Source organism: Telmatherina bonti, assembly GCF_933228915.1.
Source record: "Telmatherina bonti genome assembly, chromosome: 14".
NCBI classification, from domain to species: domain Eukaryota; kingdom Metazoa; phylum Chordata; class Actinopteri; order Atheriniformes; family Telmatherinidae; genus Telmatherina; species Telmatherina bonti.
The window spans coordinates 13,496,321-13,640,499 of record NC_136612.1 but is presented as its reverse complement, the minus strand read 5'-3'; the positions used below and the strand labels follow the sequence as shown (position 1 = coordinate 13,640,499).

The window sequence follows — 144,179 nt, the reverse complement described above, 5'->3', positions numbered from 1 at the left end:
CGCTAAGAGTGAGGCGTTTTTTGGGGCTCTGCAGAATGGCCATGGTTATCAGAGCAATATAGGAGTATGGAGGCTTCACAGATGCAGGGCTTTTGGTTTTAGCAGGAGGTGGAACCTCCTGGTCCCGGTCTTTACTTTGGCTGCTGGAAGTCTCCGCGCTGCGCTCCTGCTCCGTCCGAGACCCATCTGGAGGTAAAAGCTGCTCCTCTCCGCTTTCTTTCACTCCTTCCCCCACGACATCAATAACAATATCCTCCATGGCAATGTCTTCCAAACCCAATGTCATAGTAAACGTCCGAGGGTTAAACTAAAACCACCTGGCAACAGGTGGGTGACTGACAGCTCAACTCTGAAAGTGAGACGAACAAAACTTTTACACACGGCCCATTTCCGCTCTCAAAAAGAGTAAATCCATGCGCGCTCCAGCTTCTGCTTCTGAAAGGAAAACACAATCTGCTGACCACAACGCCTCAGCGCCGATGCGCTTTATTTACTTTTTTTTTTTTTGGTACCTTTGAGCGCAAAGAGCGCGTAAAAAAGTGTGCTCGTCCTCAGAGATGTCCAGCATCATCTGTGATCTCCGCTGCTTTCCTGCAGGTCGGCTAGTTGTGATGTCACAACGGAGAGCATCCTGACCAATGAAAGTGACGCAAAGAGGAGCCTTCTGAGAGGGCCACTGGTGCCAGCCGGTGCACCATCATCACCAGCGTCGGTGCCAAGCGGGACGCGGACACCAGAGATCAGGAAACCAACTGGTAACTTTTAAGAGGTGTGATTATTATGTAAGATTTATGCTCAATAAAACTGGAATGAAAATGTAACAGAGCGTGGTTGGTGGAGATAAAACTAGGTTTTATCTTTTTGAAAAAAAAATCTATGTTCTTGAACTCCAAATACTCACAGTTTATGTCCTTTCCACGAAGAAGAAAACACACGAAGTTATTATACTAACATTAACTATTTAAAATGTCTCGAAACTGTGAGAAATATTTTTAAAATAAGTGATTTATATCCGTTTTGTATTGCAACAAAAATCAGAAGTATCGTTTTACTTTGAAACAGAGAAGAATCTGCACATCACTGCAGCGGGGATGGAAAATAAGAATTAAAAAGATCTAAAAATATCCACATTTCATGGTGTCCTCTGACTTTAAGGACCTCAGATCAACGCACTGAAATCAAAGAGCCAAGGGGGGAAAATCCCCAAACACTTCTCTAACGTGAGGCCGGGATTTAAGCCTTAATCCCCCCCTCCAAGGCTCCTGCAGCCGCGCTTTATGCTCACACTTGACTCACAATTACAAGTTTTCAGACGTACAACAGAGGATAAAACTGGAATGACTGATTTTGTGCTGCTGTGAAAATAATAATTTGTTGCCCACGGAAGCTGAACAAACTGATAAAAACAGACTACATGGACTTTTTCCCCCTGTAAAGTCACACTGGGTCTTTTTTCTTTTCCTCCAAAGAATCAACCATCTTATATGAAAGTGAGCGAGTAATAACATTTGATCTGCAGTCTGCATAACCTGGAACTTTACACCCTCTGTTCTCCTTTTCAGCACAAACCTATCATATTCCATCATAACCCCGTCAGATTATCTTCTCAAATAAGTGGGCAACTGAAAGCAGGATGCTGATATTGAGATGAAAGTAAAAGATTTTCACTTGCTCAGACATAAAAGAGGAGAGGAGAGGAGGGCGTTTTTGGTATTGTTAGAAGGCCTCTGGTTGTTTGTGTTTAATGATGGAGCCCTTTGTTGGGGATTCCCACATTTCCTGCCTCTAATCGTATTGATAGCCCCGGGCAGAGGGGGTCTGGGTCCGGACTGGGTGGGCTATACGGTACCAGCAAAGCTGCAGATGATTTCCCAAATTCATCACGCATGTCTTCAGATTGGAAACAGGCAGCCGTGCGCGTTGTGTGGTTTCAACAAGGCGAGAGAAAGGAGCGTCAAATCACTGCTAAAAAGAAAAGAAAAGAAAAAAGCTTAAGGTATGGCGCTGAGTTTCTGCGTTCAGTTCTTGGGGACCAATGGTGGACAGGACTTTTTCAGATGCGCCAAACCGTCCCACACACGCAGCTGATGTTGAGTGTTTCCCGATGTTCCCTTAACCAAACAGGAATAAAAGCGACTTCCATGTATTTCTGGTAATTCCTTAGAACCATGTACTCATAAAAAGCTATGGGACATTAAATATGGAACGAGGTCTGTGTTGCTTTTCTTCCTTTCTGTTTTTTTAAAAAAAAATTTTTATGGATTAGGCAAAATATGGAAACACTCAAATGAACAAGGCCTTCCTTTCATCCTGAAGACACTTCGCACATATTTTAACAATAACAACTGTTCGGTCTTACAAAAAAGATCAATGTAGAGATTTTTTATAGGTTCTGTATCGCAGATGGGAGAGATAGCAGCACCAAAGAATCTGTGTAATAACATCATTTCTCAGGAACTGAACGGCCCTGGGGGATCAGTTTGGATAAATGAAAGCCGCATTTACGCACAGGTCAGAAACACACTCAGACCAGGCTGTTATGGGCTGCTTCAGTTAAATGTTTTCTTTATCTCAGTGAAAACCCAAAAATCTTCACATGGTTTGAGGAGCAACAATAATAAAAAATGAATACAAGAAAGCAAGATTGTTTTTCACTGGGAAAAAAGTTCAACTTGCTACAGAGAGGATCTGTTTTCTCAAACCTCTCTTTTTATTCCCTCTGAATCCTGGCAAAACAGTGAACATTAATATAACGTGTAATTTAAAGTACAATGAATCATAACTGTATGAAACAAAGTCAGACGAATGGCTGAGCCAAACCCACGCTGAAAACACGCTGAATTTAAAGGATAGGCCTACATGAGTAAATTTCACGAGCTGAAGTGCTCATTAACACAACATTTATGGGCTGACAAACGGCTCCAGAGCATAGAAAGTGATGCAACCTGTTCTTTGAGTCGCATCGTCTCTTTGTAGTCCTGTTTCAAACAGCTGTGCTCAGTCATTATGGTGGTTGTGTGGATCCATTTATGGCAATCGCACATCTGACGCGCCATCAATCACCGGAGTGCAACAGTCTGACTATGTGGCGACATCTGGTGGTGGAAAGGGGTAACGACAAGAGTAACAGCAGGCTGAAAAGTGAACCAAGTTAACAATATAAAGTTAATATTGTCACAACTATTTGGAACTTATATTCTTTTACTTTAATTAATGTATTGTTGACAAATAAACTCACTGGTCATCTGATTAGATCTAGAACCAGGTTGGACCCCCTTTTTTCTTCAGAGCTGCCTTAATCCTTTGGGTCGATTCAACAAGGTGTTGGAAACATTCCTCAGAGATTTTGCTCCATACTTACATGAATCATCACACAGTTGCTAAACATCCATGATGAGAATCTTTCGTTCCATCACATCCCAAAGCTGCTCTGTTGGAATGAGCTCTGGTGACTGGAGGACAGTGAACTCATCGTCATGTTAAAGACGTGAATCACTGTTAGATGGCAGGATGGAACCATGTTGTCATGTTGTTTCCACATCTTTCTGACTCTGCCATCTGAATGTTGCAGCTGAAACTGAGACGCATTAGATCAGGCAATGTTTTTTCAATCATCCATCTATCTATCTATCTATCTATCTATCTATCTATCTATCTATCTATCTATCTATCTATCTATCTATCTATCTATCTATCTATCTATCTATCTATCTATCTATCTATCTATCTATCTATCTGAGTTCTCTGTGAATCCTAGAGATGGTCACAGTAGAAAAGCAGTTTCCGAAATGCTCAGTCAAACCCATCTGGTACCAAAAACCACATCAGAGTCTATTAAATCTGCTTTCTTCCTCATTGTGATGCTCATTTGGAACCCCAGTGAGTCATCTTGTCAAGCCCATGGCTTGACCTAAAAGTACTGACTTACTGCTGTGTGATTGGCTGATTAGGTTTAACACATTAACTATAACATTAGCGTACAGAATATATTAATTATAGAAACATCCAAACCTTCCTTCAGTTTGTTTATCGATGTCATGGTAACATGTTTTTTTTTAACAAACTCTAATGACGACTGTCTGTTCTTGGACAGACTTTAGTCTATAATTCATCTACGTCCCTGGAGCCACATAATGATTGCCAGTCTGGCTAATTCAGCTTATTATTTTAATTTTTACGTCATAATCTTTCAAATCCAGTTAACCTGCTAAATTTGACATTTTCTAAACTTCAATTGGACATTAAATAAAATGTTTAAACTCAGCTTAGTTAAATAACATATTCTGAAGGCCTTTTTAGACACTTTAAGCAGCAGCTGCCGGTGTTTTGCTAGCTTATAGCAGTGTTACATCAGCCATCATTTTAATGTACAAAATGAATAACTTTTTCTTCTCATATTATGTGAAATATAACCACAAAAAGAGGGAAAAAACTGTTTTCCTTTTCTGCTTCATTAAAACTCCATGGTGAAATAAAAACGCCCCCTTGTTAACAGCTGGTTGTTTAACAGCTAACAGGTTAGCTGTCAGTGTTTGGACTAAAACAGACAGCAGTGTAATTATATGCCAAACATTAATACTAAACTTCTTTCTACTGCCAAAAGGCTCAAATGTGTGTGTGTGTGTGTGTGTGTGTGTCTGTAGGCAACAGTCTTTAGCAAAATAATTCAGTCAGCAAGCTTAAATAAGTGAGTGTCAATAGTCTGTTTTCGAGTGATGAAACTGTAACCATGTGAAATAAATAATGTTTCAGTGGACGCAGCACTTGGAAATTCATTTTCATTTTCTTCTTTGAATTTTTAAAATGTATGTTACTCATTTATTTTACATCTGTCAACCTGAAAATAACTTCTATGTAACTGTGGTATTGTTGTTGATGAATTTTATTTTATTGGGGGATTAGATCAAAGTCATGACTCGATGCAATCACTTGGTTTCTATTGTAGGATATGTATGAATGACGGCTTGAAATGACGTGTATGTTGATTCATGTATATAAAGTGCCCTGTGACAACATTGTGAAGTGGCGCTACACAAATAAAGTTGAATTTTATTTTATTTTTCATTCATTCATTCATTCATTCATTTTCCGAACCGCTTATTCCAATTCAGGGTCGTGGGGAAGCTGGAGCCTATCCCAGCTGGCTTTGGGTGACAGGCAGGGTACACCCTGGACAGCTCGCCAGTCCACTGCAGGGCCACACACAGAGAGACGAACAACCACACTCACGCTCACACTCACTCCCAGGGGCAATTTAGAGTGACCAATTAATCTATCATGCATGTCTTTGGATGGTGGGGAGACGGGGAGAACATGCAAACTCCACACAGAAAGGCCAAGGATTGAACCAGTGACCTTCTTGCTGTGAGGCCACAGTGCTAGCCACCGTGCAGCCCTTTATTTTATTTTATTATTATGATTATGACGTGTTTGTTGTTTTTACTTTTTTTGTTGTTTTAATGTAAAAAAAAAACAAAAAAAAAACTTGGGTCTTTCATTCATTATTTATTTTGAACAGTGTTTTCTGTACTGCATTTAACAACACCAAGTGAGAAAGCGGAAATAAACAGACAAAGCATGAGAGAAAGAATTACATTTAAGTGATGATGGTTTTTTTTAATGTGACCATGTAATTTACAGTAAGTTAGAGTAAATATTTTGAGCTACATATATAAACCATGAATGAATGAAACATTACTTAGGACTCTGACAGCTAAATAATATTATTGGAATTATTTAGTTCTTATAAAAATCTTAACTGGATTAGTCACATGTATGTTTGTCCTAAAAGCAATAACAGTTTAGGTTTGGATTATTAACACACACACACAAACTTGCCAATACGGCATTGAGCATAATGAAAAACGAAATATGCACTGTAGTGAAAGGACATGTTATAAAACCTATGAAAAGGGAAAGTAGGCTTTATTACAAACAGCAAATCCTTTAAATTGGTCTATTTCAATCACAGACCATTAGATCAAACATAGCATTAGCGGCACTTAAGTTTTCCATTTATAGAAGCTGGTTTTAGGGTCAAGTGTTGTTCATTTAGCTCAGTGTCATGGCTCATTAGGACATTTTAATCACACAGAGTCATAATGAACATGACTGAGTTCACCTGGACTTTTCCTGCTGTGTTACGTCAAAACGCTTGCTGGTCACAATATATTTTCCACGAAGTTGCAGATTTTCATATGGAAACTGTTTCCAGTGTTTATTGCTGTTATTCGATCTTTGCATTCAGTGTCTGTAATGTGAAAAAAATTGTCTGTAAAGCAAGAAGTAGATAGTAATGCAACACTACATGTCAGGATAATACAGGCCAAGATCAAACTGTACTTCGGCCCAATCAAATTGATTGGTTAAAAAATTATGTTTTTAATAACTTTAACAAAGAACAATACCTTTTTTTTTTTTTTTTTTTTTAATAGACCAAACAATTAATTGGACAGAAATGTGATTGATGCCAAATGCTGGTTGCAGTAATTTAAAGTTTAAAACACTTCCTTGACTTTTCCAGTAGAGGGAGCTCCTACACCAGTAAAAATGCTCTGGTCCATCGAAAAACAATGAACTTTACCATCAATTCCCAAGCCTTTGACACTGTGTTTGTCAGACAGCTGTTACACACACACACACACACACACTACTTTCAGGGTTCAGTTTACAATGACAACCTTATCATGTGGGGTTTCTTCCAGACATCTTCTGTTCTGTGAATATAAAACACGATAATACACACTGGTCAGTATCAGAAGCCGGCTGAAGCATTTCTCAGCCTTGTGTCTAAAAGCTGTTGCACCAGACCACCAAATGACTCTAGAACAACAGATCTGAAACCTCTGATATTATTTTTATTGGCTCTGACAGCAGCGGTTTGCCTGCAGTGTACTGTTCATCCCAGCTTAGTGTTCATCCAATGAGAGTGTGCCTGAGGATGGAAGGAATGCAGATGTTGTGTTTTAGAGCACAACTTGCACCCTGTTGACGGATTGCCAGGGGTCAGAGCGCTAACTAGAGTGACTCGCAAACTATTAGGCTGTAACAAGAAGTCACAGGGGTGTTTTTGCTCGATTTCTCTTACATGGCTGGCCGACATGGTTTCTAGAAGAGGACTTAAAGTAATAAACTGTCGTTTCGCTTCCTGTTTTCACTGCCCTGTATCCTCACATGGCATGCTAATCTGCTACTGACATCTTCTTAGGTGGTTTGCAGCTTGTCTGAACAACATTTGCAGCCATAAGAGAGTTTGTTGAGGTATACATCTCCAGAGTAGAGGGATAAAGATGATCAGCAAGGCTCTGAGATGTCAGTAGGTATATGATAGTGTGTCTAAGCAAAGACACACCAGAATCCAGTGAATAAACCCAGCCAACTGAGCTGCAGCCACACTCTAGCTTTCATGAGGCTTTCCAAAAGTTTGGATGTGAGAAATCTCAGAGGTCGGTGGGAAGAGACCACCTGGTTTTGGTGACCCTTTGAAAACACAAGCATGAGATGGTTTGCTTGAACTAAAACTTGGAGCGCCAAAACTTCTCCATTTACCTGCTGTGCAAGATTTCCTAAACAGCTCCTAAGAAAGAGAAAGAAAACAAGAGGAGGCATGCAAATATTTTTTAAATGAGCACATTAACTTCTCACATGTTTTATTCTTATCAAGAGATCTTTTCATTCATTCCTTCATTTTCCTAACCGCTTAATCCAATTCAAGGTAATAGGGAAGCTGGAGCCTATCCCAGCAGTCTTTGGACGACAGGCAGGGTACACCCTGGACAGCTCGCCAGTCCATCGCAGGGCATTTTTTATTTCTAAATTAAAAGGATCAGCATCAGAATCAGCTTTATTGTTATGGAGCCAGCATCCCGGCACAACGAAATGATTCCAGTACAACCCGTCCAAGATGAGACAAAACACCACAGGACATAAACAAGATCAGGCAGACTGAGGCAGCAGCCACGAAGCGTTGCGCCTTTATATGCAGAATGAGGAAAAGATTTCATTAGGAAGGATGGGTGGGTATTAAAAAGAATAAGTAACTCTACACTTCACATAAAAGGGAAGAAGGAAAAAGATGCAACAAAAAACCACCTCTAAACAAAAAAAAGCAAATATTCGTTGCCTCTATAAATTAGGAAGGTTAACTTTTGTCAGAGCGGCTGGTGCAACATTTAAGGACCCCAATAAATTATTCGCCAACATCTGAAGCAAGTGGTTCAGCCATATGTGCTGACCCTGCTGCTCTTGTAAGTAGAGAAGGCCTGCACAGCAACTGGTCCCTGGATGCCTCGGGGTCAGACCCCTGGGGGGTTTCGGGTGTGTATTTAGAGAACAGTTTGCTACAATGACGGCCTGATGTTCTCCTCAGATGGGGCCCACCATAATCCTTCTAGACCCCTTTGACGGAGAGGTGTGAACATTTTAAAATGCATCTTTCTTTCCTTACTTTCCCTTTTTTCTTTCATGCAGCAGGTTTAAGCCGCAGCATGAAGGATGCAGGCGCTTCTGCTCTGACACAAACACATTCCAGGGTTGATTCCCACTAGACAAGTTCAACGCTGACAGACACATTCCTCTGCTGGCATCCCTTCAGAAAACCCATCTGGTGTCTTTTTTAGCTTCCACATGTTTGGTTGGAACGTGACCTCTCTGACATTCTTGGACAGCAGCAGCTTTGACCTCACACAGGTGTGAGGCGGACAGATTGAGGCACAGGAAACAATTGCATTTGTTTTTATCGGCAGTAAGAATTGTGCCCACTCCATTGGCTTGTCACAGTTGACGCATCGAGAGTGTATTTTTGTTGGAATTGATACTGTTTGCTCTGGAAAAGTCATAGGAGGCCCAGGATGACGACTTGCAGCTGGTTCTAGTTTTTCATCCGGATTTCTGGTGAATTTATACAAATCGAGACAGACAATGCCGCATGTTACGTGCATCACTTGCACTTGTGAAAAACTGGTCGTCCCTGTTATCTCCCCAGGTGTTTCCAAGTAGCTAAAGTGGAGATCTGCCTTCTCTGGGTTTTATTGGCTGGTTCAAATTCAGATGCTCCAATCAGCACTAGAGCTCACCCTGTAAAAGAGCAGCACCTGAAGGCCGTCGCTCTCTTCTGTCTGTCCTTTGTTTGTTCATGGCATGGTGGTATGTGGGGAGGCATGAAGACCAGGTAAGTTGGGGCGCCTTTGCATTTCCACATGTAGAGAAAAAACTGTAGACACACGAGGGCTAGAGGTTGTTGCCACCTGTTGTTTATGTTTTGGTCAAAGTCTGGTTATTAGATTAGTTAGGTAGTTTATTTGGTTTTGTTTTGGTTTACAGGTAGAGTCTGAGTTAGGCCTCATTTTGTTTTATTGTTTGATTTTGGCACAGCCTAACGTCCCATCCGCTCTCACAGGTTCCATAATCCTGTCACATCCAAGTCTTGTAAATAAATGTTACAATCCTCTATACTTGTCTCCATGTGGTTGTCAGGTTGCACCCCTTCCAGGGGACGTAACACCGCACCAAAGCTTATGCCATCAGAGGATGTGCACATGGCATGCACAATGTAACCTCCAGCTTGTGTGGGAGGGCAAACCTTGCCAGGAATAGTATATGAACCTTAACCCTAGGTGTCCCAAACAACATTTGCAAACAACTGGCTAGATTTGTGCTTGCAGTGTCCCAGTACTGATGAACAGTATGCTGACGGGCCCGCAGCAGTTTTCCTTCCTGCTTCCTGAAGATGAATGTCCAGTGATGGGAAATCCAGGTCACCTGCACACTCAGCCTCCTACGCAAAACCTCACACACAGTAGGCACCCACTTGGACACGTAAAAGCACTTCAACACATACGCATCAGCATAAAATCTTGTCAGAATAGCAGGAGCAATAAATTTATACAGAAAAGCCAAAAAAATGAGTTCAGTGTTACTAAATAAGCAGATTTGACTGTAAGGAGCAGGTGTATCCACTCGTCATTCTGGCACGGTAAGCTTGCTAAGTAACTGTGACAAAAGGGAAACAGGCTCAAACAAGCCCTGCAACATGGGCATTATGACTCAGCACTGTTTACAGGAGAAAACGATTTATGACTAATCATGACAGCTTATTGACTGTAGGCTTCGCTGACAGAATATATTTTTATGGGTGTGGGAAAAAATGTAGAAGAAGGGTGTAATGAAAGCCAAAGATATGCCAGTTATGAAGAGTGCATTTCCAAAAGGCTCCAATGTCCGAGCTTTTTGTTGCCTGTCCAACAGACAGACAAGCCAAAGAAAACAGGGATGAAAGAGGAGAATGTTTATCTTTTGTGCTTTTGGATTCCTGCCCTCCAACACATGAAGAAGTCAGAAAAATGTATGTTTAAGAATATATTAGCTATTGGGATTGGCTGAGTATACAGCTGTAATCCTAAACACTGAATCCCAAAAACAATGAAAACGCTGCAAATGTTGGTTGAAGAAACCATCAGTGTCTGATGCAGATGGGTTCTGTACAGTGCCAAAACAATACTACATCGACTGAAACACTTTTACAATATTCTCTACTCATTTAAGTCCACTGTAAGACTTTTTACATTGTCATTATGACATATCATAACCATGTTTACATGTACAAAACAACACAATGCTGAAACACTTTTACCAAAACAAACGACAAAACCGACATGTGCAACTTCAAAACACTTTTACAAAGTTCTGATTACATTTCCAAAACACTTTCACCAACCACAAAGCAGCTTTACATCAACATGAAACACTTTTACAATCTTTAGGACACTTTTATGTCATTCAAAACACTTTTTACAAGTTACTGAAACACTTTTTTTTACAAGTTCTGGAAACACAATAAGACAGCTTGGAAGCGATATTATGAGGAAACCACTCAGTAGCAGAATCCATCCAGACAGCAGCTTAACCAGCAGAGATATTTTGCTTGTTTTGTGGACCTTACATCCAAGATTTAGGGCCATTTTTGGCAAATTCACATCAGCGTTTTTGATTTGAATCCTTGTTTGCTCGGAAAGTCCGCCTCATTTTGGGGAAATGTGAACTCACCAAACAAATTCGGATTTGGATTAAAGAAACAGACTTGATCCGGCTACAAACGCAAGTCTGGTCCGTTTCCAGCGGACCACATACAGGAAGCGGACTCCAAAGTCACAAAAAGGTCACTTCCTGCATTTGGCGTAGTGTTGCATTGTGGGTAAAGGCAGGGCATCATAAACAAATGCTGCCACAAGAAACGTACGTGAATCTCTAGAAATGGCATGGATACACCCCCCTACAACTGAGCCGAGTCCCCAATCGGACCGAGTCTGGCGGACTATCTCAATGTGAATGCATCCTTTATCGTATCACCTCCAGGTTGTGGAAAAGTTTTTTTTTTTTTTTTCAGTCTGTAGAGTCTAATTTCTTTTCTTGGATGGACAATTCAACACTGTGGATTCAAGTATAATGTAAACCAGGGGTGCCCAAGTCCAGTCCTCGAGAGCTACCATCCTGCTGTTTTTATGTGCAACCCTTCTCCAACACACCTGAATCAAATAAACAGCTCTTCAGGCCTCTGCAGAGCTGAATGACGTGCAGAATAGGAATTAAGCTACCGTATTTGACTCGGCTGTGCTGGACAGGGGTTGCATCTAAAGGTTGCAGGAGGGTAGATCTCGAGGACTGGACTTGGGCACCTCTGATGTAAACCAACCTGGAACATAGTGTGGTTTCATTTGTCAGCCTATTTGGGGGCAGTGGTTGAATAGCGACGTTTCGCCGCCACTCCCTGCAGCAGCGCTTACTGGCGTGTTGGACATTATGCACGGCCCCTCCTCCATAGCCACAACCAGCAGCTAGCTTTCTCTGCCTCCTCTGCTAGCTCCAGCCTACTGCTTCTGTCCTATCCTTTTCCCATGGACTGGTGATGTTCCCAGCTTTGCCTCTTCCAGTCTGGATTAGGCTGCTAGGTGCTGGCAATGGCGAGCAAGTCATTTCATGACTGTTTACAAAGGAGAACAAAGGTTTGATGTTCCTTAATGAAACATGGAGGGAAAATTTTTATTTTTAATGAACTGTCTCTTTCTCATGGTGCTTTTATTCGATCCCCACATCTGTCACAACATGGAAGAGGTCTTGCTGTGGACGTTTGGAATAATTTCTCCTTTATGTCAATAAAATCTGTCAGTTTTTCCTCTTTAGAATTTAATTTGATCAAGATTAATTTACTAGGAGTCTTTGATATGAACTTCCCAGCCTCCTTTTACTGATTTCTTAGTTTTTATTATCAAATAGGAGAAAGTTTTAAGGATGCTTGATTTCAAGTTGAATAATGACAACACTGCATGCAATGAGGTTGCAGTTTTTAACCATCACTGAATCTACGTTTCTGGTTCCCACTCACAGGAAGGAGCCCACATTAGACCTGTTTTTTCTCTTTAGATCTCTCTTAGGGTGTTCGTCTTAGCAGTCGCAGCTACATTTTCTGTTTAATGTTGACACTCTTGCTTTTATGTTGGTATCTAAAAGGGTCATCTTGAACCAGAGCGCTGTGACGAGGGTATTTTATTATTCTCTTGTTAAGTCCCTGATAACCCATGCTTGTTTGCATTAAAGTAACTCCTGGTAAACAAACCCTTGTCTCTTAAAACAAACATTGTCCGTGGTTGACTGAAAAAACATGCATATAGAACTGAGATAGAAGTTCATAAACTAGGGTTAGGATTAAAAAAAAAATCATAAACTGCATCTTAAGAGCTTGTTACTTCTTTAAATGATGTTAAAAAGAGATCTAAGATCTTCGTATTTGCTCATCTCCTGTCTTCAAATAAAAAGGTTCAAATGATCTGTTTAATACCATGAACTCAATTGTCTCTCCCAGCACTCCTATTTGAGGTGCGTAATACTGGCCTCTGCAGTTTTCTCGGTTTTCAATTAACATCAGAGATATCAGGGCTCCTACTCTCATTCTGTGAATTGCTTTGTGATCTTTCTTCACCACACATCTTATCACCAAGATCATTGATTTCTTTGCAAGATATTGACACTCTTAAAGTCAGTATGAAACCTTCTTCAAAACCTCTTGATATTCTCTTGTAAATAGAAACTGTAAATCTCTCTTTACTTTTAGACTGTATTGGAAAAGTAAGAGACCTTGTCAGAGGTCAGTGGGCAAAAGCTAAAAACATGAAGATGAAAGCTGAGTTGAGGAGCACCTTCCTTGTTGCACCACAAGGTGAACTTAATGTGTTCTTTGTCCGTGTTTGCTAATGATGAGCTCCTGTCAACACTGGGACAAAACTAACAGGAAACACAAAGCAAAGAGAAGACCTACATTTGAAATTGTTCCTATATTTTCAAAACCGCCCCCGAACAGCAGAGGAATGCAATAAAATGTAGACGTGCACAGGCCAGGGTATATAGGAATCTAAGTCAGAGGTCTTGGTGTGTGTCATTCCAGCGGTTTGATTTACAAGCTGAAACAAAATGCAACTAAATCTTATTTTTTAGCTTCCCAAACTTCAAGTCTTTATTGCACCCCTGCTGTTTACAAAGCACAACATGTAATCCCCAGTTTCAGTACTGCTGCATCATATGCTACTTTATGATGATGGAAATGTCATCACAATGCAAATAATAAAGATGTATTTGGTCCCAGGAGACACATTTATGCTCATGGGAGGTTTTGTTCTGTGATATAACTGATTGCAGAACCGTTTTGGTTTGTTTTTCAATAAAGGACCCAAAGCCACCATTCAATAAACGCAGAAATCTCTGAGGCCCTTTGTGCAAAGGTATTTCAATGTGATTGACAGTTTTTGGTCTAGCATGTGCACGTTTCTGGTTGGCCCCTTTAATAGGGGGATTAAGTATCGCTCCATATACTTCTTTCACTCAGTACCGCAACACGTGTTCACAGCACAATGAAGACATTGAGAAAAGCAATCATCCCCCTTGTACCCCAGATACCCATAAATGGTTCAGCGGAGAATTCCTGCTGACAGTCTGGACCCTTGCACCGCTCTGATCTGAACATACTGGGCTTAAATGCAGCCATCCTCATGTACACACACAGCTGCACAAAAACCCCAGTTATCGTACCTCTGACCTCATGATGTTTAAAAGTTTGAACATGTGAACCGCGGGAGCAAATGGGAACAAAAAAGATGCCACACAAGACCAGAGCTGCAATAACTCACCTTTAAAGGGATGACGATGCACGCTGTGTGCAGTCATTTAGTCATGCGTCTCAATAAATTTCACAATGAAGCTTTTGGTCGTTATTGGGGAAAGTCATGCATCAGTTTAAGCCAAGCTGCTCAAACAAAAAAAAAAAAACAACTTGACCTTATGTATTCCCCACTACTCCTTTTTATTTTATACCCAGCTTAAGAAAAGCTGAGCCTTTGTGCTTGGCAGCAAAGACTCAATCACACGATACCAAAATCCCTCACACTTTGCAGCAGCTACATGGGATCTACATCTTTTCCACTGAATTCTTTCTTTTGTGCAACTCCAGCTCAGTTGCTTATTCACCTTTGTTAGCGCCAGACTTTATTAAGAGTCATGTGAAATAGAAGTAAGACAGACCAGAGGTTTGAATTAAATAAATCCATTTGATGTCGGGGTGGCTATAAATCACTTTTTGTCAATGTAAAATATTTTCTTTGACCGCAATCTAGTGGCTTGTAAGAGGTGTCCCAATCTTAGAGGTCTATTTAAGGGTCAGTGGTCTGTCTTACTTCACTTTCAAGGATGTGTTGTTGAAATACTACAAATTTAGCTCGTGAGGCTTTGAAGAATGTGTGTGTGTGGTCAACATCAATGTCAGCACAGGAAGCAATGCAGCATTGAGGGAGCATTTCTTTGTAAAAAAAAAAAAAAAAAAAAAGACTTAGTAGCACAGCTAATCAGAATACTGCTGGAACAGGTTGGCTCATCATTGACTCTTTCTACTTTATAAAAAAAAGTTATTTGAAATATTAAAACATTCAAGACCTCTGTGGTGTAAAAATTCTGGGCCAAAGTTGAAAAATTTTGAATATTAGCTGAAGCTTTGGTGTTAAAAAATTGTTTTCAAGAATGTGTGCATCTGCATGTCCAATGTCTAAATTAAAGCAGGAAGAATTTAGGAAGTATTTTTATTGCAAAATCTTCTGACTTTGGGAGCTACTAGCATAACTAATCATACAGCTGTAATGGGTGAAGCTAAAGTTAACATGTTAGCTTCTAGCTAAAATTAACATGTTAGCTTCTCATTGCCTCATACTTTTCTTTTTTTTTTTCAAATTTGAGTTTACTAACTTGGCTTTGTGTCAGCTTCCTGTAGTCTTGTCTTCTGAAACATTAGCATTGCCAAAACTTCAGTGGTGCAAATTTCTTCAGCGAAGCTAAATAGCGTTTCACGGAAGCTTAGGTGTGCTAGCACCTGTTTTTAAGCAAGTCTGCGTGTCTAAAGGCCCGCTTATGATTTAAGTTAAGATGGCTATGGAACAGTTCACACGTCTTTTGTATAACTTGGTCTGTTTTTTACTGTGATGCTGCAAACAGAGTAGTACCATATGAACCCATGGGGGCATTGTTTAATAGCCATTGTTTTGCAACCTGTATAAGGAACAAAGAGGAGGTTGTGGTGTATTGAATGTGTGCACAGATCTACTGTCTCTTTTTTGTGTCTTTTTGAGTGTGCACTGTCATGGTCTCCTCTGATGACGCCATGCTTGTTAAATATCTGAAACAGACTTCGGGACTTGGAGGTAAACCCTGCTCTGCCACCTGATGAATGAACTAGATAACAACTATGACGACTTAGGGGATGCAAGAAAGTATGAAGGTAGTGACATTTGAAATGGACATGTCTGTTTACATGTTGACAGGGAACATAAATAGGCCTTAACATCAAAGTCAGCACAGAATGCAGTACAGCTAAATAACAGCTAGTAAATATTTGGTTGTGAAAGCTTGTCAGTTTAAGAGCTACTGATTGAACTAATATGTGAACTGCAGCAATTAGTGAGCTAAAGGCCAACACGTTAGCATACCACTGCTTCTTTCTTCTTTTTTTTAAATACTTCATTAACTTGATGCAGTTATTATGTTAGCACAGCCAAGGTGCTAATTAGCAAAAAAAATCACAAACTTTAGTTGAACCATTGGTGTTTAACACCTTTTTGTGTGTGTGTTTGTGTGAAACAAAAGATGTTCCTGAATGCTTACCACATTAAAACAAGTTTTAAGTGTGTGTGTGTGTGTGTGTGTGTGCTTCATTTTATGAATCTATGCAATCTTTACTCTTTTTTTTCCACATGTGAATGAGGCAACTGTGATTAGAGGTTGACATTATAGAATTCCCTTCGGGCTAGTTCACCCTGTTATTTTTCCCCCCGTCAGCCTGTGCTCTCCACAGGGAGGGTGGGTCCGTGACCTCCCTCCCACGCACAACCACGGCTAAGGGAGGCACCCATTTCAGACAACCTCCTCTTAAGTCCCTATAGAGCAGTGATTGAGTGTGCAACCCCCCACCCCCCTCTGGAGCCTCTGCATCCCCTGGCAAAACTCCACATTTGTCATAAAGTACAGAGTTTAAAACCATTCAGACTCATCCTCCTGTTTTTGTCCCTGGCTTTTAACTGGACTCATGGAAGTCATCAGATGTGATGAATTCACAGCACTGAGGCAGTCAGTGTAAACTTTTGCGGATTTGGGCTGATTTCACTTTGAATTTCCAAACAGAAGAAGAGGAAAATGACAGACAAAGAGGCCAAGTGGTGACTTCAGCAAAATGTCTTGCAAACTTTTTCTGGCATCCCTTCTTATTCTTATTCCCAGTTTTTAAACACTTTCCCCCCCTCTTCCTCTGGTTCTTTTCCTGCTGTCTCCCCCTCCCTGTTTCCCACCCACTGTATTCAGAAGTCCTGAAAGCAAGGCTCTTCAGTAAAACAAACAGCCCAAGGCCTTGTTTGGTCGGAGCGCCCCATGAAGGCATGGAACCATTAGAAAGAGGCTAGAAAGAAACACTGGGATGCACGCACTGGATGTTTGCATTCATCGAACTTTAAGAGAACAAAACAATTCTTGACAGTAAAGCAAAATAACTGGGAAACATGTCAGTCCTGCGGTCTGTACTTGGCATTTCGATGTTTCCAAATAGACACACGATTCTGATCAAATGTTCAGAGTTGTACTGAGTTCATGACAACCTTCAGAGTCAGGAAACCACAGAGTTGGGTCTGACAGTTTAACAAATGACTGAAACAAAGTAATGCAGATGGTACATCTTAAACGTTTACTTTTGAGGACATCAGGTTTACTTATTGAAGCTCTGTTTCTAACCATGGGAGCCAAAACACTTAACTTCAAATGTCACACCAGGGCCGTAGGCTTTCCATTTAGCACAGAATGACTGATTTACCAACTGCAGCCAGAGTACATTACCATAGTAAATGCAGGGGGTTTTACTTTCAGGCATGGTGGCATCACCACAGGACATTGACTAACCTCTTACCTCCTTTGTTTCATTTATCTAGTTTTGCAAATCTGAAATTCTTATTTGGCATTGAGGGCACATTCACATCAGCGTTTTTGTTTCAAATTCGAGACCGTTTGCTCGGAAAGTTCGCTTAATTTGGGGAAACGTAAATGGGCCAAACAAATTCTGATTCAGACCAAAAACGTGGACTCGGTCCGCTTACAAACGCAGGTATCGGCCCGTTTCAAGCGGACCAAATACAGGAAGCAGACTTAAAAATAAAAAACTCCTTTCCTGCATTTGACTTAGCGTTGCATTGTGGGTAAATACACAGCGATTGCGTTAAGAGTCCTCTGTCTTGTCTGTTGTTTATACTGCATCCATTGTTGCAGTGTGTTTCTGCAGTATACTTGCATAAGACAATATAAAAACTCAAAACAGCAACAGTTTTGTGTCCACGCTGAACTTGCAACAAATTTTTCTTCTTCACACGGGTCTTGTTCTCTGTTTTGCTAAATACTAGTTGGGCGCCACCTTTGGTGGGAATGGGGATATAGTATTGTAAAGGTTTGGCACATTTGACCAAAGTGCATCATGGATGCAATCTTGATCTGAATCTACAACAGAGCCGAGTCCCCAATCGAACAGAGTCTAGCGAACTATCCTGATGTGAATGCACCCTGAGTCAACCTTCAGGTCCAGTAACAGCTTAGAGGTTGCAGTGAAGAAGTTCCAATTAAGCAACTGGATAGTCACCTCAGCCGATTGGCCAAAAGCCCGATATTTATTGGTTAGAAAAAACACATAATGTTTACTCACAAGTGAACCAATATAAGAAGTCTTGAGACCAGAACTCTGATCCTCAAGGCTGCTGTCTCGCAAGTTTTAAATCATAGATGTCCAAAGTCGATCCTCGAGGGACGCTGTCTTGAAGGTTTTCAATGTATCCCTGTTAAAACACACCTGGCTTCCATTAAATGGACCCAACAGCAAAAGAAGTTTTGGAACGGCACAGGAGATGGGACCCAAAGGACACAGAAGACCTCAGGACTGGTTACAGATTTTATTGACAATAACGGGGGACAAGGAAGCAGGAGGCTACGGCAAGGACGGCTTGAAGTCCTCCTTGAGGACCCCAACTGTGTCCTGCTGGTGATGACAGGAGAGTTAGTGAAGGGTGGCACACAGGGAGAATCCAATTCCAGGGAAAAATGCCCAAGAAGGAAGAAAGGGAGTTCCTCTCACCCGAGGTTATTGGGAGTTTGTCCAGAATCCAAAATCCAAGTCCAAAGTCCAGTCCAAGGTCCATACACCGAGTAGTAATGCGAGGGGAAGAGGCAAGGGGAAAAACTCTGGGCAAGCAGGTTCTCGGGAGAAGGGGAAACAGGGCAGGAATACAGGGTAATCTTGAGTTCACAGAAGGCTGGAAGCGAACAGAGAGAATCTGACGATCTGGCAATCAACAACCCTGGGCCCGCTGCTTAATTAGGAGGCACAGGTGGTAATCATCAGCACAGGGGGGTGCCTTCAGGGACGACTGGGAAAAATCATGACAAGTTCTGCACAATGAAGTTCTACACAATGACAGATTCGTCTGAGCCATTTGTGTTGGAGCAGGAATACATTGAAAACACACAGAATTGTGTCCCTCGAGGACTGGAGCTGGTTTAGAGGGGCAACAATGATATCTCAGCCTGCTTCAGGCATTCCCACTGTTGCTTTACAACAATAGAGTCTATGTAGGTTACACCTAGTTAGCTTTGCTCACGAGTTGTTTTTGATATATAAACAAACAAGTTATGGTTTTGTTGAAATCACCAGCATAGAAGAAAAAATATTTATTTGAATACATGGAGAACAATGCTGTTGAGACAAAACCAAAAAGAAAGAAAGAAGGAGCTCAGATCTATGGATTGACTAATACAGTATTGGATTTTCCTTTCCTGTTTGAACAACACAATAAAACATGCCATATACCTAAATGGATCGAAACCACATCTACTTGTGATGATGTTTGACGTAATCACATTATGATTCTCCCTTTTCACAGAAACACATACAGGGAGGGAGAGGTGTTGGAGGTGACATTATGACAGACTGATGCCATTAGGAATTTTATGCAAGACATAACTAACTACAGATTTATCTTGCCAGCTTTTGTCTTTTCTTTTCAATTTATCCATTATCTCTTTTGTCTACGCCAACATGAGAAATCACCAGTTTGAAACATGTCACACACCGCAATTTTCATCCTTTTACGATTCTATTTGTCTTTCGATTCACCGTTCATTACTTTCATTACTTCCTTGTCACCCACCAGTAGTTACTTTTATGAACTCAGAGAAGTTTGTTTGGGTTACAATTTATGTGCTTAGTTGGGGGGAAAATTTATATGGTTAGAAAAGTACACTTTTTAGTACCAAGGTTCCCCACCTTGGAGGTAAGCTATGCAAACTATGGCTTCTTATAGTCATTGGTAATGGTTCCCATCACATGAAGCAAGGCAAATCAAAACAACAGCCTGATGACATGCTGCCATCTCACAGAATTTAATACTACTAACACAACAGCAACAATCCTGAGCACTGAATAAGGCAAAAGTGCAGTTACAGCTAAGTCATTTCAGTCATGAATTGATTTTTCTATTAAAAACGGAAGGAGGGACTGAGGTGGAGGAACCCTGGTGCTTGAGGCCTGTTGTCCTGTAAGTTTAAAAAATTTATCCAACAGATGATCAAGTTCTGTAGCATGACTTATTAATTTCAATTAGGTGTCTTGAAAAGGGGAAGCATTTAAACCAGAAGTGTCCAGCTCCGGTCCTCAAGGGCCACTATCCTGTAGGTTTTCCATGTATTTCTGCTTATCAGCAGCTGATAATATCGAACATCTACTTGGTATTTATAGAAAGCAGATTTAGAATGTCATTACTTTCTAAAACGTTTGCAAATGGTGTTCTGACTAAATAATATCTGTTCATCCATATCAGTGAGGTCTGGCTTTCTATTGCATTTACAATAATGTGATACAGTGACCAAAAGAAATTAACAGAGTGGCAAAACAGTAGTAGAATACCTTCACTGTGCAGAAATGAAATTAGAGTACACGGAAAAATATTAGCTTTAAATTGGACTGCATGCATAATAAACAACATTAACAACGTATAGCTCAGTCCAGACATTCCTGCTTCGGTTCCCAAGACTCTAAATGTCTGCAGATCTGTAAAATGTAAAAAAGTCATTAAAACACCCCGAGAAGCACCAATGAAAGTCTTTTAAAACACTCCCCTTGACCTGCCTGGGAAAGCTGCAAAACAAGCTTATGAGGGAAATGAGGATAGTTTTGTCTCATTAGTGAAGCATCCACTGTGTTTTAGTATTTCTTAACTATAAAGGTGTCCTGGCAAGGCTGGATTATCCAATGGGCATTATGGATATGGGCCCAGGGGCCTACATTCACTTGGGGCCCATATAGGGCAAACACCAGCAGTTTGGACATCAAACAAAATGTACATAAAAGCCAGATATTTACACCACAGTGTCTAATGTATTGCTACTGGTACCACTGGCTGAGAGATGTTAGAAATGTTGTTTCACAGTGTATCATTCAGAAGTTTCACAATGTTGCAGTGGTGAAAGGGGCCCCTGGGACACTCTGGGCCCAGAGGCCTCTGCACCTTTTAATCTGGCCCTGCGTCCTGGGCCAAATATGTTTTATTTTTTTCCAAATGGGGTCTGTTTTTAATTTGCTTACTCTCTCTTACACAGACTCACACGCAGAATTCACACACAAATTTCCGAAGAGCACAAAGCAAAAGAAGAGAATGCGCGCGCGAGATAAGTGTCTATGATGTCTATGATTGTGCAGTCTTGCCACCCTCACATTAAAACCACAGCGCAAAGGTGACACGCTGTCTGCCTTCTGCCAGTGAAGTGTGTGGCTGAGAGCTGACGTCTGAGAAATAAATCTGGGTCAAACCCAACCGTGTGGTGCTTGTGCCCCCACAGTTTCTGCAAACCAAATCAGAAAACAACTCTTTTGTTTTTAGTCTCGTTCAATGAAGCAGATTGATGGTTTGGTATTTTCTCACATTTCCACGGCTCTGCCGCCCACGTCTCTGTTATTCGATGTGACCAAACTCTTGCAAACAGTTTTTCTTCCCTGCTGACTTGGGGGGGGGGGGGGGGGGGGGGTTGAGAAAGTCTTTATGGAGGAAACATGGCGCCTGTTTATGTCACAGCAGTGATTTTGAGAATTTAAACAGAGAACGAAGCAAAGTTTTATATCATGTTGGAAAATAAACACACAGAGCCTTGTTCTCTGCGTTCTGATATCTCATTGTTTCCCTTCGGACAGAGGCCTCGGTGATCACTTTGGACTGGACCGAGAAATCCTGAAACACAGGTTATGTAGGAACATAATCCCCATATTTAGCAAACTGAGACAGCGGCTATGCTACAGGACCCATGGCTAACTATGATGGAAGACAAAAGAGGTGAGAGTAGGGGGGGCAGTGGCCCTGTTCTCAGAGAAACATGACTTGTTTGCAGTTGACTGGCTTATCTTATCAGAGATGTTAAGCTCTGTGTCGTATCTGCAGGTAGGAATGCAGAAAACCAGTGTACAGTAGATAGAAGACTCACTTAAGTGCTCACTGATGTTAGCTTCAATCATGTATGAGATGTCAGTGTGGTGCACAGTTGACTTATGCTTTTTTTATTTGTATGAAATAGATGCAAGCAACTTTTGGGGTTTTTTTTGTATGTAATCTTAGTAAAATTGTGAAAATAGAATTGGTATATTTACAGATTTATATAAGCTAAATCCTGGTTGAATGAATATTTTAGAGCTTTAGAAATACATGTGTCTGTTTGTTCAAGCTTGGAGGGAAATGACCCAACATGTCTTCTACACCGTTGTTTTGGCAGTTTCTATCACTCAGCAACAAAAACGTAGACTTTTAGAGCTCTCCTGACATTATTTCTGCATTTGGCTTACGGTACGCATCAGGATGATGTCTTATTTAAAATACAAACCATAAATGTTGCACCCACATAAAAACAAATATGTAAAAATGGTCTTAAAAAGACACAAAGACACAAAACGGAACATTGTCTCTTCCTTCTTGTCATTTTACCTTTGAAAGAACAATTCTGCTCGTCATAATGAAACTGCACATGTGGCACAGAGATGTATCGGTAATAAAAACGCATCAGGGAACACTGCGTTAAAAATAAAATGGTAAACATCTTGGCGTGTCGTGATGTTTAGTTCCTGTTTTGATTCTTGTCTTATTTTCTTTAGTCTGACGGTTAGAGGACAAAATGAAAGATTTGTATTTAGTAAATTATTTCTCAATTTAAATGATAACTACTGGTGTTGTACCATACATCATAGAAAAGCCGGATTAGTATTCTGCCTCTTTAGAATGAGCAACACAGTTAAACACGAACAGATTGCTGCAGGGGGGTTGAGGGTTCGGTTTTTTGGGGGAGGCACAACCTCCACATTATGTTGTGTTGCTAAATGCCACAGAAGCATGACTTTTACAAGTAAAGCCTTGTTGTAAAGATGATTAATCAGACTTTCCAACCATGACAACACCAATGTATAAACTGCCTGTCACACCTGGTTTTCAGGTACTGGTTGTCTCATTTGTCCCTTATTTGAAATGAGCTCCTTCCCTAAAATAATCCATTGTTGATTTTGTTTGTTGTTTTGTTTTGATGTTCCATTTCTGTACTTTTCAGGGTATTTACTTCAGAACTGTGCCTTTGGATGCAGAAATGATGTCCTCATCTCTTTGTGTGAGCAGCCTAGAAAGATTTTTCACCTTGGGTTGCAAAGCTTTTCCTCATCTCTGCCATGACAAGCCTGTCCGGCACTCATGGTCACATATGTCTCCACAGGATGATGCTGCCACTACCGAGCTGACTACAAAGATGCTCAGTGCCTGTTTTCTCCAGATATGCTACTGGAAATTACTCTTAATCGTTTATATATCAGATCTGGATTCTTTTTTGTTTGTTTGTTTGTTTGTTTTTCTTGTAAATTCCCAGCAGGCTGTCTTATGTTTGTCTTCAGTCTGGTCATTCTGCGATTTAAAACCTGCTTGATTGCTTCACTTATGTTTCACCCTCCCCAGAGAAAAACTCTCTGTCCAGTTAAAAATGACATCAAATCCTTGGTAGTCTGGGATCCACCAACCTTACAGCTTGTTCTTTCTATTCTATTCTACAGTCACTTGGCTGATGCTTTTATCCAAAGCGACTTACATGTCAGAAGTGATCTATGAACCTGGCACGCATGTCTTGTGTGCAGGAGGAAGTCGGACTACCTGGAAAGAACCCACTCATACATGAGGAAAGCATGCAAATGCCACACAGGAAGGCCACTGTTCAAACCTCTTCCCCTGCTGACGTTAAAACCAGCAACCTTCTTGCTGTGAGGCTGCAGCGCTAACCACAACGCCACCGAGCAGCCCATGCGTTTCTCAAATGTATTCATTTAAAAATGTGTTTATGAGAAGTTATCTTCATTTAATTAAACAGAAAAAGAAATAATAGTTGTTAATACTTAAAAAAAAAAATCCTCATAAATATTCTAAAAGTAAAAACATGCTCAATACGTAAGGAAGGCTTGTTAGTGGCTGAGATGACATCACACACATGCACGGTGTTTAGAGGAAGATGCACCAGCTGTTACCATGAAATGACCTGATTATGAGCTCAAAGTAAAAGATGGCTGCGTTACGCTGCTTGCAGCAGGCCCGATACCAACATCTTACCACAGAACTAAGCAGAGTTTGCAGGGCCTGATTTGTCAATCTGTGCTCTGGCATCCTGAAGAACAAACATGAAAAAAGAGAAACGAGGAAACAGAAAAAAAATAGCAGCTGTTATGATTGATTTTCTATAGCGCAGTATTTTCATATAGAAATGTGGAGGTATATTTAAAATTACTACAACATTCAGTCATTTTCTGTCCTACTTTGGGGAGGAAGCTGGATCGTTTCCCAGCAGTTAGCAGGCAAGTGGAAGGATAAACCCTGGACAGGTCACCAGTCCATCACAGGGCCAACACAAAGAGACAAACAGCCATTCACTCCTAGCGATCAGTCAACCTAACTTGCATGTCTTTGGATGGTGGGAGGAAGATGGAGGACCTGGAGAGAACATGTGCACACATGGGGAGAACATGCAGACTCCACAGAGAAAAGGTCACCTCCCTTGTTGCTGAGAAGCTGCAATGCTAACCCACCACACCGCCGTGCAGCTCTCAGATCTCTGGCATGATTTCATGTTTACTCTGCAGCACTGGGGCCCCTCAAGGGACGGTGCTTTCACTGTTCCTCTGCATCATTTACACCTTGGACTTCACCTACAACACCAGCAGCTGTCATCTCCAGAAGTTCTCAGCCATTGTCACCTCCCCACTCACTGGTGAAAATCCAGGGGAAGGATATTGACCTGGTGGGCAGTTTTAAGTACCTGGGTGTTCACTTCACCAGTAAACCGGACTGGTCACACACACACACAGATGCTGTGTACAAGAAGGGCATGTATATATATATATATATATATATATATATATATATATATATATATATTTCAGCTTTTGGGTGAAATTTCACACAAGCCTAAAATGCATTCAAACCTGTACAGGTGAACTTAATGTGATCTTCTCTAAGCTTTTAAATGCACATGTCCAACTGTTAAATGTTTCAATAAATTTTGCACAAGTTGCTGTTCTCTAACAAGGAGCTTAACGGCAAAAATCACGGCAGGTGTGTGATCCTTGAATTGACCAATAAATGTCCTGGTTCAATTAGAGCTGGTGTTTAAACAGTTGTCCTCATCATGCTGTTCACATTTTGACATCATGAGACCAAGACGACACCTAACAATGGAACAACAGTCCCTTGCCATTGCGATGCTTCAAACAGGACGTTCTCAGACAGAAGTGGCCACTGAGCTTGGAGTGTCACAGAGTGTCATCAGCAGGTTGCAACAGAGATATGGAGAGACTGGAAGAGTCACAGAAAGGCCTAGAAGTGGACGTCCTTTGGCCACATCCCGTGCTGATGACCGCTACATTGTGAACACTGCCCTGAGAAACCGGATGATGAATGCCACTCAACTCCAGGCACGTTTAAGAGAGGTGAGAGGCACCCAAGTGTCACGTCAGACCATTGGAAACCGTTTCCATCAGCGTGGTCTGCGTGCTAGACGACCTGCACGGGTACCTGACCACACCACCAGGCACAGGCATCATCGTCTTGCATGGGCCAGGGAGCATTTACGCTGGACGAGGAACCAGTGGGCCTCAGTGCTGTTCTCTGATGAAAGTCGATTCACACTGAGCAGAAGTGATGGCCGGCAACGATGTTGGAGACGTCAGGGAGAGCGCTATGCATCAGCCACTGTTGTCACCAGGCGGGCTTTTGGTGGTGGCGGTGTTACAGTGTGGGCAGGGGTGTCCACTTGGTACAGAACTGCCCTACACTTTGTGAATGGTACAGTGACAAGCCCATACTACCTGAATAACATCATTAATCCAGTGATTGTGCCCCTACATGAACAGCACAGGCCTAATTTCATCTTCATGGACGACAATGCTCCTGCTCATCGAGGCCGCATCATCAGGGAACGGCTGTTGGAGACTGGTGTACCTCAAATGGAATGGCCTGCACTCTCTCCAGACCTGAATCCCATTGAAAACCTGTGGGATCAGCTGAGCCGTCGTGTAGAGGCTCGAGACCCTGCACCCCAGAACCTCAATGACCTGAGGGCTGCCCTTCAAGAAGAGTGGGATGCCATGCCTCAGCAGGCAATAAGTTGCCTTGTGAACAGCATGAGACGTCGTTGTCAAGCTGTAATTGATGCTCAAGGGCACATGACAAGATACTGAGACGTTCAAATTTTTTGTTGTGGTGTAACTACCATTGTTGTTACCTTTTGTGTTGAATGAATTTTTTGAGATGAGGAAATCAGTAGTGCATCCTTCGACCTAAATGTCTTACTTTTATGATATTATATCACTGTAGCATGAACATATTGCATTTTCCATAAATTTCACCTGAAAGCCAAATATCCCTAACTTTTTGTGAGTTGTGTGTGTATATATATATATATATATATATATATATATATATATATATATATATATATATATATATATATATGTAAAATTTTATTCATTTATTTATTTTTATTTTATTTTATTTTATTTTATTTTTTTTTTATTTGTTGTGATGCATGTAAAAAGAAATTTGTTGCTTCCCATTCCAAATATTCCACACTCAAAGCTGCTGTAACAAGTGAATCTGTCCACTGTGAGATTAGAATAAAGTCTGAGTCATAATTTTCAGAGAAAAAACAAAAGACATTAAACCAGAGAGAGTGAGAAAGAAGATAGAAGTTATGTGTTAGCTTCATCCCCATGGAGCTGAAAACAACCCCCCCCCCCCGGTCTATGCTTGCCTCTGACCCTACACCCACAACATTGACACACACACACACACACACACACACACACGTTTATGCCCTGCCACCTCCTGGCCCTGCTGCATCAGATGGAGGAGCAGAACACGAGGGCTGGATTGAGTTTATATCTGCAGTTGGGAGGTCAGCTTTCCTCTGGGACAATGCGAGGATATGAGTGTTTGATGACAAGTAATGATAAGGAACTAAGTGCGTGCATGTGCGTGTGAGAGGGGAGCGGGTACAAGGGCGACCAATCTTTGTTTTCATTCCCGTTTCTCCAAGGAGTGTTGCCAAAAGTCTTGTGTGAACGAGTGGAGGAGACTCCTTTCTTCTGCATATGTATTTAATAATCAGATGATGGAGTGATGACATGAACGAGTGCCTCCATCAAGAGATGCTGTAACTGTTTTACATTTCAGCTACAGTCACTTATAAAAATGTCCTTTATGTTGTTTTGACAGCGTGCCCTTTCTTCCTCTGTTGTCAAGTTGTTGTTGTTTTTCTGACTGGTAAAAACATCCACTCCCTCATTGTTTCATGTATTGACAGAAAAATGGGAAATGTGTGCAGTGAATTACTGAAATATGTGCAGATGGAAATGAAAATGCAGTATAAAAGGCAAAAGCTGAGCTTGTTAAATTCTAACAAGCTTAAAAGTGGAGTATGGAAGATTTTCAATATTTTCAAAATAAATTAACTAAAAAAATAACTACAATCATAATAAGTTTTTTTTTAAACATGTAGGTTCCAGTCTGTCCATATTTGATGTGTTATTAAATTACAAGCTTAATTAATGACAAAGACCCTTCTTAAATGTTTGCCTACCAGTAAAAAGTGCTTTTTGTCATTTGTCATTAATCAAACTTGCAATTTAAGAACTCATAAAATATGGACAGACTTGAACCTACATACAAAAAACTATCTAATTTGTTTGTTATTTTATTAGTTCATTTATTTTGAAAATATTGAAAATCTTACATACTCCACCTTTAAAGGTTTTTGGAAAATGAAGTATTTTAGTAAAACCACCTTTGTGCAGCAGTCTGAATCTTCTCAACTTGTCTTTAAGTTGTCTTCATGGACAGTTCTCCAGGCTTCTTGAAGGATTTTTTCAAAGATCTTCTTTGGATGTTTCTGCCTTTTGTTCTGTTCTCATGATCCAACACAGCTTCCGTGATGTTCAGGTCTGGTCTCTGGAGGACTCATCACTCCATCAGACATGTTATCGATGAGTTTCACTCCGGTTTTTGTGCCATTTCTCATCCTTTCCGTCTCTTAATCTTAACTCTCTGGCTGCCGGCCATCACCAAAGCAGATGTCTTGGGTAGCCATGGAGTTATGAATGGTTTCTTGACAGGAACGCTGATGGGGCTTCAGTGGACAGTAGACGATCAGCTGAAGGAACAGATGCATCTGTCTTCACTTCCTTTATACATTAGACCGACCTCCACTATATCTGCTTTTAAATCTGTACTGAAGACCCATTTGTTTAAGCCGGCTTTTCCCACACAATAAGTTGACTTTTTAGATCTGATTTTATTTTGATTGTTTTAATTTGATTGCTTTTATTTATTTATTTTGTTTTTTTTAGATTTTTGAAATTTTTTTTTAAGTTGTCCTAATTTATGTTATTTATTCTGGGTTTTTTTTTTAATAACCCCCCCACAATGTGGCACTTTGGTCAACATTGTTGTTTTTAAAGTGCCTTATAAATAAAGTTGTATTGTATTTGCTGTTTTTCCCCTGTTTCTTCAGAACATGGGAGCCTTTTCTGTCTCTGTTACGTAGCCACTCTTCTTGAAGGGTGATGACTAGTATTAAAAAGACACGGAGATCGGCCCAACTTCAGTACATGTAGTACTGTTTATGAACTCAACATATGACACAGAGTCACCCGGAAGTGTTCGTCCCAACAGGAAGTAAAGTCAAACCTTTCACAATAAATTTGACTACTCAGAAATACCAATAGATGACGGTCTCACATAGTATCTACATAATCTTATATCTGTTTATGCTTTTTTCTGTTATGTTGCTGTTTTTTATCTAGTGATGTGTTTTAAAAAATCTAAATCAAGTTGATTAAACTATATTGAAGAAGGAGATCACTTTCAGATTCTGTTCTTGTGCTGAAGGTTTTTAGGCCTGACATTTCAACTTTTAGGCTTCGTCTTGTCCAGTTTTCGCAGATTCTCTTAATCTTTAAAGGCTCGGCTCATGAAAAAATGGTGAGAAAAGTACATTTTTTTAAATATAAGATCTTAATTGGTCCCTTTAGCAAAATGTAAAAGTAAATTAAAAAAAAATAATAAAACAACAACGACAAAAAAGTATAGTTTTCTTTCTTGTATCTATCAGGGGCAGATGAGAAGTATAATATTTTGTGTTCAACAGAATTTTAGGAAGATTTTTACAATAACGTGATGCAAAATGTCTCAGAAATGTCATTCTGGTCTTTATGGGGTTCGGGACACACTGCAAACCATCCTGAGATCTGCCAAGTTTTCACCTAATAGCACTTTTAGAGTCAAAAATTCTGTTTGACGTCTGTCATACTGTTTTAGCAATCATATTTTTCATTGATACAACTAAAAACATGGGAATGAAAACTGTGTCTTCACAACAGAATGTCCAAAAACTGCATTTCAAAATGTTTTTTTTTTCTCTTTTTGTTTGCTTTTGCTAAGTTGTCTGTTGCATGTAGACTCTCGGATGATTCCTGGGTCAGTATTAAGTGGTTTAACAAACAAACATTCCTCCAAAAACAATCATGTACAAGTACTCAACTGGAAATGAGTAAAACAAAAAAAAAAAAAGCAGGAAATGTCCAGTGTCTCAGAGATTCTGGAGAACTATTGCTAAAAAAAAAAAAACTTTATATAAGTTCACAAGAAAAGTCTGACTCTGGAAACAAAAATAGATTTATTTATTCGGGGCAGAGGACGAATACTTTTGTGCTGTGTTGTACCCGCTCTTTGTGATGATGAGCCTAAGTCTCATCCAGTTTCAAAGTTGATTTGTAATATCTGATCTGCGTCAGATGAATGAGTCATCAAATTAATTTTCCCAGTCTGGCTCTCATTAGTTGTTTGACCTGAAAATAAACTGGTTTACTTGGCTGTTTACAGGCTTTCTGCTGACTCTCTTTGCTTCTCACTGACCTGCAAACTGTTTACACTGCGAGGTTTCTTGGTGTACACCAAAACGCTGCGAGACAAAGCGCTGCCTAGATCCGATAGATGTTGGATGTGTGGAGTTTACAGTATGTACCTGCCCAGTTTCCCGTGCAATCAGAGGAAACAAAGAAGCTCATTGATGGTCAGAGAATCCATGTGTTTCCTGAACTGCCTTCAGTAATGAGCAAACACACATCCTTCTGTAGGCATTTTATCTGCTCCCGGAGTCCAGATCAAGGCCTCGGATTGGCCCGCAAACAATGGCCTCAGGAATCCTTCTCTCCTCTGTAAGAAATCAGGCAGTAATTTAGATAGCTCTATCTCTCTGTCTAGACACACAAGGCATGTCAGCGGTATCACTTGCTGAAACAATGCTGTGTTAATAGCTTTTCAAGAGACACAGGGCGAAACAACACAAGGGGAATTTTAACATTGTTTAAAGAGATTTGGCAGGTGTTCGCGCTCCGTTACGTCTTTTTCCAGGGTAAAACATTCATAGTACTTGACTGAACATAACGCACAGCTCTGAGACAGAGAAAACTGATCTAAACCAGCTTCCATCATGAGGGGATTTTCAGGATCAAATGTATCAGCAGAGAAATCTTGTGGGTCATGAGGCACCCACGCCATTCAGGCCTCTCACAGGAAGAATGAAGCCAGTAAATAATGACTTCCTGTGAAAATGCATAGCCAAACATGTGTCACTTCCTTTCATTTCCACTCTCATCTTTCATCTGAATTGGTAAAACATCCCATTAGGCAATGTTTAAAATCCCAAAGCAAGTAGCATTTCTGGAAATAATGAGTTGGACTGGCTCCAGACAGCTTCGGAGGAGAGGAGGAGGGGTTATGACTGAGTAATCTCCTGCAAAGTAAGAACCTAAATGTGGTTGACCACCCATTACTGTCTGCTGCAGTTCCTACTGAAACCAACCGGTGAAGCAAACCGGAACTATTCACATCTTTGGTTCTTCGGGAGGAAGGCAGGCAGCGGTGGTGGAATTCTCCCAAACAATGAAAACAGACTTGAAGGTTCCTGCTGTGAGAATGACAGAGCACGTGACAAGAGGAAAATACCAAAAGTATTTTAAGTAATGAAACTATGATGCTACATTGAACAAAAAAACTTCACATGAACTCCCATAATTTCTAAAATGTAATTAGTGGTAGTTGGGGCTGTGGGGGAGTTAAGAGATTATGACCTTAATGAGTCAGCAAAAACAAAAAGAAAAGAAAAGAAGAAAAAAAAACTACATAACAGAAAAAAAAGAAAAACATGTGTTTGACATGTCTAAAGACAGCCTGGATTGAACAGTGTGTGGGAGCCTTTAAATAGTTTTTTTTGACAGCCTGTAAAAACACACAGTGCAGGGCACCGTCCTGTCAAGCTGTGCCTGTCTGTAAAGACTGAACTCTGGATGGAGTTTAACCAGCTTGTGATAACAACACAAGAAATCACAGTAGTCATAAACTTTCAACGAACTGCCCTTTCTCAGTTTATAAAATCCACAAAACCAGGGTGTTTGTGCTCTAAAAACATCAAATCAGACGTATTAAACTTGGGTTGCAACCAAGCAGCAACCTCCGGCAGTTAAAAGTGAAGCCTATGCGGAAGTGCATAAAGCTGCAGTTCCCCCTTCATCCACTAGGGGCTCCAAAACAGAGCAAATCCCCATAGACTCCCATGTTAAAAAGACAAACTTCACGGCAGTAATAAACATGTTTACAGCCTGGTTCAAAAATCCATTTTCGGTTTAATAGGTCAGGTTTACCTTCATGACAACTGTGGGGGGAGTGAATCTTTTTCTAACTCGCCTGTTTTAAATTTAATCTCGAAGTTCGGCAAATTTAGGGGCGTGTCCTTTTGATTGACAGGTACCGATCTCTGGCTTCAAGTAAGAAGAACGTAGAACGGCGGTTTTAAGCTGGTTAACAACGTGACTTAGCTTTAGCCCGCTTACCTCCGTTAGCTGGTTAGCTCCCGTTATCTCGGGGTTAGCTCGGTTAGCTTTTAGCTACAGAAGGTTCGGAGTTTGCTCGATGTCAATCATCCACCATGACGCTCACAGCTGCCCTCTCAGTGCCACCTCTTTGTCCATATTTATTTTCTCATATTTTTCTTTGCTCATATGTATTTTCCGGGCGAGACAATGTGCATGACGCTGCCAAGATGGCAACGGTAGGAACCGCCCACAGAGCTTCAATTCAGCTCTTCAGAAACCTATGGGTGACGTCACGGAGACTCCGTCCATCTCTTTATATACAGTCTATGACGTCAATTCAGCTCTTCAGAAACCTACGGGTGACGTCACAGAGGCTCCATCCATCTCTTTATATACAGTCTATGGTTGCAACCTTTAGTGCTCTTTTTAAAAGGCAAAACGTCATTAAAAAACCCGAAATCAAACTGACACAAAACAACACTTTCTTGGGCTTAGGAAGAATCATCTTGAAAAACACTGGGAAAGGATTAATAAAAACAACCTTTACACTTTGTGGACACCTAAAATATAATTCATTCATTCATTAATTTTCCTAACTGCTTAATCCAATTCAGGGTTGTGGGGAAGCTGGAGCCTATCTGGACGAAAGGCAAGGTACAGCCTGGACAGCTTGCCAGTCCATCGCAGGGCACCTAAATTTAGATGCCTTTAGATATAAGTTTATGACAACCATTTAGATGGTTATCATAAACTTATATTTAAGCAATTACAATCACAAGAATTTTTTGCAAGTCTACAAACATTCTACGTAATTCTACATTGACCCATATCTGTAAACAGACTCAAGTGGCCTTTAAGTCAACTGCAATTTGTTGCACTTATTAGTGTCCGTTTAATTATCAGCAAAAGAGATTGCTTCTTTCATTAAGTTAATTTGCTTCAAATTAAGTAATTCAATGTAGGACTTCTGGTCTGTCAAATAATTCATCCTGTAAAAAAGGAGTAAGTTATGTACTTGAACTGTTTTAGATTCCCGCAGCCACAAGGGGGCAGTGTTCAAAATGAAGAATAGCTCGTAATGGAAGTGCCTTTGGTTTTCACTTTTCCCATTGTTGGTCTTTTGTTCTGATTGACTTAATTTTCCTTTGTGAAGAAAGAAAACATTGTGTAGTTAAGGAGATTAAAAGTAGGGATGGCTGGAGTTTGGTTAAGTGTGGCAAAGCTTTTATGTCAGCAAACTGTAATAATGTTACAGGGAGCGACATTTTTGGCAATTTGTCCTAATGGTTGGCAAAACAATTCATGGTTGGAGTAAGGTCCCAATAAGCCTTTGATAAACAGGTATTAAGAGCTACAAGTTACAGTCTGCCTATCTGCTTTGAAATGTAATGAGTAGTCTGCTCTGAAAACTGACCTGACAGCTAGTCGATCAACCGTGTTATGTTGCTGTTTTTAATCTGATTCAATTGATAACTTACTTGTGATGTAATACTTGCCTCATGTTTGGTCTTCTTTTTACTATGAAAAGAGTTTGTGCAAAACAACATCACGGATGGAGTCAACAGACAAAACAGCTCCATTTAGAACCTACAGGAAATGTGTTTTCATGGTAAGAAGACCAAACATGATGGGCATAAAGGAAATACATCAAAAGGAAGAAAACAACGGGAAACTTTGCCTTGATAACCCCACTTGTGTGTTGACCCTGGATATGAAGATTCACAGGTCAGCAAAGATTTGAGACTTTACGTTCCGGTCAAGCTGATAATGGTTGAAGGCATATTTTGACCAACAGCATCTAGAAGTTAAATAATCTGCAACCTTTTGTGAGGTGCAAAAACATTATTTCAACCTTGCATTTCCACTGAGGTCAAGCAGTGCACAGATGAGATATTCAGGGAAGTGTGGGGGAGTTTGTGCTGCAAGTCAAATTCTCACTCACATTCACCTAACAAGTCATTGTCTTTTGTGCTTTTATCAAACTTATGCAATGCTTTCAATTTAACACTTGAGGAACACAATGACTGCAAGGTGGCAACATACAACGTGCAAACCCTGTTTTGGTTTAGGAAACAACATTAGAGGCATTGTGGTTGGTTTGAAATACACTCTTTTTGCAATGCAACCATCAGCTTTATGGATGCTATGTTGCTGGTTACCATGATTACATAACATCACCACAAAGTATTTTATTTCCTGCTTGGCTTTAAAATCACCTGGTTGTATTCCACTCTACAGCCTGTAGCAGACACTTTTCTCCAACACAAGCTAGAAATTGGGCAGTGTTTAAGGTTGAATTATGCACATTCTATGAAGGAGACATAAACAGAGGCCGTGCAGTAACTGGGAATGATGTTTTTGCCCATTAAATGAATTGAAGCCTCTTCTTTGTTCCTTTCGCTGGCTGTGTGCGAGCTATACTGCGCAACACTGCCCCCCACAATTTCTGGTGGTACTGCTCCATTTGTTGGATTTGTTGTATCCACAACATTCTGAAATACACACATAATGAACACAGAGGACGAACAAAAGGCTAAGTCTGTCTGCATATTTAACATTGAGCATGAATGAGCCCTTACACAAGCAGAAATAGCGCAGGATTTGTTACAAAGGGTCTTAATCCCAAATGCTTTCACTCATCCATACATAAAGAAGTAACAGATTGCTAAGCTTCGCTTTAGTCTGCATGACCAAGTAGCAGCATGTATGAAGCGGCAGATTTCTGATTAACTCAAAGGTCTTTTTTCAGCTCAAGGCTTAAATCTTTCACATAGCTCAACTTTTTTAGTAATTTTGTCTCACTGATGTCTGCTGTCCTTGCACATCAGCCATTTTGTTTGGTTTGAACCACCACTATTTCACCAGAAGTACATGAACATGCAAAAGTTGTGTGAATGAAATTTTTAAAAAAAACTGAAAGCAAACTGGTTTAATTTATATTTATATTAATTTTCGGTTCACTCATAAAAAGTTTTAATCCCAACAGACATAAGTGTACACTTCTTCCCACTCCTTCTTCGAACTCCTTTTTTCCCCAGAATTTATTTAATTATTAAATTGAAGAGGAAGTATTATCATTATTGTTGTTATTTATTTTTAATATTATGAATATTATTATTTTCTTCCTTAGTATGTATATGTATGTATATATGTGTGTATGTAAAGGTATGTGCATAAATTTTCTTTCCTATTTTCTTTCATTCTTTTGAAATAAAAATAAACAACAAAAAAAAAATCTCTTCAATTTAATCTGCTTAATCTAATTTTAACAGGAAAAGTCCTGCACCAGCACCAGACTTTTGAATGGCAGCCAAATTACTCCACCAGCATGCCGTGCCATAAAATCAGATTGGCTGGGAATATTTAACTGGGCAATAAAAGGAGAAAGAAAGAAACAGTTGAAAAGTTTCAGACTGTGAAAATATGACTAAACATAGTATTAACTGGGATTATAAGTATTAAATCTTCATCAATACGCAGCATACTCTCACAATTAATCTATCACAGAGGGACGTAGCTCAAAATTTGAACTGTGTGAACTAAAACTGGTCTGGTCTCTCCTCGTCGTGTATTTCTCTGCAGGCAAAAGGTTTTCACACTTTTTTTATGATCACAAGTGAGTTCATGTATGTGGCCAAAATTTATATGTTGCACAAAACCAAACACCTGCCCCACCCAGAAACCCTCAGAAGCCCTCTGTCAACTTACATCAACTGTGCTGCCGGCGAGCACAGCAGAACTTGTTAAATATACAACAATGATACTATCTTTCCACACACATGTTAATACTGAATACAGAAGTTCATTCAGACCATTTCAATTAATTTTTTTCCTGCTGTAGTTGAGATATAATGCTGGAAATAAAGCTTCTGCAATGCACAAACAAAAAGCTAGAAGTTCATGTAAAAATGATTTTTTTAAAATCTATAAACCTGTAATAAATGAAACAATAAGTTGCAATGTACAGTGTCTATAGTCTCTGCAAACCTGTGCTAGAGATTATACTTTAAAACGTTGTGGTTGGAGGTGAAACCAGAACATGAAGGTTTGTCTGTTCTGCAGCACGGCCAGCCACAGCTGCTATACCCTGTAAATATTTCACGCCTCATGCACATACTCTCTCTGCTTACTAGCACAATGATGAGCTGAAAGTTAATCAAATAAAAGAAAAGACAGCAAATCCTCCTTTGTTTTGTGTCAGTGACCTGGTTCGAATTGCTCTTTTACTTTGGAAGCCACAGGTGTGCCTGCCACGTTACATTTCTGTTCATCAGTTACTCCCCCATTGTCTGTGTTCACTCTGCTGCTTTTTGTGACTCAGTAGCAATTAGTGGAGTATGTCTGGTGCTGAACAGCACAAATGCAAGAGCACACTTTTTATTATCTGTGTGCAAACCTTTGTTTGTGCATGTGTGTTTTTGTGTGTATTTGGCCATTTGTGTTTCAGAGGAGGTGCCGTTAAAGTTCCAGTTATTGACTCAGATGCTTCTTTTCTCTTCTGTTTGAGACAGTCTGTGTCATTTAAGGAGCAGACAGTGATGGAACAGAGGAGCAAGGCAAAAACAGTTCAATTAATTGATTAGTTTTCTAAACGTACTAACTAAAAGTATTGACGTATGCATAGCATTATGATAATACTTTCCATTTTTCATTCAGAAGTATAGGAGAACTTTAAAGAATTGAAAAGAAGTGAACGTCTCTTTTAAAACAAACAGGAATATAAAAAGATTTATTTTCTTATGAAACCAGTGACATGGGCTTATCTTTCTGAACTTCCTTCCATTTAAATAACCACACACAAAACAAGTGTTCATTGTGTAAAACCACTAATAATAAAACAGGAGCCCTCAGACTTTTTTTCTGATGGTTTTTACAGGAAATACTCCAACCACCGCTTGCAAACCTAAGTCTTTGCAAGTTTGGGTTAACTTGCCTCTTCCGAGCATCTAGCACGAGCAGCGCTTAGCTTTCAGTAACCAAAGAGGAAGAGAAATGTATAATGAGGTATGGTGGCGTTGATGCTGCCACTGTTTAGCCCAGTGGTTTCCAAACTTTTCCTGCAGGGCCCCCTTTTCATCAACGACAATAATGTGGAGCCCCCCCCCCTCCCCCCTCACATCACATGGACCACAGAAACATACTAAGAAATGTATCTTTAGTTTTAGTGTCTGTATTGCAGGTAACTATAATTAAAACCGTGTCAGTGTTATGATCCATTCTTCTACTTCAGTATGAAACATTTTAAACCAGGAATCTCTGCAAACTACTTCAGGTGAGTTTTCTATGAGTCAATGCTGCTTTGGTAAAAACAACTTTGCTATATATGATAACCTGCAGGCTTTTTCTTTGTGTTCAGGATGAAAAGTTTCCAAATGGTGTTGTAACTTGTTTGGCTTCATACTTCATCATATTAGATGATAATATTTTGGTACATGTTAAAGACTGTGTTCTCATTATAACCCACCATTGGTTATTACTGGTCAAGCAGGGACACATATGTTCCAACAGAGTTTGTTCTTCTTTTTTATTACTTAAAGTCTCTCTTGTTGATTTATCATCATTTCCTATGAGTACTTTTACAAATTTATCCAGTGTAAAAACTCCCAAGTTTTATTTAGCCTTGCCGCGCCCCCCCTGTGAGATCTCTGGGCTCCCCCTGGGGGTCCCGCCCCCCAGTTTGGGAACCACTTTAGCCAATCACTCACCAATTGTGCACCAACATTTAACTTATAATGAATCTAAGGCCTTTTCTTCAATTGTGACAAGTGACTATGGTGTTTGTTGGTCCTGTGCAACTTTTTTGACATGTTGAATCAACATCAGGAATGTTAGCTATAACCTTTGCAGTGCATCTGAATGCCCTGTTATGATGAAAAGTCCTTCACTTGTCTTTGTTATGATTTTTTCCAAGCTATGCTAACCTGCCAGATCTCTATTTATTTCTTTAAACCTTAACTTTTCTGTCTTCTGCTAAGATATGTGCGCCTAAGTATTTCAGATAAGGTCACTTAAGCTAAATGCTAACATCAATATGCTAACATATTCTTGCGTTAACCAAATAAAAGTTATTGGATGTTCAGTTCATTGAATATCATTCACTATGTTTCCCCCCACATGTTCAAGTGCTAACAGTTTCGTATTAGCCATAAAGACAACTGAAGCTGATAGCTGCAGGTATTTTCTCATAAGCTAATAATGAAATCATCATAAACTTAATCATGTTACCATCTCAAGAAAAGTTAAAAAGAAATCCAAAGAAGAAAGATCTCCAGTTTTAAGTCATATGCAGTTCATAAAATCTTATGTCTATGTGCTTATCTGTAGACCTTTACGTGCTTTTTTGGAAAAGAGTCAACATCATGTCAGCCTGCAGCTGGTTTACCCAAGCTGTAGAGTTATGATGCATAGATTTATAGGGAACTCCTATATTAATACCTGTAAATTGATACAACTTCCTTAAGTCTCTGCTGGTATGGAACCCCTAATAACCAACTCAAAGTAGCCTGTCACATCACCTTTTATAACCTTATCTTATGATCTATTTCTTGTCTGTATCAAACAAACAAGATCAAATTTATCTTTTATTGAGTTTTAAAGATATTTGTAGGAGAATATGCCTCCTTTTGACAAAAACAAATCAGCTGTTTTTCTTATGTTTTTAGCTTTTTTCTTTCTTTATTTTTTAAAGTTGAGTTAAACAACCGGATTCTTTTCATTGACACGGTGCCATAAAGTCTTGGAATACGTTGAACCATTTCTTTGATGTATGAGTCATTAAACAATAACTGCACTCACAAAACTAACCTGTCATCAGCCGAGGATTTAGGTTTTACATACACTAAGACTAGTCTAACATGAAAAGGACCTGTATTAAAACACTTAACACCCACTCACCTACAGTATTCTCTGTCATTCAGCTACATTGATTCATGGCTTTAACAACACCCTCGACAGACCACAGAGTGCAATATTAATTGCAAAACCACTCATTTCCTACTGCCAATACCACGTGTGAGTCTTTGGAGAAAGTTACATGAGTGGATAAAATTTTAATAGCTGGGCAGGGTGCATAACATGCGTGGGATGGAGCCTCTGGAGAATCATGAGAAATGACCTGCACACTCTGATTTCCTGTTACATCTCAGTATGTTCTGCCTTGTCCTCTACAGTAAAAACTACATGTGCTCTCCAGACGTTTCTGCTTATTATGATATCAACCAGAAAACACAAATCCTAACATAACACACACATGCACTCAGCAGCAGGGCCTCTGATTGACCCAACAGGATTATTGTGTTAAAAGCTCTGGTATCTAAACAGAGTTAAAACCTGGTTCCACAGCCGTGCTACGCTCAATCAAGTTTCCAATAAAAACTTGTGCTTAAGCATAAACCATCCTATCTGATCTTTAAACATCTTCCAAGTTCAGCACTGTGATGATCCGTGTAAAGTGCTAAAGGCACAGCATCTGCCCTAAACTGGTGAGAAAATCATGCATAAACACGTGACTCACAGGAAGGATAGTGGAAAAGGGATTGGGAGATAATTGATGATAAGAGGCTGATGATAATACTAACAGATACCATGTGTTTAATTAAATGACCTTCTTGTGACCAGCTTCTCCATCTCATTGGACCGGCTCATCACAATAAACAGACCAATCAAACCATTGTCAGCTTTCCGAGACAAATAAAACATAATATTGCTGCTGGAAACTGTGGCTCCTCTCTGCCAAAACATCCAGATGAAGTCAGCTGTGGACAATTTCACCCCTTCTGGAAGCAGTGGCCGAGGTGCATAAAGCTGCAAAACGCTCTCATGCGAGGTTACTAAGCCTCCAGGGTCGCACGTTCAGACCGGAGAGAATGTGCTCAGTGTGTTCGGTTTGGTTTTACAGTGAAATACCTCACATGCCTTCACAGCCACTACATAAACCAGCTGGGGTGTCAAAGGGTCTCCTGGTTGCCATGTGCTGGACCCTGTCACCATTACCCTGCCCAGAATCACACAACATGTATGACTGAGAGCAACTGGAGTCTTGCAACTGTTTCCTGTTTCTGCTGCACAACGTTCTGCTCGAAGCCATAAATCACCAGAGCGACGGGCCAGAAATCAGACAATGTGGATAACATGATCCAGTATCTTAATTAAGGAGAAGTAAGATATAGTATCTGACTTCCTCTGAGGGAAAAAGAAAAGTTTTTTTTTTACCTTTTTCACTTGTAATCTGCTTCCATATCCACTTCCTGACCAATAAAAGGAAAGAAAAGAGTCAGCCATACAGGTTTATTATATGTTGGTTGGTAAATTAACCATCCAAAGCATGAATTACTAAAAAAAATGGGGAAAAACAACATTTCACTTCTACATACTTCTTTATCCTCAGTGTTATTTGACTATTTATTTATTTTGATCTATTTTATTAAAATTGTATAAAATGATGTGATCATGAGCTGCGACAGATAACACCACTCTACTAAACATTGACTGAAATGGTTGCTAATGGAGTTAATAGTAAGATATAAACTATTTTTATTAAAGTTTTTGTTTGTTTGTTTCTTACACTTTTGGTACAAATACACACCGTGTACATGTCAACAAGAAGAAATAGCTCATATTGAACAAGGCAAGTTGCTGATACTTAGTGGGACACATGAGGTTGATCTTAGGACATTACCAGTCTCTCCATGTTGTAGCCCATGTAGTGGGCCAAAAGCAAAGTGCTGGCCGGCCAATTTTGGCCCACGGGCCCCACTTTGGGCACTCCTGAGTTAAAGGAATTCTTAACATTGCAAAGATGCACTGTGTAACATTCCGACCTCCTGAAACGCTGCGTTCCAGACTCATTTAATGACACAGTGTCATCTAAAATGTGCATTTCTGGAGTCGCTGCTGCTCAGCAGCGTCTTGACGCTGAGAAACCGCACCATGGCTGAGACAGCAAAGAGATGCAAGAAGGAAGGAAGAGATAAAGACAGAGCAAGAGATGAAAGACAAGAGTCCAGACAAGACGTTTACTGTCTGCAGAAAGCTCACAGTGCAGGTAGGATGCAAGGTAAATGCTGAATTAGTCCCTGATGAAGGACGCGTCGCCTAAAACTTCCCGTCACCCAGTTGGGGGACGTCAAGAACAACTGATACCCAACAGTCTGCACTAAAACCTCTCTCGTTATTTAGTTATTTGTAGGTTTAACTCTACCACAGCTGGCTTTTGCAGACCTAATGACCTCTTATTGTACTATGATTTGATAAGTTTGGAGTTAAAACTGCATCAGTCCAAATGGATTTTCATAGCCATGCTGAGAATGTGAGGGACGTCTTTAGGCAGGCCTGAAACCATTTGTACTACGTATCATCTTCTTTTATTCTTCATATTCTAATGTTCACACAAGTTAATGAAACTCACAAGTGTTCCCTTTATTAGCACTCAAAATGTATCCCAGTCAATCTTCTGGTTGCAGAGATGCACTTGCTTATTATGGATATGCAGTTTTTGAGCAGATAGGCACAAGGCCAAACTGGTTTCTCTCTACATTATGGGGACAGATGGGATCAGACGACCAGTAATCTGCAGAGGTGGCAATTCCTGGTCCAGAGAGTGAATGTCCTGTTTTGTTTTTGGATCTAGCTGTACATCTAGAACAGGTGTTTTCACTATAAGGCTAGTTTACCTGGGAAATAAACTCATCAAATTCAGCTCGTTTGGCGACTGAACAGCTGCCGGACAGGACTTTTACTTTCTGGACCAGGAATTGCCACCTCTGGTAATCGGTCACAGTCTTTTCATGTGTTGTTTGGTTCAGTAGGGTGTAAATGATTGACTCAGTCTTATAGCAAAATATAAAAAAAAAACCTGTAAAAAGAGGTTTATCTTTTGATTTGTGGCCACAGAGAACATCTCTGCTGTTTTTTTTTTTGTTGTTTTTTTTCAAGTGAACATAAAGATAACTTTAGACAGTCACAAAAAGACTGTTGCTTGATATTTACTTGACAGACAAACACCAATGTTTGAAGTAGAAAATATCACTTTTCACCATTTCTTTTGCATTTTCACTCCTTCTTTTGTAGATGTTTCACATATTACCAACCGCTTCATTGAGGCTGGGTATTTAAAGTGAGTTGAGGTTAGGAAAACATCATTGCTTGCAGTAAAAAACAGACGCTGTAACAACTTATCAGGTCAAAATATCCTTTTCCTGGATTAATGGCTGCCAACAACCACTCCCACCACTAAACACACAAAACATGTTAGACACATGAAACAGACGTCCCATTGAACTGCTTGACTTTGAAAGGTCTGCTCTATGCCAGGAAAAAATAAAGTTTTGTCTCCATTTAATAACAGCTTTCTGTGTAGCAGCTATTTTACATTCTGCTGTGAGTCTCGGATTAGAAAATAAAAAGATAGTTTGTATGTTGTATACATCAGATAAGGTCCCACACACCCCATCTGGGTTCAACATGTTAAATCCTGCAAATGTGTGTAACATTGATTTTGTGCAGAACAGACTCTCCAAACAGAACAAGGTCAAACAAGGCAGCTATCGGATGCACACAAACACTTATGTAAAAGCATGTGCACGCTGCTTAACGACTTGTTGAAAGATAATAGTGATAAACAGGACTGTCCCAACTTTCTCACACATGTTGATGTCATTTAACTCAAGATGCAATAATATTTGTCATTATATGATAAAAATGTCTCACTTTTAGGATTATTACAAATATTTTATTGTGTGTATCTATTACATACTTATTACATACTGGTTACATACTGGTTTCCTGAGATTTCTAAATCATTACATACAGTTTCTATTTGCATTTAATATGTTGTTTCAAGTGTTTTAGGATGAAGGTTAGAGTCACTAGTCATCGGGGGAACTTGATTGAGATTAATCAAACACCTCAGAGACATTTTGGTGTAACATGTTAAACATCAAATGAGGACTCGTCCTCAACCTTTCCCCTCCTCCTTTCAGAAATGACTCGCCGACACAACCTCTGTCATACAAATGAAAAAACTAAGGTCCATGAGGACTAATTCTGGTGAGAATTTCTGTTACATGGGTCCTGCTTCTTGCCTTGTATGGACAAGAGCAAGGTGAGAGCTTCACCTGGCCCCTCGCTCCACCACTTGGTTGAGGCACTGTGTGCAAATTTTGTATATGTGTAACTTTATCAATCCATTCCCTTAGTGTGCATTCACATCAGGATAGTCTGCCAGATTCGGTCCAATTGGGAACTCGGCTCAGTTGCAGGGGGGTGTATCCATGTGGACCGAGATCGTGTTCACGCTGCACTTTGGTCAAATGAGTCAAACCTTTACAATAATATATCCCCATTCCCACCAAAGGTGGCGCTGCACTAGAATTTAGCAAAAGAGAGGACAAGACCTACGTGAAGAAGAAAATTTATTCCACTTTAGTGGATGAGGACGAAACTATTGCTGTTTTGGGTTTTTTCATTTTGTCTTATGCAACGATACTGCAGAAATACACTGCGCAGTATGAACAACAGACAAGGCAGAGGAGTCTTAACGCAAACGCAAAGTCAAATGCAGGAAGTGACTTTTATTTGTGGTCTGCTTCCTGTATTTGGTCCACTTGATATAAGCCTCTTTCCCACTGTAGGAACCATTTGAAGTTCCTCTAACCTTTTCAGTTCTTTCGCACATTCGGACAGATCGGAACTTAGACCGATACCTGCGTTTGTAGGTGGACCGAGTCCGCTTCTTTGATCCGAATTAGAATTCATTTGGTGCGTTCACGTTTCCCCAAACGAAGCGCTCCAGGCAAACGGACTGTAATCAAAAAGGCTGATGTGAATGTGCCCTTTATTTATGTACCCTTATTTTTAACCTGATTGATTTTTTGTTTGTTTGATTTACTCTATTTAAAACAACCTTTTGAGGACCTCCAGCTGCGGGCTCTGAGAGCAGATGGGGCCAAACTGTGACAAAATTGCCATTTCGAAGACCTCGCCTGACTATCTAGAACTATTTTGTTCTGCTTCATTTTATGCTATTTATCTTTGTCAGAGATAATTATTTAACATTACTATACCATCATTTGATAAAGGTTTAGAGCAGGGGTGTCAAACTCCAGTCCTCGAGGGCCGGTATCCGGCAGGTTTTTGTTGTTTCCCTGCACCAACACACCTGATTCAAATCAAATGGAACCAACAGCTTCTTGTCAATCTATTTATCAATTTCGCTCAAGTGTGTTGGAGCATGGAGACAACAAAAACCTGCAGGATACTGGCCCTTGAGGACTAGAGTTTTACAGCCCTGGTTTAGAACCACAGCTGCATCATTACTCATCTCACAATACCACAAGTGTTCTCTTTATGACTCCAAAAGTATTCAGATCAACCTTTTAATAGCAGAGATGTATTAGTTTCATTATGGCTGGTGAGAAAACCAAAAAAGGGGCTAAATAAATGCCAAGAGAAATGTAAGCTTTAGTTTATTCTCTGTGAAACACCAGGATAAACTGCACTGACTCATTCAGCAACCAAGCTCAGTAAATATATCTTTGTGTAAGAGACTGAAAGTGTGGGGGAGTGTGAATTAAATCGAGGCCGCTGCAGATGAAAGTGGAGTAAAGTACAGAAGTTGTTACAACAGAATCCCAGTCAAGTACTTATCACGTGTGAGGCCGGCACACACCCTCAACAATTCAGCGCTCCCACTGTGGCTTGTGTCATGTTACGCTGCATGTACAGTGATCGTGTGAGCTCACACACTTTATCATTATGTGTGCATGGGTGTGTGTGAACCAGGCTAAGCTGGTTTTAATCACTTCCAGAGGTTGGAGAAGTGTCAGCCAATAAAAACACAAGCGCTTACGAAATGTTGAGCAATTCATTTCCTGTATTAATGAGGTTATCAGCGCTGCAGGTGTCGGACCTGTTGTACTGGTGGTGTGGAAATCGTTATTGCATTGAGAATGAAACTTTTACGCACATTTCTGGCATGAACCACAGTCGGGAAGCATCTGTGAAGGTAAACAGGGATTCCTAGAAACAAACTTTGATCCAAAGCCTGAGTGCAACAAACAACCATTAGACTTATGAAAAGCAGCTTATTTGCTTCAAAGTAACAAAAATGAAGAAAAAGGGCCCAGCGTTCCCTTTCTTCCTTTTTATTTTTATGTCATGAAACCAGAGAGGGAATAACAATACTTTTGGTTTCAGTAAAGTACAGGATCAGTGGAACATACCCACCCTGGCCTCTGTGATGGTCTGGCTGAGCCAAGCAGCCTGCTGGTTCCCCCTTCGTGGGCCCACACCACAAAGCTCGTAATGAAGGGGTTCTGCTTGGCTTTTTTTGGAACCACAATGTACAGATTATAATTTCAAAGAAAATTTGAAGAAAAAAGCAAAAGCACAGAGACTCAGACGAGGAGAAGAAGTTAGATTCAACAGAACTGCTGTGTCGCAGTAAAAATGGTTTATTTATCTGGACTCTTATGGGGATTAACCAATGAATAGATTAATAAATAATAATTTGATTAGTCTGTGATGGCCTGGCGAGCTGTCCAGAGTGTACCCAACCTTTTGCCCAAAGACTTCTGGGATAGGCTCCAGCTTCACTGCAACCCTTCATCGGATTAGACGGTTAGGATAATGAATGAAAAAATTAATTTGATCTTATATTTTATAGTAACATCAGTGAACAGGCGCCACTAGCAGCTTGTTACAGTATCTCTGTTCAGATATTGTGTATTTGTTTAAGTGATGTGGATCTCTGAGGAATCCTTAAGTAGACTATATTTAGATAAACTATACAATTCCTTACACAAAATGTAGAGAGAATTGTGTTTGGTTGATTATTTCTCGCCTTTAATTAAAACAAATAGTGTTGCATTATACATGACTAAAAAGCCTTTTAAGTCACCATTTAAACTAAGGTAAAACTGGTAAGGATTGTGCTTTTGTATGAGAAACGCAGCTAAACATGTGTGTAGTAACCCCAAAAATGTGTCAAAATCTTTTGCAATATTCTCTCAGTAGCACTTAAAGATCTAAAGAAGAGTAAACACTAAAATCACTCGTACATCTGTGATGTACATCACAGATGTACGAGTGGTATTTTAGTGTTATTTTATTTTCTTAAGCTGTTTTGGTTCACTTGCTGTTTCTGTACAGCACTTTGATCAGCTGTATGTTGTTTTTAAAGTGCTTCATAAATAAATATGGTATGGTATGGTATCTGACTGGTACCTCGTTGCCCCAGTCATAATGAGATTCTGGAGACGGTGGTGATGACCCCGGATCTCCAGAATCCATCCTCCAGGATGGTAACGCTCGCCTCCACAGAGTTAGGATCATCACACGCTGCTACCAGAGTTTTAGACTAGAGATGATGAAATCACTTGCTGTCCAGGCCTCTTTCATTGGAATATTTGTGGGATTAGCTTGTGTGTAACCAACACAACCACGCTGGTTGACTTTCAGTGCCTTCTGGTTGAGGAATGGGCTGCCATCCCACAGCACAATGTGACCAGGGTGGTGACCAGCAAGAGGAGAAGGAACCAAGATGTTGTGGCAGACTGTGGATCTTCCACAACCTACTGAAGTCTCTGTTTTAGGCAGGTTTTTATGTTTTTTATCCTTTATTTTACCAGGCAAAACGTTAAAGTCATATCTTTATGTACTATGTTGGCCTGGGAAGTGCCAGAAAATGCTTGTGGGGTAGAAGAGGATGAAGAGACCAAAGGAAAAAAACAAAGAAAAAAGAATAATTGTACACTATTTTTAGTACATAATTAGAAATAAGCGTATTCTTTTTTTTCTTTTTTTTTCTTTCTCTTTTTGAGGCAATCTACAAAATACAAAGCACACAATAGAAAAGGCATGTTTCTCATTTCATGGAAGACTGATCCTTCCAAGTCATTCCTCCTCGTAATGGAGACTAGTCAGGCTTTATGTATAAAATTAAATGACACCAGGAATTTAACCCTATATAGCCCAACATGACATTAGATACAGTTTCTGAGACATTTTGCATCATTTTATGGTAGAAAAAAAACTTTGCTCAATATCATATTGAACACAATCTAATGCTTGTCTTCTGCCCCTTTATAGATACCAGGAAGCAGAAGCTTACACTATAAATATTTTGGCATATAACATGCTAGTAAAACTTTTATTTTTAATTTTAATTGTTCATTTATTTATTTATACATTCTGTTAAAAGACCAAAATAAAAATAAAAAAAAAAAGGGGGGGGGGGGTTTCTTACCATTTTTAATAGGTTTATTTACCATCATATGAGACAAACAGGGTTAAACTTAATACTCATTCAAAAAAACAAATAAATAGGAAAGTAGATCAAAAATGCCAAATCTATTTTAGTTACTGCTGTTAAACGTCTGCATTCTTTCTCAGCACATATGTGAACAGCTGGACTAAACTGTATGTGTGATTAAAATTTCAGATGCGTTTTGCTGCCTGACAGAAGAAAGACCGGATGACAGAAACGTTGTTGGGAATTGAGATTTATTAATATATAAACACCTGCAAAATCCTTTCAGCCCATTCAAGTCTCATGAACATTTATGCAGGGGAGTCATTTGACCTCCAGCAGTGTTATCTGGATGTTTTACTTCAGTTTTGAGAGCTTTAATTTTATGTGACTTACTTGGACTAATATAAGTATCAGCATGTCAAAGGTCCTGCTTTAGTCAGAGAAATTAATTACTTTTTCTTTCTTTTTTTCCCTAAATTTTATTTTTAGTCACCAGAGGGTTATAAATAAATGATACACCAAATGTCATACATCTTTCCTCCTCCAGTTAAACAAATGACATAAATAAAAGAAACAAAAACATCACATTACACACACGTCTTAGTATTAACACCATGCCTTAGATTGGCTTTAGAAAATTCTTAAAATCAAATTCTATATGAGAACCAAATTTTAAAAAGTTCTGAGGATCTGCCTTTATTCTTATAATAAATCGTGTCAAGTGGAAGATAGTTTGAGAGTTCATTCCTTTTCTTTTTTTTTTTTTTTGTCTTGTCCAGCATTTAGGCAAGCAGAATGATGGTCTGGATGCTGTGTTCTGCTGAGCAAATTTTCTCTGCCAAAGGAAGCTTTATAGATATAATGATCCCCTTGACTTTCTGAATTTTTATTTTGTTTCTATATTTATTTTGTATTGTTGTTTGAATTGTAGAGTTTGTACTGCTGGACCAGAGAGGACAGACGAAAGACAGAAAAAACACCTCATAAGAAAAATGAAAGAGATAAAGGGAGAGAAAAAAAAAACCTAAAAAATAACCCAAAAATAAAAAGAAAGAAAACAACCTACAGATGTATACATATACACACATACATACATACACATACATATACACACACATACACACGCATACATACACATACATATACACACACATGTATACACACATAATATATATATATATATATATATACACATATATGTACATATGTACACATATACATATACACATACATACATATACACGCACACCTCTATGCACACACATACACACATATACATACGTACAAACATATACGCACTTGCCAGTATTAACACATATACATACACATACAAGTCAACTTTAGATCATAGTAACTAAACTATGAATCTAAAAAGTTAAATATAAATGAGAAACAAACAGAAATGAGAAAACTAGTTGCTATTAGTGAATAAAACTGCGTGACGACTCGGTGACTGTGTCACATGCAGAACATGCATGAGAACATGAGAGTTCATTCTTCTTCTAATATCACATAAACATGCTGATGTTCCGTTAAAGGGGGGCTTTCTTCTTTAAAGGCAGCTTGTGAATCTTGCAAGGCGAATATTTTAAAGCACAAAAACTCAAGAGTGATTGACTCGGAAAGAAATGAGGGTATGAATAAGTGCAACTCAGCCAATGTGGCCATGCCTTTGACCTTATCAGCCTCTTTGCATTCTGTTGCATTTATCACAGAAAAGGCTTCCACATAGGAAGCCAGTTTCTTGTGAAATTTACAGCTTTATTTTCATTGGAGGTGAAAAACTGATACAATGGCTGGGTGAATAGGTGTGTGGCAAACGGCCAGTATATGCTAAACAGCAGGAGGTATTGAATTAAGACAATGGAGAGCTGTAACGTGGTATTTTTAAACATCATGCTAAGTTCCTTCACATCACTTTTACAGCATGTGCTAATTCCACCGGTCTCCTTGTGCCACTCTGTCTGGCTGATACTGATATCTGTGACACCTCCAGGAAACCAGCTCGACTGTGGCATCACTAAAATATCCCAAACTTCTTTTTTTTTGTCTGTCTGGCCTCATTTATACCCACCAAAGCAGGCTTTCATTCAACGACACTCTGGTGGAAGTAATTAAATGCTTTGTTCTTGGAAAACCGGTGAATAAAACCCAGCAGATGTGGTTTTGGTGTTCCAATAAACACCACAAACCAGCGCATGCTTGATCTTTTTACTTCTGCAAGGAGGAACCTGAAAGCCACACAAAGGCAAAGATCTGCGCCAGAGAGGAAAGTTGAATTTTTCCAAACATCACAACACAAAAGGAGCTCCTTATGACTCCCCCTCCTGCTTCTGTGGAAATGAGGGGATCACTTACAAGAATTTGACCCTCGACGTTCAACCCTGGTTGGTTGTTGACTCTCTGCTAATGAGGAAGTTTGAATTAATCTCTCAGAAACCGGTTACTTATTCTCATGACTCATCCCACCGTACAGTCGCTCATACATCCCCCTCCCACCCACACATACCCGTTTCTTCCTTTTCCCCAATGTGGGAACACTCTTCTGCTTTTTATTCCACACTGTCCTCCAAGATGAACTCATCCCAAACTACTGCTGCACGAACAAAACAAGCTTTCACGAAACTGCCCTCTTCTCACATCTCACCCCCTCTGCAGCTAATGTGGAAAGAAATACATAAGTAATAAAGCACGATGAAGCCCGACACAGACCGCCATATTATTGAGAAGGGGTTATAAATGACAGTCTGAATGGAGGATTGTGTCATTCTGGAAAACTTAAATATGTCAAAGTTTTTTGGAATAAGCAGTGTTCAGGCTGACCACTCAAGATTTCAGTCGTATGTTTGGATCATGTTCTATCTTCAAATGTCTGAACAATAGAAAGTGTTACTCTTGAAGAGAAACCCTTCACCAGGAAGAATGGCTCTTTATCAAGAGGTGACCCATGACTTAGAGGTTTATCGGAGAATGCAGGACAGCCAATGGGTAAAAGGCTAAAGGTTAAATGTTGAAATGTGGGAATGTGGAGACACAGAGAAATGTCTGCAGAACGGAATATGAAACAAAGCAGCTTTAGTGTGTCAAAGAAAAGGAGACCACACAATTATGAACACTGATGTCATGTTTAGCTTGTTTATTTGAGGGTTTTTATGGAAAAACCGGGAAAGGTATGCAAACCAACTATAAGTCAGCAGTGTAACAGTATGGATCTCTAACAGGAGAAAACTAATGTTCACATATAATCATTATCACAACTGTGGAGCATAATTATGTATAAAAATCAAAAGAGATTTTTTTATTAGTTGTGATTTAGTTGACGCTTTCCCATGACCATAGTTCCCATTAATACCTACACGTATTAAATGTCTAACTTGAGTCATGATTATTTGCTGGTCATCACTTTTATTCCCTCATTATGGCCACGTTGTCAGGAAGTGATGCATGATTTGGAAAAAATAAGATTGTATAAAGTTAGCCTTTAGCTTCCTTCATCCCCACCTCCTTGTTTCTTTCTTCAACCAATTGTCATGATGTGGTTTCATTTAGTGCCTTAGTTTCTGGTTTCCTGTTTTATTTTGTAGTTTTTCCTGTTTAGTTCCCTTGGTTCTTGTTTAGCTTCATAGATTTCCTATTGATTTAGTTCACCTGGGTTCATTTAGTTAATTTGTTTCACCTGTGTCTGGTTTTGTCCAGCGTATTTATACCCCTTTGTTTCAGTTTGTGGTTGTTGGTTCGTTTTGTTAGTTTTGCCTTCACTTTGTCCTGGATTAAAGTTACATCTGAGTTCTGCATACTGGCTTCCCGACTCCTGCATTTGGGTCCACATCCCTACCGCCCCGTGACACCAATCAGACCATGCACAAGCGCTTACCTAAATACAAAACAGGAACCAGGGTTTAAAAATGGTGACACACTAATAGCTACACAATATAGATATTTATTGACTTTTTAAACATGCCTGATGGCCAGCTGCAGCTTGTTTCAGAAGACACCTCTCAGTTACAGCCTTACACATTAAGCACAACATTAAACCAAAACTTGTTGAGCCAACCCCTTCTCTCTCTTTTTTTTATTGTATGTTTCAGACAAAGAAGACGTAGTTTCCATTCTTCAATGATGCTTTATTACGTTTTGACAGATTTTTACAGTAATTCCTACAGATTCAAATGTAATGACTTTGAATTCTGTATGTGTGTATTAATGATTCCTGCTTCCTGGTGCCGCCTGAGTCGATTTAAAGTGTTGATTCTGCGTGTTTTTATAAAGGAACTGAAGTGAACACATGAAGCCTTATGGAAGTCACCAGAAGAGGCACAAATCCAGGGACAGGTCTGATATCCTTCCTTAAATATCATCTGTGATGCTGCAGCTGTTTTTATATTCTCATGCTGTGATCTTAACATAAAGCAAATAATCTACTTTATAATCCTCATTTTTCTTGTTTACATCCTGTAGGTGTCAACGTTCTGTCTTATTCAAATTTACTAATATGCACCATGTTGGTTATCTGGTTATCCTCCAGTAACATGTAAGGAAATACTTACACAGACTACAGAGATCATTTCTTATTTAAGTTCACAGTTAAAATCAGAACTTGATCAACAGCTTGTGTAGTGTTGTGTTCAACATGTGTTGATCAATTTTTCTTAAATCCCGTAGAAGCAAGGCACACAGCAAGACCATGATGAGGCCATTGTCGCTGTTTATGTATGTTTACATGGGAATTTTAATTCATGTTTAATACCTGATAAAAGTTAATTCTGCTTTAAAATGATTAAAAATTACCATTTAAACACTTAATTCCTAACGCAAATTTCTATTTGGAATTAAACTTAATTTTACGTGCACCCTCTGTCCAATCAGAACACTTAAGTAAGGATGCGTTTCATGTAAAAGTTCATTTGGAATTATTATTTTCATGTAAACTCGTAAGAGAATACGTTAATTCCGAATAATTTAATTCCGAATGATTAATTCCGAATTAAAAAACATCATGTAACCGTACCCCATATGACAGAGGTGGCAGGGCTGAAGCTTGTAAGAAACAAGGTTGTATAAGGTAAACAAGGGCCGGTTTAAACTAGTACAAACCAGGCAGACAGCAGGTGGAGGTGGAGGTCAGGCTGCAGTAGAAGGTCCAGACAGAAAGCCACTCTCAAAGACCACGGCTGCAATAAATAGTCTGTGGTTTGCTGAGTAAACCACAGAACTATGGTGGAATATTCATTGAGAACATAAAACAATGCTTAAAAAATTTATTAAAAGATATTAGAGACAAACACTGAACAGAGAAAGAGACATACTGTCATCTGGGTTTCTGAGACATGACTGATTAGAAATAGACTGGAAATGTAACTAGAATTCTTTTTGAGTAACACTGAGTTACACAACAGAATTCTAGTTACATTTCCAGTCTATTTTTAATCAGTCATGTCTCGGAAACTGGGACGACAGTATGTCTCTTTCTCTGTATATTGTAAAAATGGAGCTCCCTCACACCAAAAGGACACACAGGAAATAACTCATTCTATACTTGATAAAAGTCTAGAAAAATTCATAAGACCTTGGGACACAAGCTAGGGTTTAATGAAAAAGAAGAGAAACCCAAACATCCAAAAACAACAATGAAAAGACATTGAAAGAGTGAATGTTAGCTCTCGAAGCTAGCATGGCTAGCTTTTTAATGTAGCCTGGACAACATTTACAGACAAATGTAGCCTCTGCAGATGCAAATGGGAGCAAACAGCAATCAAAGATGACATCGCAACCCAAATAAGAAATGATCTGTTTTGGTTTATAAGAAAGGTCAAACAGAAGTTTGCAAGTAGAACAATGGAAACAAAAAAGCACAATTAGACGTTACTAGCTACCGTCACACATTCAACTTAATTCAATTCAACTTTATTTGTATAGCACCACTTCACAACAATGTTGTCACAGGACACTTTACATACACATCATTTCAAGCCAATTCATACATATCCTATAATAGAAACCAGCTGATTGCATCAAGTCATGACTTCTGATCAAGTGGCAACCTCCGGCGGTTAAACGTGAAGCCCATGCGGAAGTGCATAAACCTGCAGTTCTCCCTTCATCCACTAGGGGCTCCAAAACAGAGCAAATCCCCATAGACTCCCATGTTAAAAAGACCAACTTCACGGCAGTAATAAACATGTTTACAGCTTGGTTCAAAAATCCCTTTTCGGTTTATAGGTCAGGTTTACCTTCATGACAACTGTGGGGGGAGTGAATTTTTTTCTAACGCGCCTGTTTTAAATAAATTTAATCTTGAAGTTCGGCAAATTTAGGGGCGTGTCCTTTTGATTGACAGGTACCAATCCCCTGCTTCAAGTAAGAAGAATGTGGAACAGCCGCAGTTTTTAGCCAGTTAAAAACGTGACTTAGCTTTAGCCTGCTTACCTCCGTTAGCTGGTTAGCTCCCGTTAGCTTAATTAGCTTTTAGCCACAGAGAGTTAGGAGTTTGCTCGATGTCAATCATCCACCATGACGCTCACAGCCCCCCTCTCAGCTCCACCTCTTTGCCCATATTTGTATGGCATGCCTCTGCCAAGATGGCGAAGACCTGCAGAAAAAAGGAGAAATAAGTTAAAGACGGCAATATTGGCATATATTTATGCATTAATATATTAGAGAAATAGAGCGAGGTACGTCTCAGTGCATCAGGTAACACATGGTGGACAGATCAGATTGTGAAGCCATGAAGTGAAGAATTAAAGAAAAAGCACAAAATGAAGAAAAACAAGTTGTATGACCTGCAATTATAAAAGAAGACGAGGTAAGGCCTGACTTGGAGGCAGACCTTGTGGAAACTGTGTAGCCAGAAATAGCGCTCTTTTGACTTCAATCAGCTCTGATTGTGAGATAAGTGCTTCCAGTGGGGCATATCCCAAAGAGCAACCCCACAGTTCATGTCTTATTTCAAAGTTTATATGCAAAAAAAGTATTAGGTTGCACGAGCCATCTTCATTTAATAATAAATACGAAGCTGAAATCCATGAAAGCATAATGATCGTACTAAAAGGCAGCTCTGCAAAGCTCCTGGGATTGAAATATGACTGACGTTGCTGTGGATTTTAATAAACACAGCTGCAAGTGAGCAGAAACAAAGCCACGAATAAGCAGAAAATGCCTAAACAGTCATTTATCTGCAGAATGGAAACTTGTGGAGCTCAGATGGAGTAGGAACCTACTTGAGGATAAAAAAAAAAAGTGTTGAGGATTTAAATAGGATAGGAAATGGGGATGTTTATGTTTCCATATAGACATGACTTACATTCAAATATGCTCAGTTTATGTCTAATCAAAACGCTCCCAAATGGCCGTCTCTTCCTGTGTTTATTTGCAGCAGAAACTCCCCACTGACTGCAGCAACTAGATCCAACAAAGCTTTTTTTTCACCTCGACTCTTTGGACAGATTTCACCTTGGGAATAAAAAGGGGGCATTTTTCAAAGGCCTGTCTGGCTTCTTTTTAAATTTAAAAAAAAAAAAAAAAGGAATGAGGCAACAGACGTTAGAAACGTTATTAGACGTCTGCTCTGGTGAAGGAATTTACACATTCCACAAAGCACACTGTATGTAAATTACACTGTCTGCAACGTTCGGAGGCCACTTTTTAAGATTTGTATCTGTTTGATGATGTGGAAAACATTCAATTACAACTTTTGCTGCGCCAAAGCTTGAGTTTGAAGTTTCAGAGCCAGTCGGCTCTGAGTCTGAATAAAGCAGCAGCCTGCAGACAGAGCAGACTGCAGACTATGAGGTAGTTTGCCTGACAGTCAAACGCCTGGCAACATGGAAGAATGGAAAAGAAACATGTCCAACATTTTACATGTGTTCTCTCCATTTCCCCTTATTAGGAGCTCAGAGAGAGGTCACAGCCCAGCACAGCTGCACATGAAACAGTGTGGCACTGATGCAGGACTTTGACAAAAGCAAGCTATTTCTGGGATTCCCATAAATGTCTCGCAGCAGGAAGATTGCTGCAGAGTACATTTGACTTTTTACTTTTTTAAAAACTTCTTATGAATCACTGGATCCCTTCTTATCAACACAAACACTTTGTTTGATATCTGAGCAAAAAAACAGGACATTCCTGCTTCAGGGCCAAAAGACATTTAATCTAAATGTGATTATTCTACTTAAAAGCATGATGTTCCAGCTACATATACTGTAACTTGACTTGCATGTAACTTCTCAGCCATGATTCCACATTTAGCTCACAATGTGCGCACAGGTTCTTTCATTCAAAGAGGTGTGAATTCTTTTCATTTGTGTTTGCAGGCCGACATCTCACATGCTGGCTGTGTGTGCAGTCGATGCGGTGAGGTGAGAATCCCATGTTGAGGTGCAGTTCTGCACAGACTATAGATAACTTTTCAGATCAGATGGATGCAGCAGGTTTAAATGTGTGCTGCAGTGGCTGCAGAGAGGTGTTATGTATTAGTGGTGTGAACTGAAACCATTAAAGCGGCCTGTTAAAAGGAACAAGCACAGTGCATGACTTGCTAAAAAAAAAAAGAAAAAAAAAAGAAAAAAGGTTTTGGATGCTAAATGAGATGATCTGAAGTAATGTTGACAACACAAACAGTATCATGACAAAAACAGAACTGACTGGCTTCCTTTCTACGAGCCCACTTACGTCACAGGAAAAAAAAAATCATCCAGACCCCGGCATGCTGGACAGAACATACTGAAAACAGAAAGGCCCTCTGGCTGTGAGACGACTGGGTGGGTCCGGACTGGTCACTCCGTGCTTGTGGTCTGAGACAAGGAGCAGTGACAGGGCAGCTCCCCACTGTGGGAAAAGAAAGAGGAGAGCTGAGAGTCCTGCTGGCATGTCTTTGTGTGTTAACTAATCAGAGGCAGCACACTGAGAGGCTGTCACAGCGTCACTGTGGGGGGTTAAATGAAACAGGTCTCGAGAAACGAGGTGCATCACAGCCTTGTTATCAGAGGGTGGGCTATGAGAAGCAAGCTGGGGGGAGGGGGGGTGGGGGTAATACTGCTCAGCTCCAACTCCCATTGGAAATAATATAAACAGTCATAACACTGATCCAAGACAAGCTGAAGTGGAGAGCAGAGTCGTTAACATAAATGACGACTTAAAGAAGCTCAAATCTGGACCTACAGGCCACGAATCCAGGAACAGAATCCTAATCAAACCATGTTCGTAAACACGTCTCATTAACCAGGCGTGGAAATGAGAAGGCTGCCAAATATGTGCACTAAGTGTCAGCCGCACGTCACAGATCTGGCACATGGAGACGGATCCGGAGAGTGACCTCATCTGTGTTTTTTCTGAAGGATATCCCTCTCCTTTCTAGGCACAATGAGACCGCTTCCTGTTTAAAGAAGACCAAGTCCAGTCCTTTACTCATCCACCCTCATCTTACGTAAGTTCCCCCTTGTCCTGCTGCAAAGACATTCAGTGATCACAGCAGAGAAAAAGGATCAGTGTTACTGACAAAGCCCGGAAATGCTTGCGCCGTAGCAAGCAGTGAGTTAACAAAACTGAGTAAGCATACCTGTGTCATTGACAGTATTTATTGTAGTATTTATATTCAGTGACTACATGGAAAGTTACCTGTTGTCAGTCGGGTGCCAGGTTGTAGGATTCCAGGTTTATCCAAGTTAAATGAAACACATATATCTACAAAAAAAACAACAAAAAAACATACAAATCCACATTTGTTTGAAATTTGTAGAAAATTTGGCTTTTAAATGTGATGTGTATGCAGGATTCTGTCTGTTTACCCCCTGGGGGGGGACTTGATGAATTTGTTAAACTAAATCAAATAATGGACACAGACATTAATGTTGTAAACTCAAACTTTACACATTTAATTTTATTTTTATTCAAAACAGCAGAAAAAAGGGGGGAAAAAAATCCAAAACTGAACAGACCTAAAATGAAATTTGAAGTCATTTAACCAACAACTTGAACATGTTACTTTTGACTTTTTAAATGTTTTTGTCCACACTTTCCATTAATAGACATTAATATCTGAGAGTAAATCAGACTGTGTTGATGCTTCAAGTTGGTCACAGAGCAGAGATGATCATCTTTTTTTTGTGTGTTTTTCGTTAGGAGATGAGCTACACAGCAGCTGCTGCTACTAACAGGGAAGAATAAAAGATAAATGCTTTTATGTTACTCACTAAAAGTCTTTAATAACAACAGATAAAGTCACTTGACTTAATAGTTGCTTTTTCTTTAAAGTCACTAAAGTGTCTGAAAAATAGTAAAATATAGTGCCAAAAAGTGAAGTTTTAGCAGATCTCTACAGTGTGCATCAGTTTAACGGGTGTACCTGGAAATTGTGCACTGACAACCATTCCTCAGTTAAAAGAGCTCATTTTGCGTTAACATGTTTTTTTTGTAATTAATCATATATATATATATATATATATATATATATATATATATATATATATATATATATATATATATATATATATATATATATATATATATATATATATACATATATATAAAAACATGTATATGTTTGGATCTCCTGGAATTCAGTTAATTAAATAAAAAATACTCTGTAAAATGCTCCTCATCAGATTAATATGAGGCATTTTTGTTGTTATAACAAAGCAAATGTAAACCTCTCCAAATTTTCCTTCCTTAATCAAGTCCTAAAATTATTGATGTTTTGCATTTGGATCGATGCCATTGGTTGAAGAGCTCTCCAGTGGACTGGAGACCTGCAGGGTGTACCTGCCTCCCTGCATGGTGATGGCTGGGAGAACCTCCAGCTCTCCCTCGACCTTTAATTAGACTAATGGGGATAGATGGATGTTATTATTTGGACTTTTTATGTCCTCTTCTGCCCATAATAACAATTTGCTTTCTGTTTTATGTAACTGATCTTCGTGGGGATGTTTTCAATCATTTCTCTATGGATTTCTTGAAAATAAAAAAAGAAGCTATAAAAGAGCCAGTTTGCAAAAAATGAAGTGAGTTTGATGTGAGCTAAAGGATAATTACAGATTAAGGCGATCATAGTGAGTTATTTTCTGAAATGTGGCGTTTCTGAACTCCAAAACAGACCCAGCTGCTCTTACAGCTCTCACAAATGACGGTTTCTCCACTGACAAATTATCATGTGGCTTTTTTTTTTTTCATTAAAGTTTTAGAGACACTCCCCTTTTATTAGTCAAGGGAAGAGTAAGAAAACCTGAAGAGCTGCATACAGTCATAATTACACTACAGCAGCATGTTGAATTCAGAAGGAGCCGGAGGAAAAACGCACTTGGCTTTGCTTAGTAACCTGCAGCCGCGGAGAGTAAATAAGCTTTAAATTCCACTTTCTTCTTCTTATCTTGCAGGGAAAAACAGAAACTGTTAATCTGTCATCAAACGAGTTATCCTGAGGGGAAATCAGAGAAAATAACTGAAGGGGGTCAGAAGAAGGAGGGGGGGGAAAGTCGTTGAAGGGCACGCAAAAGTGTAGACCAGCCCACTTCATGTTCAGTCCTGCCCTCCTCCGTTCCCACATCACACTTACGTGTGGCTGTGGTGCTGCGTCCTCTCCTCCAGCCGTGGGATCACTTCTGGGGCAAGCGAAGTTCCCCTGGATAAGTCTCCGTGGAGGTTTTTCTCAGGTACGTAGAAACTGGTTGTTTTTTTTTTGGTTTTTTAAAAAAAATCATTTTCAAAAGATACGCGAAACCTGCTTGGTAGTAACTTCAAGTAGACAAGAGATCTCTCATCATTCCCCATAACATACCCGTCTTAACTGGTAGTCATGGCTTAAACTAATATTACCACTGAAAACTCGATATGGTTTTAGGAAACTGTCACAAATCATTGGGATTTTATCCGATAGATTTTGTTATTTGATGCGTAATTACGCGTGTGTGCGCCAACTTGGCCAAACGTTTTGCTACAATAATATGCATCACATAAGTTTGGAGTCAATTTCACATGTTTTGTTTTGTGGATTCTGCTTTTAAAAAGTTGGGGGAAAAAACAGTCATCAAGGCAAAAAAATGATTTTAAAATATTCAACTAAATGAAATAAACTTGTTTCCTCTTTAAATAATCAATTTATCCTGTTAGATAAAGTTAATTTTTCACTTTACAAACTTTCATTCCCAGCAATCAAACACTTTTGCTGTTAATTCTAATCATTTTATGCATTTTCCTCATCATAATTACCTTTCTTTACCCCTCATTTGCCATTTCATTTATTTATTTATTTCTGTTTTTGCAGGCTGACTCTCATCGCCTCCTAGTGTGCATGCCAGGCACTGAGCAAAGAAGGTGTCTTGATTTTAGAGGAAAAGTCTGAAACCACAGGAAATCCTTTCTGAGATCATCAAGAGGAACACTTTTTCCTCCCTGCATACATACGCGCCAAGAGACGAAAGAATGCACAGCCACAGGACTATCTGACATCTTCTCTGTGGATCTAAACTGATACAATCTTCTTCTTGGGAATCCCAACCATCACCGCTGCTTCTTTCCGTGCTTTCTATCCATCTGTAGCCTCATCTGCTGCGCCCATGTCTGCAGAAATGCTACAGATGTTTCGTGAGTACCAGAGCAATGCAGTCATCATCGAGCACTACAACTACACGGGGAAGCTGAAGGAGAACAAGTACAAGGATGGACTCAAACCTGAGGCCATAGCGTTCCTGCTGGTCTGCCTGCTTATTGTTGCGGAAAATGCTGTGGTGCTTCTGGCAATCTGGAAGAATAAAAAATTCCATGTGCCCATGTACTATTTACTGGGCAATCTGACTCTGTCAGACCTCCTGGCAGGTTTCACCTACATGGTGAACCTCATGACGTCTGGTGCCAACACGTTAAACATGACCCCTGTGTTGTATTTCCTGAGGGAGGGTGGAGTGTTCATCATGCTGGCTGCCTCTGTCATCAGTCTGCTGGCCATCGCCATAGAGCGCCATGTCACCATGGTGAGGATGAAGCCGTACCAAGGGGACAAACAGGGCCGGATGTTTGCTCTGATTGGAGCCAGCTGGGTGCTGTCCGTGTTCCTGGGCGTCCTGCCTGTCCTGGGTTGGAACTGCATGGGACGGCTGGACCAGTGCTCCACTGTCCTGCCTCTTTACGCCAAAAGCTACATCCTTTTCTGCATCACCATCTTCAGCGCCATCCTCATGTCCATCGTGGTGCTGTACGTCCGCATCTTCCGCATCGTCAAGTCCAACACCCAGCGCCTGGCTTCGGTCCCGCAGCGGAAAGGTCTGTACCGCAAGTCCCAGAAGTACATGGCGCTGTTGAAAACGGTCACCATTGTCCTGGGAGTCTTCATCGCGTGCTGGTCGCCCCTTTTCATCCTCCTCCTGCTGGACTTCTTCTGCCCAACCAAACAGTGTGAGGTGCTCTTTAAAGCAGACTACTTCCTGGGCATCGCCATGTTCAACTCTCTCCTGAACCCCATCATCTACACACTGACCAGCAAGGACATGAGGAAGGCCATCATCAGGCTGCTTTGCCGCCACTGCCTCCTAACCAAAGATGGGCAAGTGAAGAAGATCGGGATGCCCTTCTTAGATTGCAGCACCAGTAAGACGGATGCAGCCTCTCACAGACTGGAGGGGCTGGAGACAACAGTGTCTTCTGGTAACTTCACACCGTCTACCATTAAAGCTATTTATCCCAGGATGTCGAAGACATGACACGGTGGCTCAGTCTGACCTCAGAGCAGACACTTGGACTAAAAACTGAACCTTTAAACGGTTAAGATGCTTTTATTTCTACATTCTTAATTAAGCAAAAAACTAAAAATGGGAAGAAGCAAAAGGTTTTGTGTTGCACTTTGAAATAGTTTCAGTTATCGGTCCAAATGAACAGCTCAGTGTTTTGGGAGAATAATCTATTTTGGTGAAACATTCATTGTTTAAGTTGCATATTTTCTATAAGCAGAAATATCCATGTCGTAAGTGAAGTTGAAGTTTGTTAAGAAAAAAAATGAAGCAGCATTACTGTTGTCTTTCAGAGTCTTTATCAAGGCCAGTATTAGTCACTAGATGTTCCTTCTGGGATTTAAGAAATGAAAAGAGAGAAAAGAACTATTAATCTTATCTGTGATTGCACATAAAGACAAATCAAAAGACTTTGCGCAGCTGGTTCACATAAATACAGGCAGCCTCTGCATCTGACAGAGCGGGGAAAGCCCAAGCATGAGATTTACCCGGTTATCTCCCGCTGCCTTTGTAGCGTCTAATGACAAGTTGTCACAAACACGGAGCCTCCACGCCCCAAAAAACCATGTAATTTCTGCCATGTGTGTTCTGGTCAGCGCTGATGCCGGGACATCAGAGGGCTCGGTGGCCTGGAGACGCACTGAAGACGTCAGATGGAGGGCTGAGCTGGGTGGTTTGCAGCTTTGGAGGTCCCTCTAACATATGTAGCAACACACAATAAATGCCTTAAAGCTATAAAAGCTGACAGCAACTTCTCGGTTTCACGGGCTGGAATATGGCAGTAAAACAGTTACAGCTTGTCATCTTTATTCTGTGAAATGATACAAAGACTTCCTGTAAGCAGGAAAACAGTGAGCAGGTTGGGAACTGTCATGCTAACAGATGTATTATTGTAAAAATAATGTAAAGATATAAATATATATATATATATACTTATACAGTTAACTTTGTAAATATGTATAACTTGTCTAATAAGCTGTGCTTTTCTTTTTGTAAACTCCTCACTTAAGTTATGATACCAGTTTTATCTGTGCACTGATTAAATATATGTGAATGATTTTTACATCATGTTTCTGTATTTTTCTTTCATTTTATTTTCTCAAACAACCTTCAAACATGTCAGTGGTTGATGTCTGAAAGTTTTATGGTAATTGATCGGGTTGTCTTTGTAAAACAAATTAGTAAGCACTTCCTCTGTGCCATTTGTACAAAATGCAGCATAAAAAATAAAAAACACATTAAGATAAAAACAGATAGATTTAGGCTTATAAATAAAATATGAGAATGAGTTTTTTTTTTATTCTGTTAATAGATTACATATTTACTACTGCTCAGTATTTAAATAACATATAATTTAAAAACAAATTTAAGCTAATGCAGTAAATAATGAGGCAACATTTAATTAGATAAATAAATAAATAGTGCTGTATCAAAATTGCCTCCTCTAACACATGGAGGAGGATCAAACGGAAGGCTGAATATAAAACTGAAGTGATAAAAACCCCACCTTCATGCAAACCACATGCTAAAACCACTCGAGGCTGAGGCATTGATGAAGTTGCAGAAACAAGCCTGTGTGCGAAAAGTTTCTTTTACCGTAAGGAAACCACATACCGGAGCATGCATGGATGAGCCTCCCCAACCCTGCCTGTCATTCTGCCCACTCTGAATAACATACGAGCCGAAGTGACTATAAATGATTTCATTTTCAAGTAAACAGGAAAATTTTGTTTTAGTAGAGCCAGTCTGCAGTGGTTTGAAACCCACAGAGCTCTACGGTCAACAAACTTAAAACTAGAGAAGAAAGCAGCTGCAGGAATTTTAGTTTAAGTTTCCATTTTTAATTTTTATAAGCTAATTTCTAAATACATCAGGAGCTCTGATTTTCACTTACAGGTTATCTGCTGATCAAAGGGTAGTTAACACAAGAGACAATAAGAAAGATTAACTTCAGATAAACAGCTAAAAAAAATACTTAACAGGATCTTTGGAGATTTAACTCCTAATTATAAAAATAATTATTTCAATACAGGAGTAAACTGAACTATTAAATTTAAATATAAAAATGTTTATAGGGTAACTGGTAACTTGTTTAGGAAATTTTCCTGGAACTGGAAATAGGTGAAAATTTCCAGCCATCATCACTAGTTATTTCTCTAACAAGTTCTCAACTCTAAACTTTGATGCACAGAAAAAAATAATTCACATTTTATCTAACATGAATTATATTATATATATGTATGTATGTTAGATAAAATACGTGTGTAAAATATTGTAAATGTTTGATGCATTGTACAAAATCTGAACAGAAGTTGCGTGAAGAATCTATTAGTAAACTTTACTGCATTGAATGAGTCTGCATTAATAGCTCCACAGTGACACCTAGTGGTCAACCGATAACTTGAAATGGCCCATTAACTTTTAGGCTTTAAAATTTGTAATACAAACTTTTTTTAAGCCCAATATATAGCTTTTTCTGTCATACAGAACATTTAATCACTCTGTTGTCAAAGGGAAATGACATATTGATGCAAATTAATGTGCAGCATCTTTGAGCTCTCCACCGGGGTGCACTTTTCTGCATATTAGTTTGGACGTGTGTGCATGATACTATAGAGCAAGACACTTAACAATGCAATACAGTATTGCATAATTCATTTCCTTTTTTTTTTTTTTTTTTTACCAATTATTTACTTATTCTTGATTTAAAAGGCTGCTGAGTTGCTCTTCCATCTTCGCTGTATGATTATCCAACAACAAACGTTTTGACTTTGAGTCTGTTACCTGACAATATATATCTTTACAAATTCATTGTTACACAATAACCACCAAACTCAAGTTTTGACCATTTTTTTTTTATTGACAATATAAAATGTTTCATACTTAGAGAAGACAGAAGACAACATACAAACCAAACAAAAAAATATCATACACAACATCTCAAACGAGGCATCCGTTCTACCACTCGGTGCTGACGAAGTCCCACAACTGATCGCTTACGTCATTCCGAGAGCGAGTGGAGGTGTCAATGTTTATGGGGGTTGCCAGGTCTGCACCGTAATGTACTATAAAGAACGACAGATAAATGTAATCAAAAGCCATGTTGATGCAGTAAAGACTACAGAAATGTTAGTACCAATAACCTTAAAAAGGCCACATCATACTATAGATGCACAGCTGGATTCTGCACAGCACATTGAGCTGATTTATGTATAAAATATGCAACAAATTTATTTCAAATAGTGATCAGGCAGATGGATCAGAATGATTATTTACCATTTTGAGATGCTCAGTAATCTGATGGTGGTTGCAGCTGAATTTAAAAGAGCCTAAAATTGTATTGTGACAAGCTTTAGGTTAAAGACTTAATATAGACTCACTGGCCACTTAAATTACTGAATGTCACCACATATTGGTAATCAGCCAATCACATGGCAGCACTCATGTAGGCGTGATCAATACGACTTGCTGAAGTTCAAGCTGAGCATCTGAATGAGTAAGAAAGTGGATCTAAGTGACTTTGAATATGACATGAATGTTGGTGGCAGTAAAGCTGATCTACTGGGATTTTCCCACACTACCATCTCTAAGGTTTAGAGAGAATGGAAATATCCAGTGAGCAGCAGTTGTCTGGACCAGAATGAGAATGGTTAGACTGGTTGGAGAAGACAGAAAGGCCACAGGAAGTCAGATAAGCACTGGTTCCAACTAAGATGTGCAGAACATCATCTCTGAACACACAACACATCCATCCATTGAAGTAGGTGGTCTGCAGCAACAGAAGACCCACCGGGTGCCACTCCTGTCAGCTAAGAACAGGAAACTGAGACAAAATTTCAGCTCCACATTCACATGGTTGGGTAAACGTTTGGTGGAAACTTAAAAGCATGGATCCATCCTGCCTTGTAGGAACAATTTGGGTCAATCAGTCCATCCATCTTCTACCGACCGCGGGGTCGGGTCGTGGGGTCAGCAGCCTAGGCAAGGAAGCCCAGACTTCCCTCTCCCTAGCCACATTTGACAGATTTTCAGGGAGGATTCCAAGGTGTTCCCAGGCCAGCTGAGAGATATAATCCCTTCAACGTGTCCTGGGTCTTTTCCTGGGTCTCCACCTGTAGGAACGTGCCCGGAAAACCTCACCAGGGAGGCGTCCAGGAGGCATCCTATCCAGATGCCCTAGCCACCTCAACTGGTTCCTCTCAATGCGGAGGAGCAGCGGCTCTACTCTGAGCCCTTCCCAGATGACCAAGCTTCTCACCCTTTCTCTAGTAGGAACGTAGATCGACTGGTAAATCAAGAGCTTCGCCTTCTAGCTCAACTCCTTCTTCACCACGACAGACCGGTACAGAGTCTGCATTACTGCAGACGCAGCACCGATCTGCCTGTCGATCTCACGTTCGATCCTTCCCTCACTCGGGAACAAGACCAGAGATATTTAAACTCCTCCACTGTCCAACAGTTTCAGTGTGGTGTATATTTTCTTTACACACTTTGAACACCTTAGTACCCCTTAGCATGGTTTAACCACTACAGCCCATCTGAGTGTTGCTGCTGACCATTTATGACAGTGTTACCCATTATGCAGCTTACTGACTCTTGACTTACGACTCGTAATGCAGCCACTGGCTTTCTGAAAATGCTTTTTAAACAAGTCATAATGATCCTCAACGGTGTGGTTCTCTCCACAAACAAGAGGTGAAGGTTGTTTACTAAACGTTGCAGGATACGTAGCGTTGCCTTTTTTTTTTTCTTTTTTTTTTTTGCCTCTCCTCTTGTCTTGGTTTATTGAGTGCAACTCTGTTGAATTAGAAGTGAGGATCACTGATTTATGAGCACAGTGTAGCATCTTCTGATGGAAACTTCCAGCAGGATGATGCACCATGTCACAAAGCTCACATCATCTCCACCATGATGATGAGTTCACTGTCCTCCAACGGCCTCCACAGTCACCAGATCTCAGTCCAACAGAGCAGCTTTGGGATGTGGTGGAATGGGGGATTTTCATCATAATGTGCAGAAACTGTGAGATGCTTCATGTCAACATGGAGCAGGATCGGAGGAATGTTTCCAACACCTTGTTGAATCCTTGACTCTAATTAAGGCAGTTCAGAAAGTAAAAGTGGGTCTAACGCGTTACAAAGAAGGTGGATTGAATTAAGTGGCCAGTTAGTGAAAAACATATCATACTATCAAACTTAACAAAAAACTAGTTGAAACTCATAATAAATTGTGTAAACATGTTTTTGTCTATTCAATACATCAGTGTTCTCCTTCTCTACTGAAAATCCATGTAATCTGAAAGCAACTTTCAGCGGTCTATAACTGGATGTTAATAGCCTCAAACATAAAATAAAACTCAGACAACTGCTGATGTTTTTCATGCTGTGGCTTCACCTGCGTTATATTCTCCACTTCTAAAACTGATGGTGCTTTCTGCCCAACATCATGCTGGTGCCGTCATATACGGCATTATACACAGGAACCACATGAAAAAGCTTCAAACGTTACCATACCTCCTTTTAAAATGTTGGGCTGCGTGTCATATTCCCACTTGATCTTTGTTACTAGGTGGTACACCTGAGCCACATATCTGTAAAAAACATGTAGAATATCAGAAAAATACACCAAACCTGAGCCAGGAAGGTTCCATTATAGGTAATGATCTATTCTTATAGGGAGTCTGAATTATGATGGCATAAAGGACCAGATTACATAATAATTATTTTAGTTTTTAGTATAAAAAGATATGCCAACTAAATGCTAGTTATATTTCTCCACTAGGTGAAAGACATGGAAGGACCACATTTTGTCATTTTATATGTTAGATCCAAATAATCTCCATATGTTTTAAAAATTGAAAGTGAAAATGTACTAAGTGATACAGTTTAGTCATCTCTGATTATATGTTACTCACACTGCTGATGGGATGATTTCAGTGGTGTCCTCGTCCACCTCATTCTGAAGAGTGTCAAGCTCCTGCTCAGTTGTTTTCAGATTCTCCAGCTCTCTTTGCAGAAACCTGGAGGAGAATTGAGACCTCTAACAAAGATAAAGGAAACAAAATCTTCCCGTTTTACTGCCTTTACAGTGAAAAACATACTGTATTTCTGAGTCAGTGATCTGGCTTTTGGCTGTGCACTGCCGCAACTGCTCCTCCAAGTTCTCCAGCTCCAAATCTCTGCGTTTCTTCTCCTCCTGCAAGTCCAGCAGTCTCTGGCTTGCACTCTCCTCAATCTGAACCATGTCTGGGGAAGAAGGACAATTTAAACAAGGTCAAATAAACACAACACAGCTATAGATGTCACATGGAATATTACAGAACGCAGACAGCTATAAAAACACTAGAAGCAGATTAATATCTGGTTTCTTGCCTTTTAAAATTTGAGCCACAACTTTCCTTGTCTCTAAGTGTTGATCAAAGAGGGCCTGGTATTCAGCTTTGACTTGTTTCAGTTTCTCAGGTTGGCTGCTGTTGATGAAAGCCACCAGGGCCTCCCCAGTCTCCTCCAAATCCTGAAATTTGTGGCCTTGGGACATTGTGGGTAACTAGAAAACAATACATACAAAAAATATCAATATTTTCTGTCAAGATTTGTACCTAAATTCAAGAAACTTGGGTTATTTGAGTAATATTACACTGTCACAACACATCTTGATAAGTTAAATGTCTGTAACATGTTTAAAACAGACAGAATCAGAAAGACTTTTATTGCCATTGTCTTTGAACAATTCAGACTAAGAACTTGTTTTGGTGATAAAGTGCTGGATAATAAAAATAACAATAAAAACGCTGAATAGTCGTTTAAAAGTGGAAATACAGCTATTTTACAACTATTTTACAACTAAGATAAGGGCATGCAGAGATATAACATATATACATACATTTTTTGGGTTAAAAATGTATAATAGAAATAAAGGTGGAAAGTAATCTCGTACAGTTGTGCTCATATGTATTCATCCCCTTTCATTAAAGAAAAGGCTGAATTTACAACAGTCACTCACATAACTGGAGACGTAAAAAGGAACAATAGCTAAAAATTAGCAAAAATATAATTTAGTAATATAAGACACTGTTTTTTTCATTTAATTGAGTTGAAGAAAGAAAAAAAACCAAACAAATTGGTCCTGGACAAATTAGAGCACTTTTCTGTTGAACAGTGGGACAAAATACCTGTCAACAGGTGCAGAAGTCTGACTGAGAGGAACAGAAAACACCTGACTGTAGCGGAAACATTAAAGGATTGTTCAACAAAATATTAGTTTATGAGTGATGTAATATGTAATAAATTATCTTATTTGTTTGCTTTTTAAAAATATTTCTATTGAACCAGAATTAGAAAATAATGTAATGATTTTCATAATTTTTTTATTTTTACTTTAGTCAATTTCAGCCTATTTTACAGGTAGCTGTTTTTTTTCTTCTTTAATGAAAAGATATGAATAAATATGAGCACAACTGTATATAGACATGCAGATATGTTGAGTATGAACGGTAGCATCCGAACATCACGTTGGAAACAGAAAATCTTGTGTACGACGTGTCCAAATTACATATAAAGCTTTCATAAAACTTCACGTGTCCACTTTGTACAACTTTAGTTGACAACAAGCACTGACTTTGTACATCATAAGTTTACAACTAGTCTGACTTTTTTGCTGATGGTAAATTAGCAGCAATCACAGCGTTCATGATACCGGATGTTTTTGTTTACACGGAGTTTTAACCACTTTCAAAAGTCAGCAAAATAACTTAAATATTCGTGCACACAGAATAACATTTAAAGTGTGAAAGTTTTGTTGGCAACAGCATTGTTTTCAGAGTAAGAGAGTAATTTCAGCCTTAAATTACAGAAAATGTACCGTGTTTTTCTCCTTCTCCGCGATTCAAATTCAGCTCTTCAGCGCGCGCCTGGTTCTTTTCTTCTTCTATGGATAATTGGCGGTTGGTAACCAACTCACAGCGCATTTCCGCCACCTACTGAACTCCACGTGCAAGACAGGAAAGGATGGAATAAACAAAAATATATATTCTAGTTGCTAAGATATCTCTTAAAGCTAATTTGCTTTATTCCTTCCAGATACTTCTTAAATCAGGAGCAATCACCTTTATTCTTTACTGGTAGCTTCACCATTAAATTGTGGGCTATAAAGCTGCATGGGCATGAATTCAATTTGACCTGTGATTGAACTCCCAAAATACACAAAAGCAGCAATGATCCGACCTAATTTTTCATCTCATAGCTAAATTGTTATGTATTCATATCCTTGTAAATTTTGTTGGTATATTTTAGATCTCTCACCAACAGTTTCTATTGTAAGAACAAAAAAGTTTTAATATGCCCATAATTTCTATATAATAGGTAAGATTTCACATTATAGACTAATAGAATTTAACAAAATTGTAAAAATGTGTTAACTTTCTAAAACTACAGCTGTTTTATGCAGGATATATAGTGATGATGGAGCCACTTGCTGAAAATAAAATAGCACCGAATGAGGACAAGCTGTGGCTCAGGAGGAAGACACTGAACCCCAATATGCCTATTGGGCCGTGTGTGTGTGTGTGTGTGTGTGTGTGAATGGACTATGGCTGCAGAAAGTGAATGTGACGAGTAGAGCGTTTTGTGTGGTCAGCGTGATTGGAATAAGCGCTATACAAGTCCAAGTCCATTTACCATAACAGTTGCTCTGTCCTGGTTGCAATAACGTTTGAATAAATCCCCTTTAGGTGACAAACTATTTATGGTAATAATTTAAGTTTTGGTTTTAGGTCATAACTATTAGACTAGATCATGTGCACATGAAGGAATAGAGAAAAAGAAAAAGAAAAAAAAAACAAACGAAAGCATCTACAGCCTCAGTTTTGTGCTCACAAAAGTATTTCCACTCCAGATGAAAGTAAGAAACTACCAGGCGTCCTGGATTGAGGGAACAATTGTTTGAAACTGGGGAAATATTCAACAAGCTTACAAGTGTGGGTCTAAGACAGCAGAAATACTGACAGCTATAAATGCAAAGAAGTCGTTTAATACAATATTCTTACTGTATCCGAAATGCCACAGTGTCAACCTGAGTCTATAGGTTGATATTTTGATAGATTGCAGTGTCAAAATTAAAGCTGGAATATTTTGATCAAAATTACACAAAAAAGGAAACATTTTAAAAATGATCTTTATATTCAAATGTTTACCACAAGAAGATGAAACATAAATGAAGTTTTCATGTGAAAACCAGCTAATTTTCCAACCATAATGTGTCATTCGTTGTTTTTCTGCTTTAGTTTCTTCTCCTGTGCTTTCCGTTTCTGCCTGCCGAGCTGTCTGAAGTACAGTCTCTTGGGATTCAGCCCGTAGGCCTTCAGTCTCTGTCTGCTGAACTCCCGGCCGCCTATCTTCACCCCCATGGCTCCAGACATGAGGCGGCCGCCTGAACGCTTGTGTTTCTTCTTGGACCATTTTGGCTTTTCAGTCCTGTTTTTAACTTCGTCATGTTTGGCTGTTGCCTCCTCTGAACTCCCCTGGGGTTCCTCTTCCCGTTTCTTCCTCTTGGGTGTCAGGATCTCCTCCTCCTCTTCCTTTGCGATGTCTGCTGCCTCCTGAGGAGCTTGTGAAAGGGACTCTTTGGCACAGCCCGCTATAGGAACTGCATCTTCATCTTCTCTGCCTTGCCTTTCTGCGTTCTTCAGGCGATCTCTTCGCTTCTTCCCCACCTTGGTCTTCGGCTCTACCGCCTCATTATCTTCTCTGTAGACAAAGTTCAGATAAACATCGTCACACTCCACTGGAGTAGTGATTGATGGATGGACACAGTCCATCAGAATCATGCGCCGGCTGCTATACTCACTCAGAATACACAGAGTTGAAGACTTCCTTCTTCTTCCTTTCATTCTGGGCCTTTATCTTATAGTTCTTCAAATCACTCATCTCCTCTTTCTCAGACCTAAGAAAGCAAAGCAACTTGGAGTGAATGCCTCAGGATGTGCAGACGTCCAGAGTTTAGCTGCTTTAGAGCCAGTACCTGTACATGCATGTCTTCTTCAGAGAGCACCAGCGGTTCAGCTCCTTGTCGTCAGCTTTTAAAATCTGACAAAAGAAGCATCTTTCATGAGAGCAGATCACTTTTCGGACCGTCAGTGCAGCTTTAGTTAACATGACTGTGCAGTCTGCTCAGAGAGAAGATTAACATGAGATCATTCCCTGGTCAGAGCTCTCCCCAGAGGGCAGCAATACCAGATCAGTCACCTCAAGGCTCATCATCGCAGCATTATTTAGCCTGATGTAACCACTTGGCTTTAAATCAACTGCTTTTTATAACTGGATAAAAATGGACGGCGTGTTAAAGTCTCTTCCTGCACAGAGACGGTTCAGAAATCAGTCACTTGGAACAGAAAGACTGGAAAGCTTTTGGATTCCCTGACATGATGATGTGAGACAATGACTGGTATTTAAAAGAGTTTGAAGGCTGTAACCAGTTTAATAAAGATCCTGTTACTGGTTGGTTTTATTAAAAAAAAACAAAAAAAAACAAACACATCTCTTCACTTTCTCAGGTATGTAGAAAAACACGTTTCTTCTCCCACTGATGTAAAGTTTTTCTTGACTCATTTCTTTTATATCTCAACATGGACAGATGGTGGTCCCTAGAGTGAGAACAGCACCTGGGCAAATTCAAAACAAAACTAATCTCTCTGGGGGAGTTTAAGTTAATTTTAGGGGCTTAAGAAGAAAACTCCCATCGTTAAGGTGACCGTTTTTAAACTTTACTGCATTCAACCCATGCCGTGTTTCCTTTGGCTGCTTTTAACACATTATAACCCATGTTGATAAAAACTGAGATGTAGATGTTCGGTTTTGTGCTGCTGGCTGATCTACATTCTGCTACATCTATATGTTATTACTTTGCCTCATTCAAAGAGCCATTCTGAGTGCAGAAAACTACATTTAGCACAATCAGCTAAACTTAAAGCAAAATCTTTTCCCGCCGTGATCGATGTCTAACCTGAGCAAACAAAAGTTAGTTCGGTGCACGCAGCAGCACTCGCGTTGTGTTTGCTCTTATCTGTGCAGACACATGCGCACACTTGCAATGCAGCCTCTGTGCTCAGTACTGTCAGCACGCTCGCTCAGCACGGTAAAGTGCTAGCACTGTGCCACAATTCCAACCAATCACAAGCCTTGGATTGGGTCCACCTGATTGGCTGCTTTTATTACCCGACTGCACTGTGAAAGGTGTTGTCCTGTGCCGATGGCAGAATGCCACTGTGTCAGCCAACATGAGGGGAAATCACTGACATGTGCTCTGTATGGCGTAGATAAACATACACTTTATAAAACTATATAAAAACAAAGCACGTAAGAAGACGACCAACTTCTCGTGACTTTAGCTACCGCTACCGCACAGAAGTCTTTTACTGCACTAGCTACTGGATTTTACTGGAGTTTCTTTCTATAATCTTAAAAGGGAATTGTGTTTTACAATGACAGTTTGTTTGTCAGGTTCCCCTGAAATTGATGAGATGTTGAGCTCCTACACTGCAGGACCTGCAATGTGACTATTGCACACATTGCCATGACGATGCTTTAGCGATATACTCTGGAACTTCACAGCAATGGGGAAAAAGATGAATGAAAATCCTGACGACCGTTTAATAATCGAATGATGGTACCCTGAATTATAATGGAATGGCGAGGTAGCTAAGATGAGACTCCTGTTCATGTTGGTCTGTGATAAATAACAGCTGTAGTGTTGAGTCCTCTGTCTCTGTACATCTTCCCATCAGTTCCTCTGATGAACATATCAGTTTCCTTTGAAAAAGTTTTATTTCTGACATCTAAAACCTCCTGAATGACCAGACCGCATCTCATTAATATGCAATATAAAAATTCATAAAATACTTTGTTAATTAAAACATCTGGCCAGAGAAGCACAGCTTTGCAGTGATGTTGGCAGAACATGCATATTAAATACCAAACATGTTCATCTAACTGTGGATTCAAATTAATGCAACTTTACAATAAAATATCTACTGTCTGTTCTTTTACTTCTATTTCTGTGTTTCTGTCCCGGATGGGGACAAATGGAGCAAATCGCTGTGTGGTTCTCACCTCATCTGTGGTCAGACCGAAGTCGTTGGCCAGAACTTGCCTGTAGCGAAACCTGCATGGCAGGTCGTCGATGATGTCCTCATAGTCTAACTTATAATACTCATCCAGGTACTGCTCGAAGCTCTTCTCCTCTGAAAGACACAGTTTGTTAGAGAAGAACCAGTAGACAGCAGGAGGACAAAATCTCCATTGGTTTCCTCCTTACGGGGATCGAACACCGGCTTGTTTTTAGTGATGACCTCTGCGAAGTAAGACTTCTTTCTCTTCTTGCCCATTTGTGGCAGATCCTCCTCCTTCATCTTCTTCCTCTCCTTTTTCTTCTTCTTCTTGGAGGCAGCGTGCTGGCTGGGGTCGTAGTCTGCGTCCATCTACAGAAGCAGAGCGGGACTGGTGATATGCAAAACAACACTCTGCTGCCAGGATGAAACTTTGCTTTTCATGAGCACAGTTTCACTCACAATGAAGTTTTCATCCTCACAGTAGGGTCCTGAGGCATCGTACTCCTCTTCACCGTAGTCCTCCTGTTGCTCCTCTCCGGTCCACGTGTCCCAGTTCCAGTGCTCTGTAGTAAATACAAAGCACTGGAGCATGTAAACCTCATTACAACTCCAAATCATGCAGCAAACTAAACTTTATATTCCTGTAAGGAGCTAAAATTGAATAAAAACAAAATACAGGAGTCCAAAGCCACTAGTTTCACCACAACGTACACAAAGCTCAGTTTAATGTGCTGAAAAGCAGCAATAAGCAAGTCGAACGCCTTCTTTACATTTGCTATGAATAAGAGCTGGGAGAAATAATCAGAGGTTTGACGCATCAAGATGACATCATAAAATCCTCAACTTTGTTCTTCATTGCAGATGAAGAGCAGATTGCATCACTGTTGCACGTAACAACATGAACCTGGTTGGCATTACTTTAGCTTCCAGTGCTACAGTGAGAAACCTTGGAGTAATATTTGACCCTGACCTGTCCTTTGGTCCACATATTAAGCAGGTTACTAAAACAGCCTTCTTTCATTTACGTAATATAGCTAAAATTAGGGACATTCTGTCTCAGAGTGATGCAGAAAAACTGGTTCACGCTTTTGTTACTTCGAGACTAGATTACTGTAACTCTCTATTACTGGGCTGTCCTAAATATGCCCTGAAAAGCCTTCAGCTGATCCAGAATTCTGCAGCCAGAGTCCTGACCAGAACCAGCATGAGAGATCATATTTCTCCAGTTTTAGCCTCTCTTCATTGGCTGCCTGTTGAATCTAGAATAGAATTTAAAATCCTTCTCCTTACATATAAAGCCCTCCACAACCAGGCACCACTATATATCAAAGACCTCATTGTTCCTTATATACCAAGTAGAGTACTTCGTTCACAGACTGCAGGCTTACTTGTGGTTCCTAGAGTCTCAAAGAGCCGAGCAGGAGGCAGAGCCTTTGGTTATCAGGCCCCTCTCTTATGGAATAAGCTCCCAGTTAGTGTTAGGGAAGCAGACACCCTCCCCACCTTTAAGACTAGGCTGAAGACTTATCTTTTTGATAAGTCCTATAGCTAGGGATGGTTAGCATCCCTTAGTTATGCTGCTATAGGTTTAGACTGCTGAGGGACATTTCCTGATACACTGAGCTTCTTTCTTTTTCTCTTTATCTCTTTCTTTTACCCCCCCCCCCCCATAACAGTGTTGCATCATTAACATGTATGTCTCCTGTCTCAGCAGGTCTCCCTGGCCGGGAGTAGCAGTTCCTGTTGTCTGTTGTCTTTCTGTCCTCTTCCCCCCACACAGCAGAGGCAGATGGCTGCCTGTCCTTGAGCCGGGTTCTGCCGGAGGTTTCCTTCCTGTTAAAAGGGAGTTTTTTCCTTCCCACTGTTGCCAGTGTGCTTGCTCAGGATGGGAGATTGAGTTGGACTCAACTCAATCTGTTGGTTTCCTTATATAGGCTGTTATGAATTGGCCTTCATTATGTTTTCCCCTCTGTCTGTAAAGCGTCTTGAGATGGCATTGCCGTGATTTGACGCTATATAGATAAAGTTGTATTGAATGGAACAACAGCTGGTCTGGACTTAAAGCGTTCCACTTGTTATCAGATCAGCCAGAACAGATACAAACGCAACACGTGAGCTTCAGACAACTAAACTACTACTGCAGTCTAAACATGAGAGTGTGTTACGCGTGCGAAGGATGTATGAGGGCGGGTTGGGTTGTGTTAATTAAAATAATCTAAAACAAGTTATCTGGTAAAGTTTTTTCTCTATTTATTTATACTCCCTTTGTTGGACATTTTTATATTTTATAACTCTTATTGTCATACAACTATGCACCTTAAAACTGAAAACTTTAAATTTTGTTGTATACCTGGAATGTCAGAACGACAACAAAAGCCTATTCATATACTTACCCCCCATTTCATCATCATCATCATCCTCAAACTGGGGCTTCTCCTCTTCCTCTTCTCCATAGTATTCATCCCCAAAGAATTTCTACAAAACATTTCACAATAGGTGGATCATATGAAAACCTTCTGGAATAATAGCAGCGTTACACCAAGATGTTAATAAAACAGTCCAGCTCAGAGAGACAGACAACATCCCCGTTTGGGTGGACTGCACTTGAGCTGAGTGTCACCATTCAGATGCGCCTCCAGCCGCCTGCCTTTTTACGGCATGTCTGAACCAAGTCAGCTGGAGGTAAACTCAAAGTGTTTTAGAGTTTTAGCTTTCATTTTAGCCCATTTGGACTGACAGAGGATCAGTATGGAAAAAGATTAGACAAACGTCCAAAAAAAAAGGAGGAAAAGAAACAAAAAAACCCAACAAATGATCTCTCAGATGAGCTGCACCCAGTTTCATGAACTGACCTGCATGAGCTGGTCATGCTGGTTCGGATCAAAGTCTCCGTCCAGGTCGGCCTGACTGAACGCCAGCTGCTCGTTGCCGGTCAGCTCCTGCAGCTTCTTCAGCTTCTCCATGATCTCGTTTCTCTTCAGGTTCTTCAGCTGCTTCAGCTGTTCTCGCTTCTGCTCCTTTTCCTGAAATTGTTCACATCAGCCAATCAGTGAAGGAACGCTAAAATAAAAAAGCAAAGAACATCTAAATGACTTATTTACTACGATACACACCTTATCCTTCCTTTCTTTCACTTCCTCCCTTTTGCGTTTTCTGCGCTCATCCTTGGAGCGCACGGACGTGGCGATATTTCGCGGGTAGGTTTTAATCTTCTGAGCATCAGGCTCCTCAAAGCGGAAATTGTAGCTTCTCTCAAAGTCTTCCTGACGCTCCAAAAACGTCTCTCCTTCGTCCTCTGAATCCTCCACACCGTCCTGGACCAACTCGTCGTACGTTGGGATCCTGCATGTGAGCAGAGGTGTTGTAAACAAAGGTTGCATCGCTTCACACCAAATAAAAAAACTAAAACTTATCAGCAACGGACCGCTCATCGTCATCCTCATCGTCAAGGTAACCTTTGTTCAGCATGTAATCTCTGAGGAAACACTCCTTCTCATCCAGCTTGGGGTCATTCCAGAAGTCTCTCAAGTATTTCTGTCCACACAAATCAGGCTCATTAGCAGGAACCGTAACACTTGCACTCCATTTCCTTCCCAGTTGTCGCCGGTCTAACCCTCCTCACCATGTCCTTCACCTCCTCCGGACCCTCGAGCTCAGCCTGGCCTTTCAGCCACTCCATGTAGTCCGCCTCCTCTTTGTCCTACAACACATTTCATCTCAAACTGGGAGGCTTTTGATGGGCTGTACTTAGAAAACGATCAGATGTTATTTTCTGACCTTTTCTTCCTGCGTTTTGATCCTCCGGGTCAACAGTTTTGACACGCCTTCATCTTCACCTCCATCGTCATCATCATCACTGTCCTGGACAAACTTCCGGAAGCTGCAGAGACATTTAAGTTCCTGTAAACTGCTTGAAAAATACCTGCTGGGCGGCTGCAGAAGGTTTCATCGTACCTCTCCTTCAGCTCCTTCTGCTCCTGCATGTAGCTGGGCGAGGCTGCTCTCTTCCGGAGGAAACAGGTTCATTCAGCGTTTAACAGAAATAACTCCTGACTCAACACACTTTGGCTAAACATCCTTACCTCTATCCTCTTAACAGCTTCCTCATCATCACTGTCATCATCATCTTCATATTTACTGCAAGATAAAAAAAACAAAAAAAAAAAAAGTTGCTTTTACATTTTAGTGCATCCTCCTGTTTTCTGATGGGATCAGTATGAACCTATAAAATCAGCATCTATCAATCTAAACAAATAAATGATAATTTAAATCAATAAACAGTAGCAAAGCTCGTGTTTCTCATAGAAAAGTGCTACTTGTTGTAAAAATGATGCTGTTTGTGCATCATCTGAGGAGATTAAACTAGGCTTTGCAACAGGCTTCTACAGAGCAACATGCTATAAAACATGTGCTACGGGAGCTTAGACCATCCAGGAAATAGTCAGAGATCCTTCACTACCGAACAACTTTCCAGTTCTACCTCAGGAAGCCCAAAACATTCTGCAGGACTCATCACACTCAGGGTCTGGTGGATCAGAACTTCTGCCACCAGGGAGATGGTAAACTAAAGAAACCTTGTTACTATCACACTGCAACAATATCATTTACAAAAACCTTTCAATATTAAATGTGGATTTAAATATTGTTTATAAGTGAGACTGTTTTGTGTGTCAATTTTTTTTGTTTTATTTCTCACATGTTCATACAAAAGGTAAAACATGACTTTACAGTACAAAACAATAGAGCACCATGCTCGAAAAGGAGCAGGAAAAAGAAAATTTCTGGTAATATCTGCCCTTTTAAAAAAAAAAAAAAAAAAAAAAAAAAAAAACCCATAACGCACTAATAAATGATTTTGATTTTCTTAATACTCAATGAAAAACAAAACAAAAAAAAACAGTCATAGCATGCCATATGTCCATTTTTTCTTAGACTTATTCATAGAATCCTTTTTTCCAGTCATTTTCAACATATATTTAGTATACATCTTAAACTGAAAATTAATTTTAAAAGGCAAAGTTACCAAACTATATATTGTCTGAATGACTGAACCCTTCTCATCAGAACAGATAAACATTTATTTCTGAGTGAAATGAACTACTACCAAACTGCCTGCCACCACAATAAATAAATAGCAGCTCCAGAAAAACATCTTTTTAGTTATTTTAGGTCTTATTTGTACTGTGGGATTTTTAAAATGTCATTAAATGTGATGCAGTTCCTCACCCTCCCTTTTCCAGTATGACTCGACGTTCATAGTCTTTGAGATACATGGGCTTTACTTTATTTTTCTTCGAGGTTGAGGGCTCTGCAGCATCATCATCAGATGCATCTGAAACCAAACAAACATTACAATCCACCAACATTACAGACAGTGTGAATCTAATGCTGGTGACTGGATTTACTCACTTTCAGAGTAAAACTTTGCATTTTCCTCATAGATCTTCGGGTCTTTTTTCTTCAGCAGAGACAATGTTCTGTAAAAGTCCCTCTCAATATTAGGGTCCAGCTCCTGCGAAAGGGGGGATATGTCCAAATTAAATTAAATCAAGTCTGTTAAAAGGTAAATCAACACATTAACTTTTATTATCTTAGTGATGCTACAAACCACTTCACTGTCATCAGAACTGGACTCTGAAGACTCAGAGTCGTCTTCCTCGGCTCGGTCTCCATATCGATCCTTTACTGCATAAACAGACAATAAAACACTTTTAACAACAAGACAAAGAGAAACAAATAAACTAAAATCTAGCTGCCATCACGTTGAAGCTTTAGCACGAGTTAGCTTGCTAGCATTGACTTACGTCTCTGCAGCTCCTCTTTCTGTCGGTACTTCTCATATTTCTGCGCAAACTGCGTGTTAATTTTCAGTTCTGACTTGCCTGACATGATATCTTATTGCCAATGTTCTCCACAAAATGTACAACAGGTGTGCATTAATAAAGAGGAGACATCCCAGCGGCTAGAAACGCGTGTTGAAAATCAAACCACGTGACTTCCGGTTGGGAAAATTAAAAAGGACGATGTTGTCCAGCAGGGGGCGCAGAAACACCTGCTTAGAAACGCTTTAAGAAGTTTGACTTTTCCTCGTTGATTCATGTTTAATGTAGAAAAGATTAATAAACAAAACAACTATCTTAACACTGGAGGTGAGGATGACATCTTCTTGTGTTCTCCCAGAAATAAATAATTAAACTGGCTGAATTAATTAATGAATCCAATTCAACTTTATTTATATGGCGTCAAATCACAGTAATGCCATTTCAAGATGCTTCACAGACGAGGAAAAAAAAACATAATGAAAGCCAATCCATGACAGCCTATAAGGAAACCAACAGATTAAGGGTCCAACTCAATCTCCCATCCTGAGCAAGCACACTGGCGACAGTGGGAAGGAAAAAACTCCCTTTTAACAGGAAGGAAACCTCCGGCAGAACCCGGCTCAAGGACAGGTAGCCATCTGCCTCTGCTGTGTGGGGGGAAGAGGACAGAAAGACAACATACAAGAAAGATAACAGAGAACATGAACTGATAATCCTGGCCAAGGAGACCTGCAGCATGTTAATGATGCAACACTGTTATTGGGGGGCGGTGAATAAGAGAGAGGGATAAAGAGAGAAAGAAGCTCAGTATATCAGGAAATGTCCCTCAGCAGTCTAAACCTATAGCAGCATAACTAAGGGGTGTTAACAATCCCTAACTATAGGACAGGGGTGCCCAAGTTCAGTCCTCATCTACCCTCCTGCAACCTTTAGATGTGACCCCTGTCCAGCACAGCTGAGTCAAATAGCTAAATTCTTCTCCTGCATGTCATTCAGCGCTGCAGAGGCCTGCCAACAAGGCTCTTATTTGATTCAGGTGTGTTTGAGAAGGGTTGCACCTGAAAACAGCAGGATGGTAGATCTCCAGGACCGGACTTGGGCACCCCTGCTATAGGACTTATCAAAAAGATAAGTCTTCAGCCTAGTCTTAAAGGTGAATGAATGAATGAATTACATTAGCTATAATAGAAGAGGTTTGGCATTATTTAATTAAATAAAACTTTACACAAATTACTGTACACTTTACTGAAAAAAATGCTTCAAGTAAAACTAAGTTAAAAGAAACATTTAAAATTCCTTTTTTGTTTGGAATCTGAAGGACATCATAAAGTCTGTCAAACTATTTATGATGATTTTGTAAATGTCGTAGTGATCTTCTCAAACATAATTTAACGTGACTGGCAAAATTAGTCAATGAGCGGTGATTACAGGAGGCTCTCAGATGCGTTAAATCCAAATAAATCAGGAATCTCTTGCGGTTCAGGTGTTTATTTACCCTCTTAGATTAAGATTGACATTTTTTACTCAGGATGTGCGAACTGGACTTCAGTAAACTCAGAAATGCGATCAACAGAAAATATCAGCATCCACCTTCTCTCTGTCCCAAGCAAAACCAAAATCCCAGACAGACACAGGTGATATCAATTAGACAATCACTCAGCTCGAGGCACACACACACACACACACACACACAAGACAGACCTCCACACACACATTACCCTCTAGTGACAGACGCACAGAAATACATTCTTGCCTCTACACATACAGTTGTGCTCATATTTCATCCCCTTTCATTAAAGAGGGGGAAAAAAACAGCTGCCTGTAAAATAAGCTGAAATTGACTAAAGTTATAATGAATACATTTTATGAGAATCATTACATTATTTTCTAATTCTGGTTAAATAGATTTTTTTTTTTTTTTTAAAAAGCAAACAAATAAGACAATTTATTACATATTACATCAGTCATAAACTAATATTTAGTTGAACAATCCTTTAATGTTTCTGCTACAGTCAGGTGTTTTCTGTTCCTCTCAGTCAGACTTCTGCACCTGTTGACAGGTATTTTGTCCCACTGTTCAACAGAAAAGTGCTTTAATTTGTCCAGGACCAATTTGTTTTTGTTTTTTTTGTTTTTTTCCTTTCTTCAACTCAATTAAATGAAAAAATAGTGTCTTATATTACTAAATTATATTTTTGCACATTTTTAGGGATTGTTCCTTTTTTAAGTCTCCAGTTATTTGATCAACCGTTGTAAATTCAGCCTTTTCTTTAATGAAAGGAGACGAATACATACTGTAAATACAACTGTAAATCTCCACAACTCGAATGCTTTAAATATTTTCTTACTCCATGTACAGAAAAAGAAGTAGAAAATGCAACTTTGATTTTCCTGAAAATGAACAAATTTTGATCAAATCAAATGGAAAAGGCAATTTTTTGGGTTAAATAACTGTTTAAAATGTTATGAATGACTTCTTATTTTAGTTTGATTATATAATAATTTATATTTCTAGAGACTGGACTCTGATGATATTAAAAATCTGTCTGAAATCAATTAATAATCACTCCATGTTTATCATCTGATGGACTGGTGATTTGTCCAGGGTGCACCCTTCCTCTCACCCAATGATCCAGCTTTCCCGGGAATCTTAACTGGAACAAGCGGTTCAGAAAGTGGGTTGATGGATCAGTGTTTACAAGTTGTAGGTGTGTAAACAACCTCCCACATAATGTAAACAATATTCCTGATGAGTAAAAGAGTCTATTTGAAGTATCACCATTCAGGCACATAAGAGGAGGATGTTTGCTGAAAATCTAATGGACATATTAACAAAGAGCAAATCTGACGTAAAACAGGAGGATGCTGAAGTTAAGTTTATAAATATAAAACTAAGAATGTCTCCAGCTGAATATTGATTATAGAAACAAACCTAAACTATACAGACATCATCATAATGTCCTCATTCTGCATTTGAGTATTAATGGATCCAAGTCTTAAAAAAATATCCATAAATTATAATAAAGCCCAAAGTTCAGCAGATGTTTCGGCTCTGTAACCAAGTAAAAAAAAAAGTCTGAATTGTGTCAAAAACTTGAAGGAAAAAATCTGCAAACTGTTGAATCGATAGCAAATGGAAAAGAACTAAATTCCACATTTTTCTGTGAGTCTTCTAATAAAAATCTTTTCATGCCAGATTAGTTACACATTTAGTTAAATTAAGTTCACCTGTGTGTAATCAAGTTTTCACATCATCTGTATCCTGAATGCACAAAGTCAGAACTGGAAGAACACCTTTCCTACTTGATGCTGAAGCAGGCTGGCATCTGGCAGACGGACTGGGCTAGTGTTGACTTCCTGCTATGATTATTATCCTCCTTCCTGCAGATAAATGATAATAAATCATCTCTGAAAGTTATAGTGTTGCACGGTGGCAGCATCCTGCTGTGGGAATGGTTTTCATTGGCAGGGAATATGCTGGTCAAAGTTGAAGGTAAATAATGCAAAAGATGAAAAAAATTCACCATAAAACTGAAGAAAATGTTTCTGAATATTAAAGCCAGCAGTATCCACCCAACTTAAAGGAGCTGGAGTTGTTTTGTTAGGAAAAAAAGAAAGAAAGAATCCTATAATATTCTAGTGTTAACACCATAACATCTGAATTTATTTGCAGTTACATAAAAAAAAATAGTAGATATGCAAAATAAAAATAAAAAACAAGAAAAAAAAAAGAAAAATGAAACACAAAAAAGGAAATACAAATTTAAATAAAATAGATAAATACAAATTAATAAATTAAACTAGAATATATAAAAAATAAGTACACAAATAAGAGTTAATAAGAGCTAAATAAAAAAAAAAAAATTACATAAAAATAAATAGAGGTTTTTCGCAAAGTTGTAACAAATTGCATCAAGGTGTTTTAGTTGTAAACCCTGACACACCTTCAGCTGTGATTAATACAAAACGATGCTTTATAGATTATGGATTTAGGAGGAGTAAATACATATGCAACTTCAAGTTTACTTTGCTCATCTTCTTCAATCTCTAGTTCATGTACGCTTTGTGTTAATGCAAGTTACTTTTCATTTCAGATCATAATGCCAGAGGAGTCCTTTAGACTTCCCAAACTTGCAGACTTCTACTATTCTAAATCTACTATTTACATTTCACACACTTCTTGTTCTTTGTGGAAAACATTGTTGAATGAATGTGAAACAGTTGGTCGAGCCGTTGTCTGACGAGCAGACTGAGCCTTTAAAACATCAAGAGCAGGAACGAGCAAAACACAGCCTGAGCAAAGGTCACCGACGTTCCGGCTGCCGGTCGCCCAGCTGACTGCTGTTGTTTACTAAGCATCGGGTGAGCAGTGACGTCATATCACTCCAGCTAAAACTTTCTGGAACTTTCTCAGAATGTAAATACTTACATGATAATAATTTGTTATGCAACCATAACCTCCAAACCAAATTGACAAATAAATTCTGATCAAAAAAGACAATAAAACTGGGTCCCATGTATAAAAAAGCCACTTAACCGTGAAGCTGCACTTTATCAGAAGTAATAGTACGTCCCTCTGTAACGTTACAAGAACGGTCTGTCTGTGCTCAACTTTTAGTGGTGAAATAAATAAGTTGATGGATTTAGTTAAAGTCTATGTTTTTAAAACAGACATTTTCTGCCATTTATATAAACAGAACCACACAGAACCTGCAACCTTGGAAAACATGTCTCCCATCAGGGTCAAACCAGGAGACTTTTACACTCATGTATGTTCTGTGTACAATTAACAGTTTAGCTTTCACCCCCAGAGGGGGCCTAAAGGTCCTTTTTGTTTTCTCATGGTCACTCACGACGTAAAGCTATATCACAGCATCTTTCCACTCAGGTTATCAGCTCAACACTTCCTCTCTTGCTCAGCCTTGAACTTTGCACTTGACATGCGAGCAGTATTCGTGGGTTTGACGACACGTGGGCAGGCTCACAGAGCTGGATGACAGCTTTCATGTTTTACTATAAAATCCTCCTTAAAACATGGATTAAACACACCAGCAAAATAGATATTGAAGGTAAAACTTCATTATAAGAGTAATCTGATTAACTTCATATGAGCAGATAACTTCAATCTTTTCTAACATTTGTTTTGATGCATGAAAATCAAACAAGAGCGGTTGTTAAATCTGCAGGGCTGATAATCAATAAATAAAACTACATAAAAGTAAATAACAGTCTGGGAAACGCTACCACAGACTCACTGTTGTTGCTATGTTTGCTACTTGTGACTACAGACGAAGAAAAGATGCTGCACGTCTGTTTTCATTGTGACCCCTGACTTTCTAGGAAAAAGGTTGTTTTCTACAGATGAACTGCAGAGTCACAGAAAAAACAAACCCGCCTCATGTTACCAGCTTTGACTGGATACAAAAACCATGTGGTCATGATAACAACATGGAGAAATGTGAGCCTTTGGCTTTCCCTTACGTGGGAGGAGAAAAGGGGCAAAAAAGAGGTTTCCGAGTAACTGAGTATAAACCACTGTTTTATTTGGCTTGAATTCTGGAGCGTTGTAGGGGAAAAGCAGAGTTCAGATGAGCTGTTTTTGAGTCTGAGTGCATGAAAAATTAGCTCACATGTGAGCAAAGAAGCTGAAAAACCTTTTTTTTTTAAAAAGCTACTGAGGTTTCAAGCTAAAGAATCTGGTGTTAAATTGTTCTGCTTGTTCAGGAAATAGCATTCATGCTCAACCTTGTCTAAACAATGAAAGTTCAACGGCTTGAGAGAGATGGAAACTTACATTAACAAGGTCTGCCAGGTGGTGTAGCGCCCAAACAAGTTGGTATACTCTTCATTTACACCCCAATTTTTATTTATGAAAATAAGTGGAATAAAAGGCCCAAAATAAAAATGAAAACAATTGAAAAAAACTGCTCTGTGACTCACAAACTAATGTATAATATTTAGTTTGCCTTCATGGTTGAAGTTCTGCATGTCTGACTCCATGTGACGGTGGTGACATGCCCTCTTGTAACTTGTTGATAAAGTGCTCTGTCATGTGGACATGTCATTGACCTAAACAACTGAAAAGAGCCGCTCTGAATGTAACGCATGTACGCTGTACCAACACTTGTTTTCATCCAAATGAGGTCCGACTTATGGTTTATCATTAGATGTTTTCTAAATTGTACAAAACAAGCAGAACTGAATTAGTCAGACTGTTGTCAGAAGTTTGAGCTTTTTCTAAACCATACCATAACATGCTGCGAAAAGAATCAATATAAAGTTAAACCACAGTTTGCAGTAAGAGGTTTATAAAATATTTTCCAGCATTTTCGTGAACTAATTTATGCTGTTAACTCTGGGTTAAACTTTGACACTGGAACGGTGCAGTGTGCAGTATAAGTTTCATTTTTTTACATTAAAACTATCACTGTATAATATAGTAATAGTATTACCATTGCAACTACACATCATCAGTAGTAAAACTAACCTGTCTTATGATGGTCTAACCCCAGCTCACATTCCCTATTAATGGGTGAACAATCCAACGTTTGGTGAATTCTGCTGGTATGGTATGGTCCTTTTTAAAAAAAAAAAAAAAAAAATGGGTGATAGCCAGGGCCGGATTAAAAGTGTACAGGCCCCTGGGCCCAGAATGTTCCAGGGGCCCCCTTCCCCACCACAACATTGTAAAGATTGTGAATGACACACTGTGAAACGTTTCTAACTTCTCTCAGCCAGTGGTACCAATAGCAATACACTAGACACTGTGATGTAACTATCTGGCTTTTATGTACATTTTGTTTTATGTCCAAACTGCTGGTGTTTGCCCTATGTGGGCCACAAGTGGGCGTGGGCCCCTGGGCATGTGCCCTTAATGCCCATAGGATAATGTGGCCTTGGTGATAGCTCTACACTTGTGTCAAAATGAATGTCTTAGGCATGCTACATGCTAGCAATGACCACAGCAGTATACACATGGATATGCATGCTAATTGGTACACAATATTTAGGGTTATGTACATCTTCTTTCAGTAGCTTCTTCTGTTAATTGTTGGAAAAACTCTGAGACGGGAACTGAAACATGTGCACTGCTGTTCACATAGTTTGAGTCAAGTTTAAAGTATTCATAGTGGAGAAATTCAGCTCCAAAATCACATTATGTGGACATGGTGTGCTGAGTCCATTTACCTAAGATGAAGATGAACCTGGAAAAATAAAGTCACACCCAACTTGACCCTGTTTTAGTTTGAGGTTTTAAAAAAAAAAAGCTCAGTGCTAATGCTGTGTTAATTGCCTGAGCTAGCTGTCATTAGCAATATAAGCTAATAGCGACACAAAGTATTTTGCGGAGTAAAACATGGTGGATGAGGCCACTGTGAATCGTCTGGATGGTAATATGTGACTGATTCAATGAGACCAACCAATAAAAGTTCAGAAAAATGGTTTATTTAGCAGCTTTTACCACTAGATAGATCTATTATAACATAATTACTGGTGAAAAAAAGCTACTTCATTTTCATAGGAAATAATGGAAGATTTGCAGGAAATCTAAACAGAAAAGTTTTTATTGTATAAAACTATATTTAACAGTAAACTTAGGGAGAGGTCAGAGGTCAACCAATATGTTGCCCATGACCACTGAAGTGGGCAGGTAATAGGGTATACCTGAACAGTAGTATGTTTGTACTTTGTGTGTTCTTAATGCTGCTAAAGAAGAACATAAATTTTTTATTGTATCAAAATCTGAGAAAATGTTTGTTTGAAAAAGTTTAAAGAAAGAATCATAATTTATTTTGGATAATATGATGTGTTGAGTTGGGTTTTCAGGGAAGAGATTTAAGTTTTATTTGGGTTTATTGAAAATAAATAATAGTAAGGGAAAACATTGTAACCCACAGAAGTATGCAACTATATTATTTTGCATACTACACTTTGACTTTTTTGTTGCATAAGTTGAAGGATATCTACAATTTTCCTTTCTTCTTCATCCTTGGATTTTTTAAATTTATATTCGACTGTGTCTTGTGATCCCATGTGGGCTGGGCACAGTAATGTACACGACACTCAAATCAATAAAATCAATAAGCAGGCCAGCCATGTTGGATTTTTGAGTCGGGGCTGGTGAAAAGGCCTTTACTGTCAACCAGAAATCCAATTTAAGACCTTTCCAATTTAATTTTCCTTTTGGAAAGGTCTTAAATTCTGACTTCTGGGTTTAAATGGACTACACCATCCCTTCTCCTTTGAAAAGAATAAATTTGCTTTGATTTAATTCAAACTTACATGTATCTTAATACTTTGGTTTTAGTGAGGTTAATGATGTGAAAAATGGTGAAAACTATCAAATACAATTTGGTAAATTTCAGACATATTAGATCATTTCTCCCTTCGAACGTAACCCAAATATTTATGCACGCTTTAATCATAACCTATTAACCTTTGAACATAAGAATATTTTCTAACTTCAGTCTAGTGTGCGAGGTCGTAAATGGCCTGGCTGCTGCATGTTTACTGGATTTAGTCTGTCGTCCTGCTACTCCTGTAAGATCCACCAGAATAACTTCCGTCTATACTTGTACATCTTTTGGAGGACCTGCCTGTTCTTTTGAAACGACTCCACAGTGGACATCATCAACAGCTGATATAAAGAGCCACAGCTCTATAAACTGTTTTATATCTCAGCTGAATCTGTCACTAAACCAAATCTGAAACTCGAATTTACATCACCGTACAGTTGAACCATTCGTATTTTCTTATGGCACTAACTAAATTTGTGTTTGGGTGGGTTAGGGGGGTAAAGACAATACCGTGTGGTTTTTAGTGCAACCTGCCAGCAGACTGAAGATGTATACTAGCCTGCTAGCTCTGGTAAAATGCATCAAATGGAAACATTTATCTTTAAAATTGTTCATTTCTTCTAAATAAACAAATTAATAAAAAGAAAAGAACTGTATCTTTTTCTTTGTTCCTCCCATGTTTGTTTTTCATTTTTACTAAATGTAACTCCAAACATAAAAGTGTATAATCTAAGTAGTTTCAACATATTAGCTACAAGTAATCTGTACTAGCCAATAACAAGAAAAGAATAAACTTCATAGAAAATGTAAAAATTGATACGCTGAATGCAGACAAGCTTTAAAAAAACAGACTGAAAACAGATTTATCCTGTAATAAATAGAGGCATTTATTTATGTACACCACTTGTTTAAAGGCCAAAACATCATTACCAAAAGCAGTTAAGAACAAATATGTACATTAATAAACATATTTACATGTGCAGTCATTCAGTGAATAAACAATTGACTTCAATACTAGTGATGCATCTGCTCCTCTTCCTCACAGCAGTCATTAAGACACCACAATGAAGTCTTTGTTGGTCATAACCTCACCTTCATGCAGCACTGCAGTATTCCTACCAATAGATTCACATGTTCATGTTTATATCCACCAAGTACAACAGCACCCAAGATGAACAGATAAACAAAATACTTCCTAAAAAGGCACAAATTTCCCTTCAATCCACATAAATGATTTCAAACAGCCAAAAAACACCATGTGTCTTGTTGAGACATGGTGTTTTTCTATAAGGAACTCAGGTATAAGGCGAATAGGTCCACAGGGAACACATAAACACACACGTGCTGCGATGTGGGGCTTTAGACTCGGCCCTGTTGGTCACACATGGATGCATCAAAGGTTTTCTGCCTTCCAGGAATGTGGTGCCCCTAAACAGCGGCAGTGGAAAATTTAAAGACGGGTGTCCAGTGCTCAGAAAGCTGATCACAAATCAGCCGTCTGGGTCCACAGAGGCATCTGGAAACCCTCTTTAGAATCTACACACAAAGTATAATAAGAAATGTGCTATGTGTTGTGTTTTTTAGGTCAACTGCAGCAGCAATGTTGAGTCCTTTCGGATATTTTTTGCACAAGTATTGAAACAGTAGCTTGTGTAAAACTCCAAATGATGCAGTCCTACTGAGGCCACAGTGATTCAACAGCTGCTTGCAAGATTTACAGTCAACTTAAAGGAAAATTAATTTAATATTTTGGTCAAATCTTATTAATATAACACTCCAATTTGCTGAACAAAATGCTATAAAAGAGTTGAAAACTGCCGTTAAAGTAACAAACTCCTCCCACCGGCTTGATAATTAAACACTTTATCTTCTTTTCAATCAGAAATAGTGCAAGATCAGGTTGCTCCGTTGACAGTTTGTCACTTTTTCAGGACGGATATTTACTAAAGTTTTTGGCTAAAGTCTGTCTGACACTAGTTTAAAAATGACCATTCATACGTTGCAGTGAACGTAGTAACTTATAAACATAATGCAGCTTCGGAAATTACACTTTCCTCCAGTTGTACCATCAACACCAAATGCTTGAAAAGAAAAAGACAGCTGAAAAATCCTTTAACCCCAGGATTGGTTTGCTTTGGAAATGGAAAAAAAAGGCTGTTTGCGCTCGGTTTTTTCTCTGTAGCACGCTTGTTTGTCTGTGAGGATACAGTGGTTAAAGGTTGAGAGATACAGGCTTTGACATCCATATCTTTGTGCTGCTTGAGGTAAATCTAGAGGACTTTGAATGTAGGCTCCTCTCTCCACTTTGCCCGACATTCTTCAGTTTTCACTGAAGGCTGGATTGTCTGCCTCTTCATCCAAACAAACTATTTGTTTCTGACAGGACAGAAAAATAAAAGTATTACAAGACACATAAATACTGTAAGCTGTATGAGCTCATTAAAAAAAACAAAACCATTGATCGTTTAAATTATTCTTACATAAACCAACACTAAGATTAGAGTAAAAGATTCTCTGGTTTACCTTTGGGTAGGTGTAACCATCAGGACTATGGCTCCTCCAAATGTGCACCTGGTCCTCGGTGGTTTTCTGATAAACAGGGTTATCGAAGTGAATGGTGTTGGTGTTCTTCCGTCTGTAGTTCCTCCACAGCAGCAATCCACCAACAGCCACCAGACAAATGATTGCTGTTTGATAAAACACAATCAGATTGAGGTGAAACATTATGTCCTGTTAGTTTTGCTTGTTTTCTAAAGAAATATTTGGAATTTGGGTTGAAGCAGCCAATAGAGCAACTCACCCAAAGGCAAGACAAAGTAAAGAGCTAATCCAGGGGTGGGGCCAGTTTTGGGTAACGCAGCATCAACTTGATGTGGAGCATCTGAGGGGAAAGGTTAACACAACAGTGTAAGTTAATGATACATGAAACTGACTCGCACGACTCGGTCACGTTGCTGAGAGCAAACTGCACTCAGCAGAACAGAAATGATGAAAAACCTGCCGAGTCAGCACTTTGGTAACTCACCTGTAGAGGTGACCGGAGCTCCTGCAGTGGTGTGAAGGATTTTAGGCATTTCCGGCTGAGGCGAGGGTGTCTTTGGTGGGAGTCTAGTGGTCCTGGTTGGAGGTTTGGTGGTACGCTGCACTGGCTTGGCGACAGTGCTGGTGATTACCATTGGCTTTGTGGTGGTGCGTATCTGAGGCTTCATTGTGGTCTTTGGTGTGGTTCTGGGTGGAACTGGTGGCAGACGAGGGGAACTGGTGGTTGGAGCTTGGGTCTGTGCAGGAGCTGGAGTTGTCAGCACGGCTGTGTAGTTTAAAAAAAAAAAAGCCAAGGAGGATAATGAGTGAATTTACTGCTTTTAACTAGTTATGCCGGTATTAGTTTCCAGCTTTTCTTTTTGGCATTACACAGATTTACCCACCAGGTACACACGATCTCATATCTCTTGCTAACATCATGTCATCTGGGCAGACGCAGGTATATTTGGGGGGATGGCTGCCCACTTGAGGAGCACCAAGACACATGAATTCACAACCTCCATTAGCGACCTGACACCAGTCCCGTCCTGCAGTAGAAAAGGAAATACAGTCTTAGTTTGGTTGTTTTACAGTTTGAAGATCCATCATTAATAACCACAGTCTTTCTTCTGATTAAGAGTTGGGAAAAAAGATATGTACACATGTCTCTGTTGGTATAATACATATAAGCTAACAAACTAATTGTTTAAGTGTTTGGTTTAACCAGGCTGTAAAGAGAAGGGAAGCTGCAACTGTGCCTGAAGCAGGTTACAAAATCCATCACTTGTCAGGTTCGCTAATTAGCTGGAAAAAAACCCTCAGTTTCATCTTTTTTCTGTCTGTGTGCAGACTTATCAGATGGTGACTTAAGTTATGTAAACATGACAGGTTATGCTAACCTTTTGAAACCAGTTTTAGTGGGAATTTGGTTCACTCAAACCCATCATGAGTCATGTCACACTTAATAGATAGTTTTTTGCTGGTCATTACTTTTTGCTAACATTTGAAAAATGGCAAGCATGTATACTTTTCCACATTTTAAATCATTTTTCTCTATCTTGTAGTTTGAATTTTGGGTTTTTGTCAGCATAGCTGGAAGTTTGCATATGATTGTTAGTAGAATATGTTGGTCTTGCCCAATGATTACTGGACCCTTAACTGGACAAAGCGGTTAAGAAAATTACTAATGACTGATGAGGATGTGTTGGGCCATGCAATATACATGGATGTCTGATGCCAAAGTGACTGTAAAGATCACTTATTCAAAAAGCAAAGAAATCTGTGAGGTTTAAAAAAAAAAAAAGTTTTTGTTTCCCATTTTTGAAAAGTAAGCTCACAAGAACCTCAATTTATAAAAAAAAAAAAAAAAATTTTAAAAACAAATCATCATTCAAAACAATGTTGGTTTTATCTTCTGAGTTTTTCTCTCATGTTTGTTTTAGTTTCAGATTTCTGCTCACATCAGACGAAAGGACAAAAAGACCAATGAAAACTGGCCTTTGATTTACTCTGGTGCTGTTTCATTATAATAGTTTATAAATCATTCATTCATTCATTTTCTGAACCGCTTAATCCAATTCAGGGTCGCGGGGAAGCTGGAGCCTATCCCAGCTGGCTTTGGGCGACAGGCAGGGTACACCCTGCTCGCCAGTCCATCACAGGGCCACACACAGAGACAAACAACCATTCACGCACACACTCACTCCTATGGGCAGTTTAGAGTAACCAATTAACCTACATACATGTCTTTGGATGGTGGGAGGAAGCTGGAGAACCCAGAGAGAACCCACGCATACACGGGGAGAACTTGCAAACTCCACACAGAAAGGCCGCTGACCAAACCCCTCTCCAGCCAAGGATTGAACCAGTGACCTTCTTGCTGTGAGGCAAATCATGTTGCCTAATATATGCTGCCCCCTATGACTTAGCTCAAATTCATAGAAAGGATGTGTTACACTTTTTTAAAAATATAATTCTCCTACTTCAGAGCTAATAGTTTTTTTCTCTTACATATCTCTTACTCATTGTTTACGTGTCCTGAATGGACACCAATAACAAGCTGATACAGTATGTGGAAATTAAAACACAACTTGAACCATAAGAAGCACATATGAACAACTCATAAAAAAAGAGAATAGACAACCTTTGCAGAGTTTGAACAAGGTCTCAGTGAATGTTTAAAATCAAGTACTTTCCATTAAAATTGCCCACAATTGTACTATTGGATAATAATTGAGCTTTTTCACACCTATATAAAGTCTGATCGATAACCCTGACAATGCTGGCAAACCATAATTATTTAAATATTGGAAAATAACTCTAATTTCATGGCTTAGTGGTGTAACTCGTACCAGCAGGTTGCTTGAGGTTGTGGTAGAGAATGATGTCCTCTGGTGATGATAGGTTCTCTGCCACTGGTGCAATGTCTTCACCAGTCAGCCTGCTTGCACTGAGGATGGCATTGTTGCTGACATCTGTCCAAAACACTCTTTCCTAGAGAAACACAACCAACAGAGTTTTATGATTAGAGAAAAAAAACTCTGTTTTAACGTGGAGTTTATGGAGAGTTGCATTTGAAAAAGTTTGGCTGTAACAGCTTTCTACCTCGAACACAGTGAGACCCAGTGGGTGAGCCAGTTTGTGCTCGTCAATGATGAGAGTGCGGCGACTACCGCCCTGGACGTCGATACTGGAGAGAGTATGCAGTTTAGAGTCCACCCAATAGAGCCGCTGGTTCAGCAGGTCTGGGAAAGGAGCAAGTAGGGATTTGGAAAGTAAAAGGGGGAGGGGGCAACCGGTCAGACCAGAGTCACCACTGGGAATTATGCACATATGAATAAATAAAGAGCTTGAAACCAGAAAAACACAAATGCCTTACCAAGTGTGATGCCATTAGGCCACACAATGTTGTCAGTGACCAGAGCAGTTCGATACCCTCCATTAAGACCTCCCTTCTCAATCTTTGCTGGGTTCCCCCAGTCAGTCCAATAGATGAAGCTGCAAAGTAAAGGTATAATAAATTAAAACATATCAACTCACATATATAACACTCACATGAAGATAAAAATCACTGTCAGCTTACTTGCTGTGAGGGTCGACCACAATTGCACGAGGTTTTAATAGATTTTGACGGAAGAGGGTTTTACGTCGGCTGCCATCAGCAGTTACCACAGAGATTGTGCTGCGAATGCTGTCTGTCCAGTAGAGATTTCCATGGATCCAGTCGAAGGCAATTCCTTCAGGAGCATCAATGTCACTACCAATGACTATGTGGTGACTAGAGGAGTCATCAGCTGAGTCCATCGAAGTTCTGGATTGAAAGTCAAAGTGTTAGACAAGGTGTTAAACAGGAGTACAAGAAATAAAAAGGGGAAAAAACACCATAATTTTGATTCAAGTATTGGTTACCTGTAGATTTTCTTCTGTGAAATGTCCGACCAGTAGATCTCTTTGGTGGCCATGTTCATGTCGAGAGACACCACATTCTTTAGACGGGGAATTACTCTTGTGTATTCACTCTTGTCCAAGGTCATCTTTCTGACTTCATGACGGTTGGTGAAGAAAAGGTAGGCAATAGTACCTAAAAAAAATCATGATTAGAAAATAGTTGTCCTATTAAAAAGTCTCAAAGTAGTTATTTTCAAGAGTAAAGCTCATATTAGCAACATTTTTAAGAGAACGAATGTCAGCTAGATTCAGTTTGATAATGTATTACCTTAACAAGTATCCCCAAAAAGGACAAATATTACCTTCATGTTTTGCTTTGCCCAAGACGGAATAAACACAGTAAAAGGCATGTGAAAATGCTTTTGATTTCCTGAAAATTAGACAACCATTCGGTTGAGACATTTTAGTTTGCTAATTTTAGGCAGCTAAGTTAGCTAAATTAGCTTGCACTTCCAGGAGACTTAAGTTTGACTGATTTTATGACTGTTAGCGGGGTTATTCTTTATTTTCCCTCCCTATTTTCTCCTTTTTTTAAAATATGAAATCCATGTTTTCTGTTAAGTAACCCCCCTCCAACCCCCCCAAAAAAGAGATAAAAGACACAGGGCGTATTCAATTTCTGACCCACTTAAATTTAACTAATCAAAATTTAGTTCAAGAAGCTAATGTCATGCTAATTTTGGTTAGCATGGTTAGCTAAGCTAATTAGCTTAAACTTTCAGAGAGCTCAATAATGACTGATTTTATGAACCAGTCTGTATTTTGTTTTATTTGCCTTTTAATGAAATGTAAACTTTGATTTATCAGTTTACACCCCCCATCCCTCAAAAAAAGGAGGAAGCATCCCATTTTAATCCCACTTTAACAAAAACTGAGTACTTAAAAATGAGCTAAACTGTTCACCTTTACAGATGAAACAATAAATTATCATTGAAAAAATTCAGTAATTTTCCAAACCCCTCAGTTCAATTAAAGGTCACGGAGAAGCTGGGGTCTATCCCAGCATTTATTGGACGACCGGTAGGGTACACACTGGACAGGTCACCAGTCCATGACATGACCAACACAGAGACAAACAACCATTCACACACACTCACTCCTAGGGACATTTTAGAATAACCAATTGTGGGAGGTTGGATGAAGCCGGAGTACTCTGACAGAACCCACGCATACACTAGGTGAACATGCAAGCTCCCTGCAGAAAGGCCTGTTCGAGCCTCCGCCCTAGCCAAGGGTCAAACTAGTGACTTTTTTGCTGTGAGACCACAGCGCTAACCACTATGCCACCGTGCAGCATAATTAAGTAAAATAACTCAAACTTACCAATGGCCTTGCAAGCCTTGGTTGCGGGATCAACCTGGTAACCCTCCTCACACTCACATTTGTAGCTGCCAATCTGATTGATACAGATTTGACTGCAGGTATCTGGGTTGGCACACTCATTAATATCTGATTCAGACAGAGAGGGAGAGAAAAAAGGAAAAAGAGTTGAATTACAGTAAACTAATTCTGGCATATTGTATTAATCTCAATAAATTTTATAATATAAATAAAATTCCATGGCATACCTTCACAGCGTTTATCATCTACTAGCCTGAATCCAGTTGGACACAAACACTCGTAACCAATTTTTAGGTCTTTGCAAATGTGTGAGCAGCCACCTTTGTTGTACAGACACTCATTGGAGCCTGGAGGAAAAAGAAGAAAATGTCTTTTAGAGAGGATATAATCACAACTCTAAAGCTGCAGAGGCCCTAATTAGCTATCCAAAGTAGTAATTAAACAGTTATGAAGGACAGGCCTTCATACACACCACATTGCCGAAGAGGCTCATCTGACCAATCTCTGCAATCACGCCTCTTATCACACACTCTCTCCATGCTTATACACTCCCCACTGCGGCACTTAAACCTATTTGGGCCCTCGCAGTGAGTTGCTGTGGATGACATATGAAAATAAAATATTAGCTCAAATAATTTAGAAACACGTTGCTGGTTCTGTATTTGGAAATGCGGTGTAGATGAGGGATTTGTACCATTGACACAGCCAGATTCATCACTCATGTCCTTGCAATCATACTGATGGTTGCACTGGCGGCTGCCATGAATACAGGTGCCATCACCACATTCAAACTCATCAGGACGGCAGGTAGAACGAGCTAGAGGGATAACCAGAGTTCACAAGGTGAGTACTTCAGCGTAGGAATTATGGAAATTTAAAAGATAAAGCCAAAGAGGTGTTTAATGTCCTGCTTACAACAGCCAGATTCATCAGACTGATCAATGCAATCAGGGTCTCCATCACACTTCCAGCTACCATGGATGCACTCTCCGCTTCCACAGTGGAACTCCAGGGGGTTGCACCGATGAACGGGAGGAGTGGCAGGGGTCTTCGTGCCACAGGTCTGAGGCCACTCGTCTGAGCCATCGAGACAATCAAGATCACCATCACAGGCCCACAGGCGAGGAACGCAAATGGTATTGTTGCACTGGAAGGAGGCGGCACTGCAGGTGGTGGGTGGGCAGGAGACCTCGTCACTGCCGTCGTCACAGTCCGCCTCTTCGTCGCACACGAAAGAGGATGAAACACACTGGCCGTTCCTGCAGCGAAACTCGGAGTGTGTGCACTGCTTTGCGGCTAGAAGAGAGGACATAAAACAAGATGGTCAACTGACAACAAAGAACGAAGGGAGATAAGAAAAACGCCCAGTTAAGCTTAAAACAGACATGCTCACCACAGCTCTCCTCATCAGCTCCATTCTCACAGTCAGCTTTTCCATCACAGCGCCAAGTGTTGGGTACACACTGGTTAAGGCGGCCTGCACAGCTGAACTCTGTAGGTTTACATGTCCTGGCTACTGCAAATAAAAAATAACACAGAAGTTAGTAACTGATAGTACAGGCGCTCCTCGGTTTACAAACTAGTTCTGTTCCTACCGTGGCGACATAACCCGAAATTCCCCACAAGTCGGATTTTTATCCATATCGCCCCACTTTGATCACTAAATAACTATCTAAATATACGTATTATACATCATATTGAAGGAAAAACAGTACAGGCAATTAAAATACACATTGACTCGTCGTTTCAGCCTGTGTCACGCATTGTAAGAGCTTAAACGGACCCTAATAACTTTGAAACTTGCTCAATTTTTTGTATTTACATTTATTTAATGAGCGTTGTAAAGTCAAAACGACGTAATTCGAGCTGTACTCCACCAAGGTAATACGAACCAACACACAACTCCATGTTGTTCGATAAGAGAAGATAAAAGGTTAAACAGCAACTCAGACAGAGATATAGAATATCATTTCCCTGGTAAGTAGCCCAGCCGGACCTGATCAGGCTTTCCCCAGGACCTGATGGTGTGTTAGGTCTATAACCACAATAAAAAATCTAATTTTCCAGCCCTTTTGGGCCCTGCCAACAAAAGCATTACACATACAGATTCATCCCCCAAAACCTTGTTTTAATGGCTCTGATGAGGCCACTGAACTGGAAGAACCAATTAGACTGTATATGAAAGAAGCAGTGCTTCATGAAAAGGTACTGGAGGCCTCTCGTTGACCTCAGGGGCTTCAAATCCTGGACCGCCACTTTCTCCTGACACAGGCCAGGGGAACATGTTTAACTGTAATACCAGCAGCAGCTTCTTTATAAGGGAAATCATACTTTGGGGGCCTTTTTTTCTGAATTTTAATATCAAATATTTATGTTTGGGTATTAGGATTTTGGAAGCTTTTGCTCCATGAGAATGGATGGATAAAAGGCATATCATAAATTATGCATCCTTACACATCTCAGGTCAAAATGTAGTAAACCATAATGGCCTCTTAGTAAAGACAAGCATCTGGTGCCATCAATCATAGTTAATGCTTTAACGGTGGTTAAATATTTCCTTAAGCTTCTGCAGGTTGTTTTATAGTATTTTATTATATTATTGCCAAAGGGGAACCTATTTATTTCTTTATGGATCCATGTGACAATCAGACATGCACTTTCTTGCCTATATTATAAAGATAATACTCAGCTTGATATTGACGAACATGATTATAATAAAACCCCTAAATTGTGTATATATAATAAATAAACAAATACTGGCAGTATTTAATTTCATACTGTGCCTTTCCCTGAAACCAGTGACATGTTGCCAAACCCAAGTTCATGCTGGTTATTTACTTAATGGGCTGAAAGTTCAGACCTTGGAAGACAAACTGAACTGAATGGCAGCATTATTGATTGGCTGCAAATCAGGGCTGGGAAATAACAAATGTGCCAATCTGGAGGTTTATCTGATCGACAAATTTTTTTTTAAAAAAAGCATCCTTAGCGTGACACATAGAAGGATTATCTGTGTGAATCTAAGTGAGAAATGGTTGTTAAACATTATGTTGGAGTGCCGTAATTCCAAATGCCGTGTATTTCTGAGACTGGTATTACAATATGCACAGAGGTGAAAACCAGTTCCAACTTGTTCCACCATGCACAGCATTTCCTACCAGCATACTAGGAACAGGTCTGACAATGACTTCACGAGTAAACTTGAGGACAAACAAAAGAATGGGGGGTAAAAATGATTAATTAAACATTGGAGGCAAAATAGAGGGGTGTTCATTCATCTCCAAAAGCTTCCTGTAAACATGCAGAATGTTACATCATTTTAAAAGTACTTGCACCTGCAAAAGTGGTTTTTAAAAGCAAAAAACATTACAGAATACTTCTGTTTCTATGGTTTAGAGCGCCTTTTCCAACATTGTGAGGAGCTGGAGCTTTCAGAACCGGCTTTTTCAGAAACCCCGCTTGACCCTGTTTCACAAGGCGGCATTCACGGCGCTCAAAGCTGATTGGCTGATCCGAGCCAGGCGCCGGTACATGAAAGCAACAAAACGGCACAACGTGAAAGGAAAGAAAGGAATGAATTGTAACATATAAACCCGGCTTGTTTATTCTACTGACAAAAAAACCTTTATTTTCTCCAAAATATAACCCACTTTTTCTGTCAATATCATCAAAGCGCCGCTTGTTACGCATGCCAGGCCTGATCAATAATCACACAGCTGTAATAAAAAGGCTTTTCTTCCACTTACTAGTCTGATGAAGGAGGTAGAGGAGAAGCTGCACTGAGGCGTAACACAGCAGTCTCATGTTTCTGGCTCGCGCTGGAAGATGCATCCACCTCGGGGTCTGCAGGTTCCTGATCAGTTCTTGCAGCGCGGTCTGGACTGGGACTTCACCTGTAACACCTGGATGAACAGCTGCTGCTGAGAGAGAGAGAGAGGGAGAGAGAGATGCTCCTACTGGGGAATCTGATGAGGGATCTCCGCACTATGTAGTGTTTGACAACATCAGACCCATTTCAATGTGGTCCAGCAGTGGGTGGGGCCGCGGGGGGCCCTGAGCAGGGGAAGGCGGGGTCTGGGGGTGGTGTGATTTCGGAGGTGTACACCCTCAACAATCATGAGGGCGGTCTCTGTGGAGATGATTCTTACTATGAGTTTAACCCTTTAAGGAGCCGCACACACCCTCACGTGAAGTGTTCTGTTGAATCAGTTTCAGTTCGGGGCGGAGGCAGGAATTTGGTCTGAGAGAATGTGTGTGAGTGTGTGTGTTTGTATGTGTGTGTGCTTGGGTGTGTGCAGGTTATCAGGTTACCTGTGCCCGGGGGAGGGTTGGGGATGGGGGGCTATATAGGAGGACTTAATGTAAAGCTGTGACAGTCTGAAGTGTGGATGACAGAAAAACTTTACAGATGTTCGCCAGTTGAAATCCCTGCAGTCTGAAAACAGGTCTATTTAATTAGATAAATCAAAATAGAAAAGTTTTCCCAGAAACCTTTAATTAAATTATTGTGACAGTTTTGATTCAATAAAATAAAATAATATATTTGTTGCAAAAATGTTGATTTATTTATTTTAGTAGCAGCCCACTTTCATTGTTTGTCTTATATATTATCCATTTATTTATTTATTTATTCATTTATTCATTATCCTAACCGCTTAATCCAATGAAGCTGGTGCCTATCCCAGCAGTCTTTGGTCGACAAGCAGGGTACACCCTGGACAGCTCGCCAGTCCATCGTAGGGCTCATTCATTTAGTATGGAGCATTTTTCTGTTAAATGCAAGTATATATGTATATACCCCGGGTCCAGTGTCCACCGACTATACACTAAGCGCAAAGGAGGCCAGGGACTGGTGAGCATCAAGGTCACTATCCAAGATGAAACATCCAAGCTCCACTAATACATCTGGGAGAGGGTACCGAGGGATGAAGCACTTAGTGAATGTCTCAGACAATGGAGTCTGGAGGAACACGAGAGGGAAGAACCATCATGGGAGGAAAAGCCCCTGCATGGGATGTACCACCAGCAGATCCCCGAAGTGACCGACATAAACAAGTCCTATCAATGTCTGGAGAGGGCTGGACTGAAGGACAGCACAGAGGCACTAATCATGGCAGCACAGGAGCAGGCCCTGAGCACCAGAGCGATCGAGGCCCAGATCTACCATACCAAGCAGGATCCCATGGTGCAGAGTATGCAAAGGAGCCCCTGAAACAATGCAGCACCTCACAGCAGGGTGCAAGATACTGGCAGGCAAAGAATACATGGAGTGCCATAACCAAGTTGCCGGCATAGTGTACAGGAACATCTGTGCAGAATATGGACTGGAGACCCTGAAGTTACATTGGGAAAATCCCCCCCAAGGTGGTGGAGAATGAGAGGGCTAAGATCCTCTGGGACTTCCAGATCCAGACAGTTAAAATGGTGGTGGCCAACCAACTGGACATAGTGATCATGGATAAGCAGCAGAGGAAAGCCGTAGTGATCGATGTATCCATCCCCAATGATGGAAATATCAGGAAAAAGCAGCATGAGAAACTTGAGAAGTACCAAGGCCTCAAGGAAGAACTGGAGAAGGCCTGGAGGATGAAAGCAACAGTAGTAACCATAGTGATTGGAGCATTGGGGACTGTGTCCCCCACACTGGAGAAGTGGCTCCAACAGATACCTGGTGAAACATGAGACATCTCCGTCCAGAAGAGCGCAATCCTAGGGACAGCTAAGATACGGGGTAGAACCCTCAAGCTCCCAGGACTCTGATAGAGAACCAGAGCTTGAAAGATGAACAGCCACCCGCCCTACCCTGGGGAGATGGGAGGGGTGGGTGAGAGAGGGAGGAGTTTATATATATGTATATACATGAATATGTATATATATATATATATATATATATATATATATATATATATATATATATATATATATATCGCCTTTTTGTCATTCACCTGCTTGTTTGTTTTCTTGGTTTTATTTATTTCAGGCAGTGGTGTTTACAGCAAAAACAGAGAAGAAATGCAAGTCTGTCATTTTTTAAGCAGTGAATTGTTTAACAAGAAAAAAAAAGGGGGGGGGGGGGGGGGGGTGTAAAAAAAATATCTATTTTGCCTGAAATGGATTGGGAAGAAGAAAACTTATTTAATCCTATTTCTACATTTAAATTAATTTCATAATACCATTAACATATCCAACTTTTTTTATTGCAACTTTGGAATAAATCTGATAGGATACGATCTATGATATGGAAAACAGAATGAACACATTTCTACATAGCTATACCCTAACTAATACATTTTTATCAGAGAATCTCACTGCTGGTTAAAATTGTTTTTATTTTCACTTGTGCTTCTGCTGGAAGACATAAATGACACGAAGCAGTTCTGCATTTTCTTTTTAAGTAAGAATTTCACGTGAAAGAACAGGTGGGATTGTTTCTGCACAGCAACATTCCTCTTCTCAGGTCAGAGGCCTCTGCCCTGCAGGTTTTACATCTTCACCTGTATCATCTCACCTTGCACAAAATAAAGGCTCATGACAGATTTGAATATAACTTAAGTAAGGTTAAATGCTAAATAATAATAATAATAATAATAATAATCGAGTGATGTGCTATCACTTTTTTCCTAGACCTTGTTAGCAAATATCACAGAGTTCAATAAGAAGAAGATCCAGACTTATTTGACTCATATGTTGGAGCCTCTAAAACCTGCAAGGCCGTAATCTAATCTTCACACGGCTGCATCCTGAACTGAGGTTTACTGCTGCTCATAAAAACTGTTGCTCATGTTATTGCTACAGGTTCAAAGTTTTAAACTCATGTGAATCCGTAGACTGATTTTAAAGTGTGACGGACATGAGGGGAGGTGCAGAGATAATACATAATCCTGTATAAAACATACAAACAGCAATGTAGCGGGACTGAATGATCAGAGAAAGTGTGCGATTTAAAAGTAAGTTTTTATAGGAATAATAGAAGTGGAGCTCTATCTTTCTCTTTACAAGAAAAAAACAAGAAGTTTAACCACATTAAAGGAAATATAAGTGATTATGGAGTAAGAGAAAACACAGACCTTGGTCCAATCAGAAGAAAGATTATAGTCACCTGTATTGCCTCTCCCCAGATTGCTGACACTGGATAAGTCCACCTTTACCAGCATGACTTCCAGTGTAGCTACGACTCAAACAAACATACAGAAACGTACAAATATTGTATGTTCATATTTTATATGAAACAAACACTGAGTGTATTAGCATTGTGCAGTCCTCGCAGAGTTCTCTAATGTCTGATTACACTTGGGAGCCTCAGAGCAGCGTCTTGAAGCTACAGATGAGACACAAACAAAAATCTACAGTTACAGACAGTCATTAGTACTCAAAAACACAATGCATGTTTTAATCAAACATTACCCTTCAGGAAACTTTTTTCAGGCTTCACGAACCTTAAGAACTTCATCTTGACCGCTTTGTCCAATTAAAGGTTGCATTCATTGGGCAAGAGGCCGGGTACACACTGGACAGGCTGCCAGTCCATCACAGGGTCAACACAGAGAGACAGACAGCTATTCATGCTTACACTCTGTCCTACAAGACAATTTAAAGTAACCAATTAACCTAACCTGCATGTCTGTGGATGTTGGGAGGAAGCCGGACAACCTGGAGAGAACCCATTCATGCATGAAGAGAAAATGATAACTTCACACAGGAAGGCCACCACTTGAACCAGTGACCTGATAACTGTGAGGCCATAGTACTAACCACTACACCACCATGCAGCCCTTTCCTTAAGAAGTCTTATTCTGTTAACTGATTTACAGAAATGGCTTCTTCTCAGCTGAAATGTGGTGTGAAAAGGTCTCTTTTAGAATCCACAGCATATTAAATGGTTTTAAGTCTGAGTTCTGGCTGTCACTGGTCCACTCCAGTTGGAAAAGCAGCCCACTACCCAGTTAATGTGGACCATTTAGCCTCAGAGGCATCAAACAGCTCCAAATCATGATACTCCCCACCATACTTTACCGGTGGGATTATGTTTTCATGCTCTGATTGAGGGTCTGATTTTTATTTCTATGTAGCACTACATAAACAAAAGGAAAAATTAGAGACAAACTTAATAACTTGCGTTTTGAGATCCCTTCTAGGTCTTTTCAGCTCTGTAGGGTTGGACCATTTTCTGATGCTAAGTGCCTTGAGAGAATGGAAGCAGATGATTGATACCATTGGCTGAGAAGTTTGCAGATTTACAAATCAACACTGTGGATGTTTTCAGTTTGACCTTGAATCAAACAACTTTTTGCATATAAACTCACCAGCAACCTTATTAGGTTCTTATTTGTCCCCAGAATGGCCCTAATTATTAATATCTCAGATTAAACTGGTTTTTGGAAACACTCAGGTATTTTGCCCCATATTAACATGAAGCATCTCGAAGTTGCTGCACATTATGATGAGAATCTCCCGTTCCACCACATCCCAAAGCTGCTCTGTTGGACTGAGATCTGGTGACTGTGGAGGCTGTTGGAGGACAGTGAACTCATCGTCATGGTGGAGATGATGTGAGCTTTGTGACATGGTGCATCATCCTGCTGGAAGTTTCCATCAGAAGATGCTACACTGTGTTTATGAAGGGATAAACATGGTCAGCAGCAATATTCAGGCAGGCTGTAGAAGTTAAACCATAAGATGGTACTAAGGGGCCCAAACTACCAAGAAAACAACCCCCACACCATTACACCCCCAGCAGCCTGGACTTTTTATCCAAGACTATTTAGATCCATGTTTTTATGATGTTTCGAATGTGCATCTCGTGTGAATGTGGAGTTGAAATGGAGACTCATCAGACCAGTTTCTCTATCCAGTTCTGGTGAGTGTGTGAATTGTAGCCTCAGTTTCCTGTTCTTAGCTGACAGGAGTGACACCCGGTGTGGTCTTCTGATGCTGGAGACCATCTGCTTCCAGGTTGGACGTGTTGTGTGTTCAGAGATGCTACGTTGCAAACCTTTGTTGGAAACAAAGCTTATTTCCCTTCCTGTTGCCTCTCTATCATCTCCAACCAGTCTGTCCATTGTTCTCTGACACCAACAAGACATTTTGGTCCAGACAACAGCTGCTTGTTGGATATTTTCTCTTTTCCAGATCATTCTCTGTAAACTCTAGACACGGTTGTGTGTGAAAATCCCAGTAGATCAGAAGTTTCTGTAATACTCAGACCAGCAACATGCCACGTTAAGTCACTTAAATCCCCTTTAATTCCTCATCCTGATGCTCAACTTTAACTTCAGCAAGTCAACTTCCCCCATGTCTACATGACTAATCCTTTCATGCATAAATTAATAAAAACAAATGCAACATTTTTTAAATACAGTATTTTACCTCAACAGACATGCAATGATCCTTTTTTTATTTGTGATATTTAGAATTTATCATGATTTTTGACTTATTTTAACATATTCTATAAAATATTTAAGAAACAATATATAATCATATTTATATTATTTAAGTCATCCATGAAATATAGCTGCATCATTTTCTTTTACCATTAATCACAAAGTCAAACCTGCATAATTACAATGTCTTCAATTATATCATATATTTATTTATTCTCCATTGAGTGACAATGTATTTGATGACCCACTAACATCCACTGGAGTGGTTTATTTACAAAAATACCATCCTCATTCATGAATGTGCAAGAAAAAGCTTGTAAATAGGTGTCCAATTTATAGCCACTATGCATGAAAGGGTTACATGAAGTGATTGCTGCTCTGCAATTGGCAGATTAGATATTTGTAGTAACAAGCATTTGAACAGGAGAACTTGACAGAAAATCCTGGTGAGTTTGTACAATGGATCATTTTTCCTCTGTGGGGTTCTAACAGAAAAGATGCAGGTAAGCTCTTCTTAACTCAGCAGAGTTGGACACACCCGACGACTGCAACTGGTGGACCCACTCTCCCCATCATTATGCAACTTCTAAACCTTCTTGTAACAGCCTCTGGAACCAGTTTCTGGTTTTTCCAGTAGGTTTACCTCCACAACCGTTTTCACAATCCCTTCTTCTCCTTGCAAAACAAACACTTTATTTGGCTGCAGAAGTCTTCTTCGGTCCTGCCCGTAAATGTCAAATCAGGTTCTCCCACATGCAGTTAAGCACATTTCTGTCTGAAAACACCTGAAGATCATATAGTTTTGTCATTTTAGATTAACATCTGGGGATAAAACTGGGAGAATAAAACTGGGCGACATGTGTTCAGTAATTCTTTTATCCAAAAATGTCACCTCCCACAGCTGTGACACATCTCTGGACCGTCTAGTTGTTCTGTGGTTTGGGAGTGGCTGTACAGACTTATTTCTGTGGAGAAGTTGCACTTGGCTTCATCACCTCATCCTTTAGGAATAAAACTCACAATATCTTGCAAAAAGATAAAGGAATCATTTCACATTGATCCCAGCATGGGAGCAATCATATCCCAAAATAACCTTTCAGAAGAGAAGATCTGAAGGGAGGGGTGGGCCATGAGCTCGTTTCTCAGTGCATCCTAAAAGAAATGTCGACCACACATGTACAAACAGTCACTCGAGCATGCAGACGAGTCTGCTGAGACTGTCGTTGTGAGGTGAGATTTCCTCCAAAGGACAACCTTAGGAATGAGACACAGTAGAAACAACCAGTGTTTGTCCAGGTGTGGGGGCGACTGAAACCCATGGAGGACAGGAACTGGTGGGTGTATCAAATCCCAGTGGATTCTGAAAAGTGGGGATGATGTTGAAATGACCCCCCTGTGAGGTAAATGGCTAAAGAATCAATACATTTTATCAATGCAAAAAAAAAAAAAAAGAAAATTTAGTTACATTTACAGTAATGAATTCTTAAAGAAAAAACAAGTGTTTTCTAGATTAAACATCGATTTAAATGACTATATTGGCTGATATGAAATGAATAAATAGACAGATGATGTTGCTGATGACACCAGACTGAGAAAAGTCTTTAAAAAGAGTAACATTAAATATTTTAGATAAGAAAAAAAAAACACATTTAGCTGAGACCTGAGGAGAATAGAGTCAAATTAGGAAAATATTTTATTGTTTTAAAAAGGAGATCATATTGTTTCAGGATGACTGGTTGGCTGAGAAGAAAATAAAACACCATGAAGATCAGGGCAATACGTGATTTAAAGTTCCTCCTGTCTACTACATCTTATCCCTTTTCTGCTCATCAAAGATTTCCAACATCCAGCAGCAGCTGACTGCAGTGTAGTTGCTCCAGCATATAACAGGTAGCAAACTCCAGAGGTAGAGGCAGAAATTATTAGAAAAAAGCTGTTTAGATTTAATTAAAGACCAAGTTAATAATAAGCTTTTTTTTTTTTTTTTTTTTAAAAAAAAGGGTTGAATTAATATCAAGATGGAAAATGAACCTTATAAATGTTGAAACTGGGTTGTTATGATCGTTTTCATCCCGACAGCGTGGGGATGGGGAGATGGTTTCATAAAAGGATTACATGAGTATAAAAATAATATATATCATTTAATTTATTTTAACATGGGGAGGCTTTTGGAGTTGACAGACACACATCTCAACCCATCCTCACACCTATGGAAGATGTTGGAGTATGTATTAGAAAATACACCATCATCAATACCATTTTATAAAACAATTGCATAAAATCTTCATATTAAAAAAGAAAAAGATGCAAATTTCTCTGACCTTTAAGAACTGTAACAATAAGACAATAAAAATGACTGCTGGTGGTTATGAGAACATATTGGGACATGAGTTGTATTCAGTAACATGACACTGAGACATCTAGTGTGTATCTGCAGCAAGTACAAGTATGGAGACTTTGGATTTTTTTTTTTTCCCAAGTAATGCTCTAGATTAAGGGAATATTACATAGCTCTAGCACAGGGGTGCCCAAACTTTTTGCCTCGAAGGGCCAAACTGAAAACAATCCAGTGAGCCACGGGCCAAACACTGCAGCTTTAAGGATGAAACACAAGCAGATGTATAAAGTTTTATTAATTATTGTTCAATAGCTAATAAAGTGTATTTTTTCCTGTCACAGTATATAAAATGTTATATTAAAAATCAATGTGGCAATAAAACATAATTAGAGGGGCAAGAAACAATAATTACAGCCACTAAACTGCAACATGTCAACAAGAAGAAACAGTACATGTTGAACAAGACAAGTTGCTGATACTTAGTGGGACACATGAAGTTGATCTTAGGACATTACCAGTCTCTCCATGTTGGGTTGCACCTGGCTCACTGACAAGCTGAGGATGTTATTGAGGTGTGAGTCAGTCAGGGTCCCTCTGAAGGGGCTTTTTGACAGAGCTGGTTAGGAGCCAGAGCCAGACTTGGCACCGGTTCTTTGGCTTTCGACTGCATAAGCACCGACTCCTGGTTCTCTAAACTGGTTCTATCGAGACCAATCGAGACACAAACTCTTTGCTGGGCCAGAATTAGGAACCGCTTCACGTTGTGTGCGTCAGCAGCTGGTGTGCGGAGTTACCTGACCAAAATATGCGCGTCGAAAGTTTTGGTTTCATTTATTTAGGTTTATAAAGTTTTTGTTTTTTTTATTTTTAACATAATGACAAATCTAAAAACAAAAAGTTCAAATTGAGTGGGTTGAAGCATAAACTTATAATCCTACCAAATCATGACAGAACAACTTGGTTTATGCAATATGTCTTCATCCTGTCACAATCTATAAGATTAAAATAATCAGTTAAAGTGATGGAGTAATGCAGTAATAATTATATTACCGCACATTAGTTTAACAAATTTTTACAAAAGATTTCTGGAGATCAGAAAACAGAGCTAGGACGCAGCGGCAATGAACAAAATTAACCAACATTTCCAGATCCTGACTTCTGTTCTTGGTGACCAGCACTGACCAGACTCTTTCAGTCGAAGCTAAAACCAGTTCTTTGCTAGCACTGAAGCTGAACCACCTAAGCACTGGCTCTAGCACCAGCACCAGTTCTTCTTGGGTCGAAAAACCCTCTGAGTCTGGTCTCAATAAGGTTCATACATTTTCCTAACCTCTTAATCCACTTCAGGGTCACGGGGGAGCCTATCCCAGCTGGCTTTGGGCGACAGGCAGGGTACACCCTGGACAGCTCGCCAGTCCATCACGACGTTTATTAAGGTTCATGACACTGAAAGTATCGTGTTTTCATCAAGCTCTGTTCAGAATTAAGATAAACAACTAGCAAAAGCAAAAAAAGAAAAAAGAAAAAAAAGCCAAAAGCAAAGTGCTGTAGGCCAATGTAAGGCCTAACTAACATTTGAGAGATAAAAAGTCTACCGAGAAAACCAATATGGCCGACTCTGCTAACGTTTGTTTTGGCCGAAGCAACAAAACGTATAAATAGGGAATGTTATGCAGCCCATAATTTCAACATAGCTACTCACTTTGAAGAGTTTGGACTAAAAGTCAGGTTCCTGTTACAGTTTGATCAGAAATAAAGTTTCTGTTGGACAAAGCAGTTGTCCACAATGTTAGTTTTGACATTGTACTGGAAGTACAGTACTCATTAAAGTTGTAGTACTCGCTGCAGTATAGCGTTCCATGTGGGATCTAATTAGCCCTGAATGTGTACACGGACTACTATGTAAACGGCTGCAGACAGAATGACCCATCTAAGTAAATGGACGTAGAAACATCTACCATTAAATCCAGTACAAGTCACAATGGTGTCACTTTGAAAAAAGCTGTATTTTGATCCGAAATTAATTTTTACTCCAGTTATTTATTTATTCCATTTTATGAAAAACAGCCATCTTGGAAAATGTTGGCTCTTTGTTTTTGTTGTTAAACTAGAGAAAACTCCATGTGAGCCGAATATGACGCTTTCGTCATGTTTTGTTCATTTTCAGGTTCGGAAGAGAAAAGCAAAGAAGCCGGCACATTAATCATGAGATGCCTTTATTGTACTTCTTGGAATCCAGTGACGCCGACACGGGAAAATGGTCCTTTCCCTCCCTCCCTTTTACATACGTGACCTGAGAGGGAGGGGGCTGCAAGGTGGGATGTACCGTGATCCCGGTTGAAATCTTAAATTAAACACAGAGAAAAGGTGAAGACACATCCAGGTGCATTTCCACAGACGCGCACGACATGCATTCAAGACTGGGAGGACCGCAGGGACTCCCTGGTTTCATGTGTACGCTTTGTCTCAAAGTGTAAGATCACAAAGTAATATTGCTTCAAAGGAAAAGAAAAAGCGGTTTGGATGGCCCATGATCAGTCTGTAATCGTTCAGGCTCCGTCGATGTTCCACTTAGAGGAGAAAAAAAAACAAAAAAAAAGGCAAAGAGACACACAACTACTCATACTGGGAAATGGTTTAAATATGAAGGTGGATTCATAGCTTCCATATTTTATTCCCCCCCCCCCCCCCCCCCCCCCCCCATTAATGGTTTAACTTTAATGACAAGACAACGGTCTCACTAAAAATCAGCTCATCTAGGTAAAACTAGGCCGTTCCACCAACTGTCCCCCCCCCCCCCCCCCCCCCCCCCTGCTGTTATCTAAGTAAAATATATAAGACCAGGCGAGGACTCAGTGGGCTGTTGGTCCAGTAAGGAGTGCTTCACTTCAGTCGTCCTCGCTGCCACTGGCCGAACGTTCCTGCAACACACACACACACACACACACACACACACACACACACACACACGAAGCAGGTAAACTCTCTATGGTCTGTAATAATTAAACAATAATAGACTTTTTTGTGTTCTTCTTCTCTCACCTCTTGTTCTTCATCGCTGTCGTCGTCGCTGACGACAGGTTTAGCCCGGGAGCCGCGGCCCCTCCGTCGCTGGCCTTTACTTCCCCGCTCCCCCTTCTCTTTCCGGCTTAGTTTGATCTTCACCTTCACCGAACGGGCTGATGGGTGCCAAACACGGAGCGGCGTGAGCTCACAGCGTCGGCTCCCGCTGGTAAAGCTTCACATTTATGATACTCACATTCAGACTCGGAGCCTTCATCGATGTCGTCCTCGTCTTCCTCGCTCTCCTCCCCCTCGCTTTCGTCGTCTTTCTCGATCTTCTGCCTCACGCTGGTGAAGACCGACTGCAGCACGATGGAGTCCTCGTAGATCTGGAAGATTTGCAGCAAATTAGATTTAAACCTGGAAGCCCTCTGCTGCTTCTTCTGCTCATTGTCTTCACAACATAAGCTAAATAAATAAATGAATAAGTAAACAAACAAATAAATAAATGGTGCAAGATGAGCACATAATTGTTGATTGGTGCTCTTAATTATTTTTTTGTGTTTATGTAAACATATTAATTTATTATGATTATTTTTTCTTTGAAGGGAATTTATGTTCTGTTTTGCTGATTGGTGGCCTGCTGGCCCAAGTGTGTGTGTGATCAAACTAATGTGGTGTGAGCATGTCCAATAAGAGACGCTCACTCACAGCTGATTCTGGTTCTGTGATGTAAGTTCAGTCAAGAAAGCAGTTGTGTCCTGTGTGACTTTGGATGATATTAGTGTGCTTAAAGCTGCAGTATTAACTGAACGCGAAGCCGTTGTGTAGTTTCAACCTGCTAACATTAATGATGATTGGGGTGAGGAACAGTAAAATGTCATGACAAACTTAACTCCCAAACACACACACAGCAACTGGGAATCCAGAGAATAAAAGGAAGAGTCTTTAAACTGGAAGTTCAGGCATTATTTTGACCAGAAAGCGGGTTTCTCCATGTTGGCAGTGAGCCGTTACAATCATCGCGCGGCTCGCTAGCTAGCTGCATGCGGCTCGCTAGCTAGCTGCATGCGGCTCGCTAGCTAGCTGCATGCGGCTCGCTAGCTAGCTGCATGCGGCTCGCTAGCTAGCTGCATGCGGCTCGCTAGCTAGCTGCATGCGGCTCGCAGACTCTTGACTTGAGGCTTGTGAAGCAGCCTATACTTCCACCATGAAAATGAGATCTAAACAAGTCATAATGATCCTCAACGGTGCAGTTCTCTCCACAAACAAGAGCTGCAGGCTGCTTGCAGAAACTTTGCTGTCCTAACGGCCCTAACTGACCCTGGCAGAGTTGCCAGGTTTGGCTGATTTCAGCTGCACCGAACTCCGCCAAAGAGCTGCTCCATCAGTAGCTCCGTATGTATAATGAAAAAGAAACGCCCACATTCTGGAGGCATTATTGTATTTTCACCATATACTGTTGCATAAGAAATGCTGTTACTCCGTGCAATGTTTAGGGTAACAACTCCTTGCTAAAAAGCTGAATGTTACTGATTTGGCAACGTAGCAGGATACATAGTGTGGGAACGCTTCTTTTTTTTGGGGGGGGCTCTCCTCTTGTCTTAGTATACTGAGACAAATTGTTGAATTAACAGCGAGGATCACTGCGTTGCAATGTTAGAAAGAGGAGATGTGTCTAAAACAGCCTGAAAGCAGAAGTTAAAGGTTTCTATTAGTAACTCTGTTACGTTTCCATTTCATTCATAAATCACATCGAATATTTAGTATCATTATAAATAACACAACATAGAGTTAAATTTAAAGTTCCATCCATGGGGGGCTGTGAGCATCATGGTGGATGATTGACATCGAGCGAACTCTGAACTCTCTGTGGCTAAAAGCTAACCGAGCTAACGGGAGCTAACAGAGGTAAACGGGCTAAAGCTAAGTCACGTTGTTAACTGGCTAAAAACTGTGGTTGTTCTACGTTCTTCTTACTTGAAGCCGGAGATTGGTACCTGCCAATCAAAAGGACACGCCCCTAAATTTGCCAAACTTCTAGATTAAATTACTTTTAAATGAGCGAGTTAGAAAAAAATTCACTCCCCCCACAGTTGTCATGAAGGTAAACCTGACCTATTAAACTTAAAATGGATTTTTGAACCAGGCTGTAAACATGTTTATTTCTGCTGTGAAGTTGGTCTTTTTAACATGGGAGTCTATGGAGATTTGCTTTGTTTTGCAGCCCCTAGTGGGTGAAGGGGGAACTGCAGTTTTTGCTCTTTTGCACAGGCTTCGCTTTTAATCGCCGGAGGTTGCCACTTGACTCTTTACCAGGCAGCAGACAGGAAACACCCTGGACTGGTGGCCGGTCCACCGCCCAACAACAGCGAGACTCACCAGAGAACCTTCCAAGTTGAAAGTCTGAGCGTTCTGACACAGCAGCATGACGTCCTTCTCCAGGTCGTTGAGGCTGCGGTACTTGTGGCTGCGAATCCGCTCCTGATGGAAGCGAAGTCGACAACAAGACGTCATGACGGTCGTCATAGGAACAAATTAAAAAGGCAGATGAAGTCGCTCATCGTCTCACCTTAATCTTTCTGAAGTCGACCGGTTTGCGGATGAGCTCGTAGTACTCTGGCAGCTCTTTGCGAGAAGGCAGCTGGATGAAGACTTCACTCAGCTGTCGGCCATTACTGCAAACACACACACACACACACACACACACACACACATATATATATGTATATATAGATATATATATATATATATATATATATAGATATAAAACCTGTATAATCTGGTCATATGCTGGCGGTTTGTGCTGTAATCTCACCCGTCCTTGTATTTGATGACCGCATCCACGATCTTCTTCATCTTCTTAGTGAGGGATGGAGGGTTGGGAGAGAGCTTCTCAGCTGGTGGGCGACCTCGTTTCTTTGCCTTCTTCACCTCCTCGTCCTTGTCCCGACCGCGCCCGCTGCTGGAGCCGGGCGTGGACGGCCCGCCGTCATGGTCGCGGTCTCGCTTTCGCTTTCTAGTCGTCTTTTTATGACGAACTTCCTCCTCTATGTCCTCCAGGTTGCCTTCTTCTATGGCCTGTAGAGAAGAATGACCATAAGACAGCTGGTCAAATAACTGATCTCTGATCCAGTCGACAGAATCTCACTACCACAGGTCATCATCATCATCATCATCACCTTGAGCCACTGCTTCTCAGTGAGTGAGTCGCTGTAGTCCACCTCCTTCCGCTGACGAGATCCTCGACCAAACATCTTCTCCTCCTCCTCTTCGCAGGTGAGCCTTTCCACCTCGGCGTCGTCTTTCAAAATCCAGCCGGGAAGATCGTCTTCCTCCATCAGGCGAGGTTTTCTCTTAGGGTTGCGGGCTTCCTCGCGGCGTCTGTCTAGATCCATGCGCTGGGAAAAAGGTTACAGATTCGAGTCAGACTAAAAAAATAAGAATAAAAATAATAATCTGTACGACACATCTAGAAATGGGACAAACCATGAACTGTTCAAACTCCTCTTCACTCCTGGCAATCATCTGATTGACTGTTTCATCATCAGGAACTTCATCTTCCTCCTGGGGATCGACCAAAGAGAGGGAATAAGAGGCGGCGAGCCACACGCTTACGAGCACCTCAGAGCAAAGTCTCTGACTTCTATTAACAAACAAAAATGAGCCTTTGCTAGTTTAAAATATTAAGAATAATAAATAAACAATTATATCAAGAGAAAAATCAAACGGCAGGAAAAGGAAAAAAAAAAAAGCACAAGCAAAGAGAGTGAAAGATAAAGTATCATATTAACCATGAAAGGTTTGTACAGAAGCAGAAATACATCAGGGAGAAAAGGAGAAGCTTGGATTGATGAAATCCTGAGGAAACACAAGGAAGGGAGGAGTAGAAGGGGGAAAAAAAGGAGTGAAGAAGTGGGGCAGCGCACAGGCGGGGTGGGCGATGCGAGAACAGGTTCAGGTCACACCCACCCACGCCCCCCTAGTGCTGCAGCCGCCTCGAGCCCCGACCTCATCCTGCTCCTCGTGCTCCAGAATGGCTTGCAAGAAGGCCCGGCGCTCGTAGCCGGAGGACTTCTGGTCGAACATGCCGGCCTGGATGACCTTCTGGTCCACGTTCAGTTTGTACTTGGCCGCTGCCAGGATCTTCTCCTCCACGCTGTTGACGGTGCACAGGCGGAGCACGCGCACCTCGTTCTGCTGGCCGATGCGGTGGGCTCGGTCCTGAGCCTGCAAGTCCTGGAAGAGGGAGAAGAGAGGAAGATGTTCAGGTTAGATCACGTGGTACGTTCTCATTCTGAACTCTGAGAGGAGGAGAAAAAAAAAAAAAAAAAAGTCTGATTTGTCAGACTTTGGTCAGCTGTATGCTTTTTTTTTAAAGTGCTTTATAAATAAATATAATATGGTAAAGCTCATAAAGGGGGACATGTTTGGACTTGACCAGAGGTGGAATAGTAAACCTGAATGTCTTTAAACGTCATGTTATTTTAAGGTTGCAGAAAAGCTGTTTGTAACATGAATGTTCATCCAGACAGTTCAACCTGGCTGTGAAATGTTTGCAACATTTTTCAAAATGTCGCCTTTTTAACAATATTAAAGGGCAGCGTCGCTTTACCAACCATGCTGTCTGAATGCACACCATGTTGCACCGTCCTGTTTGTGTTTAATCTGTGGGTTAAACACCGCAGTGATCGTGGACTGTCGGGAAGATGGAGCTAGCCTGTCTGTTAAGATCTTTTATTCCCAGCTGGGAAAACTGCAGCTGATGTGCAGATGGAAGCTTGTTGAGTTGCCGTATTTAGTTAATTAATTTAGTTAATATTGTCTTAAAACAAATGTGACACCTGAGAAAAGACAGACAAATGAAAATTATTGCGTCCAGCAAATTTATTGCACATTTTTTTCTTATCGTGCGATTATTTGACTTATTGCGACCGGCCTAAGAACAGTTACAAGGTTATTCTATTCTATTCTATAGTCATTTAGCGGACGCTTTTATCCAAAGCGACTTACATACACACTCATACCACAATAGGCAGATCGGGGGGCAACTTAGGGTTCAGTGTCTTGCCCAAGGACACTTTGGCACATAGTGTCCAACTCCAAACTTCCCAGTTACAGCCGACTGCTCTTCCTCCTGAGCTACAGCCACAGTTATGAGTCCCGTTTCACTTCCTTTGAGGAGGCAGCAACCTCTGTGTGTTCTGGTCGGACTGACAGTAATTCAGTATTTTCTAGATGTGATGTTTGGCATCGACGGGGTCTGAACTTGCCTGGTGAGGGTTCCAGTCGCTGTCAAAGATGATGACAGTGTCAGCAGACTGCAGGTTCAAGCCCAGACCTCCGGCTCTGGTGCTAAGCAGGAACACAAAGTACTCAGACGCCGGGTCGTTGAAGGTCTTCAGCAGCATGCCGCGGTCCTCCGCTTTGGTGGTTCCTGATCAAACAAGAGTTACTTCTCCGTCTCTGCTGTTGTCAAAGATCAAAACTCCACGCCTAGTTTTCTGAAATCATTCCAAAAAGAGAGTTCACAGGCGCCTCACCATCCAGACGCAGGTACTTGAAGCTGCGGTAAGCAAAGTAGTCCTCCATGATGGTCATGAGTGACGTCATCTGACAGAAAAGCAGCACTTTGTGGTTGGTGGCTCTCAGCTTGGGCAGGATACGATCCAGCAGCTCGAACTTTCCAGAGGCGCGGTACAGATCAGGACTGAGCGGAAGATTTAAAAATTATGTGAGGAAAAATACAAGGAAAGATTCCTCGACAACAGACATGAAGCTTCACGTACCCAGACACGATTCCACCAGAAAAACCGAGATGCTCGGAGAAAGACTCCTGCAACAAACATCAACACGGCAAATTTCCTTTCTAAGCTTGAATTTGGGAACTTTTGTGCAAAATGATTATTTATCAGATGAGCTGCTTCAAACCTCGATGTGCTGAAACATGAAGGGGTGATTGCAGATCTTCCTCAGCTGCATTATAGTGTTCATCAGGGTCTTCGTTCCACCTTTACCCTGAAAAGTCCGCATAGTTTCTTTTTAAGACATCTGACATGCATGAAATGTGTCACTTCACGACGTCAAGTCTTCTCACCTTCTTGTCTTTCTCCGAGCCGTCGGTGAGCAGAACTCCCTTGGCCTGCATGTGTCTGTACAGAACCCTCTGCAAAGCTGACATGTCGCACTTGATCACATACTCCACCTGGAAGTCAAAGAAACACGTTGGTGGAAAAGCATTCAGTCAGCACGTTGCACGTTTTAAATCCACAGAGAAGCCGACGCAGCCTGACCTTCTCTGGCAGCTGAGCCTCCACCTCTTTCTTCAGCCTGCGCAGCAAGAACGGCCGGAGCACCTTGTGTAAACGTCGGATGATGAGGATGGTCTCTTCCTCGTTCAGGTCGACCTTTAGGCAAAAAGAAAAGAAAGCCATTAGCGCTTATCTTTAAGCCTATGAAAGTCCACGTTTCCGTCAGCGCTTCTATCTCACCTTCTCTCCGGTCATAGCGAAAGGGGCGTTGAACCACTGCTCGAAGGTGCTGCAGCTCTTGAAAATGGTGGGCAGCAGGAAGTTGAGCAACGCCCAGAGCTCAGGGAGTTTGTTCTGCAGTGGCGTGCCCGTCAGCAGCAAGCGGCGTGGGGCCAAGTAGTGTGTGTTCAGAACTTGTGTCAGCTTACAGTGGTGGTTCTTCATACGGTGACCCTCGTCCACGATCATGTACTTCCAGCGGATCTTTAAAGGAGATGTGGATGAAACGTAAGTTTATAAATAAAGAAAAAGATGTAACAAACAGAGATGTTGTGAATAAACAGATCAAAGATCGTCTGGTCCTCATCAGATCTTTAAAATGAGTCAATAAAATGTTAAGTCCTTTTGCTTTGTCTTTTTTAATAAATAAAAAATAATATAGTCCAATATGTAATTTTTTCTATCCGAGTTTGTATTTACTTCATTTTAAGATCTGATTTTTTTATTTATTTATCAGGCTCTGATACTTAAAACCGAAAGGATTTCCATTTCGGACACAACTCCATCTGAAAGCAGATAAATTGGCCCTGACTGGAGAGCAGAACCAGGCATGAAAGAAGGCCATCAGAGCAGTCACTGACTTTTTGCAAGTCTCCGGAAGACAGATTCACACATCTGAAGAAGGGCCTGGGGTTCATAACATCCGCTAATTAGGATCGGACTCATTAATAACATCCGATTACATTTTTTCATGGAGCTCTTTGTATGCAGATTGATCCATTTCTTTGTTTTTCTGCATAAATCTCCATCTCTAACTCCCAGTCCCTGTCAAACGTCGCTGCCATGTGTCAGGGGGGATGGCGTTATCTGTGCATTTCAGTAAGAAATTTGTTTGAAAACAGTAACAATAGACTATATTTAAAATAATACAAATTTATAAAACACTCTTATATTGTAAGTTGATATAAAAACTGATTTTACCACCAAATCCAGAAAAACCTAACCCTTGAAACAATGATCAGATCCAATTTTTCGAATTTGAGGTCTTTATTTGTCCCGTCCGAAAATCGAAAGGAGGACATTTTTTATTCACACGCCGACACAAATGAAAGCGTGTGTGTGTGTGTGTGCAATAAACCCAGTATGCCATTACCTTAGCGAGCACCTGCTTGTCTTTAATGATGTACTCGTAGGTGGTGAGCAGCACGTTGAACTTGCCACTTCGCAAGATGGGAACGAATGAACGTCGAGCAGCAGGAGAGCCCTGAAAGTAAACACATCTGCTAAACAAGTCTGACAAATAAATGGACCGTTAACAGACATTCAGGAAACCGGTATCACCCCACAATCTGGATGATGCAAAAACACCTACTTTGTAAGAGACCTTGACAACAGACGGCGCCCACTTATCAAACTCGTACACCCAGTTTGACAAAGTTCTGAAAAACACAAGATAAACGTTTTTATTTCTCAGAAACACGTGCTGCTGGAAGAGGACGTGGCTTTAGGACGTACGAGAGAGGTACAATGATGAGGAAGGGCCCGTTGAGGCGCTTGTACTCCATGAGGTAAGTGATAAGTGCGATGGTCTGGATGGTTTTTCCCAAACCCATCTCATCGGCCAGGATGCCGTTCAAGTTGTTGTTGTAAAGAGACACCAGCCACTCCAGACCTTTAATCTGAGCAGTAAGGAAAAAAACAAAAGGAGGTTTAGCCATCATGTTGGCTTCCACCCGGTGTGGAAGCTGTACTTCTGCTTCCAGAGTCTTTACCTGGTACTGTTTGAGCTGCCCGTTGATCAGCAGGGAGGACTGTTTATCCACTTTCTCAGTAACAGCATGAGCGACGGCGTAGTAAGACTGCAGGCCTCTGTTGAAAGCTGCGTTGCCGTACTCGTCGTCTACGTCTTGCTTTGCGTGCCTGATGGAAAAGAGGGGGGGGGAGAGAGAGAGAGAGAGAGAGAGAGAGAGAGAGAGAGAGAGAGAGAGAGAGAGAGAGAGAAGGTAAAATATGGTGACATGTCAGTGGGTTAAAATGATCCAGATGTATCTACACACAACTTAATCACTGACCAAAAGCAAAAGGATGAATCTGCAGACTGAAGAAGACTCGTTCACTTTTTAACTTTTTTCCATAAATTTCAGACTTTTTTTCTGATGAAACTTTTCACATTTGTTTTAGTTGATTTCCTACAAAATGCTTTTAAAATAAGAGCGACGGAGCCACAGACTTTACTGAAGTATTGTTTAACGTCATAGCTTCAGCGTTCCTTTTGACATTTATTCAACGTGTCATCAAATTATATGATGTTCAAGCCTGAAGACACAAACACCTTCAGTGTTTTAAAATGAAAGAAAACAAAAAAATAAAGTGAATCAGGCATCAGGAAGAATGGAGGTAGATATATGTAGCTTCCTGTCGTCATCAGCAAAGTCAGAACATTGCTGGAAGGACAGGAGATAAAACTCCACACCAAGGTAAATGTCATGGCATCTTTTTGGATTGCCTTGAACTCACCAAATACTGAAGAGATGAAACACACTAAACACCTGGGAATTTTAAGACTCTCTACCTTGGTCAGGTCTATGTTTTGACATGGAAGACAGGAGGAAAATAAGCTGCTACAAGCCCTGTGAGACGTCTCCCAGTTGGTGTTTTTCAACCACACTAGTGTGCCGTGGGAGATCATCAGGTGTGCCCTGAGAAACGATCCAATTTCACCTTATTGGTCTGAAAAGCAGCTCTGTGTTCATCCAACAGGCCCCGGTGAAAGATAATAAAACCCTTTTTTCTTGTGTTTATCTGATTTATTTCAAGACAATTTGACAAGATGGATTTTATATTCATAATACAGGCTTTAGAAAAGTCTTTGTGCTGTTCCTTGTGATTTTTTCAGGAAAAAAGTGAACCTTGGTTAAAAAAAAAACAAAAACAAAAAAAAAACATGGTCTAATGGTTTAATGCCTCCTACATCTGAAGAATTGCGCATTATAGTTTTGAATGTATATAAAAAGTGAAAAAGATTCATTTGTTTGAGATTTCAGACGGAGAAATTGACTCAGAATGACACATCTGGGAGTAACCATATAACTGTATTAATCTCATATGATGCATCCTCATCATGAACTTGTCTGATCCGATGTCTGAAAGATTTTTATTAACAGTTATCATATTAACAGACATGATCAGAGTTTGTTTTTTGTTTTTTTTAAATATTGGATTAATTAAATGTTGATCAAGTTAAATTATTTGCTTTATGTTTGGTTTTCATTACAGCTGGCTTAAAAAAAAAAACCAAATAGTGAACATTCATGTAACTCACAATGAATGTTAATCAATTCAGATCAATTAATTGTTTTATGTTTGGTTTTCATTACAGCTGGCTTAAAAAAAAACCAAACAAAACAAAAAAAAAAAACCCAAAAACATAAAACAATTAATTGATCTGAATTGATTAACGTTCATTGTGAGTCACATGAATATTCATTCATAGAATATGAAGCAGATGAAGGAAAGTCGTTTAACTGGGAATACTCAGGCTGATATTCAGGCAGTTCCCAGAGCAGCTTAGATGTGATAAATGATCAATTAATCATAGCAATTAAACTAATACATATGTCTTGTGGGTGGGAGGGTGCTGGACTAGTTGGAGAGAAGCAAACAACACAGAAAAGCCACTTATCCCCCCTTCTGAGGCTCGAACCAGCGGCCTTCTGGCTGTGAGGCTGCAGTACCAACCCTTACGCTGCCGTGCAAAAACACTGCTGTGAATAAAATTCTCTGTATTCTCCTCCCTTTTCCACATTTATACTTCCAAAGACTGTGTTTGAAGCGGCTTACTCAATGATGTGCTGGACATCCACTTCTGAAACATCTTCGCTGTCTGGATCTGGAATCTTCTTCTTCTCTTCTGTGGGAGCTGTGGTGGGCTGCTCCTCCTCATCCTCCTGACAGAAACACCAAAGCATAGCTGGAGAACTGAACACGCCACCATGAAGCACTGAGGATCACACGTTTACCTCCTCCTCCTCCTCTTCCTCCGAACCGCTGTCTTCGCTGTCTGAACGCGGCGCTACTTCGTATCTGTGGAAGGTCATTTTGGACGAGGTCAGCTCCCATTATGAAACCACGTTGTGGTGTACACTAATAGCCAAAAGTTTGGAGACACTTTTCCATTAAATACAATGGGAAAGTGTCTCTAAACTTTTGACTAATACAGTACAGTTGTGCTCATATTTATTCATACCCTTTCATTAACGAAGGAAAAAACCAGCTGCCTGTAAAATAAACTGAAATGGACTAAAGTAATAAATAAAAATGTTATTAAAATCATTACATTATTTTCTAATTCTGGTTCAATAGAAATATTTCTTTAAAAGCAAAAAATAAGATAATTTAGTACATATTGCATCACTCATAAACTAATATTTAGTTTAATGTTTCCGCTCCAGTCAGGTGTTTTCTGTTCCTCTCAGTCAGACTTCTGCACCTGTTGACAGGTATTTTGTCCCACTGTTCAGCAGAAAAGTGCTCTAATTTGTCCAGGACCAATTTGTTTGTTTCTTTTTTCTTCAACTCAAATAAATAAAAAAATGTCTTATATTACTAAATTATATTTTAGCAAATTTTTAGTTATTGTTCCTTTTTTAAGTCTCCAGTTATTTGAGTGACTGTTGTAAATTCAGCCTTTTCTTTAATGAAAGGGGATGAAGACATATGAGCACAGCTGTACTTAATACTAACTAACTCCTGAATAAACTGTTGCATAGCAACATGTACACTCACCCTGGGTTCATTTCAAGCCAGGTCTCCAGCTGTCCGGCCTTTGGTGCGTCGATACCCGTCAGGATCTTTCCGCTGTCCACGTGGATGACTTTGACGGGCAGGTCACTCATCTGACTCGTCTCGTCCAATGGCTGGGAAGGAAAAGATAAAAGAGAGAAAAAAACAAACAAAACATGGCTATTAGAGGGAAAAAAGGCACATCTTTAGTCATGATTTCCTTCTTCTAAACCTACCTCTCCATCAGGTCCCAGACCAGCAGCACCCCCCTCTGAAGATTCTGGCTTCTGAAAGCACAAAAAACATCTTCAATCTCAGGAAGTCATCCTTTACATGCGCCAGTCACAAAACACCGACCTTCTTTTTCTTCTTCTTCTTCTTCTCTTTGAGAGCTTGAGCGGCTTTGTGCGCGCGCACCAGCTCGGTGAGGTTGGCCACGTATTCGTCCGTCTGCTGCAGCAGGTAGGCCAGACGCTTGTCTTTCTTCTGGTCGATGAGTTTACGGTAACCCTCCTCATCTTCAGCCTTGGAAGACATTCACACACAGCTCCGATTGTTGCGTTTTGCACACACAAAACCATTTCTATCCAGCTTCACTTCATATGACGAGCGACGGATTTGACAAATCTCACCATCAGCCTCCGCATTCTCTCCTTCTCGATGCGTTCGTTCTCTTTCTTCTGCTCGCGCTCGGTGTTGGCGTGGTAGGTGGCGACAGCTTTGGTGGCCTTCTGGATCTTGGCTGTGATGGAGCGGTGGTACTCCTTGAAGTCCTTGGCGTGCTGCAGGATGCTGTTAAGGTATTCCTACGGAGAGGAGCGGACATATTTGAGCTCTACAAGCCAATTTAAGTGACAACTTGAGTCTGAAACAATTAAGTGCACCAATGTCTGACAACGTGTAACAACTAGTTTTTATTCATACCGGTCCTCTCTAACCAACTCACCTGATGTTTCTGCCGTCGTTTGCGCTCTTGCTCGATCTTCTGCTGTTTCTCCAGCTTCTCTGTGATGCGAGCCTCCCGTAGCGACTGGCGCTTGCTGCGCTTGTAGGCTTTAGCGTTGAGGGCGGTTTCCAGAGCGGTGTCGCGGCGCATGCAAACAACCACCTCCTGGCGCAGCTGTAAGCACGTTGAAGTGGTTAATACTCCGCGGAGGGAAAAACATAAAGACAATTATCTGCATCCTTACCTGTCTCTGGAAGTTAAGCAGCCGCAGGGCTTTGAGCTCGATGGTCGCCTTCGTGCGAAGGTCGCCTGCGAGCGAGCCGGGAAGGTTCTCCAGCTCCTGTATACGGTGAGCGATACGAGCCTGTAGCCTGGAAAATACAGACGTTTTTCTCATAAATAGAACATCAAGTAGAATTATTTTTATCCAAATGTCTTTTTTAGAGGATACAAAAGTAAATCGACTTTGTTTTCACAAAAACAAAAAGGTAAACTTCGTTATTTAAGTAAACTAATACTGAAACTTAACATGTACGATAAAGGAGAGAAGATTTTGAATGATTCTACTGACACAAATCTAACTTTTTAAACAACGTAAAGAAACTTCTGCTCTCTTAAGTGGAGTTTAGTTAGCTATGACTGACCGCTGCTGCGAGTTTAGAGACTCAGAACAGCTTCCTGACATGCGGGACAAGCTTAACGTTGCTCAGAGAACAGACAACATTTTCAAAAAAAGCGCAAATCTTCCAAGTTTTCCTGGTAGTTCAGAGAAATGCTGGTGGGCTTTAGTTAGCTGCTGCAAAACACACAGAAAACATACACACTCAGATTTATTTATAGTCAACAGGACAAGCATGTGTTTGTCCCAACCATCAGGGATGCACCGATCCACTAATTTGGGAGTTGTCTGAAATCTGAATATCTGCAGATACCGGTATTTACCGATACCAAACCTGTTTATGTGAACATTATTGTGACTATGGTTATTGTTGCTGTTATAACTGTGTAAGATTTCATTAGGTTGTAATAAATGACCCATCCTCTCTGAAGTTACCTCACCGATACAAATATATCATTACAGATCTAACTATTTCAACAAGTTTTATTCTGATTTGACACATTTGACCTAAATACAACTATAAATGTGTGGTTTTGAAACAAAGATTTAGTTTTTAGTGTAATAAAAAATGTCACATTTTAACATTCAAGGCATTTATTTCTTTTTCAAACACGTCCAAAGCATGTCATCAAACACATCTGTGCTGGCTTGACTAGTGTGGTATCGGCACACTTTTATTAATACCAAGTCCGAGTACACACACGGTATTGAGCTGATACCGATACTGGTATCGGCATCAGTGGATCCATAATTAGCATGTAAGCAAATCCTGGTATTGTACAAGTTTTATGTGCTGATACACCTGCACACCTGAGTTATGATCAAAAGCAGTTCCACATTCAGCCTATAAATCGGTCACTATCCCATCACTACACTTTCAACTGAATGACATCCACGTTGCAACAAAAAACATGTTAGGATCTACAAAAAGGGATCATCTAAACTAATATGAAATTTTTGCCTTAAAAGACCAAAAATGTCGACTTCAGTTGTCCCTTTTCTGACCAATGAGTAGTTTGACGATACCAAAGATTTTTGATGGTTAAAGCATTTAAGATTTCAAAACAATAGCTTTGATACAAATGAGGGTTCAAGAAATGTCCTGGTTGCTTCACTTCTCATGAAGTCTTAACCCGTTCCCACCTGTACTCTCTTTCCTGGAGGATCTCCACTGGGTCCAGCCCGCGGGGTTTTTGGATCGGCGTTATGCGGTTCTGCTTCTGGTGCAGCATCATGGGAGGTGGCTGCGCCGGTTGCCCGGGCGACTGCGTCTGAGGAGGCATTACTGGAGAGGCAGCCGGAGGCACAGAGGGAGGAGCAGGCGAGGGTCTGCCGGTTGGCTGAGGAGGGATCAGCTTCTGAGGGGGATTGGATGGAGCAGCAGCGTTCACCATTGGTCCTAGACAAGAAGAATTTGAGGGACATTTGTTTTTTATTTGATGTCATCTTAAAAGCAAAAGGGAGTTTGGATTTGGTGCAAATTTACCTTCAGGCCACGACTTGGGGGGTCCATTTGCAGGTTGGCCTTGCATACCAGGAGGAACTCCTGCAGGTCCAGGAGGTGCCATATTGGGACCCACCATGCCTAAAACAAAAATATGTTTTATCCTCACTGATGGTTTTCTTTCCAGTGTACATTCAGCGTCAATGGCCTTAATGAACTCACCGTGTGGTCTATTGTAATTGGCCTGAACTGGTCCTGGTCCAGCACCCGGTCCCCCTCCGGGCCCTGTAGAAGGTGGCATGTTGGGCATTGGCTGTTGCTGCATCCCTGGCATTGGCCTCTTCCCCTGCACAGCCATCTGCAGGTGCTCTGGGAGGGGCTGACTGCGTGCCAGCATCTTGTAGGCCATAATCTGAGCCCTGAGTTGGTGCAATTGGTTCTGGTTAAAAGGAGTAGGTCCACCTGCACCACCTGGTCCACCTCCCGGACCAGGAGGTCCCCCTGGACCCTGAGGACCGGCGCGGTTTGGTTGACCCATGCCCTGATTAGGGTCACCGCTGGTCTCCATAGGGCCTGATCCTGGACCTGAGGGCGGTCCGTTGGCTGGGACAGGGCTGGGTGCATGCTCTGAACCTCCCAACGGAGAGGGGTAACCTGGAGACACAGATAAAAAATGACTGACTGTCGAAAAAGGTTTTATGTGATAAAAAAAAAGTACACAAACTTACAACCATTTTCTTTTTATGTCAACCTGGTCACCTGGTGGGTCTAAAGCACCAATGGGTCCAGCTCAGAATGGAACACATTTACTTTGCGTTTCCAGAGTAAAAGAAACTGGGAAAGGTGCTAGACTATCCTGCCTAGGAATCCCAATCTTACCGATCCAACCCTAAAGGTTGGACCTTGACACAAAGCAATCCACAGTTTGTTGAAAGAACAATCACTTTGCGTGGAACTCGGCAATAACAACAAATTATGGATCAGTGCCATACATAAACATACTATTTTTTTTGTTTGTTAAAGATTTAAGGTCACATGCTAAGAAGAAAGCAAACTTCAGGGAGTCTGATATTCTCCTCCTTGGTCTCTGTGTTGTGTTCTTCTTGGTTTTAATTCAAAGAAGACGATGCATCTCGATGACATCATGCTATTATGTATCCGATGCATCTATCCCAATTTGGCTTAAACCTACCAGGAAAGGGAGAAATTGGTTGTGGAAATGCATCAGACCCCTTGGTGAGAAAACAGGGCTTAACAAGCAGAAATCCTGTTTCTTTTTTAGCCTCCAGTAAATGCATCATGTCCACAGCTAAAGCCAGACGCAGCTGAGCTAACATAGCATGTCTTCGCTGTGAACATTTCAGAGAGGAAGATCCTCTGAAGTTTATTTTTATCCCCAGAGGAAGAGCAAGAGCCTTCTAAAAGATATAAATGAACAACATGTAGAGTATACACAGAGAATATTGCCATGAACTTCCACTTTAACAGCAGACGACGCGTTTAAGTCCAGCTGTCCACTCTAAGACTACAAGTTGCATTATTTCCTTTGTACAGATAAAAAGAACAGACGAAAACATAGAAAGCAAAGCATAAAACCTTTTAGTACCACCAAAACATCCTGTATAAACAACTGGATGTGTGTACAGAGTTGAAAAATACAGGAAAATAACAGAGAACACACAGAGCACTGTGCTGAAGAGACAAACTGAAGGGGCCTTGTCACACTGGGATTCGGTGATCACAGAAATCGCTGGCTGCAACAAAACAATGACCTGTTTAAAAGTTATTAAAGCCTACAGAAGCTTTTCAAACTGGCCTCAAAAAGACAAGAAATTACTAATAAAAGTTCTGATGACTGATCCTCACACACTAACGTCTGTTTAACCCCTACAAGGTAAGCCAAACACAGATGCCTCATGTTTTAAACGTGAATTATAAAGACTACGTGTCACAATAAAAACAGGCTCATTAGGAGCCATCGTCTTTTCCAGGCTTAGCAGGAAAAAAAGAGTTGTAAAGAAATGGTCCGATGCACGTTTTATTCTCCCTCATGAAGAAAAAGAAAGGGGCATTCAGCGGGTCAGAAGTTCACAGAATTTAGAAATCAAAATTATGGTTTGATCCAAAAGGTGCACCGTGTCACATTTAGGCATCAAGGTGCTCGTATCCACCTCCGTCTCATCGCATCCTCTCTTCCCATCTGACTGACTGGTTTTGTTCATGCAGCTGCACCTTTGTTATTGTGTTGACTCCGCCTCCTCTTGTTGCTGCCAAACGAACAGCAACACAGGAGCAGAAACTGACAGGACAGGTTCACACACATGCCGCATATCCGCATGGCTGAATGATCTGTTCCACTTGCACAAAGATTTTCGACAACGAGAGGATCCACGATTCTTAACTTTCTTCCCACACCATGAAAAGAGAAAGTAAATGCTCCATGTAGTCATGTTTAGCTGTTTATAAACATAGCTGACAAAGTAATGCCCAAACAAATAAAATGAAATACTCAAGAGATGTGTTACCTTGGGAATGTTGGTCCATTGGGCTTGGAGGGGGTCCCATCCCACTGTGACCGCCAGGTCTCATGGCCATACCCTTCATCTGGCCATACCGAGGGTCATCAGGCATTCCCTTGTCATGTATGGCTTCCATGGGCTGTACAAAGCCAGAAGTAAAGCAAAACATTTACATCTTCATTTGTGGGCTACAACTGCAAAACTACATCAATGATTAAATAAAGAATCACAAACTACCCGTATCATCCGGACTAAAAGCCGGAGTATAAGTTGCACTAGGCATAATTAGGTAGGAAAAAACATACATCGCACTGAGTATAAGTCGCATTTTTTGTGGGTAATTTATTTTACAAACTACTTGACCAAAAACAGACATCACGTCATCTTGGAGCGCAAGTTATGACTTTAATAAGGGTAGAGAAATGGGTCATTAGGTGTAAGATATGTTAACACTAAGAAGGTTATTCAGCTACATAAAAAATAAACATGAACAGAAAAGGTGTCCAGTGTTTATGTAACATAAACAGTTTTACATAACTATATCCTAAAGAACCTTTACTGTAATCAATAACATGCAATCTCACTCCACATCACTAAATCTGTTGAATTCTTCGTCCTCTGTGTCCCTTCTGAATAACTCCGCCAACTCCACGTGGAGAAGTAACACGCACTGTTGACATGCCTCTACCCCGCAGCACGTTGTTGAAGCACCCGCTGGCGAACTCCTTCCTCTAGTTGTGGCCATCGAGCTTTGAGCCCAAAGTTAGCCTTTTTTTTTTTTTTTTTTTTAAATCAGTTAGAGTAACCTCCACTTTACGCCAGTATCTAACAAGTTTCTCACTTATTCCAATTCAATTGTTCTCAGTTGTCTTTCCAAGCTAATGTTTACGGTTTAAATTTTTAATTGTTAAGAAGTTGTAGAAATTGGTGCGTACGTCTACGGTGCCCTCTTGTTGCTGTCTGTGAAATTATATATATTTTTTGTGTATAAGTCGCTCCAGAGTATCAATCGCTGCAACAGCTAACCTATTAAAAAAGTGGGACTTATAGTCCGGAAAATACGTAGTAGTTTTGAAACTATGTAGATTGTCGTCACTGTAAAATAAATCACATTTAATTTGATTAAAATATGAATAATAAAATTACTGCAAAAAAAAAACAAAAAAAACCCCCAAACATTTAAGTGTATTTTTAAACTTTAGTCAAATATATTATTGGATAGAAGATTTTAAAATGATTCAATACCTTGTGCATCTGGTGCATGTTGTCCTGAGGATATCCTGAGGGTCCTTGTGGAGGGTGGGGGTGCCCAGATCCTGGAGGTCCTGGGCTGGGTCCCATCATGCTGTGGGCTGAGCCTGGTGAAGGACCTGGGCTGGGCCCCATCATACCTCCTGGAGATGGCCCTGGGCCTGGGGAGGGACCTGGCCGAGGTGTCCCTCCCATTGGGGGGTCAGGGGTGGACATCTCTCAGGGGAACTGGGAATGTGTGGCAGCAGCAAGTACCCCTAAAGAGAGACAGGAAAAGCAACAAAAACAAAGATCAGGACCTGTTTCGGACACATTTACAGGTCTATCTATTTGTCGTTTCGTTTTGATATTTCAGCAATAGTTCTATATCCAACAATATCCTTACATATAAAAAACAAAATGTAGTAGTATTTCATATCAATTGTCCACTTTGTTTCAAACATGTGCAAACAAATTCTGAAAATCAGCTTTGTATTTTTTATTTCTAATGGGAGACGACGTTTCAAATCTCATGACATAACATGTACAGCGACATCACAAGTCATCAGTGTCTGAGAACCTGATCATGTCTGTCCTCTTTACATAATAACTTACTTAAAATTGTTTTCTGGCTTTCAGCAAGTGGTTTTGGTCCAACGCATAATTGCAGTCATGCAAATTCAATATTTTCTTGGTAATGATAAAAGGATCTAGAAAATAGTGCACGATTACTGCAAATCACTGGGAATGTTTTAATGAAAAGTGTTGCGTTCTTTGTGTTCACCACTGTGGGGCAAAACACAATCTGCACTCCAAATGAAACAGACAATTAACTATACTTGAGAAAACACATTCAAATGGCTTTACAGATAAGACGATATATGTCCCTTTAAATGGCAAATGGCTGAATGGGGCAGGAATGTTAAGGTAATTAGTCAAAAATACTTTTTATATAATCATTGAAAGCAGTCAATCATAGGATGTAGTAAAAGGAAAAATAAAAAATGTGAATCAAAACATCAAACTATTAAGTTATTATGAAAAGCTGACAAAAAAAAAAGAGGATGGCAAAAAAAAAGGCAGGAATGTGCCATTAGGTACAAACCAGAGTACATAAATATAAGTGTAACAGAAATAATAATAACAACAATTAAAAAAACCAACCAAAAACTTATTTGATTGTTTTTAGATGTATGTAAATTGTCCTTAAAAGTTGTCCTAATGTATTTTATTTATTCTGTTTTTTTTAAACCCCTCACAATGTGGCACTTTGGTCAACATTGTTGTTTTTAAAGTGCCTTATAAATTGTATTGTATTATATTGACAGAAATGACAGAGAAGCTAAGAAGAAAGGGAAACTTATGCCAGTACAGTATCTGCATTGTTTACATTTACAAGTTATCATTGACTTTAGCATTAGCTAGCGTTAGCCGGGCCTGGCCGGGTTTATGAATAACATTAGTTTTCTACATTTAAAACGTTTTTTTTCCAACTCCCTCGCTAATTTAACATTAAATCAACGTGTTAACATTCACATACTTTCTTGTTCAGTCGTAAAAAGACATGACAGTAACTGTTATAAAGCTGCAAAGAACAGAAGCCGGATTCTTCCTAAGTTAAAGCCTGAACAACATAAGCTGTCTGGTTATGGTGGCTAGCATGCTAACGAGCTAAGAGTGTTAGCCTCGCCGGCCATGCTCGGCTTGGCCAAATAAGACAAAAACTGCGCTTTTTGGCGAGATGTTTTGGCGACATGTGAAAGGTTAGAGCATCCCTCATCGTGGGAGCTGATTGATCCCACGCGCCTCCCGTACCCTTGGCTCGAGCGCACCGCTCTGAGCACATTTCCAAAAATAATTTTCATTCATTGCGCTGAGCCGCGCGACAGCAGCTAACGTCGGTCTTATTTCCTCTGAGAAAAAAAAATCTGAACAACCACAATCATCCTGTAGAAGCAGCGTAAAAAACAAAAGAAAAAGTCTCATCATCCAGTAATATTAATATAGTGGACTTACACAACTGGTGATAGATGAAATCTGGATTCTCACCGGTCACACAGTCTCTTAGTTCTCCTTTTAGCCAGAAACAAAGAGCGACCTACCCAATTGGTTTTTTCCCTTCACCCCCCTCTTTCGGCAGATTGTATCGCAGAGGCCGGGCTGTGCGACTCGGCAGCGCCCCCCTCCGCAGCCTGGCTTCCCGCATGCTCAGTGAAGGCGTCGCGTTCCGGGGAGGCTGGAGAAGCCGGCCGGCCGGCGTGGGGGATGGGACCGGGTTGGATACGTTCACATGGGTCAGACGGCAAGAAAACAGAAAGTGACTAAACGCATAATGTTATGAAATAAAATAAAGTTAAATTTTATTTCATACGACGGAGAAATGTTTAATTTGACAAGAATTCAATTCATTCAACATTATTTATGTAGCGTCAAATCAAAACAATGCCACCTCAAGACGCTTTACAGACAGGGAAAAAAAACAAAAAACAAAAAAACATCATGAAAGCCAATTTATAATAGCCTATAAAAGGAAACCAACACATTGAGTTGGAGGCTCCAACTTCATAATCTTACCCAATTTCTTCTTCTTTAGGGGAGCAACATTATCCAAACTTGTACGCATTGAAGCTGTTATAGTATCAACATGTGGATCAATCTGAGCAGGAGTAAAGCTTCAAGGGGGACTCTCAGTCATGTTAGCACATAGTACAGGGGAAAAATTGATTCAATTGATTGTTTAAATTTTGTAATAATATTGTCCGATAAACATATACTATCGTAGAATTTATTTTTGGTCAGTGAGGGATCAAATAAAGTGAATTCAAAGGTTAATAGGTTAATAAAAGTGATCAGACAAGACAGGGTTTTGAGGAAAAAACAGACGTTTCCTTTTTGTTGTCTCTGATAATGACACAAAGATGTTGCCTAAAAATACTCAGTGTCAGACCAGTTTTAATTCATTATTTGATTAATCAGATAGTTATAATCATATACAAGAGACTTTACACTAAATTTAGAATAATAAATAACTTTAATATATCTAAGTTTATTAACAGTGACCACATTCATTAGCCACTACGGGCAATCCCTGAACCTCAGGGAGGGCCGGATTAAAAGTGCACAGGCCCCTGGGCCCAGAATGTTCCAAGGGCTCCGTTACACAACATAGCCTTGTAAAAATTGTGAATGGTACACTGTGAAACGACATTTCTGACATCTCTCAGCCAGTGATACCAGTAACGATACACTAGACACTGTGGTGTAAATATTTGGCTTTGATATATGTTTTATTTCATGTCCAAACTACTGGTGTTTGCCATACATGGGCCCCCAATGGGTGTGGGCCCCTGGGCCAGCACCCATAATGCCCATTGGATAATCCAGCCTTGACCTCAGGTGGTTAGCGAGGGTTCATGGTGTTAGTTTAAGTGTGCTGCCCTCTTAGACTCAAGGATCACTACAAATCAATACTAAGTTGTTCTGATTGTCTTCTGTTGACCAAACACCATAACGATGTGTGATAGAAAAGAAAACTTTCATAGCTCAAACTGAGAAAGTATAGATTAGGATTTAAACCTAAATAACCAAAAATAACCATTATAGAAGACATGTATTCTGGGGAGCACTATGCGCGAGTGTGTGGGCGTATACAGGTGTTAGTGCGTGCATGTGTGGGCGCGGTTAGGTGTAAGTGCATGTGGGTGGCGCAAAGTTTTAAAAGGTACACTTTCACTTGGGGAAACGTGGGGGAGAGGCAGCTGGGTAGCCGTAATTTTTGTTGACCGCTTTTCGCTTTATTCCTTTGTATTTTGCTTTAGCCTTTTGTGTGTTTTCTTCAATATTATTCCGGTTTATTTTCTGTCAAGTCATCACAGCACGTTCTCTGTATATATAAAGCAACGCTAATCCCAATGAAAAATAAACCATCTTAAAACGCAACTGGATCCAGCATATCTTTGGAAGGACGAAGCGCGTCACCAATATTACAGGACCCAACACCTCTCAGCGGCTTTAGGAAAAGGAAGCCGCAACAACCATCACATGTTATACCAACAAAACTAAATAAATAAATAAATAGAGAAGCAATGTGTGAAAAAGATTAAAGTTTGATGGTTTGCAGCATTTAAGTGTGTATGACCAGAGTCTAGGAAGAAAGACATCAGCATCGGTCAGAAGCAGTTGCTGCTACCCATCACTCTGGGAAGTGTTATTAAGTAATGATTTCCAAGCTATTTTGCAATTTTCAGAGTAATTGAAAAAAACATTTAAACAAACAAAAAAGTTAAAACAAACAAACAAGATCTGTATCTCAGATTATTGAACTGAACAGGCTTGTCTAGAGTCGAGACATATAATCTTGTTCTCTCTAAGATAGAACATGGTTGCACAGTTTAGGCTTGAAAATTTGCATATGAACAAACTAACTTGTTCAGAATATAATAATGATAATAATATCCTTTGTACTGATGAAACATGGGTGGAGATGTTTGGTGTTAATGCACAGTCATATGAATGAAAATCATATGACTGTCAAGCATGGTGGTGGAAGGCTGATGATTTGGGCTTTTTTTGCTGCCACAGGATCTGGACACATTGCAGTCATTGAGTCAACAATGAACTCCTCTGTATACCAAAGTATTCTCGAGTCAAATTTTAGGCCATCTTTCCGACGGCTTAAACTTGGTTGAAGTTCGGTCATGAAACAGAAAAAAGGCTCGCAAGCACAGATGCAAAACTATAACAGAAGGTGTTGAAAGTAGTCCTGTCAACATTCAGACTTTAACCTGACTCACATTGTGGTGGGATGCAGAACAAGCTGTGCTTAAACGAGTTCAGCAAACTTCAGTTCACTGGACCAGCACTATAAAAACAGAAATCATACAGAAAATGAACATGCTACCCGTAGTGTATTACTGCTGAAGGTGGTTCCCCATGCTACTGGGACACGGGGTGTACTCAGGTTACGTAATCAGCTTCTTCTTAAGGTTTGGTTTTTGTTTAATTATTAATGAACAGGACATTTGTTGATGTTCATCTGAGGTTTTAATTTCCTGAAAAGTAAATCCCTAAAATATAACCAACCATGTACTTTATTTTTATATATTGCAGGTCACATATCAATTGAAGAAAACCTCCCATTTCTGCCTACTAATACTCCTGGGAAACTGTCACATAATTTTTATACAAATATAATATGCTAAAACTATTTATTTTCGCAAGATCAAATAATTTGATGCAACATAGTGGAGGACTTTTGCCACGTGACTCACAGGCTTAAGGTCAGTGAGGTTAAGGCAGTATAAGTGTCTTTAAGCCGTTGTTACCATCCCACGCTGAGGAGCTATTTACAGAGTGCAGAAAGAAAACTATCAGAGAGAAAAGTCTGGGTTTGGTTGGAACCCCAGTATGAGACACGACCCATGTACTGGTTGCCCATTAAGATTTGAAGATACAGCGTTCTTGTGATCTTGTGGGTAACCTATTTTCTTATACTTGTAAGCAAACAAATGTTCCAGCATTCAAGCTAAGAGAGCACAGATCCCTACCAGGTTCTGTTTGCCTTTCCTCTATGTACAGTTTCTACATCTACAAACAGTGCCAAGTTTACTAAGTTGGAAAGAAAATGTAATAGTTGTTTTGTTTTAATAATGCTTTCTGTAAAGGTTGGAATAAGATGGCAGTAAGATCCACCCAAAACAACATATACCACAATCAGAAAAGAAGTGATACACAGACCTAAAGTACACTGGCTAGAAATGACTTTAATGTTTACAATATGCTGAAGAAGACACATATCCCACCAGTTGTTTTCCTTAAAACACACAAAATGGGAAGCAGCATCATCCAAAATGTGCCCTTTATCATTGGAGAAAAGGATGGAGGTATGTTTGTTGTCACCTCTTCCAACTACCAGATGAGAAAGCAGATGTTATGTGAGACTACGATTATCTGCTGCCTTTGTTCTCCTTTTGTGGTTTCCAAGGACATTTTCATTTCCTCCTCTCTCTGCTTTCAGGCAGACTTTGTGGACGAGTTACCTGAAAGTACCTTTGACATGTTTTGTAGACACATACATCTAGACCATACAGTCTATGGTCTAGACGTGGATGAGCCGAAACATTTGGTGCCATCTACCAGATCTCCATCCTCCGTGTCTCCGTACAGGCTTTCTGTTGGTTTTGTTACAGCTCTGTTCCTCCATTCTCTTTAGCCAGAGAAGCAGCAGAGACCATGGAGAACTGATCAATACTTTTAATGGTCCTGAAGTTGCCAAAGTCATTCTGGGTTTGTAAACGCCTTGATTATGACCTTGGGAAGAACCCTATGAGGTTTGATTTCGGCGACTGCGACTCCTCCTGGCTAGCGAACCTGCCTGTGCTGGAGAAAACCTTCCAGCTGGTTGGGGTAGCAGAGCACTTTGATGAAGCTCTGGTCTACCTGGGAGCCATGATGAAGCTGGAGGGACTAGCCAATGTTTGCTTCAGTTATTAACTCCTAACACAACGTCACCCCACTGGATGATGCCGCTAAAGCCAGGGTATGAGCCAGGAACAACTTGGATTTGCTACTCTATGACTTTTTACTGCAGGTGCTTTGGGAGAAGGCATAGCGGTCCAGACTGGACAGGCTGAACAGAGATCAGAGGAGGGTCTCCATGAGGAGAACTGGATGGAAATGCATGAGGAGAAAAGAAGGGCCTCCTGTGAAGTGGGAGGATTGGTAAGACGCCAGTAGATGGGTTCAGTCACCACCTCGAGCCATCATGTGTGGAGTAATCTGAGCAAGGATTCTTCAACGTCCGTAGCATTCCCAATTTCACACCAGTACTACCAGCATTATGGTCTTCCATACCAGTACTTCCAGCATTACGGTCAAGCTTGTGCAACTCTGGTCCCACCACTGGCTTGCACAAGGAAAACCAGAGGCCATGTCAACACCATCATTGGTTTATAGACGAATGCAGATTTTTTAAAAATATATTTTGCACCTTTTGACGACATGCAAACACAGTTTTGGTGCATTTTAAAGGAAAAAAACCTTCCAAGGTGAAGATTTAGTGATAATCTGGCTGTAGCGTGAACTTGAGGACAGGCTAACCAGAGTCTTTGGCTCGTGTCAGAATATTTGCAGCTACCTTCTTTGTTTGCGTCTCATTTTTTGGATTTTCTAGAAGCAGCAATATTTTTGTCAGCCTTCTGATTGCTCAACAAGGCCCAGATCACCACCTTTTGGCTTGGCGTGGTCCACAAGCAGTTTTTGGAAATACTGCCACATGGAGGCCAATTTTTTTAGGGACTGTAGGAGGAAGAAGCTCGATTTTGGCAAGTTTGTCAAGTTTGTGTGGACACGGCCTGAGAATACAGCTGTTAAAACCAACACTTCCCAGTTTTAAACACATCTAAATAAGAAGTCTCAAAACAACACAGTACAAACATATCTTGGAAATATATCTTTTTATTTACCAGTATGTGTGTCTGATAACCCTGTTCTGTGTTTTTAATGTGTGCAAATCCTCTAATTGTTTTATTAATATTCATTTTAACAACTTAAACTACTTCCTTTAGTGAACTCAAACAGAGACTACAAAATGTTCTTCATCCCTTAAAGGCCTTAAGCTGAACGGAACGAATCACGTTTCAGCTGAAGAAATAAATAAAACTACAAATATGCATTTGAAACAGCAATAAAAATACAGTAGAGTCAGCTGATACCTGAGAAGATTATTGTACAAACATCATGTGGATGCTCCCATGCACAAACATTAAACAGAACGGATCATAGGAGAACAAACTCGTCTATGCTGCTGCTGGTGTCGACTCTCTCCAGTCCGCTCTTCCGCTGGATGTACGTGAGGCTGCTAGTTGGCGTGTGGTGTTCGTCGTCCTCCCAACTTCGTTGGTCTGCAAATATAAACATGGGGTACGTCTCTGCAGATGTGGAAACGGCCTATGGGAGAGAAGAACAGAAACAATAACACTAGTAACTTCTGAACAACAGAGCTAGTCGGTCCTACACATGAGCTAAAATGATCTGTGGCATTCACAAAAAAAAAATCAACTTTATTTTTATTAAATGGTCTTAAAACCAACATGCTGCAGTTTCAGGTACTCAGATGACACAAAGACGCACCTCATGAACAGATGTGCACAAGGATTCAAACTCCTTTTGTCCTTTGGCATAGAATCCTATGGTGCAGCTGGGGTCCATGCGGGAGAAATTCATCTTCCTGGGTTGTTTACAATGAAACGACTGCAAGCAGCGTAGAAAGCCATCAGATCAGAACGGAAACGGGACTAATGTGGATTCATCTATTCCTGAATTAGCAAAGCATCAAGTTTTCACCCATATTTAAGTTTGAAAAAGACTGTAGACTAACTCACCTTATCCCTTTTATCAGGCAAGTAACTATTTTTGATCACTTTGCTTTCTTTCATTTTCAGCATAAAACAAATAAAAAAAAAAAAAAAGTAGGGAGGTCTTGGTACATATCAGAAGGACAATTTTAGGTTAAAATTTCTTATTTCAAGGTATTTCATTGAGTGCCATATGAAGGGTTATTGTAGTTCACAGAACATTTTATCTGATTAACCAGGTTAATGAAAAGAAGAAGAAAAAAAGAAAAGACGAGAAAAAAGTTTTTTCTTTTTTTGAGTACTACATGTTGAGCCTCGAGTTCTGCATTAGGCCACTGTCATCTTCATGATTTAGTTAGAAGTGACCATTTCAGGACTTAAAAGGATGGAAAAGTATGACAAACAAAGACTTGTGGACACAAGTTAACAAGATTCAATAAGAAAAGGGGTCTGTAAGGATTCTGCAATAAAAACACATCATTTTGTCCAATCTGAAAGTAATACATAAATGGTTGAAAAGCAATAAACATACAAACAAAAATACTGGCTAAAATAGCCAAGAGCTATATGCAGGAGTTAAAAACAAGCAAAAAAAAAAAAAGGTTTTAAATGCTTGTTGTGAGATTCCTCTGCTTGAAAATATATTTTGAGGGTCTGTTTCTCTTCACAGAAACATAAACATGTCCTCGTCTCATCTTTTCTAATATTTAGCATCTCAAACTTATGATTAATTTCTGTTGACTGCTAATACTTTAAATCCAGTGTTTGATGAGCAAATAACATACAATGATTGATTGATATTAAGTAAATAGACAAATAAATAATGTGAAAAAAAAATTAATAAAATGAATAAAACTAACAGGTGAATATTCATGCAAATTAATGAATAAGTACAATTCGATTAAATAAATAAGTATATGATAAGTATATGATTTTAAATAAAATAAGCAATTTAAAAAGATGTGTATAAATAAATGGTGAAACAAAACAAAATATGGGATAAAATTAAAATAAAACATGAATTAATTAATAAATATATTTATATTAAATAAAAAAAATAATTATAAAACAAAACTAAATTTAGAACAAAATAATCTAAAATGTGAATAAGCAAAAATAAATAAATAAATAAATAATTTACAACAAAATAAACCAAAACAAACAAACAAATAAATATATGATCCAAACGATAGTATTGTAGTAATAATCAGTTCAAACAAACATCTGATAATGAACATGACTAATACATTCAGTTTATCTTGAAGAGCTTTATAAACTGGAGGAATTTTCATGTGAGTAAGTGGAGCAGGTGTCAGAGGAGGAAGTGAAACAGAGCGCTGTCACAGGAAGAGAAATGGGACGTCATACCTCTAAGGGAAAGTTGTCCTTCATCATATTCACCGTGGGCTGACAGTAGTGAGGGTCCAAGTACAGTAAGTGGTCATCTTTTTGCACAGCAGGACCAAAAAGTAAAAACAAAAACAACAACATGCACATAAAACAGATCAAATGGCTGAGAACCGTTATCGGGACATACCCTTGATTAAACGTACCCTGGAAACCAACGAAGAACAACGAGTGTCTTGGTTTGCCGCCAATGATTCCAATGCAGCACTGTAACTTCAGTAGTTTCTGTGGAAACAATTCATCTCTGGAATCAAAACCTCCACAAGTTTATACATAATCTGAACACTTAGAGGTGTCTGAAGTCGGTCCTCCAGGCCCCCTGTCCTACAGGTTATCCATGTATCCCTGCTCCAACACACCTGGATCCAGCGGCCAATGAAGTTCAACACAGTGACAGGTTCATCTGAGTCAGGTGTGTTGGAGCAGGGATACATGGACAACCTGCAGGACCATGGCCATTGAGGACCAGAGGTATACGCCCCGGACTTTAACATATAATTTAAATACTTTGACGCAGGTGATGTAGGAGGGATTGAGATCTTGCCCTCCAAGTCGAACTGGAACCAGAATGATGACGGACTTCCAGGAGTGAGGGTGGGGCCCTTCACACAACTTCCTCACATCCTGCAGGTAGACTGAAGAGAAAGATCTTCAGAACACTGAGGTTCCCACACGGTTGGCTGAATCCTCCCATCTACGATTGCATTTTGAAGTACGGACAATAAAGTAAAAGCATAACCGTACTGGTGCAGTCTTGGGCGACATAGACAGCGAGGTTAGGAAGGTCTGCTGAAGCAGATACAGCTTTCCTGAAACGGGATAACATTCACCGTCACAGCTGGATAAAAAGGTCTTTCGAAAAAACTAGACCTACATGGGATCAGTTCAGGTCTCACCGTAGGATATGTGCCACGATGGACGGACCGTACCAGTCCCCAGCCTTCTTCCCAGAGCTTTCGCCCAACTCCACGAGCTGGTGGATACCAAAAGGAGCTTTGGGGTTGTCTGCAAACCAAGACACCACCCTTCTGTGTGTTGCCTCCATGGGTCTGTCCAGGAGGGAGCCCAGACTCAGGTTTCGACTCCTCATATTTGTTTGATCTACTACTTTCCAGACCGGTTCTGCATTGTCCATGAGACGAACCAGATCCATGTCATCTTTCACCACCCGGGACCTGGTGGACCAAATCCAATCTGGGAATCGTGTGAGGAAGTTAGAAAAACAATATTAAACATTTAGAAGAACCAGAACACTTTGTGTTTGCTGTTTGTCTTCCATTTTCTGCCCAGTTTCTCTAAAATAAAGAACAAATTTGAGACGTCCTTTATCATCGGCATACTGATATTAAAGTCTGATATCGACATTCAAATGTAATATCGGAGAATTTGGTTTTACTCAAATTGCACATATTATATATCAAACTCTTCAGCTACATCTCTTCTAACTCAAAATGACAAAATAAAAGAGATGTAATGCATAGGTTTCCAGATATTTTTGTTTGTTTGGCACAACTTGCTCCAAAAATATCAATATTGGTTGACATCAGCATTGGAAATTGGGAGTTGGACAAAATTAGTATATCGGATATCTGCAAATACTGAACATCCATAATTAAAATGTCCTTCCACTAATTTGCAAGTTTTTTTTTTTTTCAGTGTTACAAATCATGATCTTAATCGTAATAAATAATAAATAAATCATTATTGCGTCAGTTCAAATTCAAACCTAAACAGTATCACCTCCATCCTTTGATGTTCAGGACTCATGTCCTACATATGATCATAAGAATAACACAAGTCATAGTTGTCAAATTCCCCAAACAACTGAAAGAGGGAGCTCTATTATCATATTCAGCTATAGGGCTGTAACGATATGCTTTTGGCCCGATTCCATTTGATTCTGATTTTTTGGGTGCTGATTTGATTTAAATTGCGATTCTCACAATTCTTTGGTATTGCTAATTTTTGTAGATTAAAAACAAAAAAAAATGTATAAAACTTATTACTACTAATACTACTTATTACTACCAGACCATCATTCTGCTGCTATAATGCCCAAGAAGACAAGTAAAATGATTAATAAAAACAATAAAAATGACAAATTGTATAGTAGATTAATTTTTTTCATTTGAAGAAAAAAAAATTGTTTTTATCAACAAAAAAAAATCAATTTTAAAATTGTGAAGCAATAAAATCCAGATTTTTGATTTTTCAGTTTGATTTTCCCACCCTTAATATTTTATGTACAAGAAGCGAATGAGTTTGTTAATAAAAGATGGAGGAAAAGTGAAAAACTGTCCCAAGATCTGCATGACCGTCTTTTAATCCTTTTCACATACTTTGTGAGTCTGAACTAACACATGAAATTATTTTAATCATGCAGCTTTACTGACTGATTAGCTGCACTGTATTTTAGTTATCATAGTGCTTGTGTGTGTGTCACCTGATGGCATCATGTGTAAGATCAGGCCTCGGGCCAGCAGCATCTGGCCCGTCCGCAGAACACACCCCCAGCCACTGTCAGTAGTCAGAGAGCAGCCGGCCAGCTGAGGAAAGCCTCGTCTGTACGTTAACCACAGCAGAGATACAAAGGAGCGATGGAAAAGCTCTTTGTCCCCTGACGGCGTTACAGAGATCGGGGTTAAATTTTCACTTCGGTTATGCAATCACGTCATAAATATTATTGTCAATGTCAGAAAAATTTCTGATTGGGCCAAAAACACACACACACACACACACACACACACACACACACACACACAAAAACAAAGCTTCACCTGCATCCTTGAGATCGTATGACTTTCCAAACATGATCAGAGGAGAGCTCTTGCTGAATTTTGATTTCTGCTTCAAGGTCCAGCCTGATGCAGCAAAGAGAGAAGAAAACAGCTCAGATTCACGAAAGAAACAGACGTCGCTTCAACATCAGAGAAGGAAAACTCGCCATATTTGACGCTGTTCCATGCAGAGACCAACTTGGATTTGAATTTGCTTTTTTCTTCTGCCTCCTGATCCTCCCTGCACACTTCTCGGCCCTGTGGCTCAGCAGGGTCAGGGCAGAGGAAGAGCCAGTCGTCCATGTGGCGCTCAGCAGCAGACTCATCACATGGAGTGGAGGACGAGGTGGGATTCATAACAGCTGGACATGACCACAAATGACTGAGAGGGATGAGTCCTAAACAGAAACAGCAGACTAGGTTTCTTTGTGTACACATGACCCTGGCGGCTGTGAACTGCAGAATACATTATGAAGGCTACAAACAAGCTTTGCTCTGACTTAATGTTATCAGCAGCAAAGCAAACACGTCTCACTGACAGTACGTAAAAAGGGAGAATGTGACTGCACCCCATGACTTGAGGAATTCCAGATATGCTACTTTAACTGCAGACGAGGACGTGTTGGTTCTCACAGACATCTGGCCTGAAAACATCACCTCCATAGATGCAGCATGGAGCAAACATTCCACATACATGTGCAGTTATATGTGTTTAGAAAGTTTAGGTACAGTCAGAATGAGAATTAAGAAGCTTTAGAAAGCTGCATTATAAGAAACGCCTGCATTCAAAATGTCACTTCATAAAAATAACATTTTCATCAATAAAACTTAAAGGTGGAGTATGTAAGAGTTTCAATATTTTCAAAATAAGTTAACTAAAAAAATAACTACAATCATAATTAGATAGTTTAAAAAAAAAAAAAAAACCATGTAGGTTCCAGTCTGTTCATATTTGATGTGTTATTAAATTACAAATTTAATTAATGACAAAGACCCTTCTTAAATGTTTGCCTACCAGTAAAAAAAAGTGCTTTTTGTCATTTGTCATTAATTAAACTTGTAATTTAATAACACATCAAACATGGACAGACTACAACCTACATGTTTAAAAAACTATAATTATGATTGTAATTATTTTATTAGTTAATTTATTTTGAAAATATTGAAACTCTTACATACTCCACCTTTAAAGTAAAGGTACTTCGACAGCAGAGAAGAAAGACCAATGTGTCTGATTTATGTCCAAACTCTACAATTTGAGTGATGTCATTCACTAATATTTTGGATCAGTTTTAGCTTTGATTGCAGCATGCATTCACTGTGGCATCATTCCAGGCTTATGCAATGTTACTTTATTCATTTAATCCGTTCCATGAAGTTATTTCTTTCTAAGATATTGATATTGGGAAAGTTGGACCGCTGCATTAAGCTTTCTGCAGCTTTCCTAAAACTGATCGATGCGGTTAAAATTGGACAATCAGCATGTAACTTTAATGGTATCTACACCAGTTTTTCCACAAAGTGAGCTTAATTATTCCTGGACTACCATCTTGGAATATGTGAAACTGAAGTAACCTTGCTGAGTTTTATCCAGGTTATAGGCTTTTTTATATTGATTTATTTGTTTGCCAAGCAGTGAACTTCCAGTGCTGCTCAGCTGTTTGGTCCAGAGGCTTCCAAGGGCTAGGCCCCTCCCTAATACTCACGTATGAAATGGGAGGGTATGGAAAATGATAAATACTTTGGACATACTTGCACTTGGGACAACAGATGTAAATTAATATCCAGAATACTTAGTGCATGCTCTTTTGTTTTTATGTTCTGACAAAACCTGACAAGATTGGATTAAAACAATTCCTTTTTATGGGCTGTCCCAAATAAGCCCTGAAAAGTCTCCATCTGATCCAATGTGCAGCTCTGAGGGTTCTGATGAGAACTAGCAGGACAGATCATATTTTTCTAGTGTCTCTACATAAAATCTAGGATAAAGTTTAAAATTCTTCTCCTCACATATAAGATCTAAATTAGATATCAGAGAGCTCATAGTTCCATATAGTCCAAACAGAGTCCTCTGCTGTCAGACTGCAGGTTTACTTGTGGTCCCAGTCTCTATGGTACGATGGCATGCAAAGCCTTCGGCTATTAGGCTCCTATCTAATGGAACTATCTCCATGTTCGCAATAATCCAGAATGCTTATTACATGTTCTTTTGTTTATGAAGTTGCATTGTCACAAACAAACAAATTTAAAAAAAAAAGAGAAAAAAGTAAAGAGGTAAGAAACGAGACAAAAAGAGCTTAAAATAAATTACCTTTCATTTTCCTTATTTTTTCTAACCTATAGTCTTTACTGAAATATTGAACTATTATTATTAATTATTTAATTAATATATTTAATATATTTAATATAATTAAAAATATTGTAGTTATCAGAAGGAACACTGACAAAATCTTTTAATAAATTTGTACGATCATGTTGCGAAATGACAATGAAACACTTAATTAAATATTTATATTATAATATATTATATATTTATATAATATTTACATAATATTACATTATATTTATATTTTAATCATCGTCAGTTTAAATAAAAATGATCAGGTATAATAAATGACAGAAAGAAACAAAATCTCACACGTCCGATAAATTAAAACATAAAGAATAAAATTAGTTTAAATGAAAATAATGCTCACGTTCAGCAATTGAACAATCTTCACCTGTTTAATGTTTAATAAAAGGAAAAAATGAAGGTCGAAGTTGACCTTATTTTAAACGTCACAGTTAACTGTGTTGACAGGGATTTCACACTTTCTAGCTCCACATCAAAGGCTTCATCAGTAACATATTCAGCTATTTTAAGAAACTTTTTAATAGATTTAAATGTGGAAAATAGTCGTTTACAAACACGTCGTTAATGCAAAGTGGTACTTAAAGTTTACACGTTCATAAACGTTCAGTGAATAATCTCTACCTTCATTCTGGAAACATTGTTCTTCCGCCTTTAAACCGCGATGTCAGCTCCAACAATGTGTCGTCTGTTTTGTTTTTAGCTCCTTTTAGCTTTCTTGACCCTAAAACTGGAGCGTAGTGGTGAATTTAGTGTCCACTTCCTGTTTATGATAGTCACGTGGTCACCCTTCTGTGATTGGTCAACAGGGAGCCAATCACAGAGCGCTTCTCATTTAATAAAAATTAGTCTTTCGAAGAACAAAAGATGCCAAACAAAGCAAGACTTTGTTTTTTATTAATGATTTTTATTACACTTCGTTTGTGTAAGCCTTTTTTTTCTCCCCTGCATTGGTTCCTAACAACAGTGGCTGGTAAATAGTCGCAGTGTAAAACAACAACAGAGATAGTTGCTGTAAAAAAAGGGAAATAAGAACAAAAAAAAAAAACCCACTTGGGTGAAGTATACATGACAGCAACATAGGCTTACAGTTTCAGATTTAAGGGATGATAAGCCAAAACTGCGGTAGCTACACAGATCAGTGGGTTTCCTGGTCTAGATGTCAAAATGTTGATATTTCAAATAGACCCTTACTACCTTATACAGCAGGGCAAATTTAGAATAAATTAAAAAAAAAGGAGCTCGTTCAATAAATAGAACAACTAGAAAAACAAACAAAAGACAAAATAAATAAAAAATGTTGAACACAACATAAAGTGCATTTCTGTCACATTACACATAAAACACTGCTGTTTGATGTCTGAACATTAGGTTGATGTCTGCTTAATCCACTATATCATAAGGGATCCAATGACTGTACAGTATAACTGAAAATAATGTAGATGGGTTAACTGTAGTTAATTATACATTTTGGAATGAAAAAAAAAATCCACAGACAGAAGATATGAAGCTTCACAGAAATTCCA

The 144,179-nt window shown here is 39.9% G+C and overlaps 7 protein-coding genes across 8 annotated transcripts in view; 1 reads left to right on the top strand and 6 right to left on the bottom strand.

Moving 5' to 3' along the window:
* The window catches only part of foxd7 (forkhead box D7), a gene marked incomplete at both ends in the record, with an annotated part of 948 nt that extends 662 nt beyond the window's left edge, over positions 1-286 (bottom strand). Inside the window, one exon of the mRNA XM_079252676.1 lies at positions 1-286. This exon is cut by the window's left edge and continues 662 nt beyond it. Coding sequence (XP_079108802.1) covers positions 1-286 — 286 coding nt within the window.
* A 58,527-nt stretch (positions 287-58,813) lies between these two features.
* Positions 58,814-62,031, top strand: s1pr5a (sphingosine-1-phosphate receptor 5a). Its single transcript, XM_079252375.1, has 2 exons — positions 58,814-58,933; positions 59,545-62,031. The coding sequence occupies exon 2, from the start codon at positions 59,837-59,839 to the stop codon at positions 60,974-60,976; it is 1,140 nt and encodes a 379-aa protein (XP_079108501.1). The 5' UTR covers positions 58,814-58,933; positions 59,545-59,836; the 3' UTR covers positions 60,977-62,031.
* A 1,930-nt stretch (positions 62,032-63,961) lies between these two features.
* Positions 63,962-67,540, bottom strand: spc24 (SPC24 component of NDC80 kinetochore complex; the record flags this gene model as incomplete). The annotated part of the gene is made up of 5 exons (XM_079252919.1): positions 63,962-64,068; positions 66,517-66,593; positions 66,918-67,022; positions 67,104-67,248; positions 67,375-67,540. The coding sequence occupies 5 exons, from the start codon at positions 67,538-67,540 to the stop codon at positions 63,962-63,964; spliced, it is 600 nt and encodes a 199-aa protein (XP_079109045.1).
* A 2,664-nt stretch (positions 67,541-70,204) lies between these two features.
* kri1 (KRI1 homolog) lies at positions 70,205-79,064 on the bottom strand. Its single transcript, XM_079253650.1, has 18 exons — positions 78,911-79,064; positions 78,715-78,791; positions 78,516-78,618; positions 78,333-78,438; positions 77,189-77,243; positions 77,061-77,110; positions 76,884-76,986; positions 76,729-76,806; positions 76,531-76,640; positions 76,220-76,448; positions 75,959-76,129; positions 75,500-75,581; positions 73,566-73,669; positions 73,313-73,475; positions 73,108-73,238; positions 71,021-71,085; positions 70,847-70,942; positions 70,205-70,746 (listed from the first exon to the last, which is right to left on the bottom strand). Exons 1-18 carry the CDS (start codon positions 78,993-78,995, stop codon positions 70,260-70,262), a joined length of 2,295 nt encoding a protein of 764 aa, XP_079109776.1. The 5' UTR covers positions 78,996-79,064; the 3' UTR covers positions 70,205-70,259.
* Positions 79,065-89,544: 10,480 nt separating this feature from the next.
* ldlra (low density lipoprotein receptor a) lies at positions 89,545-98,724 on the bottom strand (the record flags this gene model as incomplete). Its single annotated transcript, XM_079252675.1, has 17 exons — positions 89,545-89,601; positions 89,749-89,912; positions 90,026-90,106; positions 90,251-90,532; positions 90,651-90,794; positions 92,598-92,739; positions 92,851-92,990; positions 93,125-93,243; positions 93,329-93,556; positions 93,655-93,826; positions 95,017-95,142; positions 95,262-95,381; positions 95,507-95,629; positions 95,729-95,851; positions 95,950-96,330; positions 96,428-96,550; positions 98,685-98,724. The coding sequence occupies 17 exons, from the start codon at positions 98,722-98,724 to the stop codon at positions 89,545-89,547; spliced, it is 2,565 nt and encodes an 854-aa protein (XP_079108801.1).
* Positions 98,725-109,563: 10,839 nt separating this feature from the next.
* On the bottom strand, positions 109,564-129,885 carry smarca4a (SWI/SNF related BAF chromatin remodeling complex subunit ATPase 4a). Of its 2 annotated transcripts, XM_079253528.1 has the most exons (34): positions 129,782-129,885; positions 127,781-128,043; positions 126,542-126,674; positions 124,239-124,670; positions 124,059-124,157; positions 123,716-123,971; positions 122,198-122,324; positions 121,954-122,127; positions 121,640-121,813; positions 121,365-121,532; positions 121,244-121,294; positions 121,011-121,141; positions 120,245-120,308; positions 120,066-120,172; positions 117,998-118,145; positions 117,741-117,904; positions 117,598-117,664; positions 117,379-117,489; positions 116,247-116,489; positions 116,049-116,162; positions 115,853-115,960; positions 115,687-115,773; positions 115,545-115,591; positions 115,299-115,465; positions 115,029-115,192; positions 113,728-113,994; positions 113,245-113,322; positions 112,938-113,156; positions 112,574-112,836; positions 112,328-112,433; positions 112,138-112,239; positions 110,012-110,144; positions 109,795-109,931; positions 109,564-109,673 (listed from the first exon to the last, which is right to left on the bottom strand). In XM_079253528.1, exons 2-34 carry the CDS (start codon positions 128,000-128,002, stop codon positions 109,641-109,643), a joined length of 4,896 nt encoding a protein of 1,631 aa, XP_079109654.1. In that variant the 5' UTR covers positions 128,003-128,043; positions 129,782-129,885; the 3' UTR covers positions 109,564-109,640. The 2 variants fall into 2 exon arrangements, with proteins under 2 accessions (XP_079109654.1, XP_079109653.1); XM_079253527.1 differs by having other exon boundaries at positions 124,059-124,670.
* A 5,599-nt stretch (positions 129,886-135,484) lies between these two features.
* Positions 135,485-140,624, bottom strand: LOC306765768 (cysteine protease atg4da-like). Its single transcript, XM_079253272.1, has 10 exons — positions 140,471-140,624; positions 140,304-140,387; positions 139,970-140,143; positions 138,423-138,720; positions 138,271-138,335; positions 138,034-138,161; positions 137,673-137,751; positions 137,488-137,564; positions 135,896-136,015; positions 135,485-135,712 (listed from the first exon to the last, which is right to left on the bottom strand). Exons 1-10 carry the CDS (start codon positions 140,604-140,606, stop codon positions 135,542-135,544), a joined length of 1,332 nt encoding a protein of 443 aa, XP_079109398.1. The 5' UTR covers positions 140,607-140,624; the 3' UTR covers positions 135,485-135,541.
* Between the last annotated feature and the right edge of the window lie 3,555 nt (positions 140,625-144,179).

Coding starts and splice junctions, on each gene's coding strand:
- s1pr5a (XM_079252375.1), top strand. CDS start 59,837: ATGTCTGCAGAAATGCTACAGATGTTTCGTGAGTACCAGAGCAATGCA.
- kri1 (XM_079253650.1), bottom strand. CDS start 78,995: ATGTCAGGCAAGTCAGAACTGAAAATTAACACGCAGTTTGCGCAGAAA. Junction 78,792..78,910: donor GAAAGAGGAGCTGCAGAGAC/GTAAGTCAATGC, acceptor CTGTTTATGCAG/TAAAGGATCGATATGGAGAC. Junction 70,747..70,846: donor TTCAACTCTGTGTATTCTGA/GTGAGTATAGCA, acceptor CTTTGTCTACAG/AGAAGATAATGAGGCGGTAG.
- smarca4a (XM_079253527.1), bottom strand. CDS start 128,002: ATGTCCACCCCTGACCCCCCAATGGGAGGGACACCTCGGCCAGGTCCC. Junction 113,323..113,727: donor GCAGCACTAGGGGGGCGTGG/GTGGGTGTGACC, acceptor GTCGATCCCCAG/GAGGAAGATGAAGTTCCTGA. Junction 109,674..109,794: donor ACAGCGATGAAGAACAAGAG/GTGAGAGAAGAA, acceptor TGTGTGTTGCAG/GAACGTTCGGCCAGTGGCAG.
- LOC306765768 (XM_079253272.1), bottom strand. CDS start 140,606: ATGGACGACTGGCTCTTCCTCTGCCCTGACCCTGCTGAGCCACAGGGC. Junction 138,336..138,422: donor ATCGTGGCACATATCCTACG/GTGAGACCTGAA, acceptor ATCCCGTTTCAG/GAAAGCTGTATCTGCTTCAG. Junction 136,016..137,487: donor AGGACAACTTTCCCTTAGAG/GTATGACGTCCC, acceptor CGCTGCTTGCAG/TCGTTTCATTGTAAACAACC.